The sequence below is a fragment of the Lytechinus pictus genome, chromosome 14 (assembly GCF_037042905.1).
Source record: "Lytechinus pictus isolate F3 Inbred chromosome 14, Lp3.0, whole genome shotgun sequence".
Classification (NCBI taxonomy): Eukaryota; Metazoa; Echinodermata; class Echinoidea; order Temnopleuroida; family Toxopneustidae; genus Lytechinus; species Lytechinus pictus.
Window position 1 is genome coordinate 6034286 of NC_087258.1, and position 125934 is coordinate 6160219.

Sequence of the window (125934 nt, forward strand, 5' to 3'; positions counted from 1 at the left end):
ATATCTTCAGCCTGGGGCATCCCTTTATATGTCTGGGGCTATAATGCTACCACCCCCCCCCCTGCTAAGATCTTGGTCACGGATCGCACGATCCCATTGACAACTTGCATGAAGGTAGAGACTAAGGAGTTTTCGCAGTTGCAACAGGGACATATTCCAGAATACATAAATGCATTGAAAATGCCCGTCAAATCACAATGACAGCTGATAGGTCTTCTTTGAAAGTTATTTTCGATAAAGACCTCTTTGCCATGAAAGGTTTTGACAATAGATTCTCTACATTCCAGAAAGCGTTTACCTAGTGGTTGCGAAATCTCCCTGATGAAATAATCTACGCGGTTGCATGCGTAAATTACACTACCCCGTACACTACCTAGCTTCGACAGAGAGTCGACTGATTTATTATGAGACACCATGCACTCTTTTCGATAAAAATTAATGAAAGGTCAGAGCTCATGCGCTTCACACTAGAAGAAATAATTTCTTTAGCGATGTACACGCTCTCTCCCTCTCTTTCTAAGACACAGACATTTAAGCTCCTTCGTCATTAAAAAATCGTCATCGTGTGGAGGGGGACTAGCTCTAAGAACCCACCTGGCTTTGTTACTATTAAGCTATCTTCGTGACGCCCCCCCCCCCCTCCTTCCGGAAAGTAACTGGACATAATACTAATATCAGTGATGACAAAGAGGATGAAGGTGATTAAAGTGATGATAATAAATAATAATTATGTACAATAATCATAAAGAGAACAATCATGACAAAATAGTCTAATAATAACGAAAAGTTTATCAATATAATAACACTAAAACTAATAGTAGCCATACTGGTAATGATGATGAAAATATATTAATCACCGCCATTGTAATGATTATAATCCATCATACTTAATCTTCTACGAGGAATGTTAATTTCATTATCAATTATATCCTTTTTCAGCAATGGACGAGTGCATGAGACAAATTGACGATTGTAGTAGAAATGCAACATGTATAGATCAGGGTAAAAGTGGATATACCTGCACATGCAATGAGGGATATTCAGATGCTGGAGTTCCAAAAAAATTACAAGGACGAATATGCATGGAAAGTAAGTGTATATAGTTTGAATACTTTCTTTTAACAAAACTACGATCCTTTCAACTAGAAATTTCCATTGCTTTTATGATTATGATGTGTGCATATTTTACTCTTGTAGCGTGTTGACATGATGTAGATGCAGATTCTCTCGTTTTCTGTAGAATGTATAGAATTATATCTAAGTGAAAGGATATAAATTCGTCGTCCAAAAACGCAAAAAAATATTGCTACAGTCAGTAAAACTATGATAATATGGGGAAAGTCATATATCATTTGCCCACAATATATCAGAAAGTGCATAATTATTTCATTGTTTTTTATCTTGCTATTCATATTCGAAAGATGACTTTTAAATTTCTGAATGATTATTGTAGTCAGGTGCCTTCGGCCCATAATTTGAAGTTTTGGGGACAGAGTTTACAAAAACACCAAACTTTCCCTATGTCACTATTAGGTCAATAGCTTTAATTTTTCCCACAAAACATGGTGTTGAAAATTGCATCTTCATGCAAAAATATGCTAATTTATGTGAATTAGCAGTAATCTATGCATGAAGCCATATGCCAATAGGAATTAATTAATACAAGTTAATAAAAAGATACCAAACTTCAGGAAAGTCTCTATCAGGTCAATTGCTTTAAATTTCCCTATTAAACGTGATATTGAAAATCGTGTTTTCATGCAAAAATATGCTTATTTATGTAAATTAGCGGTTAATTCATGCATGTAGAGTAAAAATTAGTAAAAGCAATAAAAAGAAACCAAACTTTAGAAAAATCTCTATCAGATCGATAGCTTTAATGAAAATTCTGTCTTCATGCAAAATATGCTTTAAAAATATGTAAATTAGTCATTATTTTATATGTATAAATTAGTCCATTCCATTCCAAGTTGTGTAATAATCACATTATGGGCAATGTATACGTAGGCATATTCTATAAATCTGTATATTATTACTATCTCCTTTCCGTTAAAAACCTATCATGAATTTTTCTATATTGTAAGTAATTTGTTGGGATGTAAAGTATTGATTTTCAGTAAATATCAAAATCTGCAGCTTCACCGTGAGGAGGGATTGTAGACCCAGATATAATTCAAGAAGCAATCAACGAGTCTGATCGAGACTACACTTCAACCAGGATTACACGAGAACCGAATTCTCCCTCATAAATTTGGACTGATTCTGCCCGAATATGGCCCGATTCGGATGAATTCGGTGGATGCGGAACCTATTCGTCTCTGTACCCCCGTCACACTTATTCGGAATCAGCAGGAATCGAGCAGAACCAGCCGGAATGAAGAACTTTCAAAATTCGTGCCACATTCGGGAGGGAATTTGAAATTTTCACTACTTTTGCAAAAATGTCGTTCGAATACTTAGAACGTCCTTCGATCCCGCCTCGAATGATTCTTGCACATTCCGGGTGTATTGACTGTCGAATGCAGCTCGAATACAGTCGGAACACAGGAAGAATATTAAGAATGCTGTTAGAATGCAGCAAGAATATTCAGAATACACTTCGAATACCATACGAGTGCGGTTCGATTGCTTCCCGTATATGTACTGCCCGAAGTCTGGTTGGAAGGTACCTCGATTGAATTCAGAACGCTGCCGGAAAGGTCGCCGAGTTCGGTTCGAACTTTCAAGAATTCAAATAGAATGCACCTCAAATACTTAAAATGTACTTCGAATGTACTTAGAATGCAACACGAATGTCCCGAGCTTATCAAGAATGCCGCCGAAATGGTCCCAGATAGGCTATTAAATGCTTCCGAATCTAGCATTTTCATCAGTCTAGCCTATAACCACCACAGAGTATTGACCTCCTGGACCAAATTACTTTGCTCCAGATTGCTGTCGTCCAGCAAGAACTTCTTGAGAGAGATGTGCAGGACGCCAGGAGAAGAAAAAGGAGGAGAAGACCCAGAAGATATCAGACCCGTCCATGGCTGACAGAGGAGAGGAGGAGGCTGTATGGACATTTCAGCAGACTAATGGAGGAACTCAGAGTGGAAGACCCACAGCCCTTCTTCAACTACCTCAGGATGGAGCCTGCCATGTTTGAAGAGTTGGTGCAGAGAGTAGGGCCAAGGATAGTAAAGCACGATACCAGGATGAGAAAAGCGCTCCCTCCAGGCTTGAAGCTGGCCATCACTGTGCGGTTCCTGGCTTCAGGTGACAAGTATCCAAGCCTCATGTACAGCTTTCGCGTGACAAGGAACACCATCAGTCTCATCATCCCTGAAGTCTGTCAAGCCATTGTAGAGGAATACAAGGATGAGGTCATCACCTGCCCCATCACTCCAGAAGAATGGACATCTGTTGAGGAGGTCTTCAGGAATAGGTGGAATGTACCTCATGCTGTGGGAGCTCTAGACGGCAAGCATGTGGCCACCAGGAAACCTGCTAAGAGTGGCTCCTTGTATCACAACTATAAGGGCTTCTTCTCTGGTCCTCATGGCCCTTGTTGACGGAGACTACAAGTTCTTGTGGGTGGACACCACCAGTGCATATGGCAGTATGTCTGACGCTCAGATTTTCAACGAGTCTGAGCTCAAGGACTGTCTTGCAGACGGAAGCATTGGATTTCCTGAGCCATCCCCTTTGCCCAAAGATGACGAGCCGATGTCATATTTCATCCTGGGCGATGACGCCTTTGGATAAGGACCTTCTTGATGAAGCCCTATGGTCACAGAAATCTCCAGAGGGATCAGAGGATCTTCAATTACAGAATTTCCAGGGGACGTCGCTTGGTAGAGAATGCATTCGGCATACTTGCCCAGAGATGGCATACTTGCCCAGAGATGGCAAGTCCTCCTCACCACCATGCAGCCAAGGCCTTCCATTGTGCAGGATATTGTTGAATGCTGTGTCTGCCTGCACAACTTAATGAGGATCCGTTATCCTGCTCTCCACAATGGTATGATGGACCAGGAAGATGACCAGCACAACGTGGTGCCAGGAGCCTGGCGACAACTTGCTCAGCTTGAAGATGTGCAACATGTTGCAGGAGGAAACAGGGACACCAAGGCTGGAAAAAGGCAGCGAGAGATCCTGAAGCATTACTTCAACAACCCAGTAGGAGCCGTGCCATGGCAGAACAAGATGATTGATGGATAAGAGGATGACAAGTTGACATATGTGACATAATGAATATAGACCTACACTTGGTTTTTTTTGCGTTTAAATTCTTATCATTAATTAAAGTTCCGTGTACATATAATTAGACAATGATATAAGTGTGTTATAACGTATCCAGATTTAAAAGAGATTAAAACTTATAATAATAATGTCATGTTTTTCAAAGTCTCTCTTTTCACCAAGAAATTTCCACGGTCATCAAAGTTTTGTAAGTTATTTTAAATGTATTTATGCATAGTATCCCTACATTTAACCCCAAAAGAGCCAATCTGGAATAAAATTATTGGAAATGTTTTTTTGACTGCTTTGAGTAGGTATGGGTGTCAACATGTACAAAAAAAAAGTTAGGAGGAATACAGGTTGGGGAAAGTGCTTTTTTTCAAGGTCAAAGGTCAATGACCTTTTCGTACATACTGTATAATGGTATCTGTGAGATGGAAAGGCGCAGATTGGTGATAATGGTGTCGAAATGCACAAATTCTTACCAGAATATCAAATAGAATAAAATTAATGACCTAGAATGCACATTCACCTATAAAATTCAAGGTCAAAGCCTTTCAAAAGGTCAATGACCTTTTTTACATTATATACCATACCGTATAATGGTATCTCTGATATGATAAGGTACATGCTGGTGATCATGGTGTCAAAATGTACAGATTCTTACAAGAAGATCAGATAAAATAAACTTAAGTACCTAGAATACACATTCACCAATAAAATTCATGGTCAAAGCTTTTCAAAGGTCAATGACCTATTTACATTATATACCATACTGTATAATTGTATCCCTGAGATGAAAAAGCACAGGTTGGTGATCATGGTGTCAAAATGCACAGATTCTCACCAGAAGATCAAATGGAATAAAATTAAGTACCTAGAGTGCACATTCACGCATAAAATTTAAGGCCAAAGGTCAATGACCTTTTATACGATATATACCATATTATATAATTGTATCTCTAAGATAAAACGGTGCAGGTTGGTGTTCTTTGTGTCAAAACACGCATATTCTTACAGGAAGATAAAATAAAATTAAGCATCGAGAATGCACATTCACCCATAAAATTCAAGGACAAAGGTCAATGTCCTTTTTAACATTAGATAATAATAATGGTATCTCTGAGATAAAACACCGCAGGTTGGTGATCTTGGTGCCAAAATCCAAAGACTTGTACAAGAAGATTAAACAACACTAAAATAAGTATAAATAATAAACTTTCACCCTTTAAATCCTAGATCAGAGGAAATATATAATCTATATGACATAAAAATAACCAAAAACAATATCTTTTGTGTTCATATTTTATATCTGAATAATGTAAATAACCATGGCTAATTTGTAATAAAAACATGGAGGTTTCATAATTTCGGTCTGAAATAATGAAGGCCATGGAAAATGTACTTAGGGGTCAGAGGTCAATGAGCCCTTTCCAAAATATCAGTGGAAATTAAGTTAAAAAAAGTTGATAACCAAATAACACTTTTACATATACTGCGATGCATTGCCAAAAGCACTGAAAAAATAAATGAAATCAAGTTTATAATTTGAAATGATTTTTATCTTAAGTAGCAGCATTTAATGCATCATTATAACTAAATCAAGGTTGTTGTGTCTTTTCTCTCCAGCGATAGGCCACTCACCTCAATGCTATAATAAATATTAAAAACTATTAGCTTAATCTTCTGAAAATGGATAGGACAGGTCTAACTCTCTTGTCACAGCTAGCATCATTTGAGAGCATTTCCAAACAGCAAAGGGATGATGATGATGATGAAATGAAGGCCATCATTAGAGCTGCAGCTTCTGTCATACATGTAGTAAATTACATATATATCAACTTCAACAAAAGTGAATTCCCGTATTATTATTAATTACCTTTCATCAGTTCATTGCGAGCTGCCAGAATCTCTTGTGATGCTAATGCTGCAAGACAAAACTTCATATCTGCTCTCTGCCGTACGTCACCCATGATGCTATTTCTACTAGGTATCAGTTTGTACAAGGATCATGTTTTCAGAATAACTGATTGTTATCATGCACAAATTAGGCATATAACAATGAAATTCAAAAGGAGATAATAGCTTACAAGTACACATCCATCGACCTAACAAAACTACAGCACCACTCCCAGTTCTTGAGAATCAAGCTGTGCAATTATCAGTAATAATATAGATCCTGGTCTGATATCCCTTGACAGAACGTAAGGCTTTCATTGAATGGGCCAGATCAAAGTCTTGAAAATGTCAGAAGGTTTTCAAGAGTTCAATTACTCTTTGCTGAAGTTGACTTCACTTAACTTCATCTATGACAAAAGCTGCAGCTCTAATGATTGCCTTATTTTAATTCTTCGTCATTGTCCCTGGCTATATGCAAATGTTCTCGGATGATGCTTGCCATAAGAGTTAGGCCTATCCTTTCCATTTACAGATTAAGTTATAGTGTTATAGTATTGATTGTAGCATTTGGGGTTAGTGACATATTGCTTACAGAGAAATTAGTACCTTGATTTAGATTTATAAAATGCATATCTAAATGCTGCTACTTTAGGTAACTTCACCATTGTCACCATTTCAAATTATATCACACGTGATTTTTTTTTACACTTTTGTCAATGCATTACAGTATATTATAAGAAAAAGTGCTATTTGATGAATCTTGATCCAATTTTACCTCGCACTTGTATTTTGACATCATCATTGGTCAAGGATTCAACTATTAAATTTTTGTTCTTTTTCCACGCAGGTCAGTCTTTTTCCCATCAGAATCACTATACCTACATGCCACAATCACGTTATATCGACCTCTTTACTTAAATTCCCTGACGTTATTGATTTAGATTAGATTTAGATTTAGATTTTATTTCCGTTCAACAATTTTTTGTCAACAATTGACATAGTTGATTGACCTTTAACTCCTAAATATATTTTCCATGGCCATTTTTCATCCTTATTTCAGAGTGAAATTATTAGACTTCCAAGTTTTCATTACGAATAGTTATCTTTCTTTCTATTATTCACAAATAAAATGTGAATATAATGGATTAATTTCTTTTTGGGGGGAATCATGCATGGACATATAAATATTTATCAACTTTTGACCTCTTTGACTTTGGATATTGGATTATTCTGTATGATTATTTTAAGTCTTTTTTATCTTCTTGCAAAAATTGTTTTTTGACATGTAAAAAGGTCACTGACCTTTGACCTTGAACGTTATGGATTAATATGCATTCTAGGTGATTAACTTTATCTTATTTGACCTTCCTGTAAGAATCTGGGAATTTTGATACAACGATCACCAACCTGTGCCGTTTCATCTCAGAGATACTATTATACAGTATGATACATAATGTAAAAAAGGTCATTGACCTTTGAAAGGCTTTTACCTTGAATGTTATAGTTAAATGTGCATTCTGGGTACTTAATTCTAATTCATTTGATCTTCATGTAAGAACCTCTGCATTATGACACCAAGATCATCAACCTGCGCCTTTTTATATCAGAGATAGCATTATACCGTATATGATATATAATGTAGAAAAATGTCATTGACCTTTGACCTTGAATTTTATTGTTTAATGTGCATTCTGGGTAATTAATTTGATTTTATTTGATCTTCCTGTAAGAACCTCTGCATTTTGACACCTAGATCACCAACCTGCACCTTTTCATCTCAGAGATACCATTATACCGTATATGGTATATAATGTAATAAAGGTCATTGAACTTTGAAAGGCTTTGACCTTGAATTTCATGGGTGAATGAGCATTGTAGGTACTTAATTTGATTTTATTTGATCTTCTTGTAAGAATCTGTGCATTTTGACACCATGATCACCAACCTGTAATATTTTATCTGGGAGATACCATTATACAGTATGTACGAAAAGGTCATTGACCTTTGACCTTGAAAAAAAGCACTTTCCCCAACCCGTATTCCTCCTAACTTTTTTCTAGTAAATTTTGACACCCATACCTACTCAAATCAGTCAAAAAAACATTTCCAATAATTTTATTCCAGTTGGTTACTAATTACGGGATACTAGCAAACTTATTACAGTTTAAAGGGGAACTTCAGTACCTGGTAAGATGGCGCTCTAGCAGAAAAAAGTATTAGACATTTCCAAACAGCTATCAAAACTAATGTGTCATGTTCATTTTTGTGTGATTCTGATGTTTGTTTGAGAAGAATCGGTTTTGGAACACGAAAAAAAACCTTTGAATATCTGAAATAACGAATTTGAAGATTAACTATTACTGTCAGAGTCTTCACAAAGTCTTGCTTTTTGGAATACTGATATAACAGAATGTGTTCCCCTTTACGTAGGCTGGTACATGAAAGCTCAGTTAAACTGATGTCTGTAACGATATTTTGGGGAGTATTAAGCCTTAATGAATCGATCACAAAATTATTAATTGATATTTTGTCATGTTTTTGCCTCTAATCACGCACCAAGTTATACCAAGCTCGTAAATTTCGTTCTAAAATCACTAGTGTTTTATCTCTAATAAATACATGTATCATGAGAATTAGAGATGATTTCAAATTCTGTCCCACTGGTTTATTTGGTGTAGGGGTTGATGTATTACAAAAATAAATAAGTGAGTTGTGTACTACATTATTTATCATTGTACTTGGGTTTTAAAGATATGGAATGTATGTTTTATGTTTGTGGGCAAAATTGCTGTAACTCTATTCTATAATAATGACAGACTACCTTCTCTCCATTTGTATGCTACCATCCACTCTGGAAGTAATCTGGCTCTTTGGTTTATCTCTTTATCTACATTTCTCTTTGTTTAGGCTGCCTTGATTCATATAGCTTATTCAGTTGGCATCATCACTCTCTACCACTCTTCATACCTATCACACTTCTGTCATGCCATCTTCATTCTTTCTCTATTCAGGCATGCTCATACTCATTCCTCATACACATGGCTTCTTATTTCTGCATCGATTACCCAACATAACTTTCCATCCCTTCACCGTCTTTCTCCTTATTCGATCCTCAACTGAATATCATTAGGTTCGAACATTTCAGTTGGCTTTTGATTGAAAGATAAATTATATATTTATTGAATACCCATGATGTTATGTTACTTAACATGGTATTTCTTGAGTCAGGGCAAAGCTAGACCAAGCTAAGCAAAATATGATTAAAAGAAATACATAAAAAAGAATCGACCAAAGCATGTTCAGAATCCAGCCAAATGACCCGATATCTCTGATTACTGCCGAACGATGCCCAGAATGATACAAGGTCCGAATCTACCCAGAAAACTCCAAATGCCTCCCCTAATCCAACCGAATGTCATGCGAATACTACCCAAATGTGGCCCGATTGAAATTTGTTATGGTCACATTCGTGAGTATTCTGGAGGGTATCGGGCAGGTTTTTAACAAATATTTCAAAATGAGCTGAATTTCACAACGAATGTTCCCGAATACCTCCCAATTTTCTCGCATTTGCGAAGGCAAAACAAAATATTCCTGAAACCACCCGAATACGTGTATTTGGATTGATTTGCAGCTGATTCGGTTCCGTTCTAACCCCAGCTTTAAGCAAAGGTTACACCAAAACCAAATTCTCCCGAACAAATTCGGACTAATTCTGCCCAAAATGGCCTGGATTCGGTACTTATTCGTCTCCGATTCGGGGAGCTCCCGGAATCAATTCGGGAGGATTCGGGACTAATCTGTTCTCCCTCCCCGAATATTAGAACGTTCAGGAGGGGTTAGGGAACATTTGAGGGATTCTGTTCGTTTTGAAATGTTTAAAATCAGCCGAATATCCTCCAACTACTCCCGAATGTGGCCACGACAAATTTCGTTCGAGCCACATTTGGGATGTATTTTGGAAGGAATTCGGTTGGATTTTGGGAGGCATTTGTACAATTTTGGAAAGTCAATTCTTGGCATAATGCTCCGATTCGGGACCTATCCCGAACCGATTCGACTCTAATTCGGTCTGAAATTATTTGGGAGAATTTGGTTTTGGTGTAACTCTAGCTTTAGCGACAGAGATTAATTCATAAGCCAATAAATAAAAATCACTGAAATGATTCAGGTCACCGTCAACCAAGGGACGACAGAAACAGAAGGAACAGGTCTCTTTGCTCAATCTGATGTGTTCATGTTCTCAAAAATTACATAGTTGTGCATCACGTCAGAGGGACAGACATGGCCACTTCCGATATGAGAACCATCCATATACCCTCCTTCTCTTTCTTACGGGAAAACTCTACCTGGGAAAGAAATCTGACCTCTTGAACTGCTTTGGAAAAAAAGATTGAATAATGGTTTATTTATTCCATTTTTTGTTGTTGTGAAAGAGGTATGAACAGTATTTATATATTTGCATTTTAAACAGGAAACACTCCTCTGGTCGCATTGAAAGTCACCAAAATGAATGAATTATGTAACAGTGTATTATTATACATAGGGACATTTTTGTGCTGGTCCCTCTATTCTAAACCCCAAAATATGACATTTCATGTGCTTTACACAAACTTGTTAAAAATTTGCATAAATTTGCATTAACATTGAAAATTGATTCTCATTCCGCAATTTTATAGAAAATAATCTAGTCTTGATGCCCCATCAAAATAAATCCCAGATACAAAAAAAGAAATAGGCTTCTAGAAAAGTTTAGGTCTGTAATATACATTTATAGTCAGGTCCAGATTTTTAAAAATTTGCTCAGAAAAAGTGCTTTAGGCATATTGTGTTAATGTTGATTTATCATTGTTTTAAGGTAATTCAGGGGTGCTGAATCCAAAAATGCTATTTGCCAAACTTGATTCCGACGTTTTCATCCTCAAATCGGCAAAAAACAAACATTAAACGATTTTTATGGGTGAATATATTTCAGAAAATGGGATCTATGCGTTATTTTTTATACCCAGGGTTGCTTTAATTCCAAGATGGCTGCCATGATTCACAGCTGCTGATTGATAAATAATATGGCCAAATGTGTGATAATATGGCGGCGATGCTGGCATATTCACATTGTGATATCTTTGACGTGTCTGCCATTTTTCCTCGCCTGCATAGCAGAAGCAAGATATGAACGTCGCTTTTCCGACGGCGGCAAGGACCATGGCGGCGGTGAAGTCAACATCAAATCTTAACCGAGGTTAAGTTGAAATATCATAATTTTTAGGGTAAAGATGTCTACTTCATGAAACTTAGGTCGTCAAGGTTACCTGGAAATCCAACATAGCGTCCACAACGGCAGTCGTTGTACCATCAACTCCAAAAATAAAGTAAATCCTCAAAATCAAAATCATCAAAAGCTTTCAAGGTAAATAACGAATCAGGACATGTTTACAAGATAGTCAGTGAGTATGACAGAGAATCCAAGATGACCTTCCAAAATGGCGTCTATAATGGACGTATCTTTGAAATGTTCCAAATCCATATAATATCCACCTGGTAGAAATAACTTTGGGGTCTACCAAGAATAAAATAAAACATATAAAAAATCATGGTTCCAAAGGGAAACATTTCAAGGTTTATCAGTGGTGCAGTATTGCAACAAAAAATGATGGCTTAAAAATAATTGCTATTTCTTAAAAATCTGGCTGCAAAGTGCATATACTATCTACCTAGAAACATTTTTATGTCTTTCTCATGATTTCAAGGGTCAAATAATATAAGTGAAGACGAATTACAGGGATACACTGTTGTCCATTTTGTCAAAAATTGAAGAACGCTCCAAAAATTACATTCAAACTGACCACCATTGATACAAAAATGACAATACTTCATATTCCATCTAGTGCCACTATTTTGGTGTCTCTGATTTTAAGACTCATAAAAATATGTTTTACAAGAAATAGTGACATAATTAGATGGAGGTGCAACAATAAGTAAACATCCGAAAAACAAACTTTAAAAAATAAGGTACACTTTCACCTAAAAAATGTTGTTCACTAATAAGTATTTCAAGACACGTCATGTTTGCGCTTAGGACTATCCTATGGTTTCATGATTAGGGGACAGCAGTAATTTTTACGCAATTTTAGAAGTCACTTTGGACTTTTTACCACGAAAAGGAAAACTGACCATCCTTTTTATTTGTCCCGATATATTATTTTACCCTTCAAACCACAATAGTTTAGATTTTGTTCACCTAATTATGACTATGTTTAGGTGATGGAAGTCTTTTTAGACTCATTTTGAACATGTTGAAAGCCATCTTTAAATAATAGGCAAAATGGACAGCTTCATACCATTGTAACTAATCAAAAAGTATTGTTTAACCCTTGAAGCCATAGTGTAGACACCAACATCATATCTTCCAGATGGATTCTAAATAGAGCATGTCAATTTTTAAGTATCAGCAGCCACTTCTTAATTGGAAGGCATCTTGGATTTTTAGACATACAGGACCATTGATTGCCCTTGTAACTTATCCTAATGTATTACTTGACCATTTAAACCAAGGGTTAGACAATATAATCATCTACCCCAGGCGTATATCAAACAAACTATGTCAGTTTTTAGGTATCAGTAAGCCATTTTAGACTCCAATTTTGGAAGCCTTTTTGGATTCTTGGACATATGCTGGACCTCTAACTGTCCCTGTAACTTGTCCTAATTTAATACTTGACCCTTAAGACCATGGGTTAAACACCAAAATCATATACCCCAGGCTGATATTAAACAAACTATGTAAGTTTTTCGGTACGAACGGCCTATATAGACTCAATTTTTTGAAGCCATTATGGATTTTTTGACATACTGGAACCACTAACTGTCCTTGTAACTTGTCCAAATCTAATACTTGACCCTTTAAACCGTGCGTTGTAGTGTGTTATACTAAAAAATCATATTCTCCAGGCGGTTATTATTAAAACAAACTGTGTCGGCTTGTAATTAACGACAGACATTTTATACTCCATTTTTGAAAGCCATCTTGGATTTTTGGACATAGTGGACCGTTGACTGTCCTTGTAACTTGACCCGGTTTACTTCTTTACCCTTGAAATCACCAATGAATTAAACCGAAATAAAAGACACTAAAATAGGTAATAGATGAATTGTGAATTTTGGGGCCATGGCAGCCATTTTTACGCAATCTTGGATTTTCAGGTACCCTGGAGTGCTTATGTTCACTCTTTCCTTTTACCCCATACACCACTATTGAATACATGTATGCATCGAAAAAGGTTTCTAGGGTAGATAAAGTGCCGGTTATTTAATTTTCAGTTAATGGCGGCCATCTTAAGAATAACCACTTTCCCGGATCCGGATTTTGGTGATTTTTTGTATGTTATTCCTGAGATCAAATAGTACCAAAACCGTTGACAAACTTTTTGTTTACAAGTTTTGGGGGTCAGAATAGAGTAAAAAAAAAAGGGTGTATAATGGCGGCCATATTGTTTTTGCCAATTTGAGGATTTTAACATCAAAATCAAGGTTGGCAAACAGCAAATTTGGACTCAGCGCCCTCAAATTATGTTAAAAACACTTCTCAATTCAGCATTAACACGATATGCCTAAGGCAGTCTACTTTTCTCAAATCTGGACCTGACTAATACAGTAAATTACGGTGAACAGTGTGAATTGCGTGATTTTGCATAAATCAGCACTATGAAATAGAATTCCAGTCACTGATATCGAGTCATCATTTTAAAAATTAATGCTTTTGGTACCGGTGACACATGTGGATAAATAATTGCGATTTTGACAATTCTATATGCCGAGATATGTGTTTTTATTTATAATTTGCATAAAATTTGCATAAATTAACATTCAAAATTGATTTATACTCACCAATTTTATTAAAAAAAATCGACCTACAGTTGAATATTTAGCAAAATAAGACCCAAATGCAAAAGAAAATGGCCTTTGAAAATAATTCAAAGTGAGATATGGTGAATTTTGTGTATTTTGCATAAAATTGGCATAATTTAGCATTTTAAAATAGGGTGCCCTTCACCAATTTCGGGGCACCCTATCTAGAATCAAAGCATTTGATACCAGGGACCCACATGCAAAAATTTGCGCTTTTGTAAATTATATCCCCAAAATTTTGCTAAGGCCCCTGACTATTGTAAATTAACTCCAAGAAAAGAAGTTGTGGAATATATAAAGCGAGCTTTATCTAGATTTATCGGGAAAGAGGCAAGCTTACTGCCCCAATAAAATATCCTCGGAAAGCAAAACAATTATAATATGTACATAATATCGCTAAATCGATTTTTTTTATTTATTTACGATCTCAATCTATACACAACAAAAAAAGTAAGTCCCCCCTAAATCAAATTGCTGTAACTTTTGAACGGAATTATTTTGAGATATGATATTTCGTAGGTGGTTTTCTACACTCATTAAGCAACCTCTGGAGAAAAACGAGATTGATCGGTTGAGTCATGCATGAGTAATTAAAGATTGAATTAAAAATGACAATTTTTGAAAGTCACAAGAGTCGTTTTTCAGATTGTGCAAATACAAAGCTGGGCAAAAGTTGTTTTTAGGTGAATTTTATGGTGTTAATGCTGTTTTACTATCCATCATTTAGCCACTCCACACACAATTTTGATATTGTATGTTCATGGTTGAGTGAGCACAATAATGCAGGGGCCGCGGGCGGGGGGGCTCAGCCCCCACTTTTTTCCAAAAGCATGTACAAAAATGTAAAAATGACCATACGATTGTGATTTTTTGCATGGTCAGCCCCCCCCCCCCCCCCACTTTGAAAACCGTTCCGCGGCCCCTGTATAGTGACGTTTCATCAAAGGGGTTTATGGTAGTATCCTCTACAACTTGTTAGATCATGTTAAAATTTGAAAATGTTGGTGGCTCCCCCGATTATAGGCCCTTCCCCCATTTTAAAATTCTGGATCCACCACTGATTTGTCCATAAATTAAACTGATCATGAGAGTTTGTAAGAAAAAATACATTTATGCAGTATAAAGAGTATTCATTCCTAAGTTTTCGAATGTGCTCGCTCAACCATGAAAATTTTAAAACTTCGGAAAGTGTGTGGTGATAGAAATGATGAATGATAAAAACAACAGCAATTAAAGTCACATTTGAAACCGAATTTGCCCCCAATATTCACTTTATTACCATTTAAAATGGGTCTGTGACATTGAAAATACCCAATTTCCCACTTTGATGTGTGCTCACTCATCCATAAATAAACAAATCGATTTCATTTTTTTGCACAGAATTCTGCCTATAGGTTGATAAACATTACTGCCAAATGACATTGCTAAAGACAGCCTTGAAAAAAAGTTCCACCACATTGAATAGGGGGTTACTTATTCTTAAACATATGCACCCATAATGTACACAAGTCTATGAGAGAGGAAGTCAACATTTTAACAAATATGAAATGAGGGTTTGTTTCATGGACGGTTTTTGTTACTTCTGCCAACAGTTATTTCATGAAACTTCGCACATGGCTTCAGTGTAACACTATCCAAAATGTGCGCACATCAAAATAACCATTTGATACGGCACAGAGTGGGGCCAGGGCCTTGAACTTTCTTCTCATTTGCATAATTTTCGAATATTGTGTGCTCACTGATGCATTAAACATCGGGATTTTCATAAAAATCAAATCAAATGAACCATGCAAGGAGGTTTGTGATAGATATCCATAGTTACAAATTACATTTTTTCCAATAACGTAAAAAAAGAGCTAATCACATTCCACATGTTCATTCAAGCGTGAATGTTTAATTAAACGCCTTTGAATCATTGAAGCATGTTAATTGGTCATGAACATAACGAAAAAGTTGAGAAAAGATCATTATCAGTTACCAAAATAAAACAATACTTGCCTATGATATTTGAAAATCGTATCTTTTGTTTTCAATAAATGTTCATTGAACCGTGAAACAACGAATATTGTTGAAGATACTCTTCCCAAAAATAACTGTCATCATATTCTATCACTTTTATTGATAGAAATGTGAAAAAAATCAAATTATAGCAAATTTGGACTTGTGTTCATTCAACCGTAAAATTTAGCCAGAAAAGTTGTATCGTCTTTTAGAAAGTACCTTTTACAAGCCTTCTGACTATTTTTCATGATGAGAATGTGGAATTAGTTCCAATAAAAATGGAATCAAAGTCATGATATTTGGCTTGTGACTTTTGAAAAGTGACATTTTTGCCTTCTGACGGTGCTCACTGAAGCATGACGTAAAATACGTCCATAACATTTACTCAGAGGGTAGCCTATAAAATTACATACACGCTCATGTAAAAATATATTAAAAACTCGCATTGGTTCGGAAATTATTGATGTTTGTTTAAGGGGGGACTTACTTTTTTTGTTGTGTATATCTCAATCGTTCTAATGAAGACACTACAATTTTACGCATTCCTACAGTTGTTTCAAAAGGGGGGAGCTAGTTTAGATTTTTGTGGTCTCAAATTATGGAATAGTTTACCAATTCACCTTCGATCATGTACTTCTTTTGAATCGTTTAAAAGACATTTGAAAACATACTTATTTTTGTTGTAGTGTAATTGTAATATTGGAGAGCAATTTGTATAAAGCGTATAAAGCAATTTTGATTGATTATGCACTATATAAGTACCAATTTTATTATTATTATTTTACCCCTAACATTTACTAATAGTTTGAATATTCAAGAAGAAAATTTAATTTCATGTCTTAAATGATGGAGCAAATCAATTTTTTATTTCGTTTTATATTTCACAAAATAGTAATCATCGACGTCACTCTTCGAGTGGAGATAATTGTGAGCATAACGATTGTCGTCACCTTGACTCTCACCATCATCGTCGTGATCATTATTTGCTTGTACCGCTGTTACCATAAAGAAAGGTTAGTACCTGCAGAAGTAATTATGATCTTGTTTTTTCATTAAGCATATTGTACGAGGTCTTCGCATCGTGAAATTGAAAGCGTTGAAAATATGGTGAAAATGAATAACAATACCACAGTACAAGACGCAATAAAGATAAGGAAGCATTTAATACTTGATGGCTCATGCAATAAGTGAAAATAGATCTGAGAGCACTAACAAGATTGTGAACATGCATGAGTGCCGATCACGGGGGATGTGGGATATATCCCCCAATATTTCAGGTGGGGAATGGCCTGTGTTATGATCCCCCTAATAATTTATGCTTGAATATAATAATATTAATGATAAATCATACAAATACATGTCTGATCGTTATAATGAGGAAGGAGTACATGAAGATGATGATCATTACGGTAGTATTGATTGTCGTATACACGTATGATGACCATTTTTTTTTTCTCAGAATTTCGTTGTTATTGCTATTGAATGAACCATTCCTTTCAAATATTGTTAGAAACAGATTGATGAATAAAAAAATTCCAGGATCATAAATGACATTATCCTTTTTTTGTTTTATAAATTTACCCCTCCCGCAACCAAGCGAGGAGGCGTGCCCCGTTTATTTTGCCACCTTTTTGAATGTCACTTTTGTGAGTATTCTTTTTCCCGGTTCTTAATGTAAAATAAGTGAAGAGAATTTATATTTGAAAGAGGGTAACAAAGAGGGAAATGACCCTCAAAACCGACAGGAGTCCACAAAATTCATCTTTAGGTATGTTTCCGAAAAAAAAATCAGTTTGCGCTTAATGCTAGCATCATCAACATTGAACATGTTCGTATATAGGACCTAGACTTAAAGAAATAAAGCTAACATATCAATTCAAAACTTAAGGAATATTCCCCCCGGCTCGCGTACAAATGTGTAGCCTGGGGCCATTGCAGTTTCACTAGGAATAAAGGAATACACAAAAAACGGTGAAATTTTTAATTTTCTTAAATATCATGTAAAAATCTATCTACCACAAAATTGTATTTGTTATCAAACAGGTCAAATTTTTTTATTCGATTTCTTCGCTCGCATTGTTTTAAAAAGAAATCGTGCCCTTACGCCATGTCTGTCCCCTACAGATTTCATACATCCCCCCCCCCCCCACGAACACTGATCGACAACCATGATTGTGAACAAAATTGTTTTAGCCATTGTACTCCCGGGTTATATTTGGCACAAATACTCCGGGAGGGGTCCTTCTGCAAATCCCCTTAAAAATGCATCAATGGTCATTTGGGCATATTCCAGCGAACCATAGGTATAATTTCGTCCTGGTTTACCAAACAGGCGATTTTAAATGTTTCATTTAAGGAATTAGAGAATATTGATGATTCCATGTATAAATTATCATGACTTATTCATAACCAAATGAAAGACAATGGGAATATTGTTAAAGATTATGAGTTAGATGATGTTCCTGCGATTTTAATTGCGAACGTGCGGTCATCCGCCGATATCTCGACGGGATGACGGATTCTGCACCACCCCCAGATACGCTTCTGAACCTCTGCGGGGGGTATGGGCTCAAGACTCTCCAAATAGATAAATAAATACATGTACAATGAGTTATATTAATAAATATCTAAATGAATTAAAAATAAATATATCAATCAATAAATAAAATTTCCAGAACCGCACCCCTCCCCCGTTCTGAAATAAGTCCAAATAAGCCGGCTCTAATTGCTTAGGGTTTAAGCAAACATGTATTTTTTTACAACAAATAGATTATCATTTCCGGTTATAACCTTACTACAAAATATTATTCGTCAATGAATTAGATCACCTTACAAATATTTCCCATTCAAATCAATTTCAACTCAATTTATTGTTGACTGTCCCTCGGTGTAAATTTGCTGTGTTTACATGTCAATACAGGAATAAATGTATACTTTACAAACATGAAATGTTGATAAACAAGAACTGATAATATGATACTTCAACTGTGTGACTTATTAATTTATTTCATATGATAATTCGGGTAACACTATTGGATTCAATAAGATCAGTTCATTCTCTTTTTAAAGTAAAATCAAATTGATCAAGTAGATTCGATTCGTTTCTTTTGATATGTCGAACTAAATAGCAATGGTGCATTTAATCAAAACACAGGATGCATTATTTAGATTTAATTCAATATACAATTCAGATTTATTTCAATTTATAATACATATGAAATTTGCACAAGTATAATATGGCTAATTCCTATTCTTGTCATTATCATCACATTCATATAAAGTTGTGATAATCACTTTTACTCTTATTGTTGTAATGAGTATGATTTAGGATTCATATCACTATCATAATTACGTCATTATTATTATCATCACTGGTATTATTATCATCGTCATGATTATCATTTTTAATAGAATTATCATTTCATTTCTATTATTTCAAACAGGGGGTCTTCAAAACAAAGTTCATCAAAGTCTGAGCAGTTTGATGCACTTAACCAGGGCAAATCTATGGTTCTGGAAGAAAAGCAGTCGGGTCAATATAGGGGTTGACCCCAAACAAATTGAAACAAAAGGTTTTTCAACTGTTTCTGGTTCTATTTGACCTCAGGATAACATCCTTAAAATCTACCAATATATGCATGCGGGAAAGTGGTTATTTTCAAGATAGCCGCCATTCACTGACAAGTGGAACGCCTCTGGCAGTCTCGCCTGCATTACGCGATTCGATATAGCAGCAGTGCTGCCTGTGAAAACAGCTAATGAATAATTATTCACAGAAGAAAACACAAATATGATAATAAAATATTATGTCTATTGACCCAAAATGACCTTTGACCATGGTTATATGACCTAAGACATGTGCAAAACAATCATTCACACTTGATTACCCTTTTGTTTCATGAGCTAGATCCATAAACTTTCTAGGTTATATTGCCAATTCAACACCTACTCCCAACACGGCCAGCGTTCAGTGACCTTTAAATGACCTTTGATCTTGTCCATGTTCCTGAAACGCGCACATGGTATTCGGGGATACATTGCTGCTCTTACATGTATTTCCAAGTTTCATGAACTAGATCCATAAACTTTTAAAGTTATGACAATTCCACAAATACCCCCAACATTACCAAAGTTTGTTGACCCTAAATCGCCTTAGACCTTGATCATGTGACCTGAAACTCGCATATGATATTCAGGAATACATGGTTGCTCTTGTGTCCAGGTTTCATGAACAAGATCCATAAACTTTCAAAGTTATGATGACAATTCCTCAAATAACCCCAACATGGCCAAAGTTTGTTGGCCCTAAGTGACCTTAATCATGTGACGTGAAACTCAGGCAGAATATTCAGTGATACACCATTACCCTTATGTCTAAGTTTTATGAACTAGGTCTATATACTTTTGAAGTTATGACAACATTTCAAAAACTTAACCTTGGTTAAGATTTCGATATTGATTCCCCCAACATGGTCTAAGTTCATTGACCCTAATGATCTTTGACCTTGGTCATGTGACCTGAAACTCAGGCAGGATGTTCAGTAATACTTGATTACCCTTATGTCCAAGTTTAAAGAACTAGGTCCATATACTTTTTAAGTTATGATGACATTTAAAAAACTTAACCTTGGTTAAGATTTAAATGTTGACGACGCCGACGCCGTCGCCATCGGAAAACCGGCGCCTATAGTCTCGCTCTGCTATGCAGACGAGACAAATGTTGAACTCACTCATTATCCACTCTAAACATCCTACTTTGGTGCATATCCCATGGTCTAGGGGTAAAAAGTTTTGTTGATACAGGATTTAGTGGAAATAAGCACTCCAGGGTACCTGAAAATCCAATATGGCGTCCGAAATGGCTCCCGTTGCCTAGGAATCCACAATTCATCTATTACTCACCAACATGTATATGGCTTTAATTTGGTTTCTATACAAAGGTTTTAAAAGTAAGAAGTACATTGTGACAAGTTATAAGAACAGTCCGTGGTCTGCTATGTCCAAAAATCAAGATGGCTTCAAAATGGAGTCTAAAATCGATGCTGATACTGAAAGCAGACATAGCTCATTTCATATCTGACTGGGAGGTATGGGTTTGGTGTCTAAACTATGGTTTCAAGGGTAAAATAATTCACTGGGACCTGTAACAAGGGCAGTCAGTGGTAAAATTCAAGATGGCTTCCAAAAAACGGAGACTAAAGTGGCTGTTGCTACTAACAAATGGACATATTCCATTTAATGTCCGCCTGGGACATAATTATTTTTGATGTTTACACCATGGTTTCAAGGGTAAATTGCCAATTCGTCCACTCACCACATGGTCTACCTTCATTTAGTCTAATGCCATTCCGTCCATCAACAATTCGTCTAACAACCATTTGATCCAATAACCATTTGGTCCAATCATTACTTCGTCTTATCACCAGTTCGTCTATAACCATTTCGTCTAATAACCAGTTGGTCTAATATCAATTTCATTTTCATTCATTTCGTCCAATTAACACTTTTCCAATTGGACCAAAAGGTTTATGGACTAAATGGCTATTGGACCAACTGGTTATTAGACGAAATGGTGAGTGGACGAAATGGCGATTAGACCATGTGGATAGTGGACGAATTGATGATGGACCAAATATGATAGACGAGTTGGTAATAAGACGAATTGGCATTAGACCAACTGGAAATAATCAGTTTCAAGGGTCAGAAAATACATTAGAACAAGTTACAAGTACAGTCAATGGTCCAATTTGTCCAAAAATCCAAGGTGGCTTCAAAAGATAGTCTATAATGACTGCTGGAACATCAATGATAGACATAAATCATAAAAATTCCACCTTGAAGATAGATTTGGTGATTTTGATGTCTACCCCATGGTTTCAAGGGTCATGAACAAGTTTTAAGGACAGTCGGTGGCTCAGTATATCCAAAAATCTAAGATGGCTTCCTAAAATAGAATTTAATAGACTGCTGTTAATTAAACTAAAACATAGTTCATGAAAAAATTTACCTCGAAGATATGATTTTGGTGTTAAAACTATGGTTTCAAGGGTCAAAATATTTTTCGACTGGATACAGTGATATACAGTTGTTTGATTTGCCTAAAAATCAAACAGGGTTTTTAAAAGGGCGTCTAAAATTGACTCCCATCACTAAAAACGGTCAATGTTCATTCAATATCGACCTGTGACAAATGATATTGGTGCCTACACTGTTAGAAAAATAATATATTGGGACAAGTAACAAGAATGGTCCTATTTCCATTTTGTCCAAAACTGAAAGTTGGCTTCTAAAATTGGACTTTAAAAAATAATGGATGCTAATACCAGCTCATGAAACAGTAGGATTACTTATCCCAATGTATTTAAGTGTAGGCACCGAAAATATTTCTTACAAGTGGACATCGTTTGAAGGCAATTTTTTAAGTTTTAGTCATTTTTATTAAGTTATTGCACTATTTTTTTCATTCAGTATTTTTTTTAAAGGAATTAACCGATGTTTTACGTTTGATGTTTTTTGGTGGAGTATTCCACATTTCAGATCCCTAAAATGCAATTGAATTGTTTCCCTGTTCTGTACGGACTTTCGGAAGTACTTTCCTATTATTATCCTTCTGAAAATGTTAGTCATCCGCAAATAATCGATAATCGAAATATCGTCGGCGTTCGCGATCATCCGAACCGTCGTAACAGTCAATTTTGGTCGAAAAATCGATTTTTGCAGAAAATGAATGTACCATTCCTATTCTATTCATTACTAAATTTCTAGGCAGCAATTTATTTTTTGAGATATGAGGGGATTTTCACGGTGATGCCATACAAAGTTTTAATAAAATGCGCAAATCCCATTGGAAACGTGTACTGTAGATCGATACGACGTTTTAACTGACCGCGATTTCAATGCGCACTGTCAACCAAACTGTCGTATCGGCCATCTGCACTGCATTGACTTTGTCTGTTATATGTTGTTGTATATGAAAACAACATTTATTGAATGACATGTTATGGTGTTGTTTTTTGTTAGTGTAGCCTCTTTTACTACAGTGCAAGTAGGCCTACTGGTACATATAATTAAAAATAATAATAGGCCTACATGTATATAAAAAATAATAATAATACATGTAATTCACTGCAACAACTTAGAAAACATGAGAAACTGGGAATGGGTTGAAATAATTATCAGGGAATTTTTAAACTTCTTCAGAGAAAAATCAAGGATTTTTGGTTTCTTGAAAAGCTGGGAACCCTGATTGGGTTAAGCCAGTCGTTAACTATCTACAGTAGATCATATACATAGAGGTTGATAAATTAAAATCAATTTTTTCCACCTTTATGATCGTATAATACAGTCATTTTACAGAAAATTAGCAAAATTTATTGCTTTTCCCCAAAACCTTCAAAAATCCCCAAAGTTAATTTGTTTAATCCCCAAAGATTTTTTTTTTCATCTCATATTTTTCAAAATTTGGCAGGGGGGGCATTTTAAAGTCTCCGTATAAGGGGTAATTATCTGGGATAATTATCTAGAGGGTAAATTTCCGGGGGTGACAGTCCCCGGTGGTGAAAATATGGGGATAATATTTTCCTTGAAGTAGTTGTTAGAGGACGATTGAATTCGGGTTGTTATAGAACCCCATGGTCTCGTATCATTTCACCTCTCGATGACATTTGATCTCACTATGTAGGACATGTATTAAACACCCACACGTGCACCCACACTCACTCAATTCACCTGACGGTGACCATTTATACCTTTTCCCCCTTTTATTTTTCTCAACATTTCAAACAATTATTATGTGACATCACTTTTTATAGACCTGTGGATTTTTCTCTATAATGGTTTTCATGTACATTGTAGCTCCCATCCCCTGGCTGATATTCTCTCAAGCATTTTGCTTGCGATAGCTGGCCACTGCATTTTGATTATTTGTTATTACTTACATGTGTATATATGTAAATAATTATATTATTATGTAATTGTCACAATTTGTAATTATATAATTTTTTTAACTTTTTATATGCATTATGATTATTGTGATTCGTGTATTGAAATTATCAATAAATGCAGAAACACCTGCTTAAAAAAACAAGAATGTTTTATAATATTAGTATTATGTTATTATGTTGTAATCTTCAGTAAGTGTGAGCAAAATTGTTACCTTTAATAAATAATTGCAATATTTATAAAATCCTGGTCATAACTTTACACACATCGTGGACTATCGGACCCCCGGATTAACGGATTATGGAAATTTTATTTAAAAGATTTTATGGAAAATCTATGTTAATGGCTTCAATTCGACTAGGTTGTATTAATGATTTATTTTGTGTATTTGGAAAATATCTTATGTTGTGAATATTTGACACTAGAAAAAAAATTGAGAACGTTGAGTTTATTAAGTTTTATTGTAACATTAAAGGAAAAATAGACAAATGTAAAGTGTTAATTATATGAGTTTTCAAGGTATTCATATATCAATTTGTAAAGATATATTTTATTTGATGAATGTACTTTATTTTGTTTATGAATTGAAGTTGTTGACAAATAAAAACTTCTTAATACAAAAAAAGGACCCACGGACTATTAAGTTGTAACCATTTTAACACCTCAGATGTGGTCCTCTATTAACACCAACTGGTGTCAGTTTTAACACCACAGCCTTAAGCTACAACATATCCACAATTGGGCGAAAATTGACCCAATATTCACGTAGTTGGATTCAAATTTGCATAATTATGATGACGTCACAACACACACGCAAAATTGAACTTTTGAGTTCCGACGCCATTTTTATGACGTCATGATATAAGTGAGGGTCAAATGAGGCATGAAATCATATCTATACTCTATCGAAATATGAAAAAACAAGGCAAAGGCGATTTTGTGTCTCGCCCACTTATGAAAATAACCAGAAATATCGGATTTGCGAGGGCACGCAATAGAATAGTATTGAAACTTCATTGTGAAATGACTGGGATGGATTAAAACTTGTCATAAGAGCCTTGCACGTAAACTGTAATGTTGACCTCAGAATGACCTTTGACCTTACCATGTGACCTCCGACTGCAGCATAACATGCAGGTCCCCCAAATCCATCTACCATCCAAGTTTGGTTGAAAAGTGACTTACTGTTGCGGAGTTAGGTGTCATAAGAGTCTTGCATGTAAACTTTAACGTTGACCTGAAAATGACCTTTGACCTTACCATGTGACCTCCGACTGCAGCATAACATGCAGGTCCCCCAAGTCCATCTACCATCCAAGTTTGGTTGAAAAGCGACTTACGGTTGTGGAGTTATGTGTCATTCCCGACTTTCGTTGGAGAACGCGAACGCTTATTTACGACGTTAGTTGATTTTGGAAGAGACTTTTGGGCCCGTCGTCATGGTCGTAAAACTCTGTCCTGCAATGCAAATTGTGTGACATGAGATCTTTTTTCGTTTCGCATCTGCAACGGAAACATTCAACATGCGTTTCGTGTGCAAAATTCTGTTTGCTACTATGGTAACAGCGATATATCCGATGTAGGACGACTTTCCAAAGCCACATTTGGTTCCTCCCAGAGCTCGAGAGGCCGCCAGAGGGGGCCCACTTCCATTGAAGAGTGGATACCAGGCGCGACCACGCGTAAAAAGGGAAAGAGTGGGCAAGTACGTTACGTATAGGCCTATGTAACATTATAAGGGTGTCAAAAACGATGTTTAAAATACCGAAAAGGAGGATATGTTTTCAATACTTGTAGGGTTTCACAAGCTAAATACTTGTTAAGAGATGCATTTTCATAATCTGGAAAAGCCTTGCTTCCCTTGTTTAGGGTGCTTTTCGAAACCGCATTGTCGTGCCTGGTATCGACTCATCAATGGAAGTGGTCCCCCCCCCCCCCCCCGGAATTCGAATCTAATCCCCCATTTCTGGGGAAAGTAAAACATAATAATGCCCATTACATTGTGTGCTAGAGGCATATCGTTTGTGTAGGAGTAAAAAGAAAAAACCCGTGTTCAGACGTATACATGCTGTGTACATAATCAACGCATGCGACATGGTTTCGGCTGAGAGGTGATTTGACCCATGGAATCAATTGCCAGAGATCCACCAATTATCCACATGAAATGCAATATCGATTCGATGGACTGTAATGATCTATATCTAAGCCTTAATTCAGTAACTTTTTGCTCACTCAATATGTACTCGATTTGTTTGAAAAACAGTCAGACCGCAGGTCCCTATGCTAATGAGCAAAAAGGCCAGATCCATCCAAATCATCTCGTGGCTGAATCCTCCTCCTTGCAAAATCTCGTGATTATCATTCGTGAGATTTTCTTTCTCTAAGAATTTACCTGTTTTAACCTCAAGTTATATGAAATATTATTGCACCATCAGATAGAGTAAATGTTACTCTTTCATATTGGTCATTTATTTTGTATACAATATTTTGTTAAATAAGTAAATTTCTGGCCTGAAAATGTGCCTCAAAACTGAACTTTCTTCCTCTGTTTTCTTTTGCAAATTGTGCAAAACTTTTTATTTTGAGCCTCAATGATATCTATATCACCATAAAGCTGAACTTCTGTACTTTCTCACAATGCCACTCTTGATATGCGGCACCTTTTAATCAGGTCAAGATCACACTTTTCCCACCAAGGTACAAGACGAGATTTCTGAAATGTTGTACTTGCATGGAATCCAGAGTTCTGATTGGCTGGATAAGGTTCACAGAACAACAGGCGCGGGGTATTTGAGGAGATTACCACATGGGAAGTGTGACCTTCCCATGAACCCAGGCACTGTAACCGTTGGAATTTGCCAGTGTGTGGTCTCTTTGACCAATCAGAGTGCAGTATTCTTGTTTTCAAGCTGCTTTATGTACTTGGCAAATGAAAAGTGTGATCTTGACCCGATTAAACCAATTCTTATTTTGAGACCTATATCATTTTAAAGCATTCATATTCAGCTTTATCATGATCTAAAAATCATTTGGGCTCAAACAAAAATAAAGTGTGAAAATAGCAGCTTTTGTCAGGTGAAAATAATTATTTTGTAGCATATTTTAGATCAAAATTTTAACCTATATTACAAAATCTTTGAATAAATTCAAACACATGACCTGAAAGAATGATCTTCTTCTTTATTCGATGCACAATTAGAGCAGCAATAACCGAATGAAAAACGGGTGTTTTGGTCCGCATCAAGCTCATTAAATATGCAAAACATCTCAAGCCATGAATATCACTTGGATGAAAGTAGCCACTTTCTTGGAACCTGCCGTCTGACTGAAAACCACTTTCTTATCCATGTCATAATCTATTGTAGGTCCTGCATTTCGAATATCTCCAGCCATATCATCAGTCGTAATGTACATGCATGCATGTATGGTGCGGGTGTCGCGGGAAAGAATTTTGCACACGAAAAGCAGATCTGTATGGCCTGTAACCCCCCTGTAACACAAAGCTTAGCATTGATTGTAGAGCAGTTTTCTACGTTTGATTCTATTGACTATAATGTACAATCAATCTTAAAAATCAAGTGTATGATTAAGCGTTAACTTTTGTGTTAGGGGACCCTAATATTAGCGTCCGTGATTATTGCGAAACTGGCTTTTAGGTTTGTGACGGACGGACGGACGACGGACAAATTTGGATCCCTAAGTCTCGCCTTCACATGCGGTGGGCGAGACAAAAATCGGGGGTCCCCGTTCGTTCTGAAGAGCCACAGTGAAATTTCAATAGGCATGTTTTTGCCCATATTGATGGACAGAGCTCGCGCGCACGCGTGCTGCAAAATTTAATGGGTGCTCATTCCCTCATTAATGATCGTAGAGAGCTGATCGAGGTATCAATTTGATCAGAATTATATCACCAATGCATACACATAAAACAAACAGCGATTTTATGTTGTGTAATGCACGAAAACGCGCGCGCAAAATGTTGAAATACCTAAAATTACCTGAAACGTACCCAAAATTAATTATAGGCGATTTTGAGCACATTTTTATTTTGACGCGACAGACGACCGAATTCGTCAGCATGACGAATTCATATCTAGTTTGTTTGTTTTTTTTTATTTTATGATTTGCTAATTTGTAATAACTGGGCCTGGAGGAAAGGCCAAGGTATTTTTCCATGTTATTCAACATTGGCATTAATACGATTGTGCATGGGGTCTTTGTTTGAAGTGGTTGCACATATAAATGCATTACCACAGGGTTTTAGTTCAGAACAGATTCGTCAAAAATCCCTTCAAATTTATTACATTTGTGGGTTGGGTGATCAAAAATTATTACATTTGTTTGAAAAGTGTTATTACATTTGTGGGGGCTTATTACATGTGTGTGTGTAACACCCCCCCCCCCCCTTGGACTGGTTAGGGTCAAGGATGGACAATTGGTGGGATTCCATCTGGTGTTTTGTGTTTCGAATGAAAATGACCTCCAGTGAAATATAAAGGTACCCTCCTTTAAATATAGGTAAGAAACCCGATACCGAAATTGTTATTTAGAAAAATCAGATTTTGGTCATGCTCATCTTTCTTCGTTAATCAGTTTTAGAGATATACATGTATAATAGTTTGTGTCCACACTTTCTTCGAAACATGATTGCTTATGCAAAATTGTCCTTTAACTACCTCCACACCCCCCCCCCCCCACATACCTTTAATATACTCCCCCCCCCCCCCCAACACACACACACTTTTTTCTCTCTTCACCGCTCCCTCAGCCCCCCCCCCCCCCCCCATTCTGTCTGTCTGTCTGTCCCTCTCTCTCTCCCTATCTATTTCTCTACCTTGACAAGTGGCGCTAGCGAAACTGTTCGACAAAAATTGCCAGGGGCGGGATCATTAGACAGTTAGATGGCAATATCACATGAAAAATCAGCGACTTCTCCGCTCGTATTGTCTAATTTCCGTTTGGTCTCATCCCACATGGGCTAATCAAAGTTGAAAGTTCGTCTACAACTTGTTCGTCTCATTTAGTCTAATTGCCATTTAGCCCATTAATTTGTCTAATTTCCAGCTAGGCTATACCGATTTCGTCTGTTATCCACTTGGTCTGACATAGCCTATAATCTAGGCGGAGGCTGCAGATATTGTCTTTGCTGTTATCCTGAATGCAAGAGATACGTCTGATCTGGCGAAGACTATACGCATCTGTTATCCTGAATGCAAGAGATACGTCTGATCTGGCGAAGACTATGCATCTGTTATCCTGAACGCAAGAGATACGTCTGATCTGGCGAAGACTATGCATCTGTTATCCTGAACGCAAGAGATACGTCTGATCTGGCGAAGACTACGCATTTGTGGATGCGTAGTCTTCGCCAGATCAGACGTAAATGCGTATTCTTCGCCTGCCCTTACCCATTGCATGCACTTGCACTTCTTTTTTACCATAATTAATTTCATATTTCTCCCCACCAATTTCCTAATTTTCAATATTTTATATTTCGTGACATCATTTTGTCAAAATTTAATCATTTCATGGTTTCCATGATCGGAAGCCCTCTCTCCTGGCTCCTATTGGTTCATGTAGTTTTGTGCTTATAATAGCTGGGCCCTGTATTTTACCCAACTTACTGCTTAACATGCATTAAGTATAATTTAATTATCAGTCTTTGTCAGTATTATTTAACCCTTTGATTGTCACATCTAAAATGTCTTCATTTACACCTTTATCTCTATGTGAACATGTTAATTTTATGATTGATTTATAAATAAATGCAGAAACTTCTGAAAAAAATGTTCATATTAATGAATATATGGAAAAATAAGGAATATTTCAAAGAAACAGAACTTTCTAATACTGCATTTCCTTTCATCTGGGTATCATATCAAAGAGCAGCCATGTAGAAATTTTGAAACATATGATCTTATTTCTTTTCATATTAAGATGCCGTTTTCTTAATGACTATTTGATATCATGTATACACATTGCTTTTAATCACCCACGCATAATATAGCCCCACGCGCTACAAATTGTGACAGATGAAAGATGGGAATCTATGATTTACACTATGTCATTTGTCAATCATATTTGTAATTAAGACTAATTTATGATAAAAATATCAATAATTCTGTTTTGTTTCATTTTTCTTGGATGCACTGTACATTGTTTTCCAGGAAAGTCAACAAACGCATCATTATGAGATAAAACTATCTATATTTTATAAAAACATATTAAGATGATTGTACAGAAAAATACAAGCAGTGAGGTATGACTGCACCGACTACACACATCTACTCATACCCTTGCCTTTAGACAAGGTCCCCGAGTCTGATTATGATGTGTATTTCAGAAAGTGAGCAACTAGTAAGGAAAGACTAATCGCTCAAACCGGGTGAATGAGTCATCCACTGGACTGAAGTCGCTGAATGTCGCATTCACCCTGGTTTCGCCAGCTCTCTTCTTCGGCTGCTAGTCTTGTTTCAGCCACGAAGATTATAGACATGTCACAAGGCCTTGTCAGAAGGCTACTCACACCCTCCCTAATATACCCCTCACACACCCAATAATTATGCATAAAGACAATATTTTGAGTAATAATAATAGTTATAACTATCAGCATGAAATTAAGATGTGAATTGTGAAGTAATTTCTCATTTTTGTTTCTATTTCATGAGTTTCAGTCTTGTAATATATTTAGGACATCTCTCTACATAATAATATACATAATACATTTATAATAAAGGTTAGTAGCTTTTAGCAGTTCTCACAATGCATTATGGGTAAAAACATAAATCAAATATATAATTATATCTAAAATACACGTATATATTTCTATAATTATTTCATTATCTGTTATAAGACACTGAATTGATTTTTTTTCTTTTTCATTTATACTTTTTTTCTTTTTTTTTATTCAGTTTTCAATTTGTCTGTTTTTTCCCCCATTTTATTGTTGTTTCTGTTCCTTGATTTTATTATTTTGTTCCATTGTTCTATTTGTCAATAAAACATATGTTGAATAGCTCTCTTATTTGTAAAAGTTTCACTCAAACTCCAATCTCTCATTCTCCCACTCTAAAATTTGACACACTCTTGGAAAATTTAAAGGAGAGTGAAACCTTTGGAACAAAATAGCTTGTGTAAAAACAGAAAAATCAAAGAAACAGATCAACGAAAGTTTGAGAAAAATCGGACAAATAATGATAAAGTTATGAGCATTTTAATATTGCGATCACTAATGCTATGGAGATCCTCAAATTGGCAATGCGATAAAGATGTGTGATGTCACTTGTGAACAACTCTCCCCATTACTTTAGTATATATTTCACTTAAACTGCCTCTTTTATCACATTTATCAGTGGATCATGTGTTCTTTCTATAGGAGGGCATGTAATACAGATTTAAAAAGAATACATCATAGATAAAAAGTTTGTATCACCTTAAGAAAAAGCAAAAAGAGACATTGTGGGGGTATTATATAGTCCATCAAAGGGAAAGTTGTTCACATGTGACATCACACATCCTTGTCGCATTGCCAATTGGAGGATCTCCATAGCATTACTGATTGCAATATTCAAATGCTCATAACTTTCTCATTATTTGTCCGATTTTTCTCAGACTTTCTTTGTTCTTATTCTTTGATTTTTCTGTTTCGACACAAGCCTATTTGTTCCAAAGGTTTCATTCCCCTTTAATATTGATCATTTTGATCCACCACATGCACCAAACATTGGCATAATGATGTGTTGTGGGGTGGCAGCTTCACTCCCAAAAATTAATCAACATTTGTAAATTTCATCCAATTTATTTTTACTATCTTGCCGATTTCACTTTTCAGACACCAAATCAATTACAATTCAATTTTTTGGTCTCTCACATATTTCCCATTTAGTGCCCTGTACCCAAATTTCAGCCCACTCAAAAAGAGTGTTCCATTATGCCACTGATGGGAAGTGTTCATACATGTATGGTGCATTGTACTGGATTAAAGTTGTCAGCTATCAATAAGCAGGCTGACCTATTGGCCTGTTGTAGCTGGCAGCAGTATTAAATGCATATCTACTGAATCCGACTGTAACCCATACGGATCAATGTGTCTCCAATATTGGTGCAGTTTTGGTTGATCCAAAATGCCAAAAATGACACATTACATTGTGAGAGAAGAGAAAAGGAAGACATGTTAATATGGAAAACGTTTGTTCCATTTCCAATGCAGGTAATTGTTCTTTTCTCTATATAAAAAAAAAAATAATGACATTAAATGGTGGCATGTAATCATCATATACTTATGCATACTAGGAGGTTTCCAGTAAATATTGTTATCATGATTTATTTTAATTAGTCTTGAATATTTTTTTAATCAATTTACACAAAAAAAGCTATATAACTTTACCTTCCCCACCCTTCTTTGAGAAAAAAAGTGAAAAGGAATTTTTTGTGAGAAGCAAACAGCAAAATATTATTAAGAAAATTTAGAAATCTTATGTAAACAGGAATTCGTTTTTTTTTTTTGGGGGGGGGGCACATCAAGAAGGGCATAAATTTTGTTTTGCTTTTTTAAAAAGAATAGGACATAATGTAATATGATACAGATAAGTTTGCATGGAAAAATAAAATATTTGTCATTTACAGGAAATTATCTTTATAATATAGACACTTAAAAAACCCTCTGCTGTAATAACGTATCAAAATATGTACATAATTCTACACTAAGTGAGTTATAAATATCTATATCTATTATATTTTTATATAGAAGAATTGTCATGATAATTAAAAAAAGTTACTGTTTTCAGCACATTGCACATTTTATTTGACTTCTTTCCAGGGGGGTAGCAAAGCATTATGAATAGCATAAAATTATGCTTAAAATGCCAAGAAATTTCAGAAATATGATACCTGAAAGAACACAATTGATCTAACCAACAGGGATATTTGTGCAGTTTTGTCTTTTAATCAAACACTTTGTGAAACACCTCCACCCTCTTGAATAAGCATGCTTTTTATTCAACATCTGATGCCAGTTGGCTTGTTTGCTTGTTAATCTTGTGGGGGTGTCATGGTCTAGTGGTTTTGACTCTCATCTTTCAATCTGAGGGACGTGGGTTCAATTCCATGCCATGGCGTGCTTTCCTTCAGCAAGAAATTTATGGACATTGTGCTGCACTCAACTCAGGCGCGGTGAATGGATACCTGGCGCCAATTTATTCCTTGAAACCATGGACCTATGAAGAGATGGACATTCATCGCTTATATAATGAATTCACTAACATGTGACTGTAAATAATTTGTCATCTGAATAACATTCTCTTCATACTAGTCTTCTTTGGTCCTATGATCCTCACTGTGAGAAGGGACTGAAGCAGTTAGTGATTGGACATTTATATTTCACAAATTATATGCGCAGTTGACAACAAATCAATGAAATAATGGAAAATCAATGTGCAGTTTTTGTTTACCTTTGTTAATCTTAGTTCCATGTGTTTTATTTGGGGAAATGTCTGCATATTTTAATATAGAGGCAATATTGTGATTGTTTACCATTTAAAATTCAATTTTCCCAAGTTTCTCCATAATATTCCAGATATACGTGGCACATAACATGTATAGATCGTGTATCCCTGTGTTATTGAGGTCCTTATGTGTGAGCGGTAGATAGCGGATCGAATAATATCATATTTTATATCATAAAAATTGTCTGCTCCTCAAGTTTGCTGCTCCAGTATGAAGCATGTTGACTGACAGGAACATGCTCAAACAGGGTATCAGCCAACAAAAATCAAGACCGGGTAAATGTTCCGTCTTTGAGTGATCAGATACCCTTGGTAGTCATGGTAATTGCTATTGTTACAACACCTGTATGTTCTCATTAAGATGCGCATAACCAGGTGATGGTGACTATCATTGGATCAAAGAAATGCTCGCGTTAATCGTCCATCTCTTCATAGGTCCATGTTGAAACAAAGAGCGCATTACAACAGCTACTCTGCTAAAGCCAGGGTAATTATGCTGCATTGCTGTAGAGCGCTTAAAGAGTTCTGATAAAGTAAGTCTTATGTGCTATATACGCAAGCATAATTATCATTATTGTTATTATTAAACTTTCAAAGAATAGTAGTTACACCCCCTGAAAGTGGGGGAAGGGGTGTATTCTCAATTAATCATACCCCATCGGCATCCCCACGATTAGGCATGCCGACTCAATCGATATGTTTACCTGGTTTGATTCCCAATGTGTCGGTATGCTAATGTCCTTCGATAAGACATTTACCCTCATTACTAGATCTCTAGCTTGTAGGCCTTAGATTACGGTATATTTTGGGCAATTTCATCCCTGATATGATATAGGCACAGCAAAGTTTTCAGCAGGTTCAAATCCCCGAGTCACACATGCTGCTTGCATGTAGGTGATTGCAACAAGTAATTGGCCTGGACCAATGTTTTACTGCTATCAGGAGCATCAAGCCATCAAAAATTTTAGTAATGAGATGCATCAGGTGAATATGGGCCGGCCAAAATAATCTTTAAAGCTCAAATCTTAAGTAAGATAAAAGAGGGGTATCAAGTATAACCCAGGACCAAGAATACACGCTTAATTAGCAACTGATCGCACTGTTGATTCTTAGGATTAATCACACATGAAAATCAATGTATTCAATCGTAGAAATCAGCCCCGTTTTATCAATCGCTAAGCTTCAAAGCACCGGGTCACCTACAAGTCTCCAACGAAGTGAAACAGTGCGCTCAAATAATTAATATTTCCTGCAAATGTGATATGCTCAAGTTCAGAGCTTAAAGTAATAAACTTACAAAATCATTTTAAAAAATAATCAAATCATGGACTAATAAAAAAGGAAAAGTAACCCAGAATTTCCAGATTTTTTTTATATTATTACTCTTGCAACTGTGTGTCATGTACTCTGATTACCTCTGACAGTCACCTCAGGACTTATAGACTTACATCCAAATCCAATGTCATGGATTAACTTGAATCTTTTGTCACTTCGCTCTCAGATGCTTGGCTTTCGGTTGCTTTCCTTTCTTCTTCAGCGACATGGTAGAGTTTTTCTCCTAATTCTTCCAGCTGAGATCTGTATTCAAGGTTCTGCAAAACATAAGGAAATAAAACTGTAACAAAACAACCAAGACACTGACAACCCTTACTTAACTGGGAGGTTGGTCAATTTGAACCCCCCTTCATGAATTTTGGCACTAAACCGCCGTGCGACAAATTTTTACCGTGCCACTTGCTGACTTTTTACTTTGAAGTCTTGCGCATCTTTTAAGACTAAATTTGCAATGCCCGAATACATGGTTCCGAAATCACGCAACATTTTAGAAGTGCATGTCAACAAAAATAAAGAAAAAATATATGATTATTTTTTACTTTTGCAGGTTTAAGTGGATTTTTTATATGCTATTTATGATTGCAAAATTGTCCCCAATACAGTTTATAAAAAAACAGAAAAAAAAAAAGGTTTGAAAAGATAATACAGTCTCGTAGTTTACATCCGGCTCTTCACAGATGCAAATTTTCACAGCGATCATGCAATCAGCAACCAAGATCTAAAGGCGGGTCATATACCCCCCTCCCCCCAGTATATCCTAGTCTAAAATAGCACAGTTGAATTTAAAGGTATTGTTTAACTTTGTGAGCAGCAGATTTAAAAAATTCTCAAACCAAGATGAAACATGTGTACAAGTGCATGTATTAGAACTAATAAACCCTGAAAACAACCATTATTGAGAATGAAAAGCCAAAACTACAAGCCAAACCCCGATTTTGTAAATAGGCGTCTTATAGACGCCTAAATAGTACACATAAGTGTATGGGATGAAATTAAGATGGTGTTTTCGGTCACTTTATATTTCAATTTTTGAAGCACTAAATAATTATTTTCGAATGCAATTTTTTCTGGGCTTCATTTTTGTAACATATCACAGACACAGGTGACAAGTGTGACCTTCTAGCTCAGATTTTTCTAAAGTCAAACCAATGTTAACCAATCACTTTAATAGCATCAACGCAGCTGAAATGTGTAATGTTGTGACACGGTCCTAGTTACCTAACAATTGAAGTCTTACAGTAGAAATCAAGACTGAGAGTATGCCATGTTGGAGGCATAGTGAGCAAAAAATGTGAGGGGCTTGACATGGCATATTGGGTAAAACTTCTAAAAAGTTACGAGTGTGTTATATATTGACATATTCAGCAAATAAAAAATGATATCACACATGTATTTCACTATTTTCCCCTTTTCTTTCTATTTTTCTTGGTCATGGATTGGTGGGGTCCATTCCCCTACCCTTCCCATTTATTTGACAGTGCACTATTAGGTTAGTAATGAAATAGAATGCTTGGCTCATACCATTTTTCTTTCCTTTTATTTCTTCCTTTTTTCCCCCTTTTTTTTGAGGGGGGGGTCATAGAAATTTTGGGGTCTATACACCACCTCCATTTATTTGCCAGGGCGTCATTTGGTTTATTTATGAAATGGAATTCTTGGCTTGTGAAAATAATCCCCTTGAAGTATATTCTCCTTGAAACTCTGAAAAATCCTTAAAAGGTATTACAGAAAGGCATATTATCACCAATAACATTCCAGTGAAAAAGTTAGAAGATGAGTCAAGATATTCATGTATAAGTTTAGGAGATTTATAAATAATTTGAATCAAGCTAAAAAAAAAAAAGAGCTTGATTTGAACAGGTGTACAGTCATGTACATTCGTATCCACTGTGTGTGAGTGTGTCATGTCTACATAATAACGATCATTGTCACACCTTGAAGTTGCATTTTGGCACTTGATCCATGCCACAGATGGCGCCCCACCAGCAGCCTGCCATCACACCGGTTGAGTCGTTATCACCCCCATGTAGCATACCTGCCAGGCATAGCTTCTCCCAAGACCACTCACAGCCAAGTAAGGCATCGTACCTATTATAAGGAGAGCAATCATAACGACAGTCAGTCATCAAGATTTTAAATCTGGTATTCGGCAATCGCATTATGTAACTGGGATAACCCCTTTCAAGCTCCTTGCAGCTTTTTGGTTTTTCCAATATTTCTCATACCTATTAACTATATTATTGATTCAATTATTATGTCTTTATTGTTTGAATGTACACATTTTGTATTGTTTTTATCATGAGAAATATTTCCAGACTACGGGGATGGCAGGATTCACCTCACACTCACAGAGACCACCCTCATCCCTCTCTACACTGAACTCTACTCGGTGTATTCTCCTCCATCAATCCAACCCTCACTCCCCTCCACCACCTAATTCTTCCACCACCTAATTCTTCCATGACTTGTTCACCCCCCACCCTTCTCCCCATCTTTCTCAAACATGATCCCTATCCCTCCTCAACACATGTCCAATGATAATCATAGAGAAATATTATGTGTTAAAAGAAAGATCTACAGTATACTGCTGTTGCAGTGGTCATACTAGAGTATAAAGATCACCTTGATAAATTTATCATGGAATCAAAATGGCAACAACCAGGAACAGCACCTTCATGCTGCAATGCCTGTCAGTAAGTAAAGCTTAACGACCCAGGAGCTCCAAGGGCATCCAGGAATTTTTCAGTTGGTCAAATACTACATGTAGAAATGTGAAGGTAAGTTTCTTTAAAGTTTACCAACATTTTACCCGAGACTTTATCCACATGACATTTTGTGTTGTAGGACCACCCTGGTGTATCAATGAAGGAACAATTATCATTCCCTTGGGAGTTCTTTAGGCAGCAATTCCAGAAAAATTGAGCAAACTGCGATGACTTTCTTCTAAACCTACACTACATGGTAGAAGCACAGTATCAATCCGATTCTTTCCAATAAACTTCAGGCATTCTCGGGAGCTTTTCATTCTGATACAAAATAGTGATTTTAACTATTGATATAAGCAAATCCTTGCATCTGATTGGCTCAGAACATTTAAGTCAGTGAAAGTGACTATTTTTTTCATGAAGCACTCCTTACATGTAGGTTACTACTTATCATGTGAATGAGACGGTCAACCAGAAAGGGCATAGCCACAGTGCCTATCATCAGTATTATACAAATAACGACTGCTCTGCTCTGAGTGCACTGGGTCATATTAGAGCATGCAATAACTTCAGTAATTGTCAGAAGCCACAATGAGCAGTAGAGTGGCTTTGGACAATTCTGAAGTTATCAAATGGGCTATCATTATTATAACATTTATACCACTATTTGAAACATTGATCCTTGAGACTTTATGCATGTTGGTTGGAATGTTCACATCAAATGCTATTACATTTTTTTCAAAAATCCAATCGCAGCAACAGATTGTGAACTGTGTGCTGGTTTCAATCATGGTTCCTCATAGTATACTTACGCAATCATGGGTGCATCATGTCCGCTTGATCCTCCCCATCCCCTGAAGCTGAGACTCTTGTAGAAGGCATCCCTCTCGACGACATCATATTTTTCTGGGAATCGTGCTTTGGTGGCATCGTCCCCATCAATGCCCCTCTCCTGGAGATAAGATGTCCACTTATCCGTGAAGTACGGCCATGCCTCTTTGTTCTCCTTGACATCACGGCCTACAGATCGGACATAGTCCAGGACTTTGGGGAGTTCCGCGACGAGTCTCCGCCCCCAGGAAATGACTTGGACACCCTGGATGGCGTAGGATGTGAAGAGAGCGGTGGCAAAGGATCCAAGGTAACCGGTGGGGCAGTTGTGGGTCATGCGTCCAGATTCCACACTTACCATGATAAGGTCCTGGAGCTGGTCAGGCCTGGGGTAACGAAGACCAATGCACATAGCTCTCATGGCAGCCCCGCAACCTCCTCCTCTAGGAAAAAAATACAATGGAAAAGAATAATTAAGACTACCGGGTAATAGCAAATCAAGACAAGGAAACTTTTTGTAACACGTAATTCAAATCTCAAGATCTCTGCATTTTAGAGTGGCAATTGGCATTTGAATTTACATTTTCTATGAATATTTTCTGGTTCCAAACGTAGATGACAATACAGGGTGTTTCTAAAAAAGGAACTGAAGTTCAAAGGCCAACTAGATCTATATCAAAATACATGTAATTCTTGTGATTTATTCACTAAAATATGAAGTAACTCATTAGATTTAATTTGACACCTTGCTTGCATCAACAATGTCATTGGTCACAGAGTTATGGTCTTTTTAAAGTGAAGAGTACAGGTACAAAACCTGCAATCGCATCCTGTTATAATAACCTACTTTGGGCAGCTTTGTTGAAAGAGCAAGACTACCCAAAAAACAAAAAAAAAGTTTATTTGAGAAAAAAGAAAAACATCGCACAAGCTTTAATAATATGGAAAATTTCATCAAAATCGGCTATAAAATAAGTTTACCAAGATGAGCACATGCAGAGACAGTGTATTATTATTTCTTGGAAACAGGCCCTACACCTAGCTCAAATGCCATGCTTAATTCATTCTGCAGCAGATAAAGATTCTCAAAGAGAATTGTATTCTTTTACTAATACATACCAACGGTTGGTCAGTTTATTGGATTCTCTTCAAATTCAATTGTAGATTGTTACCACAACTGGCTAGTTTAAAAAGGGATGGTGCTACGGGGGGGGGGGGTGCAACTGCTTCCCTGTGATTTTTCTAGTGACACAAATGCAGGGGAAAAATAGAGGTATGGCACATGTAACTCCTCCCAATTGAGTCATTCATGTGTTAAATCTGCTTTAGTTCAAACTACAGGGTAGCAGGATTTACCTCACACTCACAGAGATTCCCTCACCCCCCCCCCCCACACTCCCCTCCCTCCCATTTCTCTATCAGGTGCATCCTTCTCCCTCAACCCAACCATCCTATTCTCCTCCACCACTTGCTTCTTGTCTTTTTCAGTCACCCCCTTCCCCTCATCCCTATTGTTTACTTTACCCTCTAATACCACAATTCACTGGTCCTACCCCTCTTTAGGGGAATCCAGCCTTGGCCATAAAATGTTGTGTTGGGAAGGAGAAAAATAAATTAAACAGAATGGCGAAAGTTTGAAAGAAATCGGACAAGCAATAGGAAAGTTATAGCTGCTTTAAAATTGAGATCACTAATAGTATGTAGATTTCAAATTGGCAACTGGCTAAGTAAATTATGACAAGGGGCAAGGACAACTTTCCCATAGGCCATGTACTTTATTATCAGGGATTTGTGGTTTTCTCCTAAGTACCCATTCCCCTGGGGCAGTAATCTAAATATAATCCAGGTAGTATATTGTTTTATGTCCTCATGAAAGAAAAATATAATTTGAAATAAAGCTTTTGGGAAAAATGAAATTTTAGCCATAATATGTATTGGGGTACATGGAAGAGTAGTCCTTGCCTTACATCACTATGACATCCCATATGCGGCCAATATGAAGTCTCCATGGGTATAGTGATTACCAATATTTATAACTTTTAAAAATTCATAACTTTCTTGTTGTTTGTCCAATATTGTTCAAACTTTCACCTATCAACTTGTCTGATTTTTCTTTTTCTAATAAAAACAAGTTTTTATTTGGGTTGAATTCCCCTTTAACTCAACATTAGGCCTGAACAAACTGTATGTTGCCCTTATCCTACCGAAAGTAAAATGAGAAAAAAAACATGATTGCTATTAAATATCATACCCAATATAAATACAAATGCAATGTTTCATGACAAAGTGTTAGATTTGCGCAAAGAATTTGTTCAAATTTGAACTCATTGGTTTAATGCATTTCAACATGTTTGACTGCATAAAACATAAAATCTTATGTGTGATTTTCTTCGTGCAGTGCAGGAGCAAAGGTATTATAAAAAAAAAAGAGAAAACTGACCGACCCAATTTTACAATTTTGGGCTTATGAGGGCAACAGAACAGTATTTTAGGCCTTAGGATCATGTCTCACCTCTTGTTGAATGGACCGATGTAGCCATCTGGCTTGGCCAAGTTGAACCGACTGATGGCGTAGGTAGTTGTGTTCCCTTTAAATCAAAATTTGAAAATAGAAATGAACACAATTAAAGGTAATAGAATAGAACTGTGGTAATCGCGAATGAATCCTACTGAAGTTATACCAATTTCATAGCATGCATAAAAAGATATGTGCGTGACAGGGATAAAGGAGCCCTGGAAAAGCTCTCATTCATTGTAATGTTAAAAGCTTATCCAATGTTGAATATTAATGAAGTAAGTTGTGAAAGGTAAGCCCCCCGAAAAAAACAAAAAAATAATAATAATAATAATAAAATAAAGAATACAAATAAATAAAAAATAAATAAGTAAATAAAGAAGTAAGTAAGTAAATAAATTATTACATTATTTGCTTGTGATTGAACTCAAATGGAGAACAGTGACACCACCGTTAAGAGAGACAAGGTTATTTTTTTACTTTTATATTTCAGCCATTTCAGAGTTTAGTTTTCTCAAATTAATGGTAAATGTATTATAGTTTAGTAATCTAAGATCATATTGTGGGATCAAATTCTTTCAAGCAACATGTATTCTTTCTAGGGCATGAGTTTGGTCCTGAGAAGGACGTCAAAAAATTGAAGTTTCGACCAGAACATTCTTGCCTTCTTTGGGAAAAATTGGGTAAATTTTTAGTTGGGGATCCAAAAGAAAATAATAGCGAGTTATTGCATCACTACACAGAAAAATTAAAAACACAGGAAATGTATTGAAAAAGCCTCTCAAATGACAATGAACAGCTAGGTCTTTGTCGAAAACTGATGAACCGGAACAGCAGTTCGTCCTATGTTTTGGAACTGACAAAAAATTGCAATTTTGTTAGTCTATGATAAAACTGTTTTGATTCACTAATTATTGACAAAGAGCTCTTTGTTGCTCATCGTCATACAGTCAGGCAGCAAGCTCTGAAAAAGTAGCTTCTTTTATCCAAGTGATATTCATGACTAGAGGGTTTTTGCATAGTTAATGAGCTTGGTGCGAACCAAAACACCTCTTTTTATTCGGCCATTGCTGCTCTAAATATTGACCAAATTTCATGTTTTTGGTATCTTTGTAAAGAAGAAGAATAATTCTTTCAGGTCATGTGTTCTGATTTTTAAAAGGATGTTGTAATATAGGGAAAACTTTTGATCTAAAACATGAAACAAAATAATTTTTTCATGCAACAAAAGTTGTTGTTTTCACACTTAATTTCTGTTTGAGCACAAATGATTTTTAGATCATGATAAAGCTTAATATCTAAGCTTTAATATGATATAATTTTTATGAGAAGATGTATTTTAGATGGGTCAGCAGCCAGCTTTTCATAGGCCAGCAGCTCAAAAACAAGAATACTGCGCTCTGATTGGTCATAGAGACCACACACCCACGCAAATGCCAATGTTCCCCTCACTGGGCCTCTGCAAGGTCACACTCACCATGTGGTAATCTCTTCAAATTACCCGCGCCTGTTTGTTTTGAAAACAGTATTCAGCCAATCAGAACTCTGGATTTTATGTTACTCAGAAATTTCAGAAATCTCGTCTTGCATCTTGATGGAAAAAGCTGGCTGCTGACCCATCTAAAAGATGCCACATATCAAGAGTGACATTGTAAGAAAGTATAGAGTTTGAGCTTTCTGATGATATAAATAATGTTGGTGCCTAAAACACAAAATGTTTCACAATTTGCAAGTCAAAACAGAGGAAGAAAATTCTGTTTGATGCATCTTTTCAGGTAAAAAATTCACTTATTTATCAAAATATTTCATTCAAAAGAAATGACCAATATGAAAGAGTAACATTAACTCTTGCCCATGGTACAAAAAAAATCAATATTACTCAAGGAGAAAGTGGTTAAATTCTTTAAGAAAGTCTCACAATTCACGAGATTTTGCAGGGACATGAATTCAGCCATGAGAGGACTTGGATAAATCTTGCTCATTTGCTCATTAACACAGGGGCTTGCCGACTGACTGTCATAAAGGGTAATTCATTTTCTATGTAGTCGAAAGCAGTCTTTGGTGCAGTGTGCAAACTTCCTAATAAATCACCTGGAGCTCTGCCCTTCATATCACGCACACCTTTCCTGTACTCGGCTGCAAACTCCAGGTAAAGCTTGTCACCGATTGGCTTCCCACTCAGAAGAGCTGCAATGTAAATAATGATAATGTTTATATCAATAATATCAATAGTAACAATAATATTGATAATAATAATGATAATAATAATAATATGCAATAATTTAGCCAGAATCTACTTAGAAATAATCTATTCTGAGGTGCACTATACCACAGCTTTAGCTTGAACTGCCGTTTTCTAGCGCTGTAAAAGCAAGGAATTACTCCTACCCATTACCCTCACCTGGGTGGAGTGCTGCACAATGTAGGTAAATTTCTTGCTACAGGAAAACACACCATGGCTATGAATCGAACCCACATCCCTCAGATTGAAAGAGTCATAACCACAAGACCATGACACCCCCAATAATAATAATAATAATGATAGTAATATTGATAATGGGTAATTCAATAAAATATATACAGTATGCAACCCCCTATATGTGGGACCTTCATAAAATTTTCTGTCTCTGATTTCTTGTTCTTTTGACAGTCTGTAATGCTCTTAACACTAAATAGACTGGGCTATTTCGATGCCTAAGAAGACTGGGGGGGCTAATTCAGCCCCCCCCCCCTTATGATCTCGGCTGTCGATCGCGCGATCGTGACGAAAATTGGCACGCGCGATACCCATGGCATTATCTACAAAACTATAATATCAAATTCTGCGAAAAAACTCATTGCTCATTAATTATGCTAATTTATGCATAAAATCTTAAGTTTGCTCTAATAAATAAAATGCCCCTTAAATGTGCTAATTTTTGTTTCACATACTCTAAATAGGCATCTGATCAAATTATTTTTCAAAAATTTCAACATCACATTTATTTTCTTATGTATTCTGTTGTTTTCTAAATTTCTTATGTATTTCTCTGTTTTTCGACTTTTTGTTTTTTATTGTTTTTTCAATGGAAATTGTCAGGGACTTTATTTTGACCATAAAAAAGATAAAATTAATTGATTTTAAGCAGTAAAAGGAAAAATAATGATACATTTATGAATTTGGCTAAAAACACTATTTGCATTGGATTTGTACACAAATTCAAGTTTTTGAGTAATTTTGGGTCTGAATGCACTTACGAAATGTTGCGTAATTTTGGAACCGCGTACACGGGGGTCACAATTTTGGTCTCAAAAGTTGCGCGAGACTTGAAAGTAAAAAGTCAGCGAGCGACGCGGTCAAAAAAATTCAAGCGGCGGATTTATCGCGAAAAATGTCGAGAGGGGGGCTGAATCAGCCCCCCCCCCCCCCCCCAGTCTTCTTCTTTGGGATGTACAAAGAGGTTGATTATTTTATGGAATTGCCCTGATAATAAATAATAATATGCAATAATTTAGCCGGAATCTACTTAGAAATAATCTATTCCGAGGTGAACTATATCCTTGCTTAGCTCAAGCTGCCACTTTTTAGCACTGTGCATGATGCAAGTAATAAATTATAACCATTCACCTCACCTGTTTCGAATGTAGCACCATGTTGATTTATTTCCTGCTGAATAAAAACATGCTATAGCTGAATTTGAACCCACAACCCTTTGATTAAAGGCGAGAGTCAGAACAAGACCATTTCACCCCAAATACCTTAAAGTCAGCGACATAGCAAAGAAGGAAGGTATTGTAAATAAGCTATGGTAAGAGTTGAGGCATATATAGATATCAAAAAAGGAGAAGAGGGAAACTGCCACTGGAACTATTAACTGAAAACAATCACACAGAAGATTGCCAGCACAGATAAAAACATGTGAGACAGTGTATTATTATTGCTTGGAAAAAGACTGGACATCATGCTTGAATTCCATGCTTGTTTTGCTTATTTCTCACCAATTACCCAATTATTCAAGAATCCTTTGGCACATTTTTGTTCATATTTGATAGGATTCTGCATGAACTCAGTTGGAAATCTCTATCACAACTGGCATTTCTTTTCAAGTAAAACTTTTAAAGATACCATAATTGTCTCACCTCTTGCTGTGGCTAAATGTAGCACTGTGTCATCACTTACAGGAAAAGCAGGTACTGAATAATGAAGAAATAATATGAAAAAACAATATCAAAAATGAAAATACACCTGTATCTTTGTGATTCAACTATTTGAATATGGAAAAGATACATACTCTTACACTTCCAATAAATTGAATCCTAATTCAGATTCACAATTTTCTTTTCATTCAGCTATACAGAAAAAACCTTTGGACTGGTTAAAGGATTTGAATAATTCCATTCAAATTAAAAAAACAAATGATGCCAATTTTATCATAATTACTAGGCCTACTGTTCCATTTTTTACAGTGACAAACGCATAACATGCTATGTAGGCAAATTTTATTCTGAATTTTTTTAAAAGCAAGAAAGAATTCAGGAAAAAAAGAAAGTGGTTCATATTTTCATCAGAATTTTCTGAAAAGCAAAAAAAAAGGGTTTCACCAATGCCAGGACTCATGCTATCTAAGCGAAGTACCTGAACAAAAGTCAGTGAGTTGTGTCTTTACCAGGGATATTGGAATAACGTAAGCGCTGTGTGTGTCTTTTATAGTGGTATTCCAACAGTCCCAAAGTTTATCTGATTTGGGGATTAGAAATTAAAAGACAATGGCTGGATTTCTGTCAAGACACCGCTTTAAGTAACCTTTGCCTTGTTAAGTGCTTTTTACCAACTGATTTGAGATTCTATATTTTCATTTACTGTTGAGTATTGTAAATATGATGGTTTCTTTCATATCAAAGTTCCATAAATGCAGGCTATGTTGCAGTGGAAAACACTCTGTCCCTCGAATAGGATGTTAAATGGAGGCCCCTTGTATAGAAGGGTGACCACCTTTGCATGATAAAAACCCAATGCACTATTCATAAAAGAGTAGGGGGAAACCCCATTTAAGTGGCCCACTCTACCTGCATTCCCCCCCCCCCATCAGTCATATCGGAGGGAGAGAACTGCAGGTCATACCGAGTGAATCAGTTGGCTTTTCACCTCCCAGACACAGCCAACGCCAAACAAAAAACGATAACAATACTAATAATAGAAGAACATTCTATTGACAACAGGGTCCTGGTCTGATAAAGTCCTTTTCTTAGGCTATCATTTGACTTCAATTTCAACTTACTGTATACATGTATGCAGACTAAAATTTACACTGCAAATTATTAACATCTACAAAGCATTAAAAATATGAATCTCCCATTATAGTCATACTTACATTTCACATAAAGCTTGGACACGCCTCCCAATTCCTTTACCTCCTTATGAATATCTGCGCCGACAAAGGTGAATTCCCAATCACCAGACTTGTATCCCATGGCATCGCCGACGCCACTCAAAACCATGGCAGCCTTGTATCGTGAAAGCATATCAACTGATACTTTGGGACCACTCGCCATTTCAATTGTTTTGAGGTAATCAGTTCCAAGACAAGAGTGTTCTTTGCTCTTTATTTCCTGCAAAGAATTCAACATTTTAGAAATGAATTTGAGAAAGATTTAGTAAAAATCAGGCATACATAAAACTGTAGTACGTTCTATTTTAATAATCATCATTGTCATAAACAATATGCATGATTAAACTTGAAAGAACTGTACACTCCAGAGCATGTCAATTTTTCTATGTATACTAACCCAGGAGCTCACCGTGCATTTACTCATACTCACGGGACTAGGGTAGATTGTGGTCACAATAACTTGCAAATAAAATTGTGAAAACAGAAATTATGCACTTACCACGATTATATGGATGAAGGTCTATCATGTGGCAGTATCCCGACATCGAGGCACAGACTGGAACCTCAAAAAAACGAAAAGTTCTCTCCTTCTACCCTAGTCTCGATCGGCCATTTTGTTATGAATTTTGAAAGAATTAGGAGAGGTATCGCAACAGAACTTTTCGGGTTTTTTTAGGTTCCAGTCTGTGCCTCGATGTCAGGATACTGCCACACGATAGACCTTCATCCATATAATTGTGGTAAGTGCAATTTCTGTTTTCACAATTTTCTTTCCAAGTTATTGTGACCACAATCTACCCTAGTCCCCTGAGTATGAGTAAATGCACGGTGAGCTCCTGGGCTCCCTGGCCTGGGTATTACAAGACATCTCACAATATATATATAGTCTCCACAATCACAATATAGTCTCCATAATCTCAATTCCTACCCCCTGCCACCCCTCTCATTCGATTTGTCTGAATGAACACCTGGAAGAAATGCTGCAGAGAACATTCAATCAAGATAAGAAGAAAAATGAAATGGCAACTTGAAATTTTTGAAATCTGCCTTGCATAGTAATAGACCAACTAACACTAGTAAGTAACTAACAGGTCATGCAGGTAGAAACTGAAATAGGGTGAAATAAAAATATAAATGGTTCAAGCAGCTTCGCTTTTCCTTACAACTACGGTTGGTCAAGAAACTCAATCAATTATGAGCTTCACTTAGCCTAGAAATAGGTCCAGCATATTTCTTACTTTAGAGGTTAGTGAGAAAAAATAAACCTAGCACTAGTAGCAGCCACATGCACAAACAATTCAGAATCAGACTCCTTCTTCTCAAAGACTCAATCTCATGGAGTCATGCATATACTCTCTTCGATCTTCCAAACTCCAAAGTTATGTCTTTTTTTTATTATGAGGAAATACTCACAAATTACACAGCATATGTTGCAATCGCAAGTCTATTCTTAGATCTTACGTAACGGATGGTGAGCAATGCATTGTTCGGTGACGATGAGGCGTTTTGGTCGGCCGAGAAGCGGTGCACGATGAGTCGGGTCTCGGGGCCGAGCCGCCACGGGAAGGGCGCACCACTCACACCAGTCCAGGCCAGTCCGCTCAGCTCACTCTCTCATTCAGTTTCTATCAGCTCCGTTTAATTTTTAGGCAAGAGTTTAACCCTCTGTTTCTGCAGATTTAATGGATTATTTCCCGTTTAGAAACTAGCTAACTCAAAATCAGAGGCATTGCCAACCTTTAATTACAATAGGTACTGATATTTGCAGCATAACGTTCCACCTCCAATCAAAAATCACAATCTCGAGCTGCAGCAGCAACAAGCTTAAGTCATGTGACGCGTTAATATAGAGTCGGGTGACGAGAAATTTTATTATTGTCAGGTGACTAATGAGAAGGGACGTACATGTATTGAAAAAATACATGAATAAGGAGAGAGAGAGACCAAGAAGAAAAGAACGGAAAAAAAGAAGAAGACGAAGAAAAAAAACGAAAATAACTAAAGAAAGAGAAAGGAGAAGAAATACATGAAGCTAGAAGAAGCAATACATGTATAAGGAAAGAAATAAGAAACATGGGAATTAAGCAGAATCAATAAGAAAATGGTGATGATTAGTGGCGTAATAATCAGTTTAAAAAAATAAAAAATAGAGGGGCCAGACATGGAGTTTAGGCAAAATTTCTATAAAAATGAAAGAAAAAATATTTTAAGTATTAAAAAAAAAAATTATTCATAAATGATGTCATTTCACCCTTCTTAATTATTTCATTTTCTTTCTTTTCCTCCTTTTTTTTCTTGGTTGCGAAAATTTTGGGGATCCATGACACCTTAACCCCCCCCCCAAAAAAAAAAAAAAAATATATATATATACATGTATGTACGCCAGGTATGGTGATGATGATGATGATGTGGGTGATGACGATGATGATGATAATAATGATGATGATGATGATGGGATACTAATGACGATGAATGATGATAATGATGATGATGATGAGGAAGAGGAGGAGGAGGAGGAGGAGGATGATGATGATGATGATGATGATGATGTTGATCATGATGATGATGATGGCGATGATGAGTGATGATGGTAATGATGATGATGGGATACTAATGACGATGAATGATGATAATGATGGTAATGGTGATGATGATATGATGAGGATGAGGATGATGATATGACAACAATGATGATGAAACAGAATATTCATCAGTGGCGGATCTGTAGGGGGTTAGGGAGTTTAAACCCCCACCACGCATATTATCATGATTATTTCAGGGAGCCTGCGGGCTCCCTGAAATAAACTCAAACACTCCTTCCTGTTTACGAGAGTCGCGCAAGTATATCATTCGCGGATCTACGGGGGGGGGGCAACCGGGTAGCCAGGATTTAATTTTGAAGGGACGGAAAATGCAGGGAGGGGGGGTTCCCCCCCCCCCCTTCCCGCTCGAAACGCGAAGTTTTTGATGCCTCATCAAATTCAAATCAAAAGAAGACGTAGCTCCTCCATGTGTAGTAACCAATTTTTTATTGAAATGCTGAGATTAAAAAATAAAAACTTGCAAATACGGGAAATAATTGAAGTATTTGAAACCAGCGGTTGCGGAACGGGAACGTGAAAAAAATGAAATGTGCCCTTTTTCAAAATGTAATATACCCTTTTTTTGGCTCGCGCTTCGCGCTCGCATCAATTGTTGTTTAGTAAGATTCTCATTCTGAGCTTGCTTACAAAAATGCTTAGAATTACAAATTGTCACGTTAGAATATCATAAAATAAAAATAAAATTTGATTTTCTAACCTGAAATGTATTATGTTGTTCTTCAAAAAGAGTATTTGCTTTCGAAAATGATACATTTCATTTTTTTTTTAAAAAGGTAATTTTTTTCTTACGGGAATTATTTCATCAGAAGCAGAAGCTGTTAAAAATAAACCACTCCCTGAAAAAAATATCCTTATCTGGAGGTTATCCACATGTGACCAGCAAACAGTCCCAAACATTCATAATCCATTCGCGCGATCAGGCTGCATTTGCTCAGAGAAAATAAAAATTGGAATTTTTCATCCAAGCGCCAATTCTTGATGCAATACAAGTTTTGACCACAACATACACAGTCATGTTTCATCCTCCGTTGAAACTAATGCTGCATAATATCCTGTTATTTTTTTATTACAACACCGTTTTTGTTACTAAAATGAATTGATTTAATTTTCGGAAAAACGAACCTCATTTAATTCCCGGACGAACGAACCTTCGAATTAACGAACCTTATTTCGTTTTCGGGTTAACGAACCTTCGGAATTACGAACCCTCGGTATATCAGTGGCGTAACAGGTGGGAGGCAGGGGTGGCAATTAGCTGCCCCCCCCCCCTGGCGGATTTCAGCGGGAAAATTAAAAAAACGGGGAAAAAAAAGAAAAGGGAGGGGGAAGAAAGGGAAGGAGGGAGAAAAGGGGAAAAGGAAAGGAGGAAAGGGAAAGGAGGAAAGAGAAAAGGGAAAAATTGAAAGAAAACGAAGAAATTATTATCATCATTTTCAATGAAAAAGGAAGGAAAGCGGGAAAAGGAACGAAAGAAGAACATTTGAAAAAGAACAAATCATTCCGAAATAGGCCTATGTAAAGCGATAGCGTGACGGGAAATTAATTTAAAGATGACAAAATGGCAAACAATAGCGGAAAATGAAGGTAGAATGGAATTAGTCAAAGGCTAAATTGGAAAACTAAGAAGAACAAGAAAAAAAAAAACACTTAATAACACGACCGGGCTGCCGAGGATTGAAAATAAAGAGCGGGAAGAAAGATGGACTGCATGCATACAACATTGTGCTATAAGCTTGCTAAATTTTATGCAAAAAAGCTACCAGGGCTTTGCCTCAGACCCGAGACTCTTCATCGATATGACTAACATTAAAATGGACACACACACACACACAAAATAGGCTACTTTTGTGTTATCTATGCGTATTTATTCCTTTTCATTCATAACCAGCTAGTAATAGGTCCATGGTATGATACACCTTTTATCATTTCCAGATAGTCTGCAGTATAGACCCTATTTTGAAACTTCTGGTAACCCAAACATTTCCGAAAGTCCACGGAGCTTTAGGCTTCCATTTTTTATACTGACGTAGAGATGGGTGTTTAATTGGGGCCCATGGCATGGACCCCTGAGAGTTTCTTGATAAAGAAATGAAAAAGTATACTGTTTTCTTAGTATTATGTCAAAATCTAAGTTTTGAGTGTGTATATTTCTTTAGGCTCGCTCACTGCTTTTAAGGAAAAACAAAATTCTATGTCACCATACGCTATGGCTGGCCCCTCAAAAATTTGGGCTCATTCCGCCACTGATCAAGAAACATAAAACTTGGATGTACAACCCTGTCACGCCGCTTGTTATGCACCCTGCATTATCGTAAACTACGTTAATACTATACTACACGTGTCAAAAATCCATTCGCTCGATCTCGGCAGTGTCGACGTAGACTGAGCAGTTGAATGTACTGAAAATTGAAATAGTCTAGTCTCTAATGAAATCTATGTAGTATTGATCTTTGAAAAAAAAGACTTAAAGAAAATTGCGCATAGTATTGATATCTGAAAAGAAAATATGATTTTCCTGATTAAACATTAATTTCAAGCCGCATCCGTATGAGTCCCAATTTAATCATTTCGTATAATTATGTTCTCGAATTTCTATGATAATAATTCAAAATACGAATAAATTCCTTGAACTGAATCATTATGGTATGCAGGACATGCAGTGTGACTATAGCCTATGATACAAATAGTTATAGATATAGTCTTTTTTAATTAAATTCATATTTGTCTTGTACCAAACTTTGATTTTCTTTTTACACGCAGTATTATTGTTCATAATGACCTATTAGATGGATGAGATGGATTCATATAAAACTTTTCCGTTTTTTTTATGTACTTAAACATGTATTAATATGTAGTGATTAAGAATGCTTGCTATCTATACTTATATAGTCTACGTGTGTAATGGTTGCTCAGCTTAGTTATGTAAGTTAAGTTATCAAAGTTTTGTAACATAACGGATTTGTGGAAATAAAACCTAAATGAAATTAAATGAAATATAAAATTATAATTACGATTGATCAGAAAATTTTATCACTTATCTACTTAAATTTAGATCAATGGCAAATAGTGTTTAATCTAAATATATCATAATTTTCTTTTCTGTGCACCCATTGATTATGTTGACTCCTTTGCCAATCTTTTTATAATAATTAATAATAATAATACTAAACAGTTCTTGTATAGCGCATATCACAATTATGAATAATGTCTCTGTGCGCTTCCAAAGGACTTGGATATTATTGCCCCAGCTGTAGCTTGGCAGCCGTAATTACTAAGATTGCAGCGCACACGCATTTCAAGGAATAAATTCCTGCCAGGTACCCATTCACCTCACCTGGGTTGAGTGCAGCACAATGTGGATGAATTTCTTGCCGAAGGAAATTACGCCATGGCTGGGATTCGAACCAACGACCCTCTGTTTCAAAGTCCGGAGACTAATCCACTGGTACAACGCTCCACATTTTATTGGGTTAGGGTTAGGGTAATCTTTAAATTTAGAGGGCCGATAATATTATAATAAACATACTTTCTAAAGAAATCATTGAAATTTTATTTCAATCACAATCTTTGATTATTGTTATCATTTTTTCGATAAAATTTTGAGTATTATTCAACACCTGTAAAATAGATCATCTCCACTAATTGTCTAAACAAAAATAATAGTGGGCGTCATCTCGAAGGGGAAGGGGGGGGGGAATGTCGTTACAATTTGAACACCATTTTCGTACATGGAATATAAAATTGACCCACAAGAAATCATTCTCCTGACAAGAATTTTTGTCAATGATATGCTTACCCCTATACCCTTAATAATTCCTCAAATATTACATGTTATGACACGCCCACTATTATTTTTGTTTAGAAAATTAGTGGTGATGATCTACATTTCTATTCCTGATCTAGGTCATTTTAAAAACATTTTAACTATACAAGCGTATATAATTTGCATATAGAAAAAAAAATAAAATGTAAAAATTTCAAGCTCAATCTCGGGGTGGAGTTCGTCAAATTCACTTCAAGACTGCCAATGCATGCTAATGCCGGCTAATACCGGGCTAATGCTGGTTTTGTGAGGGCTGAACGCTTAAGTGTGACAGACAGAGGCTTATCAGAGATATCAAATATCTCCACAGACTTCTCGCGTGGCAGTTATGAACAGGCACGCGTGCGCTTGATGAAATCGTAAACATATGGCCAGTTAACGCTTGCTTACACAGGATATATTACATATCAGCGGGAATAGATATATATATATTCTTCGAAATAAGTAACCAATTCTGTACCAGCATTTATGAATATCATTATCGAACTTGGAATTTAGAGTTGGTGGTTTTTCTTTTCTATCTCTCTTTCTGTGCAGCAAGATGTTTCAGAGCTGGAGACTTTCCACGTTGTCGTCGGCGTTTCTTTATATTTCGTCTACTATCCTTCTGTTGCTATCGACATGTTTCCACGACGTCGGGGCGGTATACGAGCCGGCGTTCGAGACCAGGCCGTGGGCAGACTTTATGACTACGATCCTTTTAATGCCTGGAGGCCAGGAGTGTTTTTACCAAGATGCAAAAGTTGGAAATAATCTCAATTTTGAATATCAGGTAAACGCGTACCGTTCCGTATAGTATATTTTAATGAGCATGCTTTGTTCTTAGTTTGTACATTTTTGCTTTCATGCATATTATTTATGCCTTCAGCCAACATAGCTGGTTTTGTTGTATTGGAAATATCATCTTCTTTATCATTACCATTAACATTTTCATGATCGCCAATATGTCATCATAATTTGAAGAGGTATATTATTAGCTTTTTTCTTCAGCATAATTATCATAATTATTGACAATTAAAATGACAGACGTCCATTCCTTTCTGCGCCACCCAAAAAAGAAATATCTCTCTCCCTCTTTCTACTATTTACTACCATCTCTTGCCCTCTCCCCCATCCTCCCTCCCTCCCCCCCTCTCCCCCCCCCCCTCCCCCCCCCCTCCCCCCCTCTCCCCCCCCCCCCATCTCTCCCTCTCTCTCTCCCCCTCCTGACCCCCTTTCTTTCTTCTCTCTCTCTCTCTTTCTCTCTCGTCTCTCCCTTCTGTCTCACTTCTTTTTATCTATAATAGAGTTAATAATTCCCAGCTAACTCAATATAGTAGAGCGGATTAGCTCCAAAAATCACAACAATTGTGCAAATTTTGACTAAAGCATGAAACTTTCACAAGTATTAGTATATGCCGTAAGATTTATTTTAAAGGTGGGAGGTAAATTTTAAAATGCCATTTTCGGCCGTTGCCATGGCAACGGATTAATTTATCAAAAATGACATACATTCCCATGTAAATGGTAAATAAACATGACATAGATGACCAAAATGATAATTTTCAAGTTCCCAATTGAATATATATGAAATTTAGAAACATTCAAAATTAACAAGATAGTTCCAATTGGTCCGTTGCCATGGCAACGGCTTGTTTTTCTCCAGAAAAATAAAAAAACTGATTAAAAAAACGTTGTAGAATAGGATTTATCTTTAATTTCCCCTAATTTTACAGTGTTAAACAACGATATTTTGGTTGCTCAATGTATAAACTACATCTCAAGCCATTGCCATGGCAACCAAATAACATCTAATTTACAAAAATAACATGGTAAACTAGACAATGGACAGGTGGAAAATACAACTGGAAATGACTTAATCTGTATGCTTAAGTTTTGACCCCCTCATTTGAACAAAAAATACAGAATGTGTTCTGCAGGAGTTCTTTATAAAGATAAAACATTATGTTGCCTTGGTAATGCTTGAATTAAATAAAAAAAACGAATGTTGCAAAGATCCCGTTGCCATGGCAACGGTTTATTTCCCTCTAGAAAGGTAAAAATATTGATAAAAATATAGAATACATGTATGATCATCATTCCATTTTCAATATTTTTAAGGAACTAATCAAAATATGATTGTGACTACATTTATAAATATAACATCTTAAGCCATTGCCATGGCAACCAGATAACATCTAATTTAAAAAACAACAGCAGGGATGACAAGGTTATGGATAGGTGAAAAGTACAATGAAAATTAACTTATGTAAATGCATAAGGTTTGACCTACTCAATTAATTTTGGGGAAATAATACAGTGAGTGTTCTGCATGAACTAATTGGAATGATACAGATTGATGTTGCCTTGGTAATACTTGAATTCAACGATAAATATCAATGTTGCAAATTGCCTGTTGCCATAGCAACGGATCATTTAATACCAGTTTTTATTAAAAAAGGACTATAGAATCTGGTTTTTCTTGCATTTCCCCCAATCTTAGTGTGTTAAACATAGATATGTTTGATGCAAATTGTTTAAATAAAATCTAAAGCTATTGCCATGGCAACCAAATAATATCTAATTCACAAAAAAATAATAATTTGGATGACAAGATCATGGACAGGTGGAAAATACAAATATAACTCAATATGCGAAAGGTTTGGCTAGTCATTTAATTTTAAACAAAAAATTTACTAAGTATTCTGCATGAGTTCATTAGAATAATAAATTGATGTTGCCTTGGTAATTCTTGAATTAAATGATAAATATGAATAATTCAAATGTTCTGTTGCCATGGCAACAGCTCATTTCCCCCAGAAAAGTATCAGCAGCTTTGATAAATAAAAACATGATAAAATCTGATTTTTCTTTCATTTCCCTTAAGTTAAGGGTGTTAGAAAATATATGTTTGCGGTTAATATGTAGATAACATCTTCAGCCATTGCCTTGGCAACCAATCAAGATGTAATTTATAAATACAAAAAAAAATTACTGTTGAAATGATAATGGTCAGGTGGGATGTAAAATAAAGGTTTACTTTTAAAAGCTACATAATGTTTGACCAGTCATTAAAGGGGAATGAAACCTTTGGAACAAGTAGGCTTTTGTCGAAACAGAAAAATCAAAGAATAAGAACAAAGAAAGTTTGAGAAAAATCAGACAAATAATAAGAAAGTTATGAGCATTTGAATATTGCAATCTCTAATGCTATGGAGATCCTCCCATTGGCAACGCTACAAGGATGTGTGATGTCACACATGAACAACTTTCCCTTTGATGGACCCTGAAAATGTGTCTTTTTGCTTTTTCGTATGGTGATACAAACTCTTTATCCATGATGTATTCTTTAAAAATCTGTATTACATGCCCTCCTATAGAAAGAATACATGTTCTACTGATAGATATAATAAAAGAGGCAATTTAAGTGAAATATATACGAAAGTAATGGGGGGAGTTGTTCAAGAGTGACATCACACATCTTTGTCGCATTGCCAATGTGAGGATCTCCATAGCATTAGTGATCGCAATATTCAAAAGCTCATAACTTTCTCATTATTTGTCCGATTTTTCTCAAACTTTCATTGATCTGTTTCTTAGATTTTTCTGTTTTCACACAAGCTATCTTGTTCCAAAGGTTTCATTCTCCTTTAAGTTTTGAACAAAAATTACAGTAAGTGTTCTGCATGAGTACAATAGCATGATAAAAACTGATGCTGCCTTGGTAATGGTTGAATTTAATATCATTTTTTTGCAAATGTGTAACGGATCGTTTTTCCCCCAGAAAATACCATCTTTGATAAAAAAAATACCTAGTAGAATCTTATTTTTCATTCATTTCCACTAAGGTTAGGGTGTCAAACATACACGTACATGTTTGTTGTTAAATGTATAAATAACATTTTAAGGCGTTGAAATGGCAATAACATAACATTTCATTTACAAAAAAACATAGCTGACAAGATAATGGACCGAAGGAAAATACAATAAAATTAACTGAATATGCGTAAGGTTTGACCTACTCTTTTAATTTTGAACAAAAGTTACATTAAGTGTTATGCATGATTTCATTAGGATGACAAAAATTACTTTTGTTTTGGTAATGCTTGAACATAATGATGAATATCAATGTTACAAATGGCTCCAGAAAAGTACAAATTTTGATAAAAATATGTTTATTTATTTCCTTTTCCCTTATAGGAGGTTGCTGAACACAAATATGCTACATGATAAGCACCATCTTATTTCATTATACATGGCATCGAAATAAGACCTACAAAAATCACATCAGACTTTTTTGGGCTCAAATAAATTCCCGAAACTCTAATTTTGATGCTGGACAATTACGTTCAAAGTATTCGCAGGCGGCCATTTTGAAGAAAGCGTTTTGGGGTGATTTGTGTTTTAAAGCTGTTCATCATATCAATATCTAAGGGGATTATAGGGGTTGATGAATCAAAATCTTAAGTCTATTTGAGGAGTAGACATGGTCTTGATATCCTAATCAAGGTAAATACAGTAAATCAACTTTTACATGGAGATCATGAAATCATGAAATCCTTCCTTGTTCGACTGTTTTAGCATACTTGGCTTGAAATATGATAGCAAAGCACTATTAGGCATCATCTGCCAGGATACACCTTTTAATTCCTGCATACAAATGTCAGAAAATCGTTACTTTGTGAAAATTCCCATAATGTCTTTAAAAATTCATGAAAATTGCCGAAAATTAAAAAAAAATTCCCACAAAAGTCACGTTTATTCCCATGGAAAGTTTCCATCAAGAAAATTCCCGGGAATTTGCAACCCGTCTCCCCCCCCCCCTCCCAAAAAAGAAAAAAAATCATTATCAAGAAAGAATACAGAGAAAGTGAAAGAGAGATGGATAAAATATGATTATTTTACGAATAATATACCAAAAAGGAAAAATTTGGAAATTTTTGCTCTGTCGCTGGCTCGGTGAGAACATTTTAAAGTAAATTTTGCTTGATATGTCATATCTGGCCCCCTCAAAATTGCACTGCTGATTTTGAAGAAGAAAATTTTGTAATACTGTGATAATTTTTAAAGTAACATATGAATCTATTCAACGCCAAGTGTAATCTATTCACTGGTTATTTTACATGAAAAGTAGACTCGTCAAATAAAATAAAAAATACCTTAACTGGTTGAAAGGTTAAAAATAATTTAAGCAAGGGTATTCCAAGATGGTGCCCTCAGTGGGTGCCATTGGTTTTAAGGATCAAGTAGTACATTGGACCAAGTTACAGGGAAAGCCAGTGGTCTGGAATGTCCAAAAATCCAAGATGGCTTCAAAAAATTGAATCTAAAATGGTTGCTTATACCTAAAGCGGACATAGCTCATTTCATATTGGCCTGGAGGATAATATTTTGGTGTCTAAATCATTGGTTTCAAGAGTAAATCATGGGTTTCAAGAGTCTAACAATATTAGTACAAGTTACAATGACAGTCAGGTGTATTCGAAAATCCAATATGGCTTCCAAAAACTATTCTAAAATGGCTGCTGATACTTAAAAGTGGAATAACTCCTTTTATATTCACCTGTGAGATATGATTTTGGTGTCTAAACCATAGTTTCAAAAGTGAAATAATAAATTAGGACATAGTTTGTTCAATATCTGTCTGGGGAATATGATTTTGATGTCTAAACCATCATCATAAAACCATGGTTTAATGCATTAGAACAAGTTACAAGGACAACCAATGGACTGGTATGTTAAAAAATCCAAGATGGCCTCCAAAATGGGGTCTAAATTGATTGTTGTTACTTCGAAATGGACATATAATTCATTAATAATGCACATTGGGGGTATGATTTTGGTGTCTACACTAGTGTTTCAGGGGTCAACTAATACTGTACATTGTGTCAAGTTGAATGGACAGTCAGGTGTCAATATTGTGTCCAAAAATTCAAAGATTGTTTGAAAAATGGGGGTTTTAATGTTACTTAAAAGTGGACATAGTACATTAAAAAATACTCCTGGGGATGTTATTTTGGTGTCTACATTTGAATTTCAAGGTTCAAATGATACGTTGGGACTGGTTACAATGATGTATAGATGTCCATTTTGCCTGAAAATCCAAGATGGCATCAATGAATGGGTTAAAAAATGACGACTGTTACGTTGAAGTGGATATGATATCCACTTGTGAGAATCTACCTTGGATTTTGGACAAAATTGAAAACTAACCATCCTTGTTACTTGTCCTAATGTAATAGTGGACCCTTCATACCACAGTGTAGACACCAAAGATGTTTCTCACATGTTGTATGAACTCTGATCATTTTTGAGTGATAGAAGTCATTTTAGATTCCATTTTGGTCACCCTCTTGGATTTTTAGGCAATTTGGACAACTGGATATCATTGTAACAAGTCTAAACGTATTTTTCGAAACTTTAAACCAAAGTTTGAACACCAAAATCATTTTTCCTTGGTTGACTTTCAATGAACTATGTCAATTTTTAAGCAACAGACTCCAATTAAACCCCGATTGTTTGAAGCCATCTTAGATGTTTAGACATATTGGATTACTCACTGTCCTTGTAACTTGTTCCATGTCATGATGTATTTACTGACTTTTAAAACCATGGTTTAGATATCAAAATAATATGCCCTTGGCAGATATTACACGAAATATGTCAATTCTTTAGTAACAGGGCTATTCTATAATCCATTTTTTGAAGCCACCTTGGATTTTTGACATACTTGACCACTGAGTGTTCTTGTAACTTGTCCTAATGTATAGTTTGACACATTTCACCATGGCATAAACTTATTCCAGGCTATTAAACAATCTACGTTTTTTTAATGCAGCAACAACAATTTTAGACTCTATTTTCAAAGCCATCTTGGATTTTTTAAATATACTGGACAACTGACTGTCCGTGTAACTTGTCATAGTGTATTACTTGACCATTGAAACCATGGTCTAGACACCAAATCATATATCCCAGACGGATATGAAATAAGCTATGTCCATTTATATATCAACAGCCATTTCAAACTCCATTTTTGGAAGCTGTCTCAGGGTCTTGGACACATCAGACCACTGGCTGTCCTTGTAACTAGTCACAATATACTACTTCACCCTTAAAACCATTGCATAGAAACCACATTAAGCCACTGGAATTAGATGTAATTTGGTTGTCATGGCAATGGCATAAGTTATTTGTATATCAACAGCAAACATAATGCTTTGCACTCTAAAATTAGGGGAAATTTATGACAAAATGCAGATTCTAAACTGTTTTTCGATCAAATTTGGTACTTTATTCGGGAAAAAAGGAGTCATTGCCATGGCAACGGGCTATATGTAACAGTGATATTTATCATTAAATTCAAGCATTACCAAGGCAACCTCAAATTTTATCATTCTAATGAACTAATGCGAACCACTGTAATCTTTGTTCAAAATTAATTGACTGGGTCAAACCTTGAGTTAATGGATTGCATTTTCCACCTGTCCATTATCATGTCAACCATGTTATTTTTTTCAAATTAGATGTTATTTGGTTGCCATGACAATGGCTTAAGCTATAATTTGAATGTTAATAGGAAACATATCCATTCTTACCCTAAAATTAGGGGAAATGAAAGGAAAAAATCAGATTCTACAGATTTTCTGATCAAAACTGGTACTTTTCTTGGGGAAATGAGTAGTTGCTATGGCAACAGGTCATTTGCAACGTTGATGTTTATCGAATTCAATTATTACCAAGGCAACTTCAATGTTTATCATTCTTAGAATGATAACTAGTTCATGCAGAACACTCATTGTATTGTTTCCCCTAGATTAATTGAGGTCAATCCTGATGCATACAGTGATGCACATCAAGTGAATTTTCATTGTATTTTCACCTGTCCATATCCTTGTCATCCATGTTTTTTTTTTAATTAGATGTTATCTGGTTGCCATGGCAATGGCTTAAGATGTTATATTTATAAATTTAGTCACATATATATCTCGATTAGGACCTTAAAATTATTGAAAATGGAAAGATGATCATACATGTCTGTATTCTAAATTCTTATCAATATTTTTACCTTTCTAGAGGGAAATAAGCTGTTGCCATGGCAACGAGCCCTTTGTAACATTTAAAAAAGAATTTAATCCAAGTGTTACCAAGGCAACATAAGTTCATATCTTTTTAAAGAACTCCTGCAGAACATTTTAAGTACTTTTTGTTCAAATGAGGGGGTCAAAAGTTAAGCATACAGATTAAGTCAATTCTAATTGTATTTTCCACCTGTCCATTGTGTTGTCAACCATGTTATTTTTTTTTTCAAATTAGATTAATTTGGTTGCCATGACAATGGCTTCAGATATTGTTTGTATGTTAACAGCAAACATATCAATTCTTACCATTAAATTAGGGGAAATGAAAGAAAAATCAGAGTCCAAAGTCCTTTTTCTAATCAAAACTAGAACTTTTTTGCGTAAATGAGCCGTTGCTATGGCAACAGGTCATTTGCAACATGATAATTATCGTTGAATTCAAGTGTTACTAAGGTAACATCAATGTTTATCATTCTAATTAGTTCATGAAGAACACTCACTGTATACTGTTTCCCCTAAATTAATTGAGTAGGTCAAAACTTATGCATAAAAGTTATTTTCATTGGATTTTTCACCTATCCATAACCCTGTCATCCCTGTCATTGATTTTTTTTAATTAGATGTTATTTGGTTGCCATGGCAATGGCTTAAGATGTTATATTTATAAATGCAGTCACAAACATATATTTTTATTAGTTCCTTAAAAATATTGAAAATGGAATGATGATTGTATTCTACATTTTTATCAATATTTTTACCTTTCTAGAGGGAAATATGCTGTTGCCATGGAAACGGGATCTTTGCAACATTTGTTTTTTTAATTTAATTCAAGCATTACCAAGGCAACATAATGTTTTATCTTTATAAAGAACTCCTGCAGAACACTTTCTGTATTTTATGTTCAAATGAGGGGGTCAAAACTTAAGCATACAGATTAAGTCATTTCCAGTTGTATTTTCCACCTGTCCATTGTCTTGTTAACCATTTAATTTTTGTAAATTGATGTTATTTGGTTGCCATGGCAACGGCTTGAGATGTAGTTTATACATTGAGCAACCAAAATATCATTGTTCAACACTGTAAAATTAGGGAAAATTAAAAATAAATCCTATTCTACAACGTTTTTTTAATCAGTTTTTTTATTTTTCTGGGGAAAAACAAGTCGTTGCCATGGCAACGGACCAATTGGAACTATCTTGTTAATTTTGAATGTTTCTAAATTTTATATATTCATTTGGGAGCTTAAAAATTATCATTTTGGTCATCTATATCATGTTTATTTACCATTTATATGGGAATGTATGTCATTTTTGAGAAATTAATCCGTTGCCATGGCAACGGCCGAAAATGGCATTTTAAAATTTACCTCCCATCTTTAAAATAAATCTTAGGGCATATACTTATACTTGTGAAAGTTTCATGCTTTAGTCAAAATTTGCACAATTGTTCGGCTAATCCGCTCTACTAATATGATGTTTGCTCATCGGAACAATAAAGCTAATCGTGCAAAGGGGGCCGCAATTCCAATTTATGGTTCGACTGCATGAATTTTAAAGACCTGTGCAATATAAATGATTTATAATTTTTAATAATTCCACTTTTCTTTCATTTTTCCTGTCGAATGATAAGGCAAGCCAGGAAAGATGTACGATTGGAAAATAAATTGTAATTGAAATAATACAATCTGAGGTTGCGATGTGGTATGAAAATAAATGTTTACCGTTTCACAAAGACTTGTTATAACAACAAATGCATGATTTCTAAAACAGATTTACTATTAGCTAATCAGGTTGAATGATTTCCGTACCTTTTATCTATTAATGAAAATGTGTTATTCATTTATCTATTCATTAGCAAGTTTTGTGAAACGACCTGGCCCAATGTTTTAATTGATTTTCATTGCGTTACCGGTCTGAGAAGGATTTAGTAAGAGACAATATACAATACCATATCAAGGGTGAAGAGTTTCTATAAACTTGATACTGGATCTATCCCTGGATTCTTTTTTCATAACTCTATAATAATTTCATAATCCACTTGGGAGAAAACATGACGTCACCTTTAACACCCCACCCCCCCCCCCCCCCCCCCCCAATTGAAATATCCCGATGCCTTTAACATCTGCATAATCATGATTATATTTGATTGGGCACATATTCATGATCACCAACAGATAAGTAATTTAAACCAATTGGTACATTGTTTTAAATAACGTCTGGGTTTTACACATTTCTCAAATTCTCTTCATGCTTGTTTTATTTTATTCTTTCTCGTGCAGCTTACAAGTAAAGACTCTAAACCAAGCCTCAATGCTTTGGTCAAGGGACCAAGAGGAATAGTATTATATGATAACAGGGTTTCCAATATGGGAATATTCCACCATACTACGGAATATAAAGGTAGGATATTAAGGGAGATTGGGGTATTAAAAAAAAAACAGCGAAGTGCAACTGCCCTCCCCTTGGTCTATGAATTAAATCGAAATGAATTTAAACATAAAAATTACATTTAATACCGAAATAATTTTCTGTATACAATTTTTTTGCCATTTAGGCATTTTTTTTATTTTGTGCAGAGTTGGAGCCCCTCCCCTTAAATAATAAAAATAATAATAAATATATAAAAATATATAAATAAATGAAATAAATTAACAAATAAATAAATGGATGGATGGATGGATAGATAGATAGATATATGGATAAAGTAATCGGATCTGGGGTGGGTTACAGCATGGACATACAGCAACAATTTATAGTAGGTCCATGGTTACAGAAAGAGTTGTGATTGAATGAAACCCAAAAAAATGAGAGTCAGTTCTCATTACCAGGTCCCTCGGAAAGCATTAATGCTTGCTGACAAGCATTAACCCTATCTTAACTGGGCTATTTCGGACCAGTATACGGTCATACGATCATACACGATCTTGAGTGATTCTAACTCAGATCTCGACCGCTGATTGCGCAATCGCCGCTAAAATTTGCAAGTGCGTATAGCCGGATTTAAACTACAAGATTTTTTTTAATTTTTTTTTATTAATTAATTATGCAAATAAGCATATGAAATTTGCCATGAATTTGTTTTTAGTGTATGTATTTGCCTTTAACTCAATTCATATAGCTAGTAGAAAGCTAATTTTTTGGTGGGAGTATCAATTATTACATTTCTAACAAAATATATCTACAAAAAATAGCAAAAATATAATTAATTTCTTATGTATTTTATTGTTTTTTTAAATTCTTATGTATTTCTTTGTTTTTTCAAACTTTTGTTTTCTATTGTTTTTCCCGAAGAACTTTGTCGAGGACCCTTTTGCGATCATAAATAGCATAGAATAAATCCATTTAAACCAACAAAACTCAAAATAATCATACATTTATGATTTTTGGTTGAAAAACACAATTTGCATTGACTTTTTACACGGAATCACGTTTTTGAGCAATTTCTGGTCTGACATGCACTTACAAAACGTTGCGTAATTTTGGAACCGCGTACCCGGGCGGCGCAAATTTGGTCTCAAAAGATGCGCAAGACTTGAAAGTAAAAAGTCAGTGAGCGGTGCAGTAAAAAATTCGTGCGACGGCGTAGTGACAAAATTTGTTGAGGGGTGGTCAAATTTACCCCCCCCCCCCAGTTTAATAAGGGTTAATATGCTTTGTTAGCAATCAGGTAAAACAAAATCACTAGGATGGGGGGTCGGGTGTCCGGACACTTTATATTTTTGAAGCCTTCTTTTTTGTCTTTGGATTACACTAAAAATGTGAATTCAATAGTTGTAATCATCTACTATTTTGTTCTCTATAATATTTCCTAACATTTTGTACTAAAAATTGATGAAACTTCGCTTGTCACTTTTTCCGGATGACTTTCTAAAATTGATCGTCCGGACACACAACCTGTCCGGACACACAACAACTGGGTATACCATTTACCATTTCACTAACTACGAGCCCGGAAATTAGTTGTATTTTATAGGACATTGTCTGTATTAATTCTGCATGATACTCAGACCATGTAGTAGGTCCATGCTCAGACCTATTATTTAAACATGTAATTTCCAGTGATATCTATGAATCCTATTATCTTCTCTCGCTATTTCAGGTGCCTACCAGTTTTGCATTGAAAACAACTACAAGAAATACTACGTGAAATATGTCAAGATTTACCTCTCGATTACAGACAAAGAAAGGCTGGAGAACTACTACAAACTAGAAGATGATCTACAAGAAACATACGGAAATCTATCGGTAAGGTTCTTGGTTCATATTTCCAGGGTGCTGGGTGTTGGATATGTGTACGGACAGTACGGTGCATTGCTTCGGAAAGGTTTCGAGCGCGTGACGCGAGCGAGTCATAAAATATAGGATTTAGTTTTTCATAGCAAGAAACAGTCCCCCTTATACTTGTCAAAATGCCATAGATTTTCAACGAAACGGTTTTTAGCAAAAAAAATAAAACGGCAGGAATTTTGCTACAAACATTGAATAATTTTTGTGAAAACGATTGATCAAAATGATTCATAAATATGATCAGGTGATAAAAAAATCAAAAGTCACAAGGGTCATTTAGGGGATTTGAATTCCGGTTCTGGTAAAATAGACACGTGCTGTAAATGTTTTTTTTTTTTTTGGGGGGGTAAATATTGTTTGACCTCCTGACTCTTCTCACATTTTACGATTCGGTGAGCTCAGATGAAAAATTAGATCTTTCTTGTATATTTATATTATGGTTAAGTCTTCACTCCCGCTATCAAAATGCCGTCCCACCCCCGTCATCACATACAAACGTTGAGGAGGTTGTTCATTAACTATGTGATGTACCTACATAATTATTTTTTAACTTACAGATGCAAAAAAATAAATGTAATAATGTTAAAGGTCAAGTCCACCCCAGAAAAATGTTGATTTGAATAAATCGAGAAAAATCAAACTTTCATAACGCAGTAAATTTCATCAAAATCGGATGTAAAATAAGAAAGTTCTGACATTTTAAAATTTCGCTTATTTTTCACGAAAGAGTGATATGCATAACTCAGTGACATGCAAATGAGACAGACGATGATGTCCCTCACTCACTATTTCTTTTGTTTTTTTATTGTTTGAATTACACAATATTTCATTTTTTTTTACAGATTTGACGATAGGGACAAACTTTACTTAACCATATAGTATTAAACAATGCTAATTCCACATGTTCAGGGAGGAATTAATAATTGTTTCACTTGACAATGAAGAAAAAATTCGAATATTTCATATTTGTTATAATAAAATACAAAAGAAATAGTGAGTGGATGATGTCATCAGTCTCCTCGTTTGCATATATATACCGACCAGGATGTGCATTTAACTGCATGTTTTGTGAAATGAAGCGAAATTTTAAAATGTCATAACTTTCTTATTTTACATCCGATTTTGATGAAATTTTTAGTGTTATGCTTGTTAAATTTTTCTATTTTTATTCAAATCAACTTTTTGTTGGGGTGGACTTGCCATTTAATGAATAATTTTTTGTCATTTCTAGCTAACCTTACAGAAAGTCATTACATACAAACATAGAGGATATTTCTCCATGAACATAATTATGATGGAATTAAATAATCGTTTCTTTTTTTCTATTAAAAAAAAAATGTAATAATGTTAAATGATTTGCTGCCATTTCTAGCAAACCTTACAGAAGTTGACGATGTCGATCCGGGTAATGCGACGGTATCAACAGTGGAGCGGTATACGGGAAACACGGGACAGGGAACTATTAGAAGCCAACCAAAGTTACGTATCAACATGGTCCAGTCTTCAGTGTCTGGTGGTCGTGGGCGCCGCCATGATTCAGGTCTATTTTCTCAGAAGTTTCTTCCATACAGCTAAACTGACGCCCACGCAGAAACCAAGGTGCTAGAGCTAGAATTGTCTTTAGTAGATTCGAAAATCCAAATTTGAAATATTTAAAAAGTTATTATGTAGGGCTGTGTTTCATGAAATGACTTTGTTGAAACCACAAGTGACGATAGGAGTGGGAGTAGAATATTTAAGCCCCGGGCAGGGGACAACCGCCCCTATAGTTTTTCAAGTAATGATTAAAGAAGGGGCAGAAAAAAGGGGAGAAAAAAAGAATATAGAAGGATTGAGTAGCATAAATAATAGGGATCTGTGTCGTGTAACTTCATACACTGTAAAAAAAAATATTGGGTAAAATTTTACCAACACGAGTGTACTTATGTGTCCAGCTAATTTGGGGCAGTATTTTACCCAATACGGGAAGCATATTTCCCCTAAAGGTTAAAAATCTAAGTAGCAATTACTTTAGAATGGACAAAATTTTCATCACATTCGATAAATAAAAATCCCCAAAAGAAATGCCCAATGTTGGTTGGACACCTAATTACCCTCATGGAGCACTTTTACCCAATAAATTTTTGGAGCTTACCCCTATAATTAAATCGATACAAAATATATATGCCATCACGTTAGGTCATCTCCCCCCCCCCCCCCATCAAAATATTTTGGCGTCCCCCAGAGACGGCGTGCAGTATTTTAGCGTTGAATGCATCGCTCAAATATTATGTTTGCAATTAACCGCCATCATCATGATCATGAATGTGAGTTATTTGCGTAAATCAATGGCGCGTATTTCACATTACTCGGGGTTTTTTGTTACTTTAAATCTTAAATTTCTACTTTGTGAACTATGATGAGAATCTTTGTGAACTCTGATGAGAGTATAATAGTAATCGGTATAATATGCAATTCATCATGATTACATGAAACCAAAATAAATGAATAGATAAACGATGTGATTATGTAAATGCTTCGAATTATGCAATTTCGATCAATATATACTTTTCTTTTCTTACAATAATCTTCAAATCCAGTTATGGAAAATGAAAGTGGAATGCTTTTTCCCATGATTTTTTTTAATCGAAATTTTAAATTCAACCATTTTACATTCAGCAATCATTGTGATAACATTTATAGATATTTTTTTCTCGTAGAAACGTTATAGTAGAGAAGTACTCCGTTTTACCCTTTTTTGCATTATGACTCAGTAACGTCAGTATTATTCCTGCCTCTAGATATTTTTGATTTTTAAAACACTGTCAAATATGTTCTTATAGCAGAAGTCTATTCAAGTATATCATTATATTGATCAAGTGCATAGTGTAAGTGTCTAGTGCCTAATCTGAATCTATGATCCTCATATTGATAAGTGCGAGTATTTTTAACCACCCGTCGATTACTCCATTGTATATAAAGATATTGGTTAACATTGATTTGACTTTGACATAAAAAAAAAAACCTGAGCTGTAAGATTCAATGTTACACCTTTGTAAGTGCAGATATGATGTAAAAGAAGTAAATAAATAAAGAAGCCCTGAAATAATGCACCCGAAAATCATTATACCATGTATATAGTGCTTCACAAAGGAAAAAACTCCGAGTCACCGATAACACCATCCCAAAATTATCCATACACTACGTGTTTTACAACAGGTGTAAATGTTAATTGATGTAAATGTTAATTTTCCCGTTACAGATATCTGTCTTGAAACTGTCTGTACGAACGTCTTTTATTTTCATTCAGGGCGTTTTTTTTTATAATCATACGAAGAATACTAAGTACATCAACTTCTGTGCAATGTTGACCAATGTCTTTAAACACAATTTTAACCATGTCTTCCAACTATAAGTGTCTTTGTCAAAAGGGTTAGTCCACTAAAAAAACAAGTTGATGTTGATAAATTTTGTGCAATATTACTGGAATTCTATGCTTTCATTATCTTAAAATCTATATGTAATATTTCAAGTAAGTTTACATCTTTTTTATGTTACAAGTCTTCATAGATATCGCAATTTAAAATTCCTTTTTTTCACTTTAATCTAGTGTCATATTTTGTTTCATCAATATATGTTTCTTTCTACTTATGGTGCAATATTCTATGGTGCGTTAGAAGTGTCGCATTTCAGTTTAAAAGGTCAACTTGTTATTTATATGGGTTTTTCCAGTTTTTTCCCTCCGTTTATATGGATACATATTTGAAATTTACCTTTAATAGTCGTGGAATATTTTAATCTGATTTCTATGATTTCCGTCATTTATTTCACCGCTGATTAGTTTTCAAAACAATCTGTCATGAGCTCAAAGACATATAGTTTTAATGACAGTAGCTAGATGAATATGGATCATGATTATGTTTTTCTCTCTTTTTTCTGTTTCTGATTTCTTGCAATAATTAAAGCAAAATATTTACATTTAAAAAGGCTATTATTTTAGTGGTAATGGTAGTGATTGCGGTATGGTGATAGCTATATTGGTGGTGGTGGTGGTGAAGGTCGTGATGGAGGTGACAGTGATGATTATTGTACGTGGTTCATTTGTTGGTTGTGGCTGCTATGATGATGGCGGGAATGGGATGGGTTGTGATGGAGATGGCGACGCTTGTGGTGGTGATTTTGGCGGCTGGAGCGATACCCCCCCCCCCCCTCATGATTTGGCCAGAGATCATAAGAGAGAGATATTAGAAGAAGATTCTTAAAAGAGAGAGAGAGATGTGTACTAGATGCATTATAATACATATATATTCCCATTGAGATCAAGTTGAGATCATCTCGTGTCATCAGCTTTAACCACGGAATCATCAATCATGCCTTGTAAAATGTTTTAAAGAGCGTCCTCTATTATGTTTTACCGTAAATTGAGCAAGTATTTCTACAGAATAGCGTACACCAGCGGTTACCAAACTGTGCCCCCCCCCCCCCCTTCGTCGGACACATTTTCACGGGAACCTGCTCAAGAAACATTTATTTATTTATTAATTTATCTATTTATTTATATATTTGTTTGATTATTTTTTATCATTCATTCATTCACTTATTTATCTATTATATATTTTAATTATTCATTTATTTACATGTATATGTTCATGTTACATGATGAAATAAGGTGGATGGTAGTCCGATGCAGTTGTAAAAACTGATTTACAACGGAACCCTCCGTGCCAGACAAATTTTTACGGGAAAGGGCTTCTGACATGGCGGTGACCAATGACCCTTTTTCCCTCATTTTTAATTTGTTGCTCCTCCTGTCGAGGTTTACCAGGTAGGCTGCTGGACGTAGGCTTACATTGGTTGAAGTTGACTACTTCAACTCTTTCCAGAATGAAATGTAATTTTGGTAGACAGACCTCAAACTTTCAAGAAAACAATCAGAAGACGAGCATTGAATTAAGGGCGTGATAAGATACTAGAAAAAATAACACAAGTAGAAATGGCACAGAAAGAGAGGATAGGGATATTCTCTGTGATAACAGGGAAAACAAGATAAATATGGCAAAGGCGGCACAAGGATAATTCGATGGGGAGCAACAAGACCTAAATGTGATGCCATTTTTCTCAATTGAACGATAGGGATTTTTTTAGTTTTCTTCCTGCTTTTTTTTTCCTCTCCTTTTTTCTTTCAAATATTGAAACTCGTAGGGGCGGTCACCCCCTGACCACCCCCCCCCCCCCTTCGTGGCGTTGCCCCTGTGGAAATGAAAACAATTACGAAAGCCCGCTGAGAGGTTGGTCATAAAGCCAAGCGGCATATCTAAAAAGTTGAGACTTGAGGAGATATCTATCGCCAGTAAAATTGAACTTAATTCAAATCTAATTCAATATGCCATTTAATTTTCACCTGATAATTTTGTTTATTTTGGTATTTTCAGCACCTAGAATGCCCCTACCACAGTAAGTCTTCCCAGTATCCTTGGTGTTGGCAAGAACGCCATATATCTCTTACATACTGTACATGTATTACCTCTTATGTGTTTATTGGGTCTCTTCAAAAAGTCTCACCTATTTTGTTTTCTCTTCTCCCTATATAATATACTTATCATGACTTTGTTCAGTTGTGTGTGTCTCTGATCATAGTCTATTTTCTATATTCTCTAACCCCTCATTGTCACTCTTCCACTCTTACTCTCTCTACCCCCATTTCTCTGAAAATATCCCCCTCTATTACCGACACCACACACACACCACACTCTCACCCCCCCCCCCCCATCCCCTCCCTCCCTTTCTCCTTCGCTCAAACTCACATATCTCACCTTTCTGGGAAACTCTTATCCTTTCACTATCATGTCTATATCGCTCTGTCGATGGAAGGAAAGTTACATCAGAGACCGTCATCCCCCCCCCCCCACTCTCTCTCTCTCTCTTCATCTTTCGCCAATTCTTAAAGAAACAAGTGAAACTAGCTTGGCCTGCATTACGCAACTCAATATAGCAACAGTATTGACTTCGTGACATTAAAATATAAAACATTTTCTCGTTGAATCTAAGGTCACCTCAGAATAATGAATTTTAGTGAAATTTGATCTAATTTTATTATGAAATTGTACATATACATTTTGTAAGATATGTTAAGTTTCAAGGACTAATTTCATTTTGAATTAAGTATGAACATGATGAAATGACCGTTTTTATCTAAGTTGTTGGCTTGTAATGAACTTTCGCCATAATTATGTGTAATGAAATTCATAGAAAATGATAAATGACTGCTGATCGCCAATCATCCAAGTTTCATGAAATATGTCCTTATACCTATGACGCCGTCGTCGTCGGAAAAAGCGGTGCCAATGTTTCGCTTCTTTTATGCAGGCGAGGCAAAGTGTATTTGTTTTTAATCCATTAATCACAACATAATCAACCAAGAATAATGACAATGTACGACAAAAGTTTTTTTTTCTGCACCATAATTCATTTATATTCATATAGGCACCAAACATGTTTTATATCAAATGAAACATATTTATCATACAATGAAAAATAATCGTGAATCATTAAATCCTGGAGGCACCTATTACCTCAAAGATTAAACATTAAGAAATAGAATGTGCAATATCTCATACATTAACATGGCCACTAATAATTTACCCCCACACGCGTCCGCAAGTGCGCACATCCACATTTACAGACTTTCAAATAGGACGAGCTCCTTGAGCCACCCGAGGGAGTGTTTCATGAAATAAATAGACGGAGATTTCATTGACAAGATGTTGTAAACTACTGTAAACCCATGTATCTGATTGGCTTAGAGCAAATTAGTCAGTAAAAGACCATAAACAAAACTGTCCATGAAATGCTCCTCAACAGATAACATGACATATCTCTTCACGAATCGCAAGTAAGCACATAATCATTTCCAAGGTCCGTTATAAATTTTCAATGATATCTTTCAATGTTTGCTGTAGTTGCTCATCACTATCGCCTTTAGCAATGAATCTGTTCAAATAGTTAGCCATGTCATCGACTATTAATTTGAATTCACCCTTGAAAAACGCGTATCTCTGTAATTTGATGCAATTATTCAGCTTTGTTTGTCTGATTTATCTGTATTTCTTTTTTTTCGAATTAACCTGTTTATGATGGGGACTTGGCATTTTAAACTCACATTGTATAAAGACGCATTATAGGAATAACGAACTGATATAAACTGATAACGATTACTGCGATAAATGTGATGATAGATACAGGTGTATTAATGATTCATTTGTTTATGTTACTTTGACAAAATAGACGTACATTTCACTCCCACTCTACACGAATGATCATGCATTGAGCAAAAAGGTTTCCATAAACTAGTATAACACCAAAAGGTCATACCTACCACCCCCCCCCCCCCCATCCCCAATTCGCGCTCCTTATCAAATATCAAACTTCCCCAAGACAACCTAAAACCTTAACCTCCTTGATATCTGATTCCTAATGTATTGATAAATCCATACTTTCTCGGAAATTTGAAAAACGCATGTATACCCATATACTTTATAATTATATTTTCCCCATGCATTTCTTTATACTAATTTTGTTTTTAATCGAAGATAAATTCCTATTTACAACAACCTCTGCATTAACAATGTGAACAGTTTTCAACCCAATTACGTTAAACACTTCACGAATCACAATCATTTTACACGGGCTCACGTAAAATATCACCTCTCTCCTGAACAAGCCTTTGTAATTTGCAAGAACTATATTTTTTAGATTTAAAAGCGAATAGGTCATTTTCCAAAATCAAGATCAACAAGATATATTTCTTCAATCAATATCCATAGAAGAGACGAAAACACAAACTTTACATTTTATTTTGTTTGACATATCAAAACAGGTGGTAAGTTTGGAAGATATTTACGTATTTACGCCAATAGCACAGGCAATATGATTCACTTATTGACATTTTTCTATTTTGACATTACTTCATATTTAGCATCTTGTTCAATTCTTTCTCGCGTTTGATATATGATACAATTTTTAGAGCAAATTCTTTAATACTTCTAATTTTAAATCATTTGACAATGTTTTTACCTTTTTCCGATTCATAGACAAATAAAAAATCAAATTCTTTAACGGCAACATTTTCAATTACTGTATTCCAATTATCTGAATTTGCATACTCACAAGTTTGACTCCGATGGTATGAAACATCACTTTGCATAAACAACTTCAAACTTGCCTGTATTTTTTCAATTAACAAGGACAAAGAAAGCCACAGAGAATAATTTCTTCTGTTTTTAACTGTATATTTCTTCAGGAATTATTCAACACTTTCGGCAGATTCTGAAGAATGTTTTAATGATAAAATTGATGAGATATGTCCTTCTTGCTTACAAGCCCAGCAGGCATTTTCTGGTTGCTACAGTAACGGTGTTATGCTGACGAAAGTCAGCTGCACTTTGCAAAGCAGTTAAGACAGTCAGATACTAGAAGTGTGTGTGTTTTCACAAGAATGGGAACGTCTTGCGAAGGATGGGCACTATTAGAAAACAGGGCAAAACCTATCACTTGTAAATGATGCTCTGATAGTTTGAGAAACTTGCGCCTACATCATCCTCATCCATACCATTTATTGTTCGCGGGAAGTGGATAACGTGAAATAACGTCAATGAACCCGACTTTTTTCCACATTTTTTACGAATGCAAGAAATCTAACTTTTTGTTAAACCGAAATTAAAAAAAAACTTGTTGGCGCTTTTGGGCTCATATATGTCAAATTTTGCGCATTTTTATAATCATGAAAATATGAATGATGTATCTGTCACAATAAATCCTTCACACATGGTTCGCAAACCCACCCACACGCTCCAGTCACACCAAAAAAGCTGACGTCTAGCGACCGATTGTAATCAAAGATTAGCGATGAATAGCAATTATGATAGAACACTCCTGATTGGTTCCTGGTCAGCATTTTGCGACAGATGCGCGTGTAAACTTGATTATAATTGGTCATTTCATTTAGCGATTGATCGCTAATCTTTGTGTTACGGAGCCCTGGGGCCTGTTTCGCCGATGTGACTCTAGCTTTAAGCCCATGCAGACATTCGGTGAAAGCCGGTAATTAAAATGCCGAGAGCGTTAGAATTGGAAAGCACATGAACATTAATGCACGTCATTATGAACCAACAAGCGCCGAGGGCCACATGAATAATTAAAAATGTAGCCATGGTAGTGGAGACAACACCACACTGTTAACAATCAGAAGTACATGTCTTAAAAGGGCAATTGTAATCAATGTAATGGTAAACAGAACGGAAGACAAAGAGATTAGAATTGGGGGTAAATATGGAGAGGGAACAAAAAGATAAAAGATATTGAGGAAAAAATGAATGTGATAAAGAAAGAGATGAAGAAATAAGGCAACAATAGAAATATAGAAATGAGAATCAAATCAATTAGGAAGATGGAAAGAAACTAGAAAAGAAAAAGATTAAATAAATGCAGAAAGGAGAAAGACAGGGGTGAATAAAGTGGACAAAAAAATCAGGAATTCATGTGAACCATCATACTTCTGAAGATAGATATCAATAACGAAATTTAAGCCAGTAACATGCAAATACATGGAGTTATTTCTCATGTAATTTTATCGAGCTGTCCGGCTTTTAACAGAGAATAAATTTTGGTGTAGTGTGATCAACAATCATTTCATGAAAATCTTAATACAGTTTACCGCTTTAATCATTGGTCCGTTAACATCGTCTTTATCTTGTACACAAAACCCGCTGGCGTCAGCTGGTGGAAGGTAGCATATGAGGGTCTTTTACCTCAAACAGGTAAACTAGTCTTCCTGTCCTTCTTGCTATATCATAAGCTGTTTCGTCCGCCGCATTCTTGAGTGTTGTATCGATGTACCGACTCAGAAGCAATAGGCTAAGTATCTCCTCCGATTCAGCACTACACGCCGCCAAATGTAACGCCGTTTGTCCTCCATTCGTCATCGCGTTAACGTCGCAACCGGCTTGAACAAGAAGCGACGCAACGCACGGATTGTTCCAGCGCGCAGCACAATGTATGGGCTGCCAACCGTCAGAGGTGCGCGCACACATGTCCGCGCCTCTTTCGAGAAGGAATTCCACCATAGCGGTGTGGCCGTTGTACGCTGCGCGGTGCAACGGCGTATAACCGTCCTCGTCCTGTATACTAATAAGAGTTGGTGTGGCCTCCAGCAAATCCTTCGCCGTCTCTATCTCATTATTCTCTGCTGCCCATAGTATCCGCTTCACTGGGTCACTCTCAATATCCTCATTAATCTTACTATCTTCCTCCGGGTCATCATCATCCCATACACTCTTCCAACTGCCTCGCCTTTGCTTCTTCTCCTTCTCCGTCTCCATGATGTTCAACAACAACTCCGTGTCCCTCCTCGACTTCCTAGCAGCTTCCCCGTCCTCGTCTTCATCATCGTCATCGACTTCCCCGCGGTACTGCCTCTCAAGACCAGCCTGGAAGAGTCTCTCCAGTCTCTCTTTATCAGATTCTTTCTTCGGTTCTAACTGTCCACTTAGATCCAGCTCCCCGCAGTCTTCAACCGTTATACAGCGTTCGGGTGTTGTCACATCCTCTACATCGATCTCAATACCCCCTACGGCTCCTTGTTGCTCGTCCTCTTCTTCCTTCTCTACTTTTCCCTCCTTTCTCCTCGCTAGCGCTTCTTCCTGTTTGAACGTCAGACCCGTTCCTATTCGAGGGACGCTCAACCTCCGATCCGTGCGGTGTTGAGCGACTCGTTCGCGGAACTCTTTGTCCAAACTTTCCACACTCTCGCTCAGCTCCTTGGTTTTTTCACTGCAGACCTCCATCATGGTTAAACACTCAAGATGTTTCCTGTAATTGTCAGCTGCAAGTCAGCACATTCATCGGGTATCCAAACTTGAGAATTCAACAGAGAGCTGCTGCCATAATGGTTTTCCAACGAGACTTACAATTGCAAATTATCATCAACTTTAATCATCAAAACATTTGCTTATATTTTCACGAGTTCCAGTAAGATGATGGTTTTGAAACGAGGATTAAACTCTGCTCTTCACTGCTATTCTTCTACAACATCCAAAATTACTTCATTCTTCATATCCTGCACGTAAACGGGTAGATAAAAAATAAATTTACTCCAAGATGTTCACCAATCGTAAAGAATTGCGGCGAAAAGCAATTCGTCGGACTGGTAGGAAGAAATTAATCTCCTCGATGTGGCATCAAACATCGCCCGATTGCTTCTGAGATGTTTGCCCTTATTCCGAAATTGGCAATCAACTGGTAATAAGGGGTCTTGGTCTTTCGAATTCCGGGTTTAGTAGGGTCTTAAATAGGTCATTGGTACGGAGAGTTGCCTCCATGCTTCGCCCTCGCCTTGGGTGACTCTGCGCTGGTTTAATGTGCTCCCATTATACAGACGCCACTCCAGGAATTGTGATCTGCATTTGAGCGAGATAAAGGAAGAAATGGGAGATAGAAATTGGAGAGATGCGAGAGATGCGAGAGAGATGGTAATAGGCCAAAAGGGTTGGAAGGGAAAGAAAGTCCAAGAAGAGGTGAAACACCGTAAGACCACGCAGAGGGTGCGAGTTTGATAAAGAAAACAGGGAGAGGGAACAGAGAAAGGGGAAGGTGTGGGAGAAAATGTAAAAGGCAATATCATTATCAAAATCATCAATTTAATTATCAGAACGATATTTGATGACATACAAAACATTTACAAATATGTCAAGTTACTTAAAAGGCATTCAATTTCTTAATTCTTGTGGAGTGATGGGTATATTTTAATAGATCAATAATTGACTAATCTCCCCATTACCTAAACATTCAAAGGGGATCTCAATTTATAAAAAGGTTGAAAATAATCGTAGTCCTTTTTAAGCTCTTTTCATATGCAAGATGGATATTACACTAAATACGTTCGGATTGAGGATTGCTTGATATCCTGATATTAGAAACAAGAAACAAAAAGACAACTGAAATGATGGGGTCTAACTTTCGCCCTTAGTCCCCAAAATGCATTTCAATGTGCAGTCACCATGATCGCGGGGGGTTCTGCATTTGAAGGGGAGGGGGTCATTATGCCTCCACCGTCCTTCTTCATGCATGTACTTGTTGCAGACATATGTCATCTCTACACCATGTTCATTTGATAAAGGGGAAGTTACCTGTGGCGATATGTTGGATTTACTTCTATAATCGTGATATATTCATCTACTTATGCTAGTTTATGTTTCATGAACTGCCCTCCCAAATGGATACATCCGATTATATCGTAAATAAGAAAATCAGGTAAGTATTTTCATGTTTTAATAAACTACAGAAAAGAAAACTAGAAAGTATTGATAAAGAAAACTGAATAAATTCAATCGAAAAATAAGAAGAGAGTTGTTAATTTTTTAAAGTTTTTAATTGTGACGTCATATGCGAGCAGCCCCCCCCCCCCCCCATATCATGTAATATAAATTTCACAAATTCATTTTCTTGAATGATTTATGATGAGTAAAAATATTTTTTCATAGAAGTGGGTATGGAATGGTGTGTATGAGATTATCCCCGCACATATAAAATCACGTTCAATTTTTGGAGAAAATAGCATTTCTTGGGATTTATATCATATAACATATAAGAGCTGCTTGTCTGTGACATCACGATATCAAATAATTTTCCGTCGTTGGAATAGACTTTCCCTTTAAATATAAGTAGATTAGGAAGTCTGTCTGCCTTGTGATGATAACTGATCTGGCTTCAGGCAGAGCAAACAACCCGTCATTCTATTGTGGATGTCTGTTGGTGTACCCCTCTAACTATGCGATACCTCCCAGAATTTGTTTATTCTACTTCTAAAACAGCCCTTTCACGGACACACACACATACACACACGGACATCATCTTATATCCACGCACCCCTCCCAACACGCACACATACGCGCCTTCTACACCCTCCCTCACGTACAGATAGAAATAAAATCAATAGATCTACACACATACAGACAACAAAACGCACACACGCACAGAAAAAAAAGCAAACACATACATACCCCCCCCCCCCTTTACACACACACACACACACACATCAAAACACGTAGCGTCTACATCTCATGTTTCTGATAGTTTTGGGCCACTTTTTCCCTTCATTTTTGTCCAGACCAGTAGCTTCAAAAGATCCTTACTTCGACTTCTGTCTTTTCAAAAGATTCCCTTCATAGGGGTAGCAACCACATTTCAACTGGCATCCATCATACATGCTATTAAATTTGCGTAAAATCTAGAAATGACATAAGTATATTAAATAAATTCATTATTTTCAGGGACTTCGTAGCAGCTCTTTGATAAATGAAAAAAAAATGAGAATCGAAATAGTGAAATAAGAGGTAACTAGACTTATCTTCATCAACAGGGTCATCGTTTCATCCTCATCATCATAAGTTGATCACGATGACGACGATCGTAATGATAATCCCGATAGCTACGACAAATTTGTATCATCCTGAGAAGGTACCCAACATGCCCAAGCTCTGGTATAATATTAACCCTACTTAAATACACACAACTATCAAGAAATAATTAGCCCCAGAACAGAACTTGAAATTGAATCAACCAGAAGATTCCCACCCACAAAGTTATCTTGGAAACCTCCGCATCCAGTCTTTCACTTTTGTCATGTTTGTTTCGAGACCAGGAATGAAAGATCTTGGACATGTCGACGTTTATATCTGCTGTCATTTCACTTTCAACTGATCCTTGTATTTTCACTTTGAGATAACTATATTCTTTCTACAGTGAATGATCTTATCATTCATCACATTCTTACATACCATGAGGCGACCAAAGACATAGCTGGGTGTAAAGTGACGTCTACTCAACTCTATGCTATGCCTATTCTTCGCCTCCCTCATCCTCCTCTCCTTCAAAATGTAAGCACAAAACACACGCACACCCTCACCCTCACATAGACATCCACAAACATCATCTTCGTCCTCATCCTCCCCCCTCTCTATATCCAACTCTGTGTATTGCTCATGCACCCATCCACTTTCTCTATCATGCATATTTTACGCTCAATATTTCTCAATAAATTCACTTCAACTTGCAATGTTCTTCAATTTAGGAACTGTCCTTGTTATTCCGCTCCTAGTATGCATAATATCAGCACATACTGTAAGTGTTTAACCTTTTCATATTATGAAAAGAAATTGAACACAACAAAAAACTAAATTTCTAGTTTTAGTCAATGTAGACAAAGCTTAAATAACGCTTTTGTAGACCGCTCAGAATGAAAGTCAAAAACTCCTCGAAACATATCTGTAGCAGAGCCTCCCGCAACGATATTCCCCCTAATCTTCCTAAACTAATCACTTATTTGAAGCGCGTTGCCATGTCAAACGCATGCACCGACAGCTTATATTAAAATACGACCGAGATTCAACGAACTTGGCTCCTACATAATTTTTCGTATTTTCAGAAAAAAAATGCCTTGCCCTTTCATATTCCAGGCCTGCTCACTCACAGAATGCATAATGAAATTGAATTTTCTACAAAAATTTAAAAAGGGGGAAAAAGAAAAGGAACACCATAGACTTACAAGATCCGAACGAGGTTTGTGTATACGTTAATATACATATGACTGTTCAGCTGTTGATTATAAATTGTGTACTTTAAAAATTTGTAATTCATATATATCATGTCATTAGTAATGAAGAACCTAGAAGCAATCTATTGTGTTTAACGTTATAAAGTAACCATGGTAACCATGGACATGAATGCGGAACAGTAATGCATAAAGCGAAGAACTTCTAAAACATTGTCGATGTAAAGAGCACATGTATATGAAAGGGTTATTCCGATAAAAATGACGAATATATTTGGTTTTCCAATTGATATGATGAACAAACACATTGATTGTTCATGTATGACTAGCGATGACCGACACTCTTGAAAGTGGGCTTTAAATTTTCATGAAGCTGTTTGAAATTCGTTAACAAGAAGAACTATGATAAAAAAAATCATATTAAAACTTAAGCCGAAGAAAATTAAAATGCCTGCGAATCTGATATAGTTTATTCATCCTCTAGCCATGAGTCACTCACATATATCTTAAATTTTAAAAGGACTTCATATTACGGGAACGTATATCAAACTTGAGCAAGCACACTGTCTGATTTGTAGACTAACATATCCTTTAATTAAGAACTACACTTCTTTAAAGAGTAGCTTGTTTTCCGGCGCACCCTGCCTGATTCGCCCTCGAGGTAACATTTAGCTGGAAGCGGGAACGGCGGTTCTTTAAATACAGCCCAAGTGATTTCATTAAACACTAATAAACTTAATTCTTTCGCAGCTTAAAGTTGCGCTCGCACAGGCGACGCCAAAACAGAGGCGCCGTTATTGAGGAAAGTGTATAGGGTACACTCGGAAAGGGAACTCTTCTAACCTCAATTCTTCTTCCTTTTCTTCTTTTTCTTCTTTTCCCTTTTTTTCTTCTTCTTCTCTTCTTTTCTTTTTTCTTCTTCTCTTTCTTCTTATTTTTCTTCTTTTCCTTTAGGTAACAATACACACCTTTGGTGTTTTTTCGAGATTCTAAAGACAGGACGGAAAAGGGTGGTTATGCATTCAGCATACGAGAAAAGTCTCTGCATCCCACTTCTTAACTCTTTGCACGCTGAATTAATTTTGGGAAGATAATGACAATTGTTTCTATGTTATTTTCTTTAATTCAAGATTTCCATATTGCTCAATCGATACTTATCATGCTTATGATTATTATAATAGATGTTATCCAAGAACTATTGTAATTTATAAGCTTCTCTATAAGATCTATGTAGAGGAGAAAACTAATTAATACAAATTTGATTGTATGATTGTGCAAATTTGCAACATCAGCGCGCAAAGGGTTAAAATTGCAAGGTTACTGTAACTGATAAAAGCCAACGACATCAAACCCCGTCTTAAAAGACAGTGCCCTGGCGGAGGGCTCTACAACATTTTTTTTTTCATTATTAACATGAAAAATAAACATTTAAAAATGAACATCACATCCCTGGCCTGTTTACAAATGATACTGTAATAACTATGGAATGAAAACCTTGATTCTGATTGGTTACCTAGCCCTGTTCTCATGACAATTAACACAATGACAGAGGTACAATAATAGCAAGTTATTTGTGAAACGGGTCCCCTAAACCCTTCAAAGGTCAAGTGCAATCGACTGGCAGTCTGAACGGACCGCAGGATTTTGACACTCTCTGGGCAGAAGCCCCGGGCTGTTTAATAAGAAACTAGTGCTATTTTAGACTTCAGTCACACAAACGAAACCGGCTCCAAACCGACCGATAATATGGAATTCAAAATAACGCATAAGCTTTGATCGCTATTGGAGTTGGTTTTGTTTGTGTGACAGCCGACTTTGGGGAGACAAACCCGAACGTACCCTCCCCGCCAACTAATATAATTAGTTATTTAGGGATGCAAGTTACCATCACTAATGAGGTAAGGTGAAAGTAATATGCCCTGCTTTCCATGTGCATAAAGAGCGGTAAATGGTGACATTTGCAGAGAGGTATGCACAGGTGTCGCTTAGGGGGTGTTCATGGGCCTCCCCCCCCCCACACACACACACACACAAACTCACCCTCACACTCACGCACACCCATTAACAAAAAAGGAAAGGAACAGATAGAGAACGTAAGTAACATAATTAGAAATAGAAATTAATTGGCGAAAAAATAATGACACATGTAGAACAAGAATGATACGCAAAGGTTGGAGGGAGTTATTTTCATTAGAAAAACATAAATAGCAGATCCATCCTACAAATTAATCTCCTTAATACGGTGCTATGCCCTCCCTCCCTCCCCACCCCCCGCCGAAATGTTCGTCTCCATAATCATGTCACATGTTTGGTTCATATGCATATAGGCCACGCTCTATCTATACTACTACATTCATGGTTCTACAATGGATCTATTCTAGAGTGTGATGTTGAATCGTGATCGTGATACAATAGCTGGTATTTACTGTATTTTCTCTCTTTTCTTTGACATATTACAACTATGATATAACCCGGAGAAGATAATATAATGGGTATGGAGCGTTGTGGCCCAGTGGATTAGTCTCCAGACTTTGAAACAGAGGGTCGTGGGTTCAAATCCAAGCCATGGCGTAGTTTCCTTCAGCAAGAATTTTATTCACATTGTGCTGCACTCAACCCTGGAAAATAACCTGGCAGGAATTTATTTCTTGAAATGCCGAGCGCTGGAAGCTAGCTGCTTGAGCTACAGCCGGGGTAATAATATCCAAGTCGTTTGGAAGCTCATATAGAGACGTTATTCATAATGTGTTATGCGCTATGCAAGAACTGACTACTATTATTATTATGCGGGGTAACGTATACATAATTGAATTAAATTCTTCTACATGAAAATAAAAATGGGTGTCAAGGCTCGACTAAAAATAATGTAAGAGGCTTCTTATCTTCTCTCAACGATAAAACACTACAACCATGTCAACATTGTACAAATTTTGCGTCCATTTGAACACAAACAGATCAGTCAAACACTATTGATGTATTGATTGTGAAAATGTTTTGCTGATCAATACTTCAAACATATTACAAAGGAGAAGTGTGCTGTTTGCCAAAGGCACGGTACGTGGTTCCCGCATAGGAAGCTCACGATATCTCATGGTTCCTGTTGGTTGTTGCTCTAACGTAAACATGGTAAACATAAACACCGCGCGTGCTAAGAAGAAGAATCGTTCACATCAAATTGCAGACGTACTAGAACTAGTTAAAACGGGGATTGAGAAATAACAAGCTCGACCATTCATCTAAATTGATATTAACCAGATCTCACAACCTTTCTAATATTAAAAAATGACTTTTCTCTACGGGAACGAAATTGTATTTCCTGTAGGCATAGTAGGAGTGCAAAATAAAAATATACCCCGAGAACATGCAAAATGGAAAAGCCCTGAATGGCAAAAAATCGGATTCTTTCCTCCAAATTCAAAATAGTTGAGAGGTCTGTACGAATTGAACTGATCGCGGACGAGTGGAACCACAGACGAAAAGGACGGGTTGAAGACCGTACAAGAAAGATTTCCCTTCCATTACGGATTCAAGAACACAGTAAATATGTTTAAAATGTCAACAAAAAACAGCTTGAAGGTCTTTGTCAAAATTGATGAACCGGAACAGCAGTTTCGTCCTTCGTTTAGGAGCTGACAAAAGATGGTAAATATATCGTTTGTCAAGAATCTAGGACGAAACCTCTCCTTTGATTCACCAAAGACAAAAACAAAGACTCTTTGGTTGTCAGTTGTCTTCAAAGGGCGTTTGACAGTACATTTCCTATGTTATCTTATAAAAGAACCGAGACGTAAAGAGATTAAACCAGTACATACTCTTCCCCGTCGACAAACCCCTTTTACACTTTTCCACGAGCTTGTATAGAATCTCTGACAGTAGCAGGGAGAGCAAAGTGACGGTCCCCTCAGACCATTATTTTTTTTTTTTGAATCGCTTGCCACTCTGACTCTCATCGCTCTTCCTTCGAAAACAATCATCATCATCGGAAATGATGCATAGTTGATCAGCGATTCCCTTATCTCGCGTTAAGCTATCAAACTCTCGTTAAACGAGATGAACTTCTTTTTCCAAAGATTCACAATTCGTAACCATGATACGACACGATTAAAAAAAAGGTTCTTTATTCCTAAACCTCATAATTTATAAAAGGAAAATATATTTATATTTCTGAGATTTTTAAAAAAAAACTTCGGATAATAAGCATCGAAGTAAACAAATCCCTAAAGAGCAATGTTTCTTACTTACTGCCTACCAAATTTACATGTATGTTCCGTTATTCCCATGGTTACTCAATATTGGATAACATTTTACTTAACCTTTTTTTTATAGAAGAACCTAAAAGTAGATCATAGACAGTAGAATTACAAAAGAAGAAGCGATCAAATACCTAAATTGAAATAAGGGAACGGTTTTTCGAGATGAGAAATAGCAATAAATGTGTTACATTTACATCTTACATAATTTAACATGTACAAGTATAATCAACCTTTAAAAATTGGTGCCCTTCTTCCCTGCTCAGATATGTAATGACGTTCAGCATAATTACTAACGTAATTATAATTATCTCATGACTTCAACTTAACTTAGGTTTGTTCGATGTTTCAAAATGCAGGGGTATTAAACTGAAATTAATTTTTGAAAATTAAGGCGGTACTTTCATATCTTCATTAGATGGACCAGTTTTCCTTATTCTTGCAAGCAACGGGCTGATGCTATAAACTACTCAAATATTGCTATCTGATTGGTCAATATGGCAAATCTCCCATGAATTTCTAGTAATTTTGACCGAGTATAATATCCAGATATTTGATTGAACACAGACTTGAATACGACCTTTTCACTCTCTTCCCTCTCTCCTCGCTCTCCCTTTACCCTGCCCTCCCACCTCTTCCTCCCCCTCTCCATCTTCCCTTATTCTCTCTCTCTCTTGTCCCTCCTCTCTTTTTTTTCTATCTTCCCATCTCCCTCTAATAATTATCCTTTAAAAAAAGATTAAGACAATGAATACGATTAATAGATAAAAATACTTTTTTTATCGGAGGAGTGCAACAAACTGATTTTCATTTTGACAACATGGAGGAACAGTCCCACAAGGTCTTAATACCAATTCAACATTAATATTTCGACTGTTTAGAAGAAAACGATGCCTGCAAAGCAAAAACCTTTCAAAGCACCAAGGGGCTAAGAATAATATTCAACGCCAACAAGTTGATATAGCCCTACTTGAGAACCGTGCGATAGCATCTCTGACGCATCTTCGAAACCTTAGGAAAAAAACGCGTGAACAATATTGATCCAGCCACCAGTGTTGAAATCAATCGATTTATCCATAAACCATGATGTGTATACACCGGAATGAATAACTGCTTGATGCAGGTTATGCATCCAATGATAAATAGTGTGTTTGATGTAGCTCACGTGACGGATGCGGGGAGAGATGGGAGGAACAAAAAGGCCGATTCGGTTGATGACCTTATGTGGTTGTTTTGTTTTGTTTTGTTTCTGTAAGGGGGATTCAAAACAGTAGCGGGGAGTTGATGCATAACTGAGGTCCTCCATCACAAATATTCGATACATAGCATTGATGCAAATTTGGGATGATATAAGAGGGTACCTCGTGGTCTACGTTTCAAAATGCACGTAAAGATCGGATAATCAAAAAGGGTAAATTCGTTTGATGGCCTTGTGTATCATCTATTGGCGGTATGTTTTAAAGATCGAAAAGGGGATTTGAAACAGTAGCGGTGCGTTGATGCATAACTGAGGGCCACCATCACAAATATTCGATACATGGCATTGAGGGTTGCAAATGAGGGAGGAGATAGGAAGGTAACCTATGGACTACGTGTTTACAATGTGCGTGTTCACATGGTGGACTACATTAAAAAATATTATACACATTGTTAAAATACTCAAAGCTAAGTGTGAACACAGTCAGCACACAAGCAAACGCACCACGAGACACACTGTGGGTTACTGTATTCCATCAGGGACCTTTGTCAGAGATCCAACAGAGCGGGTGATAGTACATTTTTATTTCCTTCTAATGATCTATGCCCGTTAGGGCCATCTACACTAATTTCGAAAAGGTCAATGAATTCCAACGACTATCGCGGGACGCGGGGAGAATTCGGCAACGACCACGCGGAAATGTCAACGAGCTTCGATCTGGGCTTCGTCCCAGACACGCAATCAATGGGGGCATGACCCGAGGAGAACCGAGTAATGCTCGTTTGTATTCGGCTGACTTCCTTACGCCTACAGTCACACCAACGAAACCGACTCCAAACCAACCAATGATATGCCATTCGAAATATCGCATTGGATTTGATCGATCTTGAGTCGGGTTCAATAGTGTGACTGTGGATCAAACTGTGGATTAAACTTCGAAGACGTTTATTGACGATATCGTGCCCCGATAAATAGAAAATTAAAATCGATATTTTCTTATTCTTAAGATTTAAAAAGCAAATACTAGTACTAGGATTGATATTCTGTAAACCTCATTTCACTATATAAATACTATATAGATGAGCATAAAAAAATTGTACGTCTCGTATTACAAATTGTATGAATGTAAAAAAATATCTAAACAATTGTCAATCAATAGCATATCGCCTCATCCAAATTAAGTTCAATATTATTTTTTTATCTTTAAAATTTTTAATTGGAATCCAACACACATGTTTTTTATGAAAAAGATAAATCATATAAGCAGTCGGAAAAATATCGGGATTACAATAAGAAAGTTTTTAAGTTGCAAATAGTTGCAATCACTATACCTATGGACATTTCAAATTGGTAATATTGGTAATATCATTGTGATGAAGGGTCAGGACTACTCTTTCCTACAATACAAACATGGCTAAAATGGCATTCTTACAAAGGTTTTACTTAAAATGATATTTTCTTTCATGAGGACACAATATGCTGTATGTGTTATGTCTCTCACACCGAGGTTGGCTTCCCCAATAAGTATACCTATTTTGCAGGGGCCGCGGAACCGGGGGGCTGGGGGGGGCTTCAGCCCCCCCCCCCACTTTTTTCCAAAACCGTGTACAAAAACTTAACAAGTGGAATGCCTCTGGCCGTCTCACCTGCATCACGCGATTCAATATAGCAGCAGTGCTGATTTTGAAAACTACTATAACTCGCACAAGATGTTCAGTGATACTTGGTTACTCGTATTTCCACGTTTTATGAACTAGACCAATACACTTATAGAGATATGATGGCAATTCAACAAATACCCTCAACGTGGCCAAAGTTCTTTGACCTTACATGACCTTTGACCTTGATCATGTGACCTGAAACTCGCACAGGATGTTCAGTGATACTTGATTACTCTTATGTCCAAGTTTTATGAACTAGACCAACACACTTTCAAATTTATGGCTGTAATTCAACAAATACCCCAATTTGGCCAAAGTTCATTGACCCTAAATGACCTTTGACCTTGATCATGTGACCTGAAACTTGCACAGGATGTTCAGTAATACTTGATTACTATTATGTCCAAGTTTCATGAATCAGATCCATAAACTTTCAAAGTTATGATGGTAATTCAACAGATACCCCCAATTCGGCCAAAGTTCATTGACCCTAAATGACCTTTGACCTTGGTCATGTGACGTGAAACTTATGCAGGATGTTCAGTGATACTTGATTAACCTTATGTATAAGTTTCATGAACTAGGTCCATATATTTTCTAAGTTATGATGACATTTCAAAAACTTAACCTTAGGTTAAGATTTTGATGTTGATTCCCCCAACATGGTCTAAGTTCATTGACCCTAAATGACCTTTGACCTTGGTCATGTGACATGAAACTCAGGCAGGATGTTCAGTAATACTTGATTAACCTTATGGCCAAGTTTCGTGAACTAGGTCCATATACTTTCTAAGTTATGCTGTCATTTCAAAAACTTAACCTCAGGTTAAGATTTGGTGTTGACGCCGCCGCCGCCGCCGCCGCCGCCGCCGTCGGAAAAGCGGCGCCTATAGTCTCACTCTGCTATGCAGGTGAGACAAAAATGACCATAGGATTGTGATTTTTAGCATTGTCAGCCCCCCCCCCCCCACTTTGAAAACCGTTCCGCGGCCCCTGTTTTGCATGTAAGTATTGACATAATTTTTATGCAACTGTGTAATATATAAAGAAAGAACTTTAATGTCAGCCATTTCGAGTTTCATCAAAGAAAATATGTGCATGCACGACTAGGCTAATCAAATATATTAACTTTCATTAGTCATCTCCAGTCCCAGCTCATTGCATGACACAGGGCTGGTTTATTACAGTTATCTACCAACTTTTATTGTGCGCGTACTCAAACATCGCCAACGCCGCAATCCTTGCTCTCGACTGTCAGCTCAACATGATTTATGAAAATCACTGCCCATTAGAAAGTAGATTTATACGTCATTATAGCTATCTCGATCCTCTCTTTTCTAGTTAATAAAGATATATTCTCTATTAACTAGAAACCTGTTTACGTTTTGAGCAATCTCATATTATCCAATTGCGAATGAGATCTAAAATTTTAGATCCATGGGTAAAACCGACATATTCGGGTCTAAGTAAAGTAAATTTGGGGTATAAAACCATTTCTCAAGGTATGGAATAGGCAGCAAGTTTAATGAATATTCAATAATATGCAATTATCAAATTTGAGAAATTTGACACTATTAGAAGCACCTTCATTCGAAATCATAACGACATTGTCGAGAGAGAGGGTGATAAAATAGGAACGGGAAACGAATAAAATTTTAAAATTTTAAGAATCAGTCAATGAAATTGATTACACGTTCACAACGCTTTCACAAGGTAAAATCGAATTTTAGGATTACTCTTCAATATATACCTTTCATCAAAGTTTTGGTGAAGTTTTAGCGAAAAACTGAAGTATGAGAAATTAGGCCGACTCAAATTGTGAAAACCTTCGTGAGAACATGAGAAAAAAATAAACCTGTTATTCAGCGAAAAGGCTAATTATTTTCATTTTCATGTCGATTCACAACGATTTTGGTAGACCGTCAATTATACGAGCATGACCTAGCCCAACAATGCGCATGCACACTCATTATTTAATTTGTTTTGGGTTTTTTTACGGACAAATTCCCTCGAAGTTTTCATTAAACTAATTAGATATGAATCTGTGCGAGAAAAATCTACACATAAAGCATCTAAGGCGGGATAATTTTCAGCCCTATTATATCCCTGAACCTTGTAGCTTGAACTCATAACTTTAAATTTAGTTTTATGTCTATTGTCTAGTTTTCATTACTTTATATTTTGTTTAACAATGCTCTTTTCTGCTTGTTAATGTTTATAATACAATTTGATCCATTTTATAACGTTCTGGACCCCTAGGCAGAACAGAGGGGTAATAATTACCACTCTGAGTGGGCAATCCAGCCATTCATATGTATTCATTTTATTTTGTATTTTGTTTGTATTTTGGATGTTTTTATGAATGGAAAATAAATACAATACAATACAACACCCCCCCCCCCCCTTCCATTCTCCCCCTCTCTCTCTCTCTCCATCTCTCTTTCTATCTCTTTCTGTTCTTCTCAAATCCTCCCTCTATATTTTTTTTTATTTCAACATAATGTCATTTTTCTCGATTCTGATCCTTAAACATTCTTATTTTACCGATTTCCTCGTGGACACAGTGATTCACTTACCAGCGATCTAATAATTTCAATTACTCTTCGGATTTTTCCTTTTTACCTCTCTTTCTCCCTTCAATGTCCCCCACTTCATCATATATTCCTGTCCCTTTCTCAGGATAAAATCAAACTCGGCGTCCTACCCTCATGATGGATGCCTTTCTGATGGGCTTAGTGGGTTGCAAGAATAAATCAAGGGTTATGTTACCGAAATACGAACTGATCTCCCAATTCTACAGGGACTGCATGTGCATGACAAATAAGTGAGGAGCAGCGAAATTCAGGATGGAGTGGCATCACTTTCAATTTCATATTCCGAGATTAAAGGCGAGGATTATCAGATAAAGATTAGATTTGAAACGGAATGTTTGTCTTTGTTATAAAGTTCAGTATGATCTGATTATCTGGGGCCCGATGCGGAGTTGCAATTGAACTGCAACTCGAGAAAATTCATAAGCAACTTGTAAAAGAGCGTGTTCGTGACTTGCACTTGACTTTCTTTAGTTGCGTTTAATCGCAACTCTTTGTGCAACAGGCTCCAGATAATGCAACATATTGATATTTATAATCGTGATAACGTAACCAAAATCAGCGCAATTTCACAGTGGTTGCATCGAAGTGTAGGCCTGTTCTTTATTACAGAAGTAGAAATGACAAATAATATGGCAATAATACACTGTAAGATGAAATTGAACTTATAACTTCTTTTCCTTCTTTTTACAAAACTGTAAAACGCGAAATGAACAGCATACATGCACTGCATTGAATGGCACCGCGTGACTTATCATGATTTCATGAAGTGATAACATGTAAATAGGGGGTAATTACTGACTCCGAAGTCTTCTGGGCAACAAACAAGAAACGATGCCGTCTTCGAAGCCTAAACAAATTTTTGGTGACAAATGAAAAAATAGAGTTTTGCGGTATACTTATTCTTTAATTCTGGGCATGAGCGTGAACCCATGACGGCATACTATTCAGGTGGGTGATGAAACAATAGTTCACCCCCCTCCCCCAAAAATAATTGGATCGCCGGACATAGAGGGAATCATCATCCAATGAATTACATGGTGTTTCTCTATTACGATGCAGTTTCTTTCATTGTAGGTAAGAAGTGTTTTATTTCAAATCATGAAGACTGAAAATGGTGATTGCATGATTTGTAATTCAATCGGTGTTTATGAACATATAATAGAAATGAAAAAATTGTTTATAAATTTATTTGAAAGGGTGAATCGTTAAAATTGTCACACTCCCCATCCACGTCGTACCCCCCCCCCTCCCCCACCCCCCTTGAAGTTAAAACTATATACAGCCTGAGATTAATCACCAGCAAACACTTTTAACACGTCCTCGTGCAACAGGCACGGATAACCATTATCCCCCGCTCAGTCATACATCTTGCTTTTTATGAGGTTTGTGTCTGTGAATCTGTCTTCATGAAACTGATGAAAGATTCTTTTTTTTCATCAAACACTTGAAAGCACGAACTAGACTCGATTTTTACTACCGTTACTATTCTTGGCGTCGTTGATGTGTTGGCTAGAAGCGAGTAAATTGGATATTTAGCGCGTATCACGAAAAAAAGAAAGAAAGAAGGAAGGAAGGGAAGAAGGAAAAAAGAAAGAAAGAAAGAAAGAAAGCGCCGTTTAAAATCACTCTTATCTTAAAAAGGACAAGTGAAATGAGGGGCAAACTGGAGAAAAGATTACAAAGAGGCTGAAAGGGGTACAAATGAGTGGATGATGTCGTGGGATTCAGATTGACATAAGTACTTTGAATTAAAATTCATCAAAATTCTATTGAATTCACCTAAATCCTACGAACTTACTTATTTTTCCCCGTAGTGCAATAGTAATCATATATTTATGGATAGCGCCCTGAAGGGGGAATATTATTTACAAGTCTTGTCTTATCCACAATGGTATGGGTGAGTAGGCTTTCATATGGAATTAAAGCAATCAGTGAACAGAAGCAAAAAATATTACAATGACAATGGGAACGTTCCTATCAGTGTATCGCTTGATAAAGCAAGACATTTTTTTAAATCAAAACTGATCTAAATAAACCATCAGGGGTGGCGCTCGAGGGGGCAGGGGCGGTCGTCACCTTTTTTTAATAGTGAAAAAAAAAATTGGGGGAAGAAAATGAAGAGAAAAGAGCATCAAAATGAGGGGTGTATGTCGTGTAACTCTATACAGCCTCCTTTTAATTCACTTGATGAAAAAGGCCCCCCCCCCCCCCTTCTTATCAAACTACCCTGCGACCGCCTATGTATATCATTATTCATGTCAATTTCAAACTGGTTCTTTGAATAGTTCGTTTTAATGATTTTCATAAGAAGAACATTTCCTTCAAAATACACTACTCAAAAAAAGTTAAGGACCACTTTTTAAAACGTACATAAAGATTTTATACAAGGTGTTTTATTTCTGGAAATACCTCAGTACAACTGTCCTAAATGTCCTTAAACACGCTGTAATCAATTTCACGCATGGGTGGTTTCAGTTGTTGCACAATGTCTCTCGCATCACTGCACATCCTGAAAAGTGGGCCCCGAGGGGTATCAGCTACCGACATGAAGTGGTAAAAACGAATGTCTGAGTGTCTTTCAGGCAGTTCAGTAACGAGTGTGACCACCTCCTGCAGCAATAACGGCTTCACAGCGCTGTCTCATGGAGCTGATGAGGCGATTGATGTCTCTGACGTCCAGTGCATCCCATGCAGCCTCCAGAGCCACACCCAGCTGCTGCAGTCCAAGTGGATGGGCTTCGAGCTGCTCGAGACTCCTCCCCATCATGTCCCAGACGTGCTCTATCGGGTTTAAGTCCGGGGACCTCGCTGGCCACTCCATACGCTCAATCCCCTGGCCCTCAAGGAACTCGGTCACCACCCTAGCTCGGTGGGCACGGGCATTGTCATCCATGAAAATGATGTTTTGTCCCACATTTTCTGCAAATGGCACCACTATAGGTTCAAGGACCTCATCCCTGTACCTCACTCCTGTCATTGCTCCCCCTGGGACCACGTAGAGACGAGTACGGTTGGCGTAGGTGAATACCCGAATATGGCTGTCTTGAATCTCCTCAAACACCCTGTAACAATTTCACACATGGGTGGTTTCAGTTGTTGCATGATGTCTCTCGCATTATTGCATATCCTGAAAAGTGGGCCCATTGTGAAGTGGTACAAATGTGGATTCAAATGCATTTTCTGTCTTTAGTCTCTACAATCAACAAATTGCTGACAACAGCAATGCCAAGCTACAGCTGTCCAGGATGCCATCAAACACAATGAAATCAATTTCACACATGCAGTTCTTTCATGTCTCTTGCATCATTGCAATGTGCCCGTACAAAAGTGGCTTCCAAAGCATTTTCTGTCTTTAGTCTCTACAATCAACAACTTGCTGACAATAGCAATGCCAAGATACAGCTGTCCAGAATGCCATCAAACACAATGACATCAATTTCACACATGCAGTTCTTTCATGATGTCTCTGGCATCATTGCAGTGGGCCATAAGACAAGTGTCTTCCAAAGCATTTTCCGTCTTTAGTCTGTACAATCAACAACTTGCCTACAACAGCAATGCCAAGACACCACCTAAGTGAAACAGATGTAGCCAGAGCCCTAGGGATGCTGGAAGCTGGCCTCAGTCAGCGAAGAGTAGCCAGAATGATGGGCGTGTCACACAGTGTCATTAGCAGAGCAAATCAAAGACACCGAGAGACAGGGCTATACTCCGAGAGACCCCGCAGTGGCCGACCAGTTTCGACAACCCCTAGAGATGATCGCTACTTGACGAATCTCAGCCTCCGCAACCGCTTTCACAGTGCACGCCGCCTCAACAATGACTTCGCTGCAGCAACTGGAGTGATTGTTTCCACTCAAACAATCCGTAACCGACTTCACAGAGCCAATGTGTATGCCAGACGGCCAGCTCAGTGTGTCCCACTCACCCCTGCTCACAGAAGAATTCGTCTCAACTGGGCCCGGGAGCATGTCAGATGGACCAGACAGCAATGGCGTAGAGTTCTGTTCACAGATGAGAGCAGATTTTCCCTTGACCACAATGATGGACGTTCGAGAGTCTGGAGGCGACCAGGAGAGAGATTTGCAGACCCCTGTATTGCAGAACATGACCGTTATGGGGGAGGCAGCGTCATGGTGTGGGGAGGCATCACCTACGCCAACCGTACTCGTCTCTACGTGGTCCCAGGGGGAGCAATGACAGGAGTGAGGTACAGGGATGAGGTCCTTGAACCTATAGTGGTGCCATTTGCAGAAAATGTGGGACAAAACATCATTTTCATGGATGACAATGCCCGTGCCCACCGAGCTAGGGTGGTGACCGAGTTCCTTGAGGGCCAGGGGATTGAGCGTATGGAGTGGCCAGCGAGGTCCCCGGACTTAAACCCGATAGAGCACGTCTGGGACATGATGGGGAGGAGTCTCGAGCAGCTCGAAGCCCATCCACTTGGACTGCAGCAGCTGGGTGTGGCTCTGGAGGCTGCATGGGATGCACTGGACGTCAGAGACATCAATCGCCTCATCAGCTCCATGAGACAGCGCTGTGAAGCCGTTATTGCTGCAGGAGGTGGTCACACTCGTTACTGAACTGCCTGAAAGACACTCAGACATTCGTTTTTACCACTTCATGTCGGTAGCTGATACCCCTCGGGGCCCACTTTTCAGGATGTGCAGTGATGCGAGAGACATTGTGCAACAACTGAAACCACCCATGCGTGAAATTGATTACAGCGTGTTTAAGGACATTTAGGACAGTTGTACTGAGGTATTTCCAGAAATAAAACACCTTGTATAAAATCTTTATGTACGTTTTAAAAAGTGGTCCTTAACTTTTTTTGAGTAGTGTAGTTCTACGAACGTTTAGGGCTATTACATAATTCATATTTTAGAAGCAATGAATAACACCTTGCAATTCGGCAATTACTCTTAATTTTAAATCATACTTATACACTAGTGGTTTGAAATCTTTAATGATAATCATGCTAATGCAATAAGCAGGGAACATCTAACGCACCATGACGAAGGTAGATTACTTTTTTTCAAATCAGCAGCAAGCGACAATTTCATTACAAACTAATATCGCTAATGCCATTTAAATAATCAATGTGAAATTTTAGCACATGAGTAATTACATGAAACGGTAATTAGTGTGCAAATCGAGGCAAATAATCTACCGAAAAATGCACTGGCAAGTCAGAAATTATACATAGGAAATACAATTACTTAACAGAATCATGTCATTAAACAAACACGGTGGCGGATTTATCTCGAAAATGTGAAGGGGAGCTGAAGCAGTAAAGAAGTGTCTCGAAAGATGAGAGTCGTCTTCGTCATCATCGTCATTATTATCAGGAGCATCATAATCATTATCATCACCACCATAATTAAGACCATCATAATCAGTATCATCACCATCACCACCACCACTACCATCATCGTCAACACTATCATCACCATTATCATCACCATCATCATCAGTCATCACCATCATCGTCATCATTCATCATCATCATCATCGCCATCATCATCATCACCATCATTATCGTCGTGACAATCATCATCATAACCATCACCCACAAGGAGATCGTTTCGTCAACATTTTACAGTCTGACAAGTCAGATCTGGCAACTTTCCGTGAAATTGATTGGTTTCCCTTTCTGACTGAGACTTCGGTTTCTGTCGAAGACAACAGAATTTATCGCATAAAACATCAATTCAATCGGCCTTTCTTGACACGCTCCCTGTGTGAGTTATTAACAATTACGTAACAATTACACATCTGAAGCTCATCTCACCTCCACGCTACATCTTTTCTTATTTTCCTTGATGGAATATCCTTCTCACTAAATCTCTAAAGGTCGCATACAATCTCATTACTGGCATCCAATAACTAATTGATTAAATCAGATCTTTAAATGGTCACGGTACATACAACGTGCGCATCTGCTCTCTTCAATTTCCATGTCAAAATGTATGTCGTGAGTGCGTATCGTCATCAAAAACTGAAGGAGAAATCGGAGTAATTGAATGAAAGGAAAGTATATGAACCCTGATATCGCAGAGTAAATGGTCTGAAGATAGGAGAGAAATAGGATACACAATTCAGAAAATAATGTGTCGTGTATATATTTGCAAATGGAGACAAAGGAAACAGAACATATTACTCGGAACAATGGTCGTCGGACGTGAACAAAGTTCTCAGACGTCAAACCAAGTTGAATGCTGTTCCATTGGTCAAAACATGTCAATGACATTGAGGACATAGTTTAAGGTCTTGTTTGAAAATAAATATCTCAAAATGTGATGTGTTGTATTTGATTTATTTTTAAAATGGCTAGAAGAAAAACCTAGAAGAAAAACAAATCATAGGCCTATTCGTTGAGACATCTGCGACTGAAAAAAAAACCAACATTCGTTTCATCTCCTATATGGAATAATACTTTTTAAATCACTAAAAGATAATTTCCAGATGCTTTTTTTTAATCTTTGTTTTTACAACATTATCACAGAAACATGTGACAAATGGGACTTTGTAGCTCTGAAATTTTAAAGTAAATTCAATATTATAACCAATGCCTTTAATGGCGCAATTTTCTGGTATCTATCTACATCGGATTCGAAACTGTGACCACTATGAGCAGTAACAAATTTATTTTTGACTATTTCTTGTCTTGCATCTCTTAATTATCAAATCTCTTTTTCATATTCATGTGTATTGCATATAGTGTGATTTCTGGTCAAAAATTCTGGATTTATTTCATACTGGAATCGTAATCAATTTATATTATATCTAGATCATGTCAGCCCGAGCTACATGGATACTATGTCATGGCATGGAATTTTCAGTCGTGTTTGTGGTAGAAAATTCGTGATAAAGCTTCTTCAATTCAGGCTCGATTGAATTACAGATACAGAGATCATTACCACATTATTCGTCCCTACTTTATATAAACATACGTGCCAGACAATATCATGACTTCAAATATGAAGCTAAAGTCTGACTCCATTAAGGAAAGACTATGACACCAACGAGATCAAGATAGAATCAATTTCGCTCAACGCTCCGACGCCAAGAAAATTATGACCAAAAACTTAAAGGAATTGTTTGTCTTTCTTCAGTTATCAGTCGCAAAGGTCTTCAGTTATCAGACGCAAGGGTCTTCGGTTCGAACCCTCAGCACGTCACACTCTTAATAACTGGATTTAAAATAAAACCACATCGGCTGTGTTTAGTTACCAGTCAAACCAAACTGGATTTGGTTTGAATCCTAAGGATTTACTTTCAAATCTCATTGGATATAAATCCAAAGCCTTGTAGCTTTAAATTCACATCTTTAAGGTTTGAATTAAATAAATCTTTAACATATCGACGGTTAGATATTATTTATCCAGTGTTCAGCTGATCGCTAATTATAGCCCATCCGGATTTATTTCAATCCATGAAATTTAGACAATTTATTGTACAACCTTCCAACGAGACATTCATCTACATTGCGCTATTTCCCTTCCTGTATTTAATAATTAAAATAAGTAAAATAAGTAGGGAGTTCTGTTGTTTCATGCCAAGTGGAAAATTTGCAGAAGGAAACACAGTTAAAATCAATTAAGGTTCAACAATAACTGTAAAATAGTATTAATGATTTTCGTCACGATTATTGCGGTCACACACAAAATGAAATATGCCAGAATAAATGCATCAAAATAATGTAACCTCAAATAATAACCAGTAGAATATATAATATAGACAGAGCTGCCAACATTGGGATGATAGAATCCAGTAGATTTCGCGGAGGTATGATTTTGTGAGGGAGCGGCGGAACGTTGTCCCACGGATGGGAGTTTTGGGTAGCAAAACACATTAAGAAACAACATTTGATAGTAACCGACAGCTGTCTAAACCATCAAAAAAAATTCTGATAGATGAAATGCACATTAGAGAGAATTTATGAATTGTCATTGACTAAATATACACTTCAGGCAATACAGTAGATTTTTTAAATAATTCATAAAAGAATGCATTCAACATGAAAATACCTTTGCTTTAATTGGCCAGAGGGGGAAGGGGCTGCAGTAGTGGTAAACATGGTAAATGAGCTTTATATGTGGACTGTTTAAAGTCTCTGAGGGATTCCTGTGAAAACTGTCACACAGTCCCATTCTGCTTGAAAAGTATCTTTATACTTCGACAAGTATTTTGTCGTCTTGGTCTTGGATGACTCCATCTCCATGATCTCCATGGTCACTGGCGATGCGATTGTAGTGTGGATGAATCGGGACGGGGCGTGCTTCGCACAGCTCAGCCAGCCAGCGCCAGGCTAGCTCACTCACGAAAGAGAAAATGTTGGAATCCGATCAACCCAAGTGAAAGTAGGCGAAAAAATCTCCACTTTGCTTCTAATTCTTCAGGATTGTCAATAAAATTATTCCTGAAACTGAAAGTCGAGGTGTAAAAGTAATCCACTTGTTAATCCCATCGTTGATCCACAGTTTCAGCTCGAATAAGGCGCAAGCAAGCTTACGAAAAATGCCTCGCAGTGCTCGTGAACTTTCCTTCTCGGAGCTTCCTGGCGCAGCGCGGCTGGAGCCCCGCCGGGGCGCAGCGGGGGCCATGTGCATGGAGTACCGCTGAAGAGTTTTCATCACACATTGCAGAACCCGGAAATAAAATGGCTTGTTAGACTACTTCACCAGTCGTTCAGTAAAATTATCTTCATTTACATGGGAAATCAATGTACGATTATACAAAAACTGGTAGAAGTTACTGGGTAAAATGAAAATGTGATAAGGAGGTTCCACGTGGGTGTTAGGGAGTTGAACATGCTAGACTCATTAAACAGTCGTTTGTATGAATTTTACAATTTAACAGCTAAAAATCCTGATTATCCGGGAGATTTTGGCATGGGGTCGGGAGAACGGGAGATTGGATCGCAATCCAGTATTCTCCCGCAGGATCCGGGAGACTTGGAAGCTCTGTATAGATCGTGCCAAAGAAAATGTAGGGCGGGTAATACCGAAATGATGGATTTCTTTGAATTAGGAAAAAAATAAGGGGGAATGTGCGGCCTTTGAAGTCTGAAGACGGTGCGCCTGATGATGAGGTCATCACCAACTTTCGTAGAAAACACACTCATACTGCATGCAATTCACATGGGTAAAGAAGGCTCGGGCAATGGCACCTAAGTTCGTCGGAGTATCAATAACTGACAATACGCAAGGGAAATTACGGGTGCTCGGTCGTCTTTCTTACTTGTAAGGAAAATGATGCCCTTTAATAAATCTGCAAATTCAATTTGCGATCGAGATTGGATAATATTTTCGACAAATTATTGAGCAGTGTCGAAGCTGAATGTGCGTGACAGAGAGAGTGCATTGGTCACTTCATTGGGACGAGCAATTAGGTTTGACCTATCTGTTTACCACTAAATGGGAATACTGCAATTGGAAAGGGCAATAAAAACGAGTGTACGGTTCATTTGACGACTTTCCCAGTGAAATTCATTGCTCTCCGAATGACCGTTTCTTTTGACGTTTCAGATTACATATGCGTCATTTCGCAGAATATATCTTTCATGGCGAATGACGAAAAATGTTTGATCTACCATTCCAACAATTTCAACTTATCCGCATTAAACTTACCGAAGGATTACATGTACATGTATGTAAATTCATATGGGAGTGTTTCTTCAGAATCATGTTATATAGCAATACAACATATCTGCCTCATTCTCAATCCTCTTCCAATAAAGTAATGTATCTTGTGCCTCCTTTCCTTCTTTTCCGCTCTTCCAAAGAACATCTCTCGACTCCACCCCCCCCCCCCTCACTCACTCTCCCCCTTCTTTCCTTTACTCTCAAATAACTTTAATTTATTATTATTATTATTTATTCGGCATAATCAAACACATAAACAACATATACAAACAATAGGAATAGGAGAGTCACATGGATGCCGGGAAAGGAAAAAGATTAACTAAATAACTATAACCCGAAGGTCTTTCTTTCCTATCCATGTGACTTTACAATTTCACTTATCGAATTAACGCCAACAACTTCTCGACACAATATGACACAAAGATCCTTCTAAAAACAAGAAAGGAAACAATTCGAAGATCTAAAATGAAAAAAAAAAAATCAAGAAGCCTGAAGCATTGGCAGATATTTACCTCTCCTATCATTTTGGTAGAAATCAATCCGTGGTGGCACCCGCTGTTGAAAGAGTTGCGTAAGAACGCGATTCAACGCGTCAAAACGGTAGTACAACAAAATTCAAGCGCAAATTTCCGAACGCACGCGATTGATTGGCAGAAATCGAAGTTGTGTGAGATTCTTACAGAAGCATTTGATTGCAACGCTTTCTGAACCTGGCCCCTTGGAAAACGAAGTCCCCTTGGCGTAAAGAGATATGAAGCTAGTTTCAACCATGACAGATCTTGTGAGGTTATTCACTCATCCTTAATGGAATTTGGCCACTGGAAATATCTTCCCGGCTCTGAAGATGTGGTTTCGTGATGGATACGATTTGCTGATATACATCAACCTCATCTCAATTGGCTAGATATTCGGAAACCGCGATCGGCCATCATTTATATTATAGTCACACCAGATCCGAACCGATCAAAGCTATTATGCTGCCCCTAAACTTTGGAATACTATCCCTTCTTCCATTAAGGAGGCATCTACATCCTCTGCATTCAAAAGTAGCCTCAAAACGTATTTGTTTAAGCGGTTTTACGATTGAAACAGTCTACATAATAGCTTTAATCATCTCCCTTTCTTTGTTTTTTTTCCCTATTAAGCGCATAGAGACGCCAATGGGCAGTGATATGCGATATACAAGCAACGTCGTATTATTGTTTTTATTATTATTATTACATTATTTCGAATGGCACATCATCCGTCTGTTAAGAGTCGGTTTCGTTGGTGTGACTGTGGTATTAAGCCGCATATCCGTTCCATATCCACACGTATGTTTCCTTCTGTACACTGTGGATATAGCAAAATAACTCAAGAGAGGGTACAGTGTCACACAGTGTGTTTACAGTATGTTCACAGTGTGTTGATATAGTTGACTCCATGCAGATAATCATGATTCACACTGTAAAATATTCAATTTTTACAGTGTGTTTATAATTTCGCATTTCGGGCGACTCTCCAGTATCAGAATCCACAGTGTATTCACACAGTGGACTAAATGAATTTGTGATCCACACTGTGAAAATGGTAATATAACTCGCACTGGGGGACATCTACAGAGTGAGTGATCACAGTGTGTGTGTGAAAAGATGACTCACACTGTTAAAACGCTTATATTTTAACAGTGTGAAGATACAGTATTTTCACATGTTGAACACACCGTGGAATACACTGTAGGATGCACTGTTCTTTCTATATTTACCCGCCCATTACAATCGAATGGACGAAAGTGGAAGGTTGTTTTGGCGGGAGGGCACTGGGCTGGCCCTCGTTACAAGCATATACAACTTCTGCAAAATTAAATGAACAGGCGAGAACTTTGAAAACAAAAATGCACAATGTCGACGTATTAATTGGGGTTGCGTGATGCAACTTCACAAAAAAGGCCTGTAACGTCACATCAGATTTGTCAAATAATGGATAACAATGCTATTTTAGTCATAAGAAATTATCTTTTAAAAAGAGACGATACTCACATATAAATTTCCACCAACGTTCGGAAGGTCAGTCACTTCAAAACCTCTCTGCAAAACCTGCGAAGAAATAGGATCCAAAATTAGTAACTTTCCACTGTTAAAGTTCAATTAATTCTAAGCAACACATGAAGAATATTAATCTCCTCTGTATATATTTTTGCCGGCTGTCGGTACATATCCGCGAATAATATTGCCTGCGTGTTAGTTGGCGCCTGGTTGGAACGCAAATGTAACATGCGGAAAGGATCTAGCATTCTATTCTCGAGTGCTCAAAAACGCACATACGCTACACACTGCAACACACATGGGCGTGGCGTTTCCCCAGTCGCACGTTTCTAAGAACCTGTCTCAGAACCTTTCTACCAACTTCTTCAGTTTTGCTAATACGCTAAAAAGATAAGCAACATTCAAATGTTACTGGTAAATCAAAAGTGAAACTACGATGAAAAAAAAATTAAAATAGTTTCTAAATCTTTAAGCTTAATGAGCAATTCTACAAAGAAATTAATTATTTGTGTTTACTTTCATACCTTTGATAAATTTCAGTATATATTTTCATGAGCATAGATTCATGTACATGTATTTGTTTGATTATGATCAATTCACATTTCATTTCTGCGGTATTATATTTCAGGTTCCTCTTCGTGAAAACCAGAGGCAGTATGGAGTCAGTCCTTTCACTTCTTCCGATTTTTAGGAGTCTCCAGGAGTTTGAATAATTATTTTATTAATTTCAAGGATACTTGCTTTTACAGATGCAATGAATGAAGAGTCTGGACCTACCGCAAATACATACACTATTTACTACTCCCCAAATCAAGGAGACCCCTGACGTAATGCCTTTTAATTTTGGCCTCGCATGCTCCACTCGCTCGCAAACTAAGAACCGGAAAGTTAATATTACATTCGATGTATGGTGCAGCAGAATTTTATGAAATAAGCCTCCCCTAAAAAGCACAAAAGAAAAATAGAATCATTTTAGTAAAATTTCAATGTTTAATATATTTCTCTTTTTTTTATTCAAGTGAATTGTTTATAGGATAACTCAATATGAAAAGTGAACCGACCAGAGAGTAATATTATCACCACGTTTTTGAAGTGTGCTCATTGCAGCTTCATACGGGTTGATACTTCCACCATGATGTCCACTTGGGAAATTATATTCCATATATTCCATTCTATAACATGTCTAATAATAAATTCAACATTTTTAATGTACTTTGCATATGCCAAGTTATGACTTGTGTGATTGCATCACGGAGAAAAAGCAATCAGAAAATGACTGCATTTATAATTTTCAATATTGCATAAGACCTAAAATATTAGAATGGACTCCACGTCCCTTATATAAATTAAACAATTTCATGTTCTGGTAAACAAAGATAGTTTTCATAGTATCTTCAAGCGTACGTGATTCGCATTTATATCAGGGCATGATTACATACACTGCATTTAGTTAAAACATAACCCATCCCTAAGAGGTCTTTTATAAAGGGAATGTCTAAAGTATGTTCTGGTACATAATGCATGACGAGAGCGGCATGAGGAATCATAATGCAATCCTGCAGGATATCTTTACATTTCTAGCACGTCTAATACCATTGTTCCGAGTAAAATCATTTTCATGTTTATGACATCAAGTGAACATTACCCCCCCCCCACCCGCTGAAAGGGTGCAAGGGTGAAAATAACATGATTTAGTATAATAGGGGAATTAAAAAAATCACAAGAGACATAGATCCATATTGATAATTTCATCCAAAACGAAAGTAACTTTTTATTATCATTATCATTATTGAATCGCAAATTTTGTCTTAAAAAAAAACAAACAATTCATTCATTCATAAATAGATTAATAAATTAATCAATAAACTAATCAATCGATCAATACATAGACAAATACATCTAAAAAAAATAGATCAAACAATGAATCAATTAAAATATTAATGACGCACTAAATAAAATAAAGCTTTGCAATAAATGAATAAATAAATAAATATAGAAATAAATAAACATATATATATATTACAAAAGATTATAGAATACAAAAGATTACAAAAATATAAAAATATATAGTCGTAACATTTACCCCACGCCACCCGCTGAACTACTGCTTTAGAGCTTCCCGAACAGCCTAACAGGATTTATTTTAGGGGATAATACTTGGTGCATAATGCAGCTATTAAAGATCCGCAGTCGGCTGTGGTGCATAGGGAAAATCAAATGAAACTTCACTCTCCGTGGCTATTATGCTATATAAAATCTGAATGTGCGCACTTCAGAACTATCACAATATGAATATACTTTTGAGTTTGGTGGTGTCCACGATTGGGTGTATTTCTATTTCGAGATCGAATATCCGCCACTTCCTCCTCTTCCATGTCTTCTTCTTCCTCGTCATCATCGCTATCGTTTCCCTCTTCGCCATTTTTTTTACATCAAAATCGGAATTCAAATCAAATTTCTGCAAATTATTATAATTATTATTATCATTATTATCAATGTTATCTATATAATCATTATTGTCATTATTGGGCCATAATAATTATCAGTATTATCATTATGACTATTATGATTTTTTAATAAGCCCACATGAGGATTACTATTTCAAGGGGTCATTTTAGCGGGGGCACTTTGCACGCTCGAGACTGAAATGGGACCAAGGTTCGGAAATATTCCTATCTTTATGTACTATTGATATCGTGAAGACGGTTATGCGATAGTTTAAAATACAATCTCAACATCTAATAATAATAATAATAATAATAACTAGCATTTAGTACGCTCTCCATAGTTAACTATATCACAGCGTTTACAAACGATTTAAAACAACGCGATATCTAGATGAATATCGCGCAAAATTCAAGTATGTGTTATTAATTGTAGCCATGGTTATTGTAATAAGATTTCCCTATTTTTCTTACTTTTCTTCTGACTCAATCTTGATTAAATCCCAAAGGTTATAATGGTAGACATAAGAAACCCATTCTAGTGTGAGTACGCATATGTGTGTGTGTGCGTTTGTGAGGATGTTGCACGCATGTGAGGGTTTGTGTGTCTTTTCCCCAAACGTCTTCTCATCAAGTCAAATACATTTATATTTCTATGCAAGCACAAAGTACGCAGAATCAGATGCATGATTGTTTACTTACATGCGAGCCAGACAAACCAAAACACTGCCCACGGCATTTCATATACAAAATATTGTCAGTACGTCACTGAGAACACTATCTGGGTACACTATGATACTCTTCAACTGCATTACTGGGAAATACCGGGAGGGGTCTAGAGTGCTCAACTTTCTATAAACACGAAAAAGGCGCATTGCGGCAGCTGCGAGGTTATGCCATATGAGAACTCCAAATTAGGTTTGTAATAGGAAGAAAGAAACATATCCTGATTGTGGAAAGTGCTTCAGGAAGGCTGAGTGGGCAATCGCCTCCTCCCCTCCTTACAATTGTCGTAACATTTTGGTTATACATTAAAAATCCTTCCAGATGTTTGTTGATGTTTTTGTTTCTTTACGAATATTTTACTCTTATTTCCTTTTAATTCTTATTCATACTTTTGGGGACGGCATTTTGTCAAATGTTCTCGCAGAATTTTTGCGCAGTCGTGCAGTCGACAGCTTAGTTCAAAAAGGCTCCACCCTCTTACGCCCCCCCCCCCACACACACACACACCCACCTTTTACAACACCCTTCTTGCGCTCAAGAGAAGATTTCCTCCCTGAATACAGGGCAACCTTCCAGCAGGTAGCCATGGGACTATACATGTATTAATCCATGGCTTATAACTTATTCTAATCAGAACGTAGGCAATCTTATTTGGCTCGAGAGAAGAGTACATCGTTAATGACTGACCTCGGGTAACACAAATTTGTCATTTGATACGAACACACAGGCTCAACGAAGCGGGCGCTCGAGAAATATGTTCTCGTTATAGTCGTTTCTCGTCATTTGTTAAATGTAAATGACCAGTATGTTAACGCAAGCACATTCGTTCTCAATATAATGTTTTGAGTTCTAAAAAATAAAAAAAATAAATACACGGAACTCGCACACAGGAGTGCATATAATATAATGTGTGGAATTTGTTATATCACTGAATTACAAATTAAATACAAAACACAAAAGATATCAATTTACATGATTTGCAGTTACGATTAAGGTCTTAAACTAACAATTAAGGGTTAAAATTGAAAAAAAAAATCGAGGGCCAAAAAAATGTAAAACGGTCAGAAAGTGGACATACTGCTTGTCTTCAATCTGATAAGAATCAAACATTCTGTCCTTGAGCTATACAGATTTTGGCGGATTATTCCAAATTTGACACGTGTTACTCCAGGGGTTTCAAAAAAATTTGTTCGGTAGATAGATGTCATCTTCACCCATGCTCATCAAATTTTCACCAGTTGCATACCTGCCAACATTTAAAAATGCAAAACCTCGACAACAACATGGCCGGGGATCGTGGGGGCCGACTAAGCCCCCGGCGGTGTCCAGGGGTAGAGCCCAATGCGGGGGTCAAGAAGGCGGTTCCCTCTGGAATTCCTGTCTGTTAGCAACCATAACCCCTAAAAGGACTGGGCTATTTAAGATGTATTGAAAATTTGGGGAGATGAATAGGCCTATGGCCATTTTCCAACATTCTTTTTTTTCTCGCCAAAAATTACAAAAATAAGGACGTCCTGATATTTGGTCATTTTGGAAGTTGAAAATCAGAAAAACCCTGATATCATCAGGACATTTGGTAAGTATGCAGTAGCTTATAACAAATAAATGAAAAGTGAAAACAAGTGGAATGCCTCTGGCCGTCTCACCTGCATCACGCGATTCAATATAGCAGCAGTGCTGATTTTGAAAACTACTGGAGCGTTGTGGCCCAGTGGATTAGTCTTCGGACTTTGAAACAGAGGGTCGTGGGTTCGAATCCCAGCCATGGCGTAATTTCCTTCGGCAAGAAACTGATCCACAATGTGCTGCACTCAACCCAGGTGAGGTAAATGGGAACCGGTAGGAAGTAATTCCTTAAAAAGCTGTGTGCGCTATGAACGCCTAGCTTAGCCGGGTAATATAGGAGCGCCTTGAGCACCTAACAAGGTGGATATGTGCGCAATATAAATACCCTATATTATTATTATTATAACTCGCACAAGATGTTCAGTGATACTTGGTTACTCTTATTTCCACGTTTTATGAACTAGACCAATACACTTATAGAGATATGATGGCAATTCAACAAATACTGTACCCCCAACGTGGCCAAAGTTCTTTGACCTTACATGACCTTTGACCTTGATCATGTGACCTGAAACTCGCACAGGATGTTCAGTGATACTTGATTACTATTATGTCCAAGTTTTATGAACTAGACCAACACACTTTCAAATTTATGGCTGTAATTCAACAAATACCCCAATTTGGCCAAAGTTCATTGACCCTAAATGACCTTTGACCTTGATCATGTGACCTGAAACTTGCACAGGATGTTCAGTAATACTTGATTACTATTATGTCCAAGTTTCATGAATCAGATCCATAAACTTTCAAAGTTATGATGGTAATTCAACAGATACCCCCAATTCGGCCAAAGTTCATTGACCCTAAATGACCTTTGACCTTGGTCATGTGACGTGAAACTCATGCAGGATGTTTAGTGATACTTGATTAACCTTATGTATAAGTTTCATGAACTAGGTCCATATATTTTCTAAGTTATGATGACATTTCAAAAACTTAACCTTAGGTTAAGATTTTGATGTTGATTCCCCCAACATGGTCTAAGTTCATTGACCCTAAATGACCTTTGACCTTGGTCATGTGACATGAAACTCAGGCAGGATGTTCAGTAATACTTGATTAACCTTATGGCCAAGTTTCATGAACTAGGTCCATATACTTTCTAAGTTATGCTGTCATTTCAAAAACTTAACCTCAGGTTAAGATTTGGTGTTGACGCCGCCGCCGCCGTCGCCGTCGCCGCCGCCGTCGCCGTCGCCGCCGCCGTCGCCGTCGCCGTCGGAAAAGCGGCGCCTATAGTCTCACTCTGCTATGCAGGTGAGACAAAAAAATGAATATACGAATCATGTATCAACAGAAAATAAGCATACTGTAGTAACGATTGTGTTACAAACAACATCAGTCGGTGTTTTAAGAGAAATACACATTAATGTGCTTAAACATACCATGGAATTTGAACATTACAGCAAATAGTTTTAAAATATCAAATATGGTGTGTTTGATAACAACACCAATGAAAGATGCACTAACGCAATGAATTAAACATTGGGGCTAAGTGTGGTCATCTGGGAAATTTGGTAGTATAGATTACCACGGTTGATTTACATATCGCATATCACATAAGATACTATCTAAGGTAGATATGAAAACATGTTTTGTCGTTACGTTATGTTCAAGGTTCAGTAACCATCCATTTAAACTAAGGATTTTGTAAAAAATTGATTTTAGCTTATAAAAATCTTAGTTGTAAGATTTTGTCACCTCCGTCTTTGACATGTTAAAATGAAAAAAAATCCATCCAAAAATATTTAGTTAGTGATTCAAAAAATAAAACAAGAGTGTTGCTAAGGCGAGCACATAATACGCCCGCCTGTGACGCGGAAAATGAAGTTATTGGTCAAGCAAGAAAATGGAAGGTGGCGACCTTTGACCTTCTGACCTCAAAATCAAGAGGCTTCCTGGGATACGTGCTAGTATCATACACACCAAATCATATGAGCCTAGGTTAGGTTAAACTAAAGTTATCGCGTTTACAAAGACTTCAGGAGGGTAAGATGAAAACACGTCATTATGACTTTGACCTTTTGACCTCAAATTCAATAGACTTCCTGGGATCAATGCTAGTATCATACACACCAAATTATATGAGCCCAGGTTAAGTTAAACTGAAGTTACCGCGTTTACAAGGAAAATTTAACGGACGGACAGACAGACAGACGGACGGACACCGAGCGTTATACCATAATACGTCCCGTAGGACGGGCGCATAAAAAAAGACCAGAAATACCATCCAAATCTTATTTCATGTACTAACAGGTGTTGAGTTCATCGCCACAGGAGATTAATTAAATAGTAATTTTAGCGTCACAGATAAATGGAAAGTCTGCAGAATTTTATTTAACATAATAAAACTGAGCATTATAAAGCAAAATATACACACAAAATACATGCAAACAGATTTCCAGACAGAAAGAAAGACAGACAAAAAGAAAGAAAAGGAAATTAAGAAAAACACAGGAAGAGTGAGAAAGGCAAAAGATGAATTAAACAAAGATAGACAGGAATAATCCGACGCCAGCTCAACAATGAAATATGCAAAATCAACAAAGAAACAAAAACATTTAGACGAATGATGGATTCTGACAAACCATATCTTGTGTAATTATAAAACCGAACTTGCCACAGATTTTGTGGTTCTTCGTAGAAGAAGCACAAATCAATTTCACATTTCCACATCAAAGAAACAAAAGTACTTTAAATATTCTTGAAAAAATCAATTTACTTTGAAGGACATCATTGTATTTGATCTATAGTTCGTAGACAAAGAAATTTTCCAGGAAGGAGAAGAATACATTTTTCATGTCAGTTAATTGAAAAAACATTAGTTAATGCATTATTTCGTGTATGATCTTATAGCTATAGACATTCAGAGCAATCATGGCATATGAAAACCTGTTAAGGAGGGCAAGATTTTCGGACATTTGTAGGTGTAACACCCCCCCCCCCCTCACCTCTCCTCCTTCTCGGTACGCTTGCTGCATTAAACTTGATGAAAATGCATTAATCTACCATAGTCTCGTATGCAGGATCGAAGAATACAAGCAGATGTGCAAGGCGATTGATTTTTAGATAGTGAACGAAATGAAGCAATTTTTATGTGTAATGTAAAAAAATTGGGGTTCTGTTTTATTGTACTTTTAGACTGATGTTGAAAGACAATTTGTGAAAAGCTCGCAATCTGAAAAATAGAATATGAACATTTCTTAGGACAAGGGCAACCCTTGTCCCCACTTTATACTGCCATGGTATTTATCAACATCAAATAGTGCAAGATTGTAATTTTCAGTAACCCTGATTATTGTTATCAATAATAAGTTTATGAATAAATCAGGTGAATTTATATAAAGATAAAACAATCATTGTAATTTTCTCAGATTTAATCAAAATTTGGCAACTCACTTCCACAAGGAACAAGCATACACAACAGAATATAAATCTGAAATTAAACTTAGGAGTATATGTGTGTGTCGGGTGTACGTGTGTGTGATAGGCATTAAAAGTACATACGTGTTAACCGCGATCTAAGGAAGATGTGTAACTACTAACTACTATTTTGTACTGATATGTGCACTAGACTGTGCGACATCTCACCCCCCCCCCCCCCCCCGATATGTGGAAGCTTCCGAAAATGATGTATAATTTGTATTTTCGAGTTCGTATAAGAAGCGCTCATGGTTGGTAAAGTTCTTGAAGTGCAGTTAGAATGGAGAAAAATGGGAAACCTAGGGGTAGGAGCGTAAAAAGTTTTTTTTATGATTTTATGGATTTTCCTATAGGCCTGTACCTCCTATAATAATGTGAGGGGGTAAGCTTTGTTGTTAAGATATGGACTCGGCGACTATTAAAGCGTTAAAATATTGTAAATGCGATCAAACCTAATAGAAATATCACAAAATCATAATATTCACAACATTCATAACATTCTTTAATGAATTTCGTCTAATCTGAATTTTTTTTTCTCGAATTTTTCCGCTTGTATCAAAACAAACTTGATGCCAGCATGGCATTCCCTTTTAAGCAGATCTTGACCCTAGTCAATAGTGGGATTGAATAAGATATTTACTGATTTCATTTAATGTCATGCAGTAAATACCACGCAGTGCAAATATTTACAAAAATAGAGGGCATTCATCTGCATTACACAGCAATCAATCGCGTTCCCCTAAGGATAACGTTACGCTCATCACAACATTTAACACGACTGCAAACCGACCGATTTTACTACATTGGAAATAACATAATAGCTTTAATCGGTCTGGATTTGATTTCGTTGGTATGACTGTGGTCATCATGTTTGATTGGCCAAGATCCTCAACTCTATCTCTATTTCCTCCCCCCTACGTGAATGACCTCATCTGTCATTTTTCATCACAGCCCTAAATCTTGAGAATATGCTTGCTGACAGTAACACCAACGAAACATAACTCCTTACCGACCAATGATATTCCATTTGAAATCTCGTAATAGCTTTGATTGGTATGGTGTCGGTTTCGTTGGTGTGACTGTAACAATAAACAGAAGGACCATTGAATTCCAAACGTAAGGCTAAATATTACAATGAACTGTAATACTTCATCCTTCATCAGATTGCTGCTGAAACCTAATTAATTGCAGAGGTTATTCCTTCTGAAATGCACTTGCGGTCACCAATGTCGTTACCTCTAAGTCAGTTTATAGTTCCATTCTGCGCATGATCAGAAGAACAAAGAAGGTCATTTGCACTCAAGAGGCATAATATATTCAATGAGATAAGCAACACCTGTTTGTAAAAAAACTAAAATTTCGGAGTAGAACAATAAATAATCAATCATTGGGATTAGTCTTGTTGGTTATGCTTGCATGTCTTTCATACTTCAATAAAAAAGCATGAAGCAAGCCAAGGAGAATATGACACTGGCAAAAACTGTTCTCTGATGGCTAATGAATATCAAGGGTTGACAGTCACATCGGTGGAACCAACTCCAGACCGACCAATCTATTACATTTTATATCCTACATAGATTGAATCTTGTATAGTGATTGGTTCAAGTAGCATCATGTGACCGAATATATTTCAACTATGATGTTGCGTGACGTCAGACCTCGATATATTTTTGGATATACCAATATTCTGACGTCATTATTTCACAAAACTGGATATCTCGGCGCACCGGCTTGCGCGCTCTCTCTCCCGGGCGCGCAAGTCCAGCGCGATGCGTCAGCGCAGACACTAATCTGCGTTCTGCTGAGCGCGGTGGCGCTGGCTCGGAGAAAAGTAGGTAATTCAACGCAAGTAACCGGAATTTGCAAGCTCAGCGCATAGATTTTGGTTATTAATTATTAAAAGTAGGATATAAAACAAATATATCAGGCGTTTCATTCGAAAGCATAGTGGGAATTATTAATCCTCGGTTGGACTGGCAAAACTACTATATTTCCCTCGGGGCTTCGCCCCTCGGGAAAAATAGTAATTGCCAGACCAGCCTCGGATAAATAATTCCACTATACTTTCTCAAAGCCTGATATATTTGTTTAATATCCAGTAACATACCATCGGTCGGTTTGGAGTCGGTTTCGTTGGTGTGACTGTAGTATATTAAAGGAGCGAGAAACAAGCCTTGGCACCTACCTCAATTGGGCAACATGAGTATGCAATGTTGACGCAATCGTCAAAGAGCGGAGATAGTGTCTGGTTTTCAATTAACTTCCTGTCTGTCTATAAGAAGCTAATTACCATCGCTCTTCCGCAAGAACGAAATACAGATGTATCGAAGGAGACTCTTTTTTTATTAAAGGACCAAGGGCTATTAACGAAGAGCGCAGTCATACCAACGCAATAGACCCCCAGACCGATCCAAAATATGTTATTTCCAATGACATTATCATCGGTCGGTTTGTAGAAAGTGTCGTGTCACATAATAATCATCAGATCATGGTAAAGTGTAACTTCGAATCGCATTAAATTCCAAGTTTCGCGCGCGCAGTATATTACACATCGCCGCATAGATTGGATGTGCGCGTCGGACATGACTTCAAGTCAAATTCGACCATTTTGTAAATCTACCCGTACTTGAACACACTGGATTTACCGTTATAGTGGTATATTCTCCTGGCACTGTTACAGTACGGTTTTCATTTTTGTTTGGGGAACGATGAAAAGAACATTAGATTTTCTTCAATTTGCTATGTTTGCGCGGATTGCCCATTATTCAGTCAAAGCCTCTATTCATTCTTCCTCCATTCTTTTTTTTAATAATCTGTATTTGGTTGGTTCTAAAAAGAAAACATGGATTTCTTCTCCGCACCAACACTCCATACCATCCGTCCCCTTCTCTTTCTCTTTCACTTTGTTTCTTACTCTCTCCGACTGTCAGTCTGTAAGTGTGAGAGGGTGCACGTGTGTGTGTAAATGTGATGTGTGGGTGTGTTGACAAAAGGTATATATGCGTGTGAGGTGATGGTGTGTGTGTGTGTGTCTCTCTCTCTCTCTTTGATTTATATTTTTCCCCCATTCCATCTTCACATATCCCCCTCCCTCTTTTATCCTCTCTTTTTTCCGAATCGCTGCGTCTACCTTCAATCTATCACTGTCGGAACACAAGTATCACGGAATGACAAGCTGAATAGAAAGGTGGAAACGGCCAATAACAAGAACTGCCCCTCGCCCGTGATGTAATGTCCCCTATCGTTCGGATGTTGAGTGTTGTTGAAGGGTAATCTTTTGCACTCTCTTTAAATGTCAAGGAGCCCCGTTTCTACTTCTCGCCACCCCTTCACCACACTCTCACCAGAGTCGACTGGAAGACCGTCCCCGAAAGGTCTGCGAATGTCCGAGCCATTCATGTCGCCTCCGAATCTCTCAATGGTATACGACAGATCTTAAAGGTACGCCATGATGAAAATATTACGATTTGAATATAGTAAATATAAACAAGTAAACCCCTGAATAAACACAAAAATAAACATGAATATGCTATGAATGAAGTTATGTCCCAACTTCCTCTTTTATCCTCTTTCATTGAATGAAATTTTAATCATTTCATTTTCCTTCCATCTCTTTTAAAATTGATGTCCATGTAATAAAATAAGGTTCAGCAATGATGGCCCTAATATAGTATTTTCGCTTTAAAGTTCTTGTTGCAATAGAGGGGAGAAAAATCATACTATATGAGCGAGAAAGAGAAAATCATAATACCAATAGCATCTACTTTGTGGATGGCTTAAGGCTATCACTCACCCACACACTTTAATCTTGATCCTTACAATGCATAAATGAACATGAACTTCTGTATCAACATAAATGTTTAGAAAAGGGGACACTTTGCACTTTTGCGACGCCTCTTTCGACACGACTATACGTCATGGGGGTAAACCGCGGCATTCGCAATGTGATGTCACATTGGAGCTCAATGGTGTACTTGCCGAGCTTCAAGAACCGGTCCCCCGAGGTCCAGAGGTGTCCCTCTTCTCTCTCTTGTTCAATCATACACAAACACACACCACGTCATTCAGACCAAGAAAAAAATAATTTACATCGTTATCCCGCCGCCCCACTCCCCCCCCCCCCCCAAAAAAAAAAATAATAATAATAAAATAAATAAATAAATGAATAAAAAATCGATAAATAAAAAAAAACTATGAAAATATATGCTGACGAGATATCAGACCAGTACTGATCTATGAACATTCTCATTTGATATATTTTTTTCTTCATGAACAGGACAAAAAAATTCAAGAATAATTGGCATAAGTATAATGGCCACGTGTTGAACCTCGGATTATCATGTGTGTAGACCACTCGTCTACGGCACCATGCCATTTTGGGTCGAAAAATAAAACAATGATACCTTCCCGGAGGGTAGTCGAGGGACCAGCTTCAATCGCGCTTGCGCACTGTAAAAAGTTTTATCATTTTTTTTCAAATCAACGATAAACTGCTAATAATCTTTCTTTAAGTCTCCCAGAGGGTAAACTCATTGTTTTCTCCTTGTGTTGCTTTTTTTTTACCTTGAATAATCATTCATCACTTTTCTTGGTGTTTTGTAAGACAAACTCAATGTTTGTTATTTTTGTGTGCTATATTTACCTTTCATTGTATATATTTACTCATCTACATATGTTGGTGCTCCTGTATGTTTCTTTTTGTGTGTGTTTGTGACTGGGTGTGTATGTGCGTGTCTCTTTGAATGGCTACCCCAAGCTGAACTTTAGCATGTTTAGGTATTTGATGTATATATTTTAAATTGATATTCCAAGTTGTTTAAGGCTGCTGAAATTCTACTTAGTTTGTGCATCTCTTCATCATGGATGATGATATAGAGGACCAAGCTATGATTGTAGAGAATGAGTGTAATTATATTAATTGTAATGATTTTCTTTTTAAAGGTAATAGCAAACTTTCTCTACTTCATGTAAATTCACGAAGTCTATTTAAAAACTTTGAAGATCTAGTCGTTTTCTTATCCAGTGTGAAACACAATTTTTCTATTATCGGGATTTCGGAGACCTGGTTCAAACCATCTACAGATGTGAATTTATTTCATATCCCTGAATATTCTCTTGTTCAAGTTTGTCGGCAAAATAAAAGAGGGGGTGGTGTTGCTCTTTATATTAGAGAGGGTCTTGAATATACAATTCGCGATGATCTGTCAAAAGTAACTTTGGGCTACGAATGTATATACATATAATTTGTTATGAATAATGTTAAGACTGTTGTTGGATGTGTATATCGAGCACCTGACAATGATGTGAGGTCATTTGTTTTTTACTTTGAACAGGACTTGCAAGTTCTTAGTAGCGAAAATAATACTACTTATATTATGGGCGATTTTAATACTAATTTGTTGCATTATGACTCTGATGATCGAGTAAAAGATTTTGTTGATCTCTTTACATCATTTGGCTTTTTTAGTCTTATTACAAAACCTACACGTATTACTTCTTCTTCTTCAGCATCAATAAAGAGCCGGCTGTTATCTCTGCCAAAACGGGTAGTGAGGTCTACAAGCGTTTGGTTACAGATAAAAAGATAGAAAGTTTTAGACAAGATCTCTTTATTTTTGATTGGTCATTTCTTTACACATTGACAAATGCAGATGAGTCTTATAATTATTTTTTGTCTATCTTTTCTCGGTTGTATGATATTAATTTCCCCATCGTTAAACTGAATAAGAAACGCAACTGTAGAAAACCATGGATTACTAAGAGTCTCTTAAAATCTATTAATCGTAAATATAAATTATACTGTACGCACATTAAATGTAAAAATGAGATAAATAAAAAGAAGTATCTCGCCTATAAGAATGCGTTGACGATTCTAGTTCGGAAAAGCAAAAAAGATTATTACGACAATGCTTTTAAAAATACACAGAAGGATATTAGGAAGACTTGGGGACCGTTTCATGAAGGTTTTCAGCACTGACACGATGTCTTTCTCCGACAGTTACCATAGTAACAGTCAGAGGCCAGAGCTTCTCAGCCAATCAAAACCAAGGATTTCACTGAAATAGTCAGCACTGACAATTTAGTCAGTGCAGACAACTTTCATGAAACACCCCTCTGGACTCACATAAATGAGCTGCTTGGAAGAGGGAAAAGGGATCTTATACCAGATGAAATGTATCATGGTGAAAATTTACTCACTACAGATCTGCAGAAAGTTGAGTATTTTAATAAATATTTTATTAATTTGCCTGAAAATATCAGTAAAGAAATTCCAGAAGCCCAAACATCTTTCAAAGATTACATGCCAAGGCAAAATTATGCATCATCTTTATTTCTGAGACCAACATCAGTTTATGAAATCACAAGGCTGGTGTCCTCATTGAAGGCTTCTAAATCAAGTGGTTCAGATGACATTTCCCCTAAAGTCATCAAAGGTTGCATTCATGTCATTGCTGAACCACTGTGTCATGTTTTCAATAAGTCAATATCTCAAGGTATTGTTCCTATTAAGTTAAAAATCGCTAAAATCGTTCCTGTCTACAAAAAGAGTGATCGTAAATGCATTGAAAATTATAGACCAATTGCTTTGTTGCCTATCTTCTCAAAGATCTTAGAGAAAATAATGTACAAAAGATTAAATGATTATTTGCTGCATTATGATATCATGACACCACATCAATTTGGCTTCAGGAAAAATTGCTCTACTAGCATGGGTGTATTAAACTTGGTTAAAACGATTATCACTGCTATGAATGATGGAAAATTTTGCCTTGGTGCATTCCTTGATTTAAGTAAAGCCTTTGACACAATTGATCACAGTATACTCTTAATTAAACTTGAATATTATGGCATTCGTGGGATTGCTTTAAACTGGTTTAAAAGCTATCTAGAAAACCGATCACAATTTGTAGTTATCAACGGTGTCAGCTCAGAATATAGAAATATTAAATTTGGAGTACCGCAAGGATCGGTTCTTGGTCCGCTGCTTTTCCTAATTTATATTAATGATATTGTTAACTCTTCCAAATTGCTTACATATTCTTTATATGCTGATGGCACCTGTTTATTACTTTCTCATAAGAACTTGCAAAGTCTTGTTCGGGAGGTAAATACTGAAATTTGTCATGTTTTTGCCTGGTTTTGTTGTAATAAGCTGTTACTGAATACAAGTAAAACAAAATGTGTTTTATTTAGAACAAAGGGAAAGAGGGTCATTGATAATATAGATCCAATAATAGTTGGTGGTCGACAAATTGAATTCAGCTCAAGTGTGCAATTTCTTGGTGTCACAGTTAATGAATACTTGTCATGGAATTATCACCTTAATAATGTATGCTCTAAAGTATCTCGTAATGTTGGTGTGATATCAAAAGTAAGATATTTCTTACCTCAACGAACATTGGTTTCTTTATATAATGCTCTAATTGTGCCACATTTAATGTATTGCAATATTGCTTGGGGGAATACATATAGGACTCATGTACGTAAACTACAAGTTCTTCAAAAGAAAGCTATAAGATATGTAACAACTTCAAATTATCTGGCTCCAAGTTCCCCGCTTTTTTTGCAGTTGAATATGTTACCATTTAATGAAATGGTCTCGCTGAATTGTGTTATTTTCATGTATAAATACCAATCCCTGCATTGTTCTTTTCTACAAGAAACTTTTGTGGTTAATTCTAACATTCATAATTATAACACACGTCAGAGACATCTTATTCACCAACCCTTTGCTAGAATTAATGCTACATTGAAATCCTTCAGAACAATTTGCGTTAAAGAATGGAATATGTGTCCTGCTGATATAAGAAGTAGCAGTACCCTGTCTCGGTTTAAGAAATTATGTCATAAATACCTACATGATAAAATTAAGACCAGTTGTTAGTTGCACCTGGGGGTGACATTTTTGGAGTGTGAATGTGTGTGTTTGCATGGGTGAGTGTGTGTATGCTGGGTGTGTCTGGGTGTGTGTGTATGAGTAGATCCAAAAAGAAAGAATATTTTGTTTGGGGTGTGGAAAAGGTTTTGTTTGTTTTATTTTGTTGATGTTGTGTTTTGTTTTGTTTTCGTGTGTGCTTTATATATAAAATCTTTATTCAGATTATTGTATACTTTCTAAGAATAAACATAGAGAATTTTTTTTCTGTATTGTCTTACAAAAGTTGGAGGAATGGATATACATGTATAAGTACTTTTTTTTATTATGGGATAACCTCTTCACTTAAAAAAGTCTGTACTTTTGATTTTTCATCATACAATACGGTATTATTATACAGTAAATACATGTGAAATTACGAGGTTTTTGTTATTGGTATTATGGGTTATGATAATATTTGTTCGAAAAATTTATATCAAGATGTATATTATTTTATTTGTTATATTGCTGTATAAGTGTACTTCACTTTAATTTGCATACATGTATTTGATTTATTACCCTTGTACAAAATGTAATAGTATCTGAATAAAGGCTAAAAAAGCAAGAAGAAAAAAATGATTGCGTGTGGGTAATGTTCCTGTTGTGATCTTTAAATACCTTGTATTTTTTTTTCTTCTCATAGTTATTCCATGTTTGAGTAAAATATCATATGCAGGGGCCCCTGATTACAAGCTGTGCTTCTTTGGGGTCCCAAACCTGTCATTTGTTTCAGTTCTTTATAATGTGACCATTTATTTTGTTTGTACTTTGTTCTCCTTTGACTGGTATGAATAAATTAAATTCAATTCATGACAAATCGAAAAAAATGGAATAACGCTGTCACCTAGACGATACAATCGCTTATCCAAGAAGTCAAATTTTAAGTGTACATGTATTATACATTAAAGAGGTGTATGGTATCCAGGGGCAGCACCAAGCTATTTTGGTATTAGAGGGTTTGGGGTAAGACGATCAAAAGGTGACGTCATCTTTTCCTAAATTTAATGATAGCGGTATTATACAGTTTCATGACAAAGACTTATCATATTTATGTACTTCGCCCTCCCCCTTCTCCCTTCCTTTTTTTTATTTTGTTTGTGGGTTGTTGTTTTTTTTATACTTTTTTACTATTTTTACTTGGGGGTTGCTTTTTACTTGAAATATCTCAGGAGCGATCGTCTTTAACCAGCAAATGATCAGTTGAAGATTGTTTTCATCTTTGGGCCTTGCTGAAAAGGGAAAATGTTCAGCCGCGATATAACGCGGTGGTCTACAGCTTAAAACACCTGTTAAATGTTTTTTGTGAGTGTAGACTTCTTTTCTTTAGAGATTGATGATGCCATCAAAGTGTATTTTAGTTTTAATGAGATCACCGTCAAGTCAGGTGGTTGGTACATCAATGATGAAAGTGAATGAGAAAATAATTACTTGAGCAGTGCCTAAGTTATTACGGTCCCCTCTCTTCCTCTCTCTCTCTCTCTCTTTCTACCTCCCCCGTCTCTCCTCTCTATATATCACATTTTGAAATAATCTTTGTGCATTCTATTTTGGAAGATCCAGCGTTATACTTTACATTCGAAACATAATCACGCTAATTATCTTACAGAGAAAAAAATCAATTTCACTTTACAAATCTGTATTCTTAAAATACATGTTTTTAAAAAAACCCTTCATGTAAAATAAGGCGATGAAGGTAATCATTCATTCGGTGAGTTCAACAAATGGTTCAATCAAATGTCAGATTTTCCTAATTTCGATTCATGATATTCCATATTTTTTCACGTAATACTTTCTTCAATCAAACTAAAAGTAATGAAAATTTCATATTTGACGCATTACTTTCCGATGTTGGTAATGTTCCCCCTTCTGGTAATGTCATTTGATAGTAACAGAAACAGGTGATCTTATAGGACTTTGTATTCACCTTGTTCACAATCTTGAATATCATGTATCAGATTTGCCTAACAAGGACAGTTATCTGGTTATGGTGTATCTAAAATGTATGAATGATGTTCATGGAGGCTGAGGAGTTCCTGGGGCCCCGTCTCAGAGTTATAATTGATCCGATGAACCTCAACTATCGAAATATATCGATGTCATGTTTTTTTCTACAGGAAATTTGCACAATGTTCTTTGTGAAGAAAAGAGAGGTACACTGAATTTTCAACAAACTATGAATGTATGAATATGCAGCTGATCTCTACAATTTTTTTAAAAGGATGCATTTTAGATGTTGACGTTTCTGGCTTTCCATAGTTATGTTCGATCGGATCAATCACAACTCTTGGTAAGAAAGGGCCCTGTTTTCTCGTCACTCCATTTTCTTTGTATCGACAATCGTCCATATCTTCCTTGTTATATAATCCCTCATCTCTCTTCCCCCTGTCTTGCATGCCTTTCATCTTTCTCCCTTTATCTCCTTTCTTTCTTTCTTTCTTTCTCTCTTTCTTTCTTTCTTTCATATCCATACTTCGCATTTTGCTTAGAAATTATATTCATTCAACTGAGGAGCTCTAAAATATGGAAAGGGAACTTTTATTATCACCATAACTCCAGGTTGTAATGTCTTCCTCCCTTTATTGTTTCAAAATAATTAATTTGGGGGTGTTCGAAAAACGCATTAAAACAGATTCTTTGCAATTAAACTTTTGAACGAGTCACAATTTATTTACATCTTTCCAAATTGTGCAACTAGTAACTACATTTCAATTCCGTTTGCCCAACGGAAAATGATCTGAAGATGAATCGTAACATGCCTAGTCGCAGCTAATGACGATTATCCTCTTTCGAAATGGAATGAGTTGAAGATAATCTTCCATCAACGGCTCATGTTACATTTCCCATACCATTTACAGTTTATGAAAATTGGACTAATCGAAGATAAGGCGCTAGCCGTTTCCTTCTTTTTTTTAATTAAGTGGTGGGGAAACGGAATAGGGGAGATGCAGACAGTAAGACAGATACATGTACATTGAGAAAGAAAGGAAATAGAGATCATCAACCCCCCCCCCTTTTTTTTTTTTTCTTTTAAATCAGAATACGGGAGAGAAAAATTATGTTGGATTGAACACCCACGGTTTAACCTTTTTGGAATATACAGTTCAGCTGACATTATAAAACATCGCAATATATTTTTAATTGGTGTGGCTGAAGGTAGCCATGAGTTCGCACATGACAAGAAAACATTTCTCATTTTTTCCTCTCTCATTTACACAAAGAACTACAGACAAATTGGAACTTTAGGATTCAGGAAGAATTCCCGGTGAGATAACCTATGACGTCATACTGGAGAAAGCAAATTCATAGACACTTTCCAATAGTGAGTCAATAGTGAAGCCTAGGAATTGTGACCATTTATTTTACATCAGAATTTTCACAATATACACGAAACAGCTCTAAATTCTTTGGAGCGGCAAGTTTGACTGATTGACAGTCCAAATGGTAAAATACAGAAGACATAATATGGAGAAAGCATCATACGCTCGCGTATTCGTCAGGTACAACTATTTGAACTGCTTTACGAAAATTGTGCAAAATTTTACGTCATAACTTCGTTATTTTTTCACCCGATTTCAGTGAAATATCCAGTATTATAGGTGGGTTTTTTTTTCTTTATAGTAAATCATATCATTTTTAGCGTGGAGCACCCCTTTAAGTTCACAGACAGTAGTTGGATTAACATTTAACCAAGAAAGCCGATGTAACGTTTGATATATATAGTATGTTGGACGCCTGCAAATTTCGGACATGAGTGGTAATCCGACCACGTCGCCGTCTTGATCATCTAATCATAATTTCTCATAAGCAAAAGTAGGCTACGAGAATTAGTGGTTTACCAGCAGATGAAGAGTGACAGCAAGTATATATAACTACGGATGGTAAAGACCAGTGGCGTACAGTGTCCAATGAACAAAAAGGACAAAGCGTTATTGGGATCTAAATGGTCAAGACTTCAGCCATCTTGAAGGGGGCGGAACGAACAGTCGCAAATCTACGACTTCTGGGCAATGCTAAAAAATGAATTTCCTTGACAATTTCAAAGAGCGGTGGCTCTGAACTTTCCAACAGACGTCGAGTTGTTGGCGGTGCGGCTGTTTTTGTTTGGATTTTGGAATTTTTAGTCATGTATAAGTAATAAGCAAAAAAATAGAGGGCCAAAAATTGACCCTTGTGGTAAGCCAGATTAAATCTGAAAATAGGGCTTCGGGCACTTCGGAATGAGATACATTGTTGCCTATTCTTCAGGCATGAACGGTAACAGTCTATTTCGAATGTTGTTTTGATAACATGCCACTTTTTCACTAGTATATTTCGGGAGATAAAATATCAAACACCTTTTTGAGATCATGGAATGTCTCCCCTATTTAACACAAGACTGCAGTTTATCACTGCACTGGTGTCATGGTTGACGTTTTGATCTCCATCCATCCACCGCTTCGGGGCATTTTACCACACCCTTTCTCACCCTCTCTTCCCCGGAGCTACGGCTCTTGACAGGCTTTCAATGCACTGATCCCCACAGAGCAAACATCTTGCTTCGCAATTACGCCAACCTCGCTATATCTGTCGGGCAAAAAACACCTGATACCCTAAGTAATTAACACATTTTATCTCTCGGGGTATAGAAGTGTTTAGGCTCCTAGGTATCAGATCCCCCTTACGCCCATTTTTGGTTTAAATCGATCAGGAAATGTTTAGTGGAGAGAAATATTAACTGAAACTCAATGTTGCCACTTTTTTCCTGATTGTTTTGTGGCGCTTGTTTGTTTGTTATTTTATTGCATGCTGATTTTTTTCGGAGCTGATATTCCTTGGAAATGGGCCTTTACCCCCCTACACACACACACACACACCCACCTGTCCTTCCCTCATTGCACCGCACTCCCATAACCAAGACTGTGGGAATCCCAAACCAGCCTGTTAGAATCCCGAAACCTTTTGATATAAACTCATTAACTGCCGTCTTAAAAGGGCTATCAAGGTATAAAAAGGCCACAAAACCAATATACCTCGAATAAAAACCTCACTCCTCCTGCTTAAGTCAAACTTGAACCTCCCCCAAGCACGGCTGCATTTCTGCTACACCTTTACTGCCAAAATCAAGTGCAATGTCAACAAGGGGATGAAGTTTCAGATCAGGTACTTATTACAGATAGTGACAGATAAACAGAGGTGTTTAACATTTTGAAATGATATCCGCTAAAGTATCACACAAATCTCCGATTGGCAGGAACGCCTCAGAGAAGTAAGACTGTCTCTAAAAATAGGCATATTCCTCTTTCTTTTCGTTTTATCCTCAAAGTAAAAGAGGGTTTATTTATCAACGCCAAACACCAAGACGTTTCGCTTGCTATGTTCGCAGCTCAAAAACCTGTTGCAAAACAAAATATCTCGAAACACCACCACAAAGGTCTGCGACTAACATAAAATAGGAGTTTAAATAAGTATGATTTCAAAATGTTGTTTGTAAAACAAAATAGCAGAAATTAATAATTCAAAATATTGATGAAAGTTTTATGAAAATCCATTAGAGTAATTTATTAGAATTTTAATTATTTTATATGTGACGTCGTATGCGAAAAGCTTCCCCATATATCAATGTCAATTTCTCAAAAAATTGAAAATGGTTTTTATTTCACACCCGCTCCTAAAGAAAAAAAAATTAGTAATCATAAACCATTAAATATTGAAATTTATGCTTTTTATCATAATATATGGGAGAAGCTGCTCATATATGACGTCAAAATCAAAACTTACAATTCTTCAAAACTTTCTTTATCTTTGATGGATTTTCCTCAAATTTTATTTTTCTTGTATTTTTACAACGAATTTTTCGTCTGGGTGAACTTCCCTTTTACGGTTATTGAATGACAGCAAATGAGCTCCAATTTAATTTCGGTTATCAAAAAATTAATTTGAGATGAATGTCCTGTTAAGGGGATGATGCGTTTACGTTTCCATAGCAACCCATCTCCCATGGGATGGGTTTGTGGTGACAAGAAGAAATGACAGCTAATTATATTAACAATTGATTGAATATCGTAAAAACAATATTTATTAAGCAACTTTAGCTACATACTGTAGTTTCATTCTGTTTGCATATCAATAGATTATGATAGATTAGATAACGCTACAGCCAACACATATGAATTACAAATTTCGTATGCCATTTTCTTGTCAGACTATTTGACGGTGGAAAATGGTTATACAGTATCTCAATAGTTTTGTCCTTTCATGCTATTAATTAGCTAAAACCATACATGTGATAATTCATTTTAGGTCGAGTGTATTTGGCTTTAAACATTGCCTCTGTTTTATACAGCATTAGTCCAGGATAGGCCCCATAGAAAATTGACCAAACCTTGTTTTTCCATATATACAATATTTTTTATGGTTTCTTGTCAATTCGAGGGTGCTGATTACGAATCTGAATGATGCCACTCGTGTAACCTTGAGCATTTTTCCGCAAATTGGCAAAATCCAATATGGCCGCCAAAATATGCAAATTACCCATAAAAATCAAAAACTGCCGGCAGATTGGCTATAAAATGAGTGTAATTGTGTTGCAGGAGTGAAATACTCTCTGAAAACACGATTTTTTTTTTTTTTTTTTTTTTTTTTTGAAGAAAAAAAAATTCTTGATATTTAAAATGGCCGCTAAAAGACCGCTGTATTCAACATTGTGTACAATATGAATAGGGAAAATAATTTTCACAAAAGTGAGCACTAAATGCAAGTACTTGTGATTTTTTGGTGAACTAATGGATGAAAGCATTATTGCTAACGAAATGTATCACTTGTTATGTCATGTATGTAATAAATGTAGCATTTTTTTAGTATTCAAAAAGCCACCAAACGCCCTGACAGTATAAATGTTTATGGGGACAAAAGAAAATCACAAGAGTGAGTACTAAAATGCATATTAAGATAAGCGAGTTGAATACTGGCTAAAAACAAAATTTTAACGAAATAAAATATTAAAGATGCAATTTATGTGATGAATGCTGTATTTTGAAATTCAAAATGGCCGCCATAGGCCCATTATACATTATGTATAATGCGAATGGAGAAACTAATTTTCGCAAGAATAAGAACATAAATGCATGTAATTGTGATATACGAGTAAAATTATTGTCTTAAATATGATTTCTAAATAAATACATCACATGTTGGTAATGGAGGTATTAAATGCGGTACTTTGACATTCTAAATGGCTGCCATAGGCCCTAGAATTATTATGTACATTGTAATTTGGTACATATAATTTTGACAGAATTTGGCTTTGCTTGTCTATAAGTAATGCATATAAGTGTGTTGTAAGAGTGAAATATTGTCTAAAACAATGGTTTCTCATGAGATATATCATATCTGGTGTAATTAAGGTGATAAATGCTGCATTCTGAAATTGAAAATGGCCGCCATAGGCCATAACTGTATTATGTACAATTTGAATGAAGACAGGTAATTTTCACAAAAGGGCATATGGCGGACATTTTGAATTTTGAAATATATTATGATATATTTCGTTAGTAATCATGTTTTCAGACAATTTTTTTTAACTCATACACCACCATTTAGTCATGCAAAACGAGAAGCTGTTAAAATCATTTGTCCACATTCACATTGTACTTAATAATGTTAGGGCCTGTAGCGGCCATTTTGAATTTCAAAATACAGTATTTATCACCTACCTGGCAGGAGAACGGATATATCTTGTTAAAAATTATGCTTTCGGACAATATTTTACTCACAGATCAGAATTACGTGCATTAATGGTGCTCACTCCTTTGAAAATTGATTTCCCAGTTCGCATTGTACATAATACAATTTTGAAAGTCAAAATACAGTATCAAACACAAACTTTAAACCTGAATGATACATTTCGTTAAAAATGATGTTTTTTTAGACAGCATCCCATTTATTTATCACAAATAAAATGATTTCAGTGCTCACTCTTGTGATTTCTTTGGTCCTCTTTCTCATTGTACATATACTTTTAGGGCCTTTGGCGGCCATTTTGATTATCAAAATACAACATTTATCACATACATGACATATTAAATTATATATTTTGTGAACAATTATGTTTTTTAGTCAGTATTCTCCTCGTTTATCTTAATAATATGCATTTTAGTGCTCACTTATGATTTTTCTTGGCCACCTTTGTTATAGTACATAATACTATTTGGGCCAATGGCGGCTATTTTTGATATAATATAAAATACAACAATTTTCCCATACATGACATAATAAATGATATATCTTGTTAGCATTGATGATTTTCATACAATACTTCGTCCATAGATCACAATTACTTGCAGTTCAGGGATCATTTTTGTGAAAATTAGTTTTCCCCATGCATATTGTACATAATAGGGTATACCAAGGTTTGAGGCGGCCATTTTGAATATGAAAAAAATAAGTATTTTTTCAAAAAACATTATTTCAGAGAGTATTTTTCTCCTGCAGCACAATTACATACATTTTATAGGCAATCTGCTGGCAATTTTATGATTTTCATGGGTAATTTGCATATTTTGGCGGCAATATTGGATTTTGCCCATTTGCGGAAAATGCTCAAGGTTACACGAGTGGCATCATTCAGATTCGTAATCAGCACCCTCGAATTGACAAGAAGCCATAAAAAATATTGTATATATGAAAGAACAAGGTTATGCCTCTTCTATTCTGGACTACATGGCCTTAATACCTTGGTCACATTTGTTCTACAGCGGCCGTACGGCGAGTCGAAAACAGCTGTTTTAACATGTTTTTTGTACCAGCTACATATAGGTGGTTTGAATGAAAATGAATAAAACGACTGTTTTCGACTCGCCGTACG

General features: G+C 36.4%; 3 protein-coding genes across 6 annotated transcripts; 1 reads left to right on the plus strand and 2 right to left on the minus strand.

The window, feature by feature from the left end:
- Window positions 1-22466: 22466 nt before the first annotated feature.
- LOC129276724 (ADP-ribosylhydrolase ARH1-like) lies at window positions 22467-48074 on the minus strand. Of its 4 annotated transcripts, none has more exons than XM_064109691.1 (9): window positions 47639-48074; window positions 46208-46445; window positions 44976-45029; window positions 42948-43043; window positions 40854-40929; window positions 38323-38784; window positions 36740-36893; window positions 34919-35062; window positions 22467-25425 (listed from the first exon to the last, which is right to left on the minus strand). In XM_064109691.1, the coding sequence occupies exons 2-8, from the start codon at window positions 46386-46388 to the stop codon at window positions 34940-34942; spliced, it is 1146 nt and encodes a 381-aa protein (XP_063965761.1). In that variant the 5' UTR covers window positions 46389-46445; window positions 47639-48074; the 3' UTR covers window positions 22467-25425; window positions 34919-34939. The 4 variants fall into 4 exon arrangements, with proteins under 4 accessions (XP_063965761.1, XP_063965760.1, XP_063965762.1 ...); XM_064109690.1 differs by lacking the exon at window positions 22467-25425 and adding an exon at window positions 32890-33182; XM_064109692.1 differs by lacking the exons at window positions 22467-25425; window positions 47639-48074 and adding exons at window positions 32890-33182; window positions 47464-47624.
- Window positions 48075-52979: 4905 nt separating this feature from the next.
- On the plus strand, window positions 52980-68966 carry LOC129276319 (transmembrane emp24 domain-containing protein 6-like). The gene is made up of 4 exons (XM_054912708.2): window positions 52980-53423; window positions 62990-63110; window positions 64810-64955; window positions 66370-68966. The coding sequence occupies exons 1-4, from the start codon at window positions 53193-53195 to the stop codon at window positions 66601-66603; spliced, it is 732 nt and encodes a 243-aa protein (XP_054768683.1). The 5' UTR covers window positions 52980-53192; the 3' UTR covers window positions 66604-68966.
- Window positions 68967-71409: 2443 nt separating this feature from the next.
- Window positions 71410-76448, minus strand: LOC129276723 (ankyrin repeat domain-containing protein 49-like). Its single transcript, XM_054913122.2, has one exon. It carries the CDS (start codon window positions 75818-75820, stop codon window positions 74747-74749), a length of 1074 nt encoding a protein of 357 aa, XP_054769097.2. The 5' UTR covers window positions 75821-76448; the 3' UTR covers window positions 71410-74746.
- Window positions 76449-125934: the final 49486 nt, after the last annotated feature.

Coding starts and splice junctions, on each gene's coding strand:
- LOC129276724 (XM_064109691.1), bottom strand. CDS start 46,388: ATGGCGAGTGGTCCCAAAGTATCAGTTGATATGCTTTCACGATACAAG. Junction 40,930..42,947: donor TATGAAGGGCAGAGCTCCAG/GTGATTTATTAG, acceptor TTTGATTTAAAG/GGAACACAACTACCTACGCC. Junction 38,785..40,853: donor ATCGGTCCATTCAACAAGAG/GTGAGACATGAT, acceptor TTTTTTTCCTAG/AGGAGGAGGTTGCGGGGCTG.
- LOC129276319 (XM_054912708.2), top strand. CDS start 53,193: ATGTTTCAGAGCTGGAGACTTTCCACGTTGTCGTCGGCGTTTCTTTAT. Junction 53,424..62,989: donor ATCTCAATTTTGAATATCAG/GTAAACGCGTAC, acceptor TTTCTCGTGCAG/CTTACAAGTAAAGACTCTAA. Junction 63,111..64,809: donor CCATACTACGGAATATAAAG/GTAGGATATTAA, acceptor TCGCTATTTCAG/GTGCCTACCAGTTTTGCATT.
- LOC129276723 (XM_054913122.2), bottom strand. CDS start 75,820: ATGATGGAGGTCTGCAGTGAAAAAACCAAGGAGCTGAGCGAGAGTGTG.